The 144,179-nt window shown below is 43.8% G+C and overlaps 1 protein-coding gene across 3 annotated transcripts; it reads left to right on the top strand.

Annotated features, from left to right (window-relative positions):
* The first annotated feature begins 54,273 nt into the window (after positions 1–54,273).
* zswim6 (zinc finger, SWIM-type containing 6) lies at positions 54,274–142,509 on the top strand. 3 transcript variants are annotated; one of them, XM_060908721.1, is made up of 14 exons: positions 54,274–54,796; positions 102,309–102,665; positions 105,956–106,104; positions 106,701–106,851; positions 112,433–112,612; positions 113,518–113,694; positions 115,499–115,645; positions 119,114–119,251; positions 123,881–124,144; positions 126,021–126,156; positions 134,785–134,942; positions 137,049–137,212; positions 137,380–137,461; positions 137,654–142,509. In XM_060908721.1, exons 1-14 carry the CDS (start codon positions 54,352–54,354, stop codon positions 138,517–138,519), a joined length of 3,414 nt encoding a protein of 1,137 aa, XP_060764704.1. In that variant the 5' UTR covers positions 54,274–54,351; the 3' UTR covers positions 138,520–142,509. The 3 variants fall into 3 exon arrangements, with proteins under 3 accessions (XP_060764704.1, XP_060764703.1, XP_060764705.1); XM_060908720.1 differs by having other exon boundaries at positions 54,275–54,796; positions 123,878–124,144; XM_060908722.1 differs by lacking the exon at positions 54,274–54,796 and adding an exon at positions 88,239–88,319 and having other exon boundaries at positions 123,878–124,144.
* Positions 142,510–144,179: the final 1,670 nt, after the last annotated feature.

Here is a 144,179-nt window from a genome sequence, read left to right as displayed (position 1 = left end):
GGATAGGCTCCAGCTTGCCTGCGACCCTGTAGAACAGGATAAAGCGGCTAGAGATAATGAGAATGAGATGTAAGTGCATAACTGTTCTTGGTGTAGGGACTTGTGAACCTTGGGGACATTCTTACTTAGAGAGGAAAAAAGAGAACAAAAAACAACAAAAACACAACAAACGTGTATGTCTGCTTATTCAAGAATGCAGAAAACAAGAAAGTGCAAAACATTACTCCTTCCCTCAACAGTCCTGAGTTCATCAGGAACTGTTGTGTTTCTCTCGTCTGTGGAGTAAACCAGATTTAAACAGTCAACAGATTTCCCTCACTTCTTTTTCCAAGTGTACTTCTTGTTACTCCTTGCTGCACTGAGTAACTCGTTGTCTTTCAAAGCGCTGTTGTAAAACTCTGAACAGGACTGCTCAAGGTTTAGAGTGATCAGGAGCTCACTCCTTATGAGCTCCATGGAGCACCTGTTCCTGCAGTCACTCCATTTGTTGGCCATTCTTGAAAACACCCTTTCCACATATCCAGTGGATGCTGGGATGCTCAAGATGTGGCTGATGACAGACAGCATGTGAGGCAGGTCAGCTACTTGAAAGACAGCCACCCACCCTTGGACTTCCATTCATCCTCAGCATCTTCTTTGAGCCTCTTCAGAATGGGCTCAAAGAAGATGTCCCATACCGTATCACTCTCAGATGATTGGGGTATAAAGAACTGTGACACTGACGCTTGTGTCTTCTGTGTTCTTACATATCTGCAGTGTTGCTCTCCTGACGAATGCTGTCTAATGTCAGACAGCCCACCGTACGCCACTGAAAACACTCGCCGACAGACTTTACAGTTTGCTCTGTAGTCGTCTCCACTCACGCTGTCCAGCCAAGGATGTGCCTCTTCCCACTCACGTCTGTATTTTTGTAAGCGTTTACGCTTTTGAGGACGTGGTGGAGTCCCGGGTGCAGCAGACATTTTTAAAAGGCCCGGGTTTTTTGAGCAGCGCCGGTGTGTGTTGTCTGTCTCTAGGCAACCATGACAGCGCCACACGCAGTGACGCAAGCAGCCAGGCACAGACGCACAGAGCGTGACGCAGAGTGGAGGGGTTTGTGTCCTGGGTAGATCCCGCAACGGAGTATTTCCTGTTTTATTTTGTTCATTATTGTTAGATTTAGTGTTGATATGTGTGAGACAGGGCGGCACGGTGGTGTAGTGGTTAGCGCTGTCGCCTCACAGCAAGAAGGTCCGGGTTCGAGCCCCGTGGCCGGCGAGGGCCTTTCTGTGTGGAGTTTGCATGTTCTCCCCGTGTCCGCGTGGGTTTCCTCCGGGTGCTCCGGTTTCCCCCACAGTCCAAAGACATGCAGGTTAGGTTAACTGGTGACTCTAAATTGACCGTAGGTGTGAATGTGAGTGTGAATGGTTGTCTGTGTCTATGTGTCAGCCCTGTGATGACCTGGCGACTTGTCCAGGGTGTACCCCGCCTTTCGCCCGTAGTCAGCTGGGATAGGCTCCAGCTTGCCTGCGACCCTGTAGAAGGATAAAGCGGCTACAGATAATGAGATGAGATGTGTGAGACAGACATGTGTATTGGACATTTATGAAAATACGGAACAAATCGCGTCCCGTATCGGTTCAATACGGGACACAAGATTTAATTGCCAAATAAAGGACGATTCCGTATTTTACGGGACGGGTGGCGACCCTACATAATTGTCAAAATTAAAACAACAACAACAAAAAAGCCTTGAAATACTTCACTTGACACAAAATGAATATAGTATATAGGAAAGTTTACCTTTTTGAATTAAATTACGAAAAGAGGAACTTTTTCATGATATTCTGAATATTTTGAGATGCACTAGAATAAACAACGACACAATTAGCCGACATGTTCCTCCTCGCAATACAAAAATGCACATTAGCTTAACACAGCACAAAACTAGCGCGTTTTGCAATAAGGACGGATTTAAACACATATTAGCTGCTCACACTTTTGTTTTTGAATGGGTTTAGCCGTGCTGTTTCTCTCAGATGCTAACAAGCAAGCTAGCGCTTTAAAATGGAGGCGTTCGGACATAAGTTCTTCAAATATTAATGTTGAAAAGCAGTGGCGGCTGGTAGTCTTTCAAACAGGGGAGGCTGGTCGGTTACGATATTTCCAGATTTTAAAAGAAAAAACACATCAATTTTGCCCATACTCTTGCCTCTGATCTGGCTGATTGTTGGCAGGGTCACAAACTATGAAATAACAGGTTCTTTTGGCCCATTAGCCTACTGTCCAATATACATGATGGTGGTGTTGGGGGGGTATATTTTAACATTTTACATTTTAAAATTGTGGCATGTTGTTTAAAAATGGATCATTATTGAAAGCAGCTCTTTGTCAGGAACCTCAGCAGTAACAGCAGAGTGTTCTGGAATAGGCACAAGCACTGACCTTGGGGAGCCAAACATAGAGCTGGGTGCCACACATTTCATTCAATGACACTTTCCCTATATTTTACTTATTTTGACTGAGAAATGTTTTATTGACAATTTTGATAACCCTTCACTTTTAATCCAGGTCTGTAGTGTGAAATGTTCTCGGCTGTGTTTTTGTTTAAAAATGTTTTCCGAATTGTAGCTGTGTTTAATTCATATCCAGAGAAATATATATTCCAATATAATATACTCAGCATAAACATTTTAAATAGATTCTATATTTTTGGTCCATCCATGACATATTACTAAAGTAGCCTATTTACTGTTGTTGATGTGGGTCACTTGCTGTTAGCCAATTCACTTTCTCGTACCAGGAGAGCTGAAAGGAACGAGTATTATTCCCTACCTTTTTCACCAAGTCAGTTTGAGGCGTTGGTCTACCCTGCTCTTTAATTTTAATTTTTTTCCTCGAAAGGAAGACTGGCAAATGGCTTCGCCAAAATTAAATCAGCAATGCTTGGCATCCATGCGCAGCTTTCTTGCTAGCTGACTAGCCCCCTCAAGTTCAAGTTCAGTCACTCAAATAAACAAAATTTCTGGAACTAAGATAGCAAACTTGACAACACTATATTTACACTATATTTACAATGAAAATATATACAAACTAAAAAAGCTGGTAGAAACCGTATGTAATGAATGAAATCGAAATGTAAGCTGATCTCTTACAATACACCACAGCACTTGCGAATCCGCATGGGACTGAACTGAAATTCACCACTGCCTGTCTATATTTGAAACGAGCTGTCAATCAAAGAAAATATCCGGCCACTTCCACCAATCACCAGTCTCCTCGCGGAAAGCTTTGCCATGTCCCTCCCACTGTGAGGCTCGGAGTCCGTGGGCGGGCGTTTTTGCAGTATTTGTCCAATAACCGTCTTGCATTTTGATATTGAAAAGCGCATTGCTCCCAAATGCCATTGAAGTCCACTGAGGCTGGGCTGCATCGCGCTAGTCTGGCTAACGCGACTTCAAAGCTCTGCGAGCATTTGGTCTGGCAAAGATATTAAGCCCAACCATTTCCCAAAGGCGTGGTTGACCCGCCTCCCTGAAATGCCGCAGTTTGCTACTGGTCGAAGCCAGAAAAGGCTGTTACGAAGCTTAAACCAATCACATCACTCTTTCCTCTGACGTATGTGACGTGACGGAAACTGCTTGAGTAACAGGAAGAAGATAAATACCTCCAGGGCTGCTCTTTGCTCCGTTTTCAATGAGAACTTCCCGTTGAATGCTTTCAATACAGCATCTACCGCTGTGTCAAAGGCTTGCCACTGCTCCATGTTCGTAATGTTTCTAGTGAATGAAGTGCTTCCGGCATAGATTCTGTAAACAATCTATGGCTTCCGGTCGCAGTTCTACTACGTCACTGCCTTGAACACGCCTCTACCCAGGGCCGTTGGAGATGCTCAAAGTTGATTGGCTCCCGATTTTTCGGGAGCTTGGAAGAGCTAGAGATAGCTTGCCTTGCCAGACTAAGCTCGCAACAGGCCCTCGTGTTGCGTCACACTTAGGATGGGCGGGCCCAGGCTAGGGGAAAGTTATAACGGAATGATTTTGCACTGTAGTTGGGTTGAGCACATATATTTCTATGATTCTGGATCTGAAATAGCAATGTTATAAGGTCGGCTATAACATAAGCCTAGCGCAATTCATCCTACACGATGTTCATCATTTTTAGAGGAGGCTGAGCCTCCCTCGTTGTCTTAGAGCAATCGCCCGTGCTGAAAAGCCATCTCGGTAATTGTTCTTGTCGTGAACATAAATGAACACGCGTGGCTCTGCATTATGCGTGATTAAAACGCTGAGGTTTGTGCGAGCCGTGTGTTGATTTCAGGGGAGCTGGAGATGATCGAGATCAAGTACATGCCTTCTTGCTAATGTGTCAAACATGAATTTTTCATTAAAAAGACATGCGTTGCTTTTGGGGGGCGGGTGTTAAAGTGTGCGAGTGTGTTTTAGTGGGACGTCTGTGCTAAATAGTAGCGTGTGTGTCCCCTTCTTGTTTTTTTTTGTCCTGTTTCCTCCTCGCGCCAGCTCTTTTCTTTCTCTCCCTCCTCCTTTCCGCTCAGCTAACACATCCCTCCCCGTCTCCTTCTCGCTGTTCCTTGAATGTAGCGTTTAGTGATTAATGTGAGTTTTAATTGTCAGGCTCACTTTTATGCTCATTAAAGTGCATTATGCAGCAGTTAGGGTATTAAAGTTCAGTGCGAAATTTCATGCATACTAATCAGAATGCAAATGAGCCTGGCATAAAAGGATCCCTAGGTGCGAGGCGAGGTGTCGTTAGTTATCTCTTGCCGTGGCTGTCTCGAGTAAGCGGGGGAAAAAGAAAAGAAATGACTCGGGCTAAATAGATTTTTTTTTTTGTGAATAAGCAGGAACGTGATGGTAGCTAGGGTGGGAGAGTGTGTATGAACGGATTTAAAATAATAATAATAATAATAATAATAATAAACAGAAAGCTATTCAGTGTGCATGGCAATTAGGACAATGAACACACTTTCAGGTAGAAACCACTTTCGTAGAGAGCACCGGCGGATTTAAATATGCATGGATAAATTTAAATACGCTCCTCTGATTGGCCAAATTGTCACGAGTGATGCTGGAGGATGTGGAGACAATTACTGTCCTTTTAAATGAACGAGTCTGATAGGTATGGATATAATATTAAAAGAAATATATTGTATTCTTCCGCTGTCATGCTCAAAACGAATATTTTGTGTTATGATTATGCTAATTCATATGCTAATTATGGACAGTCTTCACAAACATGCGTACGATCAACAACATGAGACGAGATGTCTCTGGATGTCGTGAAATGGGACAAACCTTAATTTCTCATTAAATATGTATTGCTTTGTGAGGGAGAAAATAAAGCAAAAGTGTGTGTGTGTGTGTGTGTGTGTGTGTGTGTGTGTGCCCTCCCTTGTCTCCCCTCACAGTGGTCCCATGCAGAGAACAGATTCTGTCATCACACAATCACCATATTTCTGTCTGCAGGGCAAAATGAAACAATAATAGAGATATTCAAATGAGTTTCGTATATATTTAAAGCCCAGCATGACGCAAGTGCGCTGTGATGATATGATCATGTCACTCTGTCTAGGCGTGATCACACAAGGTCAGTGGGTGGTGATGGGACTAACATGAGGGTGTGTGGACACTGGAAATGTAGTCACTCAAATGTGGTACAGCAGGCCGAGGCCTAAAAATAAAACAAAACAATACTACAGGGGATTTCCATCCCCACACTTCTGGGCAAAAGGAATGTTATGATTTTTCTTTAATGTCACTGTGGTTAAAAAAAAAAAAAAAACCTAAACTGAAACTAAGACAGCTGAGTCTGACAAATTCACCACATGTGAAATGTTCAGCCCAAAGCCTCTGCTGAGATCTTCGCGCTTTTGTAAAAGGGAATATTAAGTGACGTGGAAGCCTGCTGTAGCAGTAGATTCGATTATTTGTTTCGAGAAAATTCCTTAAAATCGACTTGCTAAAGAAACTATAAATGCTTACATTTTGACCTTTCCCCCCCGCTGGCCTTTTTCCTTTTATTTATCATTTATCATTCGAGGAGAACAGAGAGACTCAGGACAAGATTTTAGCTTTTGTAGATTGTGTGAAATTGTGAGAATTTACTATACCATCTTACCACAACGTTAGTCTCTCAGCTTGTCACATATACTGGCCTTCACGTTTCACTTTTTCTGCCATTAGTTTTTGCAGGGAGATATGGGACATTACTAGTGCATCTCAAAAAATTATATACCATGAAAAAGTTCCCTTTTTTTCATAATTTAATTCAAAAAGGTAAACTTTCATATATTCTATATTCATTACATGTAAAGTGAAATATTTAAAGCCTTTTTTGTTTTAATTTTGATGATTATGGCTTATAGCTCATGAAAATCAGAAATCCAGTATCTCAAATTATTAGAATATTCCCTAAGATCAATCAAAAAAAGGATTTACAATACAGAAATGTCCAACTTCTGAAAAGTATATTCATTTATACACTCAATACTTGGTTGGGGCTCCTTTACCATGAATTACTGTATCAATGCGGTGTGGCATGGAGGTGATCAGTCTGTGGCACTGCTGAGGTGTTATTGAAGCCCAGGTTGCTTTGATAGTGGCCTTCAGCGTATCTGTATTTTTGGGTCGGGTGTTTCTCATCTTCCTCTTGACAATACCCCATAGATTCTCTATGGGGTTCAGGTCAGGAAAGTTGGCTGGCCAATCAAACACAGTAATATCATGGTCAGCAAACCATTTGGTAGTAGTTTTGGCACTGTGGGTAGGTGCTAAGTCCTGCTGGAAAAGGAAATCAGCATCTCCAAAAAACTCGTCAGCAGATGGAAGGATGAAGTGCTCTAAAATCTCCTGGTAGATGGCTGTGTTGACTTTGGACTTGATAAAATACAGTGGACCAACACCAGCAGATGACATGGAACCCCAAATCATCACAGACTGTGGAAACTTCACACTGGGCTTCAAACACCTTGGATTCTGTGCCTCTCCACTCTTCCTCCAGACTCTAGAACCGTGATTTCCAAATTAAATGCAAAATGTACTTTCATCTGAAAAGAGGACTTTGGACCACTGAGCAACAGTCCATTTCTTTCTCTCCTTAGCCCAGATAAGACACTTCTGACATTGTCTCTGGCTCAGGAGTAGCTTGATATTAGGAATGTGAAAGTTGTATCCCCTTTCTTGAAGATGTCTGTTCGTGATGGGTCTTGATACACTGACACCAGCCTCAGTCCACTCCTTGTGAAGCTCTCCCAAGTTCTTGAATCAACTTATCTTGACAATCCTCTCAAGACTGCGGCCATCCCTGTTGCTGGTGCACCTTTTCCAGCCACCCTTTTCAGCAATGACCTTTTGTGGCTTACCCTCCTTGTGGAGGGCATCAGTGATCATCTTCTGGACAACAGTCAAGTCAGCGGTCTTCCCCATGATTGTGGTTGTGTGTACTGAACTAGACCGAGAGGTACACTGTGTTCATACTGTTTTACTCAAACTCGAAATGAAATATTCTAATATTTTGAGATGGGTTTTTTTTTATGTTTTTGTACTGTATGCCATACTGATTAAAATTAAAATAGAAAAATGCTTGAAACATTTTAGTTTATGTGTAATGAGTCTATAATATACAGTGGGGCAAAAAAGTATTTAGTCAGCCTCCAATTGTGCAAGTTCTCCCACTTAAAAAGATGAGAGAGGCCTGTAATTTTCATCATAGGTACACTTCAACTATAAGAGACAGAATGGGGGGAAAGAATCCAGGAAATCACATTGTAGGATTTTTAGTGAATTAATTGGTAAATTGCTCGGTAAAATAAGTATTTGGTCACCTACAAACAAGCAAGATTTCTGGCTCTCACAGACCTGTAACTTCTTCTTTAAGAGGCTTCTCTGTCCTTCACTCGTTACCTGTATTAATGGCACCTGCTTGAACTCGTTATCAGTATAAAAGACACCTGTCCTCAACCTCAAACAGTCACCCTCCAAACTCCACTATGGCCAAGACCAAAGAGCTGTCAAAGGACACCAGAAACAAAATTGTAGACCTGCACCAGGCTGGGAAGACTGAATCTGCAATAGGTAAGCAGTTTGGTGTGAAGAAATCAACTGTGGGAGCAATTATTAGAAAATGGAAGACATACAAGACCAATGATAATCTCCCTCGATCTGGGGCTCCACGCAAGATCTCACCCCGTGGGGTCAAAATGATCACAAGAACGGTGAGCAAAAATCCCAGAACCACATGGGAGGACCTAGTGAATGACCTGCAGAGAGCTGGGACCAAAGTAACAAAGGCTACCATCAGTAACACACTACGCCGCCAGGGACTCAAATCCTGCAGTGCCAGACGTGTCCCCCTGCTTAAGCCAGTACATGTCCAGGCCCGTCTGAAGTTTACTAGAGAGCATTTGGATGATCCAGAAGAGGATTGGGAGAATGTCATATGGTCAGATGAAACCAAAATAGAACGTTTTGGTAAAAACTCAACTTGTCGTGTTTGGAGGAGAAAGAATGCTAAGTTGCATCCAAAGAACACCATACCTACTGTGAAGCATGGGGGTGGAAACATCATGCTTTGGGGCTGTTTTTCTGCAAAAGGACCAGGACGACCGATCCGTGTAAAGGAAAGAATGAATGGGGCCATGTATCGTGAGATTTTGAGTGAAAACCTCCTTCCATCAGCAAGGGCACTGAAGATGAAACGTGGCTGGGTCTTTCAGCATGACAATGATCCCAAACACACCGCCCGGGCAATGAAGGAGTGGCTTCGTAAGAAGCATTTCAAGGTCCTGGAGTGGCCTAGCCAGTCTCCAGATCTCAACCCCATAGAAAATCTTTGGAGGGAGTTGAAAGTCCGTGTTGCCCAGCGACAGCCCCAAAACATCACTGCTCTAGAGGAGATCTGCATGGAGGAATGGGCCAAAATACCAGCAACAGTGTGTGAAAACCTTGTGAAGACTTACAGAAAACATTTGACCTCTGTCATTGCCAACAAAGGGTATATAACAAAGTATTGAGATGAACTTTTGTTATTGACCAAATACTTATTTTCCACCATAATTTGCAAATAAATTCTTTAAAAATCAGACAATGTGATTTTCTGGATTTTTTTTTCTCATTTTGTCTCTCATAGTTGAAGTGTACCTATGATGAAAATTACAGGCCTCTCTCATCTTTTTAAGTGGGAGAACTTGCACAGTTGGTGACTGACTAAATACTTTTTTGCCCCACTGTATAACATTTTCACTTTCTTAAATAACTGATGGAAAATATTGAACTTTTTCACAATATTCTAATTTTTTGAGATGCACTAGTATATCGGGAGACTTGGGACATAGTGATGAGACATGGAATAAAAATAAAATACCTAGGCCTACATCTTTAAAGCGAGACGGCCTTTCGATTTCATAAAATCGGTGAAATTTAGCTCCCTCTGAAATGTGGTCATTGTGATCTATGTTTGTTTCTGTAATACCTCACAAAATATCAGGCCATTCTGTGGCTGGGAAGTTATTTAATTTGAGCGGATTCCCGAGCAAATAATGTGCATGAAATCGCTCGCTTCGTGCAGTCAAGCAGACAGAGGAAGCGCGTGTGTGCATGCACAGGTTTATCTTCTTCTTTTGGGTTTTACAGCAGCTGGCATTCACAGTCTTGCATTACTGCCATCTACAGGTTTACCCTTGACCGTGCACTGACAGTTCCATCATTCTGTCACTAAACGAACAGCTGATCACACCGAGGTGCTCGCTGACCACCGATATTTATTAGTTTGGTCCTGCGTTTCCTTTCCTTCATTATATAACATAATGTCTTTTCTTTTCACTTTCCGTTACTGTAGTCGGTCTTTCACGTTGCATTCGCACACTCATGTCCTCCATTGTTCTCTCCTGTTTCAAATTTGTATCCCACAATGCCTTGCACGAACAGGGAAAGCCCACCACGTGATGCATGACGTAGTATCTTGAATTGGGTCATGGTGAAGCAGGAAAAAATAGCGGAGAATTTAAGGCCACATGGACTTAAATTCATTAGTTGTTCTATTTTTTTAAAAAACGAATAAAATTGAAAGTCTGTGATTTGAATTCAGTAGCTTTCGGTCCACTAAACAAAAATAATTGGGTGTCCGGGAAAATTCTTTTTATGACCTAAACTTGACGTGTATCATTTCTGGATATGCGGATTATGCTAAGTAATGGGAGCCTTATCACATCATTATACAAGAAAGAAATTGACCGCAATACCTTTCTTTTAGCTACTAGTGCCCATCCTAGAGCTTTAAAGAATGGCTTACCTAAAAGCCAATTCTATAGATTAAGAAGACTCTGCGGCGGCACGGTGGTGTAGTGTCGCCTCACAGCAAGAAGGTCCTGGGTTCGAGTCCCGGGGCCGGCGAGGGCCTTTCTGTGTGGAGTTTGCATGTTCTCCCCGTGTCCGCGTGGGTTTCCTCCGGGTGCTCCGGTTTCCCCCACAGTCCAAAGACATGCAGGTTAGGTTAACTGGTGACTCTAAATTGACCGTAGGTGTGAATGTGAGTGCGAATGGTTGTCTGTGTCTATGTGTCAGCCCTGTGATGACCTGGCGACTTGTCCAGGGTGTACCCCGCCTTTCGCCCGTAGTCAGCTGGGATAGGCTCCAGCTTGCCTGCGACCCTGTAGAAGGATAAAGCGGCTAGAGATAATGAGATGAGATGAGATGAGACTCTGCCACTCTAACAAAGATTTTATAGAGAAGGCAGTAGAAATGAAACAGCGGTTTCTAGAACGAGGTTATACTGCTAAGTGTGTTGATGAAGCATATTACAATGCTCTTTCTAAGTCCAGAGCTGACCTTTTGAAAAAAAGTGTAAAAAAAAGAAAGACACTTTTCAGTCTCTTGTATCACTACATACACTCCCCACACTGTAAAACCCGATAAGGTCACTGAGCTCAAAAATTTTATTGAAACCGATTACGTAAAAATTTTTGAGGTAAGTAACTTAAATTTTTTAAGGTAAGATTTATTAAAAATTACAATTAAGTGTAACTATAGTGTAATTTTTAAGAAATCTTACCTTAAAAAATTTAAGTTACTTACCTCAAAATTTTTTTACGTAATCGGTTTCAATAAAATTTTTGAGCTCAGTGACCTTATCGGGTTTTACAGTGCAGGCCCACGTTATCAAAAAAACAATTATGAAACACTGGCATATTCTAACCACAGATCCAGTCTTGTTTGCACTTTTTCAGGATCCACCTCTTTTTGTCTACAAAAGAGGACCAAACCTCTGTAATAAATTGGTCTGAGCTACCATCTTACCTCCTCCGAAACAGACTCTATTAACTCCCATTATGGCCCTTTTCCACTACCCTTTTTCAGCTCACTTCAGCCCGACATGTCTCGCGTTTCGACTACCTCAGAGCAGCACGACTCAGCTCGCTTCAGCCCTACTTAGCACCCAAAACTCGCACGGTTTTGGAGTAGGGCTGAAGCGAGCCAAACCGAGCCGAGTGGGGCTAGGGGCGTGAGGAGACACTCCCCTGTGCACTGATTGGTGAGGAGGAGTGTTCTCACACGCCCACACGCGCCCCGCGAGCATGCTGGGATCTGTAAACACCGTAAACCCGGAAGAAGAAGAATTACGAATTACGAGAATTTCTGAAGCCTTATGCACCTCGCCTCATCTATACGCTCTTGCCAGTATCTGTTGGCGTTGTCGGTGACAACAAGCCACAGCACCAAGACCAGCAACACTAACTCCTCCATGTCCTCCATGTTTATTGTTTACTATCCGGGTCGTGAGACTACCGCTTAAAAGGCCACTGATGTCACTGTTTGCGCCGCCTAACGACATCACGTGACGTCCACCCACTTTCGCTAACTCCACCCAATGTGTCCACCCACTTCCAGCCAGCGCGGTTGTAGTTGAAATGCAACTCCAACAGCCCCACTCAGCTCGACTCAGCCCAACTCAGCACGGCACGGCTCAGCCCAACTCAGCCGCGTTGGTAGTGGAAAAGCGGCATTAGAGAAGGGAATTATCCCTGTGGAAATTGTGCTCATTGTCACAACTCAGTAAAAACAAACACTTTTAAGCACCCTAGAACTGGGAAAACCTTTGGAATCAGGGGGATCATCACATGTAACACAAAGAATGTTATCTATATGTTAACATGTCCATGTGACAAAATTTACATAGGTAAAACCATCCGCCCTCTGAAACAAAGAATTAGCGAACATAAGAGTTCTATTCGGAGGAAAGATGTAAAATATCCTGTTGCCTGTCACTTTAATGATCAGTCACATCCTGTTTCCTCACTCAGATTTAGAGGTATAGAACAAGTCACCTTACACAGAGGGGGTGATGTTGACAAGAAGTTATGCCAACGGGAACTCTTTTGGATATATACATTAGAAGCACTACAACCATCAGGTCTAAACGAGGATTTTGACACGAGTGTATTTATTTAATTCTGAATTGTTTATTGAATGTTGTACTGTTTGTGCTGGAGGGAGACTGATGTGTACACAGCACGGACTTGTTCTTTTTTGTATATGTTTCATGACTATTTTTCACTACATTTCCCATGATGCTCTACTGACACAGAGTGGCTGCAGCACTGACTACAGGTGCTCCTAATTAAGACTAATTAAGCTGTATTAACTCAGCACTGTTTGTTGGACTATGCACTCTGCCTGATGAAGGTCTAGCGACCGAAAGCTTGCTTTCTCAGTAAAGAAATCTTTGCACAGACTTCAAGTGTGCGGATTTGTATTTTATTTACTCAGTGACCTAAACTTGAAAAATCTGAAAGGCAGTCTAGCTTTAATTGTTATTTATTATCAACACTTGTGGCATGTGAACTGTATGAACACACAATGCTGGTAGAGTTATAGAAAACCGTCAGTTTACACAAAACTTGACTCGACAAAACAGTTCCATTCTCAAGAAGGAATGAAATAAGCTTAATCCTTAAAATCCTTAATTTTTTCCCCCCAGAATTTAAGTTGAATAAATTTTATATATATATATATATATATATATATATATATATATATATATATATATATTAGTGCTGTCAAAAATGTCGCGTTATTAACGCGTTAACTTGACTCAATTTTAATGGCGATAATTTTTTTATCACGAGATTAACGCTCTGTGACATGATGCCACGCCCCGCACAGCCAGAGTCCTCTGCCCTCCCCCGAAGAGCCACGGTGCTCGGCTTAAGTTTCGTTTTCCCATCGGCGGCTCCAGCCCCACTTTGCAGTGGCTGTGACAAGACGTGTTATGCTCTGCAATAAAAAAAAAAAACATTGGTACAACCAGTGTTCGAACTATGCCGATATTTTCGGGGGGTCCCTTTTTTTTCCCTTGGGGGGGTGCTTGCGCTTGTCTCAGAGCGCGGATCTCCATCGCGCGCTCACTTCGGATATGCAAATGCTTCCTGTTACACACGATTGCTATGTCAATAAACATCATTTTGCCATTATTTTAGAGACCCCCCAACATTTCCCAAATCATGTTTTCAAGGGATCTCATGTCTGTTTCAGGGGATCTCGGATCCCCCGAGTACCCCCGTAGTTCGAACGGTGAGCAAGCCCATTCACTTTTTTATGCTGATAAGATAATTACAATGGTTTTTCATGTGACAAAAATGTGCGATTAAATTGCGATTAATCGCAAGTTAACTATGACAGTCGCGACATTAATCGCGATTAAATATTTTAATCGCTTGACAGCACTAATATATATATATGGATAGAAGTGTTTTATTGGGAAATGCGTCACTCATGTTTTTCATACGAGCTATGTCCGGGACATCAAGAACCAAAACTGGGACATAAATCTCTTTATTTTTTTCACGGTGCGGTTTCCATCAAATCCCGCGCTCTGATTGGCTGATGAGCGGGTCCATATCCTATACGGACCCCGGTTACAGACCTCTGGCGACTCGCTCGTTCACAACAATAACAAACATAGTAGCAATTTTTGTCAACGTTTATTTTCGCATTTCTCAGGAGAATAGCATTAATTTTACAGCATGGATAGCGATAACGACAGTGTTCACAGCGAAAGCGAGTTTTACTACTCTGAGGAAGAAGAAATAAAAGAAAACATTTCAGGAGAAAGATAAAAACCTGTAACTGTTGCTGACGCCGAGCAAAAACATGGCTGAATCCTGAATGACTCAATTTTGTATAAATAGGGGACTACATAGGCGGCAAAATGTAGTTTTTTTCCTGCCATGGAAGTGCACTTGTATACCGAGGAGGAAGCAATTTGCATTACAGCCGTGAATGAGGATTCAAAATGGCGGCTCGGCTCGGTTTTCCCTTTCGGGCGCTCTCGTTTTCTGTTAGAATTTGGTAAAGAAAAAAATATATATATTATTTACCAGCTTAAGGTCGGTCCATATGGTGAAATACCGTAACCTCAACCTTGAATACTGACCTCGGCCCAGAGGGCCTCGCTCAGTACTTTCAAGACCTCGGTCACGATATTTCACGATACGGACCTCCCAGCTGGGAAATAACATATATATGTATGTCATTCATGAGGAAATTGATAAATTGTTTGGATAAATTTGGGTACTTTTTGTTTGTGAATGTGTCAATATAATAAAAAGAACATCACACGTTGGCTTGAAGATATGAAGTTTATCTTCATGTGTTGAAAAACTCACATTTTTCAGACAAAATACATCACGGATCTGTGTGACATATTTCCTGATATTTCACTCCGATGACGTCACTCCCAGTGTTTTCCTGCTGACTGGACGCACGCTGTCAAAATGGTGAACTGGTTCAATTTTTTTTTTTTTTGTGGAGGTGTCCATATAATATAAAGAATATTGCACGGTGATGCAAAGATATGAAGTTTATCTTCTCACGCTGAAAATATTTTTCAATATATTCACCACTCGAAGATAAACTTCATATCTTCACGCAACCATGTAATAGCCTTTAGGCTACATACTTTAATTCCTAACAAATCCCGAATTCACCAGCGTACAGTACGTTACACCATGGAACAGAGGTAAAGGCGAAGTAGAAAATACTGTACAAGTTTTGCTTGATAAAAATATTTAACAGCACAAACCTTACTGCAGTGTCCACTTTTAAGGCTCCAAAGGAAATAGGTTACTCTCAGGGGCGACATCTAACTTCTGATGTCATCTAAAACCTGATTGGTTGAAATTAATTTATAGGAATACAAACTGTCCCAAGTCTTCTCACTCTCTCCTATGCATATAGGGTCCAAAATTCTGAGACCATATTGAAACTCTGAGATTTTTTTTTTTCATTTAAACTTGGAAATAAACAGAAGTTTTTAGAATTTTTAAACATTTAAAGCAAAGAAAGTAAATGCTCAATATCTGCACAATTTCTATGTGAAATTTGTAACACTGACCGTGTTAACTGCTTTGTACAAAAGGTCGTATCTAATTTCTTCTGTTAAAGCATGTGTTCAGACGACACGTCAATGGATTTGATCTAAACCGAATCATAAGGTTTTGTGCAAACTTGTGGCGTCCATGCCAACTCGAGTGCACGCTGTCGTTAAAGCAAAACCGAGACACGCTGAATACTATTGTCGTCAGTAATAGAATTTATAATGATAATTGTTAGATTAGATTAGATTAGAAAAGAATGTAAAACTGTCTTCCTAGAGATCCTTAAAGAAGGAATCAGTGGATTCACCTGTGGCTCACTAAGTTCATTCATTCATTCATTCATTCATTGTGGCTCTAGGAATTATTTAGCCTAACAGTTGTAGCCTAAATCATTCATGAATTAGATCGAAACCTTCAGCTAGAATATCTCATCTCATCTCATCTCATCTCATTATCTCTAGCCGCTTTATCCTGTTCTACAGGGTCGCAGGCAAGCTGGAGCCTATCCCAGCTGACTACGGGCGAAAGGCGGGGTACACCCTGGACAAGTCGCCAGGTCATCACAGGGCCGACACATAGACACAGACAACCATTCACACTCACATTCACACCTACGGTCAATTTAGAGTCATCAGTTAACCTAACCTGCATGTCTTTGGATTGTGGGGGAAACCGGAGCACCCGGAGGAAACCCACGCGGACACGGGGAGAACATGCAAACTCCGCACAGAAAGGCCCTCGCCGGCCATGGGGCTCGAACCCGGACCTTCTTGCTGTGAGGCAACAGCGCTAACCACTACACCACCGTGCTGCCCCAGCTAGAATATATGCATTGGAAATAATACATTCTGGCTTAATCATTAGTTTTAGTGGAAAACCCCCCAAAGTTGTTTACCTGCTCACCACCAAACTTAGTCCAAATGTTTTAGACACAAAGCTAAAACTAACCAAGCTATTCTTATAGTGCTTCATTTTGAAATGCAATCATCACACTTACTTTCCCAATAGCAAGAGAAATGCCTTTTGCTGTTAGGCTATAACCGCACTGGCCTACCTTACTGGTTCTACACAACGTGGAGTCATATAGGTTTTGAATTGAATGTTTGAATCGAAAGTGTCTCTTAGTTCTTTTTCTGTTTTGTCCTGTAGATACGGTATGTTTTTCAAGACAATGGGTTAATGAAAGCTGTGTAGTTGCACTAAACAATTGCCAAGAAACTTGGACAGCACTAACTATTGGCATGATGGTTTTTTGACACTTTGTTTGACACATTTATTTGACAGAGGAAGTCCGTGTGCGCATGCGCAGGTTTACTTTCTTCTTCTTCTTTTGGCTTTTATGACAGCTGGCATCCACAGTCTTGCATTACTGCCATCTACAGGTTTACCTTGACCGTGCACTGACAGTTCCATCATTCTGTCGCTAAACGAACAGCTGATCAGACCAAGGTGCTCGCTGACCGCCCATATTTATTAGTTTGGTCCTGCGTTTCCTTTCCTTCGTGTATAGCATAACGTCTTTTCTTCTGGCTTTCCGTTACTGTAGTCGGTCTTTCCAGTTTCATTCATACACTCGTCCTCCATTTTCCTCTCCTGTTTCAAATTTGTATCCCACAACGCCTTGAACGAACGGGGAAAGCCCACCACGTGATGCATGATGTAGTATCTCGTATTGCGTCATGGTGAAGCAGGAAAAAATAGCGGAGAATTTAGGGCCGTGTGGCCTTAAATTCATTAATTGTTCTATTTAAAGGGGAACAGAGGGCAATATAGAGAGTAAATATAACAATAAAACACACATTAACGAACCTTATTCAAGACTTACAAAAGTTTTTTGTTCTAAGGTTGGAAAGTTATAGTGTTTTGAAAGTAGCTCGAGCAAACTATTTCCGCAGTTTGAACAGCCCGCCATGACGTTCATTTTCTCTGCGTAACACTCATGACGTATGTATGTGCCCAGTTGTGTTGGCTCATTGAGGTTGGGAATAGTACGTGTGAAATACCCGTTTCTGCCTCTTGCGACGATTTCGCAAGTCCACGGGTGGCGCCTATCTCATTGCAGCAAATAAATTCTGCTGGACTCGTGAGCGACTCCACGTTACATTTTCCGCACGAGCACCACGCCGTGTCACCTGCACGCAGACGCTCTGCCCCACGCTCGCCATGCCCATGGTCAGCATCAGTCTCATCCTCGCCGTCATCCGAGCTTTCTTCTCTTATTTCATCACCGGAGTCGAGAGTACCTCTCCTAGGTTCAAACCGGTACCCTTCTAAGCCATAGCCTGCTTGCAGTGTGCCTTGCGGGATCTCTTCGTATGATTCGACAGAGCTGTCGCTTTCACTTGATGCGCCCGACGCCATGATTACACGCTTCTCTCCTCTATTTCGGAGAGTTCCGCTAGTGCAGTGGGTAGCGCTGACGTCATGGTCTTTTAAAAATGGCGACTCTTGTGCGGTTTAGCGTATAAAGTATTATATTTACAATTACCAAGATATTTCGTTGTTTTCTAGTATATAAATTTGATAGAATACTTAAGAATACGTTACTTTGTCACATCAGCAACTGTATATATTATATTTGGTACCCCTTTAAGCATGGTTTCACTCCTGTTTAGCCAAACAATGGCGGTCCAAATTAAAGCAGTGCACTTACCTGCTTTATTCCAGCTTATCTTTTGATCCTGAATGAAAACTACAGCGAGCGCTGTACAATATTGACATGAAGCTGGATCTCTATCATACATACTTATCTGGTTCAGTGATCAAGAGTGGGCATTGATTGAACAGATCCAGGAGCTGTTAACTGTAATGTTCACTGTAGCATGGACATCGATAATCTGTTGTTTTCCATCTACGTCACGGTCTTTTAAAAATGGCGACTCTTGTGCGGTTTAGCGTATAAAGTATTATATTTACAATTACCAAGATATTTCGTTGTTTTCTAGTATATAAATTTGATAGAATACTTAAGAATACGTTACTTGGTCACATCAGCAACTGTATATATTATATTTGGTACCCCTTTAAAAAAAAAAAATAATAATAAAATTGGAAGTCTATGATTCGAATTCAGTAGCTTTTGGTCCACGAGACAAAAATAATTGAGTGTCAGGGAAAATTCTTTTTATGACCTAAACTTGAAAAATTTGAAAGGCAGTCTATCTTTAATATGAGATGGACAGATGTAGGAAGCATGTGGGAGTGTTTTTAAAACGGTGTAACAGGTTTTGACGTTCGCTCTGGTTTCAGTGTCGAAACAAAGACATCTAAAGTCTTGAGTAGTGTTTCTGTGAAATTCTTCAGGGGGAGAATTTGCTTCTTTTCTCATTTTTCCCCATCCGAGCAATCAAAATAAGGGCCTATTTATGCAATTCCCACTGAAACACGTCTGAAAAATGCAGTTCCCAAATGGAACACCTGTGTGTGTGTGTGTGTGTGTGTGTGTGTGTGTGTGTGTGTGTGTGTGTGTACAACTCATGGAGCGGATTAGAGTGAGAAGTGCAGGGCAAGAGGAACTCTCTAGACTCGCTGTTCCGCCAGCTGTCATTAAAGCAATGCCAGAAAGTTGTCAGATCACACAGATTTGTTTTGGCTAAGCCTGTAAGGATTCTTTGATAAATTATCCTAATCAGAGAGAGGCAGTGATCCAGGATTGTATTTTACACGTGTTATTACTCACTCCGTAACAATGCAGTTTAAACACAGATATGAGCACTGTGATAAAATAATCTGATATAATTGTACTGGGGGCGGCATGGTGGTGTAGTGGTTAGCGCTGTTGCCTCACAGCAAGAAGGTCCTGGGTTCGAGCCCCGGGGCCAGCGAGGGCCTTTCTGTGTGGAGTTTGCATGTTCTCCCCGTGTCCGCGTGGGTTTCCTCTGGGTGCTCCGGTTTCCCCCACAGTCCAAAGACATGCAGGTTAGGTTAACTGGTGACTCTAAATTGAGCGTAGGTGTGAATGTGAGTGTGAATGGTTGTCTGTGTCTATGTGTCAGCCCTGTGATGACCTGGCGACTTGTCCAGGGTGTACCCCGCCTTTCGCCCGTAGTCAGCTGGGATAGGCTCCAGCTTGCCTGCGACCCTGTAGAAGGATAAAGCGGCTTGAGATAATGAGATGAGATGAGATGAGATAATTGTACTGGATGTTTGTTTAAGGGACAAACTTACTAAACATACCCAGCATACAAACCAAGCAGACGTGATGTTAAAGTTTAATTAATAGCATCCTGGTAGTTTGTATAAGCAAATAATTTAATGAAAATGCACCGTTGTTACCCGAAACCCTGCCTAATACCAGAATTCGGTACCGTCATCTGAGACCTGATGAATAAATAAGCTAACTGTGTTGATGAGTTGAAGATTACAAAGAAGCCACAATTAGTTACATCATGTTTTTTTTTAATTAACCACGTTTACCCTCAGGCTACATATTTCTTTTAAATCACTGTTGAGACTACAACTTTGCTTGGCTCCGTTTATCTCTCAGATCTGTGCTAAAGCATCTGGTTTACAAGAAGACTTCTAATTCAGGTATCAAAGCTCAAAGCTTAGTCATTCTGAAAGGCTGTGAGCTGCCTGTAATAGCTGTTTCCCGTTAATGTGATACAGTAAATCTAAAATCAGTTCATCGATGTGCACATCATTGTATAAACATTAATACCACAGCAGATCTGAATTCTCCAATCGGATTAGGCAGAAGGTTTTGATTCATCATCTCTGACACAAGATCTGACAAGTAAAACGTCAGGTTGATATTACTGCGCTTGTTCTAATATGTTGTCTTTTCGACAATAAGAACTCGCTCGCATAACGTGTATGGGCGCCATAATTTAAAGGTGACATGTCATACCCCTTTTCCACAAGTTGACACAGTTCCCTGAGGTCTTAATGAAATATCTGTGACATGCTTTGGTCAAAATACGACAAGGATAAAGCACCACAGCTCTTTACTCACACTGTCTAAACAGCCCTGTTCAAAACAGCCGATTTGAGGAAAGGCCTGTTCCTTTAAATGATAATGAGCCACTGCTCACTCCACCCCTCTCTTCTGCTGGCTAATCAGGTAGCACTTTCCTCATCAATATTCATTCGTAAACGCCGTAAGTGGAGATACTCAGATGATCATTCTAATGAGATCCACTTGTGACATAGAAAGAGGAGCCAAATCTGAATGGCTTTTGTTTTCTGAAATAGGAGGCGCCTCCCAAGAAATAAATAAATGTGGGCGGCACGGTGGTGTAGTGGTTAGCGCTGTCGCCTCACAGCAAGAAGGTCCGGGTTCGAGCCCCGTGGCCGGCGAGGGCCTTTCTGTGCAGAGTTTGCATGTTCTCCCCGTAGGTGTGAATGTGAGTGTGAATGGTTGTCTGTGTCTATGTGTCAGCCCTGTGATGACCTGGCGACTTGTCCAGGGTGTACCCCGCCTTTCGCCCGTAGTCAGCTGGGATAGGCTCCAGCTCGCCTGTGACCCTGTAGAAGGATAAAGCGGCTAGAGATAATGAGATAATGAGATGAGATGTCTTATTTATTTCCAGACTCTGTTGGTTAGTGGGTACGCCAGATACCTTAATGTATGTATACAATCACTGAAAAAGTGAGTTTTGCACAATCTATCATCTTTAAGGTTCTCATCTCATCTCATCTCATTATCTGTAGCCGCTTTATCCTGTTCTACAGGGTCGCAGGCAAGCTGGAGCCTATCCCAGCTGACTACGGGCGAAAGGCGGGGTACACCCTGGACAAGTCGCCAGGTCATCACAGGGCTGACACATAGACACAGACAACCATTCACACTCACATTCACACCTACGGTCAATTTAGAGTCACCAGTTAACCTAACCTGCATGTCTTTGGACTGTGGGGGAAACCGGCGCACCCGGAGGAAACCCACGCGGACACGGGGAGAACATGCAAACTCTGCACAGAAAGGCCCTCGCCGGCCACGGGGCTCGAACCCGGACCTTCTTGCTGTGAGGCGACAGCGCTAACCACTACACCACCGTGCCGCCCATCTTTAAGGTTAATAAATGAATTAAAAAATGCCATTTAACAAAGAAAAATGTATAATTATTTATGACAATGACTGGAAAAAGAGTTCTATTGAGTCTGAGCCCAAAGCAGGCTCAGATTCCGCTTCCTGTCTGACAGGATTAGAAACTGTTGTACAATGCCTTGCAAAAGTATTCACCCCCCTTGCTGTTTGTCCTGTTTTGCTGCATTTTAAAATGGATTTTTTTGGAGGGTTAGCACCATTTGATTTACGCAACATGCCTACCACTTTAAAGGTGCACATTGTTTTTTTTTATTATGACACAAACAATAATTAAGATGAAAACCCCCCAGAAATCTAAGTATTCACCCCCTTTCGTATGAAACCCCTAAATAAGAGCTGGTCCAACCAATTCACTTCATAACTCTCATAATTAGTTGATTAAGATCTACCTGTGTGCAATCAAAGTGTCACATGATCTGTCACATGATGTCTGTATAAATCAACCTGTTCTGGAAGGACCCTGACTCTGCAACACTACTAAGCAAGCAACATGAAAACCAAGGAGCCTCCAAACAGGTCAGAGACAAAGTTGTGGAGAAGTATAGATCAGGGTTGGGTTATAAAAAATATCCCAAACTTTGAATATCCCACAGAGCTCCATTAAATCCATTATAGCAAAATGGAAAGAATATGGCATCATTACAAACCTGATAAGAGAAGGCCGCCCACCAAAACTCACAGACCGGGCAAGGAGGGCATTAATCAGAGATGCAACAAAGACACCAAAGATAACACTGAAGGAGCTGCAAAGATCCACAGCGGAGATGGGAGTATCTGTCCATAGGACCACTTTAAGCCGTACACTCCACAGAGCGGGGCTTTATGGAAGAGTGGCCAGAAAAAAAGCCATTGCTGAAGAAAACACATTTGGAGTTTGCCCAACAGCATGTGGCAGACTCCCCAAACACATGGAAGAAGATTCTCTGGTCAAATGAGACAAAAATTGATCTTTTTGACCATCATGGGAAATGCCATGTGTGGCACAAACCCAACACCCTGAGAACACCATCCCTACAGTGAAGCATGGTGGTGGCAGCATCATGCTGTGAGGATATTTTTCATCTGCAGGGACAGGAAAGCTGGTCAGAACTGAAGGAAAGATGGATGGCGCTAAATACAGGGCAATTCTGGAGGAAAACCTGTTTGAGTCAGCCAGAGGTTTGAGACTGGGATGAAGGTTCACATTCCGGCAGGACAATGACCCTAAACATACTGCTAAAGCTACACTGGAGTGGTTTAAAGGGAAACATTTAATTGTCTTGGAATGGCCTCGTCAAAGCCCAGACCTCAATCCAATTGAGAATCTGTGGCATTACTTGAAGATTGCTGTACACCAACACAACCCATCTAACTTGAAAGAGTTGGAGCAGTTTTGCCTTGAGGACTGGGCAAAAATCCCAGTGGCTAGATGTGCTCAGCTAATAGAGACATACCCCAGGAGACTTGCAGCTGTAATTGTAGCAAAAGGTGCCTCTACAAAGTATTGACTTTGAGGGGGGTGAATACCTACAGTTTGCACACTCAAGATTTCTGTTTTTTCATCTTAATTATTGTTTGCGTCACAATAAAAAATAATAATAATGTGCACCTTTAAAGTGGTAGGCATGCTGTGTAAATCAAATGGTGCCAACCCTCCAAAAATCCCTTTTAGTACCAGCTTGTAACGTGACAAAACAGGACAAACACTAAAGGGGATGAATACTTTTGCAAGGCACTGTAGCTCATCCGCCTGAAGGTTTGACATGTTGTGGCTTCTGAGATACTTTTCTGCTCACCATGGTTATAAAGAGTGGTTATTTGAGTTATTACAACCTTCCTGTTTTATTACAGCTCGAACCAGTCTGGCTATTCTTCTTTCTCACCAACAATGTTTTCACCCACAGACCCGCCACTCACTGGATGTTTTTTGTTTTTTTCTCAACATTCTGTATAAATTCTAGAGACTGTCGTACATGAAAATCCCAGGAGATCAGTTTGTGAAATACTCAAACCAGCCTGTCTCGTACCAACAACTATGCCACAGTCAGGGTCACCGAGAACACATTTTTTTCCCCCCCAAACTGGATTTTGAAATACATTTGTCAGTCCATATATTTTCGAAATGGAAGATTGCAAGAGTATTCTGTATTCCACAATAAGATGTTAATAGATGTTAATGGTGTGGTGGTGTGGAAGAATATATTTGTCCAGTTGTTAAAAATAGGACGAGCAATATGACTGTTAAAATAGACTGAAACAAAACCGTAAAACTTTAGTTTACCTTATAGTCCACGTTCTGTTGAAGCCACACCTGTGTGAAATTACAGCAAGCATTTGCTCTTCTCTATTTCCAACAGCTTTAACGTTGAACCCGTTCTGTGTACATTTAAGGTCTGGAAAATGAAACTGCTCTGTTTACATCTGTCACATAGAGCGAAAAAGGAAGGGCTGACAAAGGATGTTACTAATTTCTAATTACATTTTCACTCATCCTTGTCCCGAGGATATGAAAATATTACAATAACAGTCATAGTGCTACTGTTACTCAACCACATATCATGTATAACTCTATCGAATATAAGAAATCAAGTCGCTTCTCCTAATTTTTCCCGCTTTTTGGACACCCAGACATTACAATTCAAACCTAGACAAAACAAACAAACAACGGGGTGGCATGGTGGTGGAGTGGTTAGCCCTGTTGCCTCACAGCAAGCAGGTTCTGCAGGCCTTTCTGTGGAGTTCGCATGTTCTACCCGTGCTTGCGTGGGTTTCCTTTCAGTCTAAAGACATGTGGATTAGGTTAACGCGCAACTCTACCGTAAATTGCCCATACATGTAAATGTGAGTGTGAATGGTTGTTTGTCTCTGTCTTAGCTAGTGTTGTAGTACTTGAGACCGGTCTCCAGACCACTTTTTGAAGGTCTCGTCTAAGGCTACATCCACACGACAACGGCAACGAGATTTTTTTTTTTAAATATCGCGTCCACATGGGTAACGGATCAGTAAAATATCAGGTTCATATGGCAATGCAACGCTTGCTGAAAACGATGCAATACACATGCCACACCTCTACGTGCGCTGTAAGACGGTCCCATCGGAGACACCAGAACAATAGAAGTAGACGCATGTGCATAAACCCCTTCTTCTGTAGCATCAGCCACATAAAGTTTTGATTATTAGTCAGTAGCGTAAAATAGTATCTATTATCTAAGACATTTATATTTCATATTAAAACGTCTATGTAAATTAATACATAGAAAGCCTGGCCAGGCGCTAAACGTCCTTCTGCCTTCACTTTAAGAGAAATTCAGGGCAAACATGAGCCTAGGTTCTTCCCTGTCACTGTCACACGCACACACCTTCTCACTCCCTGTCCTATGGATATAGTCCCTTTAAATCACGTGCTCGTTTTTTGAATGGAGACGCGGAAAGAGGAATGAATGGGGGTAGATGGAGAGAGAGAGGAATGAACGGGGGTAGATGGAAGCCGGTACGCCAACATTCTGAGATCCTCCAGAATTCTTTAATGGTCCGGAATAAACTGAATGCTACACGTTGATGGATTACTTTGTTCTTCTACGCCCTTTTTGAGGAATGTATTGTCGGACTTAAACCAACATCTGAAGAGGTGAGATCGCTCCTTTTTTTCCTATTTTTGCTGGCGGGATTGTTTTTGTTTTTGGAAAGCGCACGGGCGGTGAGCAGTTTGGTTATACTTCTTCCGCAGTGACTAAAGACTCTGCCCTAAGGGCTATTCTCTCTCTCTCTCTCTCTCTCTCTCTCTCTCTCACTTTGCACCATTACACAATAAATATTCACAGTGAAAATATTTTGTAAGCGAGTTTCATGAACTAAGTTATAGGATTTGTTGACAACTCGCATCGAGTTAGTTACAGTTCTACCCGGTGTGAAGCACTGACAGTCATGTGGTTGTGACGTCATCGTAAACAAATCCGTTCTACTCATCCAGATGACTTCGCAACGGTGCCGTTGCCAGATTTTTTCACTCTGGAACCCGTTCTCAAAAGATTTCGTTTTGGGACACCCAAAACGCCGGTGCCGTGTGGACGCCAGGCCGAAACGATAAACAATTTTATCAGATTCACCTGAATCCGTTGCCGTGTGGACAGGGCCTAAGAATCAATTGCATTTTTGCCTGGGCTTGTCTTGGTCTCAGACAAAGAGGACTCTGGATTTTATTTCAAAACCAGTCAAGGCCACAACTGCGGAGATATCACTAATATGCATTGGCTGATTTATTTAATAGCATCGTTACTGTGACTGGATGTAAAACTTGCTGCTTCAAATTCAACCATGGGGAAGCCATTGCCTAGAGGTGGGACCAAAAGGTCACTGGTTCAATTCTCTGGACCAGTAGAAATGGCTGAAGTGCCCTTCAGCAAGGCACCTAATCCCCAAATGCTCCCTGGGTCAAAGGTCTTGTTGTGTGTTGCTTTGGAGAAGAGTGTCTGCTAAATACCTGTAATGTGACTGATTGCTAAGTTGAAATTTTCGTTACTGTTAACAGCTGTCACCCCTCCCCACCCCCTTCACACCCACTGTTCACACCTACTCGGTCTCACCCTGCTTTGGTCTTGGTCTTGACTTGGTCTCAACCCATCAAAGTCTTGGTCTTGACTTGGTCTCGATACACTTTGGTCTTGGTCATAACTTGGTCTCAGTTTAGATGGTCTTGACTACAACACTAGCGTTAACCCTGCGATAGATTGGCGACCTCTCCAGGGTGTACCCCACCCATTCACGACTCACAATGGATAAGCAGTATCAAAAATGAATGAATGGAGCAAAAAAAAGTAGACCCAATCAACAAGTAGTTTATTATTTAAAATAAATATAACTTCAGAAAACAACAATTAGTTTCACATCCAGCTAAATCAGGTAATGTTCATTTCATGAAGCATTATTGTGTTTCATTATGTAATGATTTTTATTTTTGCCTTCTCCATGTGCAAGTGTAGTGTGAAATCTCATTTCCAAACTGCCACCTGCACTGATGTGTCTTGCTGTAAAGATAGCTGGTAAAAACAATATTTCAAACTCCGAACAGGCAGATATAAATGAATAGAATGCATTGAAAAGTTATTTATTTTAAATGATGTGCAGTATACATACTCAAAGAAAGAAACTGACCTCGAAGATTCATAGGAGCATATGAGATGGGTCTGACAACCTTCACGTCTGAGCCTGTCTGCTTCTATAACTGAAAATAGCTCACCACAGTGTACATGTTCTGCACCATTAACATTATGTTTTCATTTCCTTTTAGGTACCGTTTAAAAAAAAAAGATAAAAGAAGCAGTTTCTTTCTCTACATGGGGATGTCTCTGCTGTTGTCCCTTGTGAGGTCTTGGCACTTGAAACCTTGGCCACAGTGACAGTTCGGATATGACGAAGAGTTGCTTATAACTGGGGAGGAAACAAACCCACACACACATGAAACTACACAAATCCTGCGTGCCGACACTAGTCATACCTTCATCTTCTGCATTTCTCTGAAAATTAACTTCAGTCTCATTACCTGCTTTATGGAGTTTTATCTCATGTTACATTTTACTGTCAGGTTTTTTTTTTAATCATATTTGTTTGCAAATATGTTTCAAACAATTCTACTTGGAACCATTTCTTATAAGATAAGAAAGCAATATTTTTAGTTTTAGAAGAAGAAGAAACCTTTATTTGTCACATGCACACTTCAAGCACAGTGAAATTCATCCTCTGGATTTAACCCATCTGAAGCAGTGAACACATAGCCTGGGAAATCCCATGCTGCTTTGCACAATCGTTCCGATCTGAAAAGACAGCATGGAAACTATGGTCTAAAGGCTCGCCTGAGTTAGGGAGCCAATCAGAGAGTGGGGAGGGGTGGAAAGACGGTGACGCGTACTACTCGACAAACGGAAGCTTGTAGTTTATTTGGGACTGTTTACGGATCACATTTAACATGGCGGCGAGCGATACGAACCAAACTTTCGATCAAGCTTTAGACACTGTTCTGAATAGTTTAGAGTGAAAGTTTGTTTTAAAAAAAAAGAACAGCGTTTGGCGTTACAGTCTTTCGTTGACACGAAGACAGATGCCTTTGCCTTGCTCCCGACAGGGTTTGGTAAAAGTCTCATTTACCAACTATCCCCCTTAGTGGCTAAGCAGATAGGGTTTAGCCAAACCCCGGTCGTTGCGGTAGTCTCGCCACTGACTGCCTTGGTGGAAGACCAGGTGAAGGAGGCAGGCGATCTCCGGATTTCTGCGGCACAGCTTGGTCCAGAGCAGGAAAATGCTATCAAGAGTTGCCTCTTCGTCTTCTTCGTCGCTCTAACTACGTCACCGGGTACAACTGCCATGATTGGCCATGGGCTACATATACGCCAAATGATAGACATTCGCAACGTCCAATAAACGGCCGTTGACAATCGTAAACCACACCTCCCCTACGAGAAATTCAATAGGCGGATTCCAGACCATATTTCACTTGTGATATGGTCTGGTGTTAACCAGACTAGTGAACACACACACACAGAGCAGTGGGCAGCCATACTACAGCGCCCGGGGAGCAGTCAAGGGGTTCGGTACCTTGCTCAAGGGCACCTCAACCCAAGGCCGCCCCACGTTAACCTAACTGCATGTCTTTGGACTGTGGGGGAAACCGGAGCACCCGGAGGAAACCCACGCAGACACTGGAAGAACATGCAAACTCCACACAGAGTTTGAACTTCGCCGGCCTCGAACCCGGAACCTTCTTGCTGTAGGGCGACCGTGCTAACCACTACACCACTGTGCCGCCCTAGCTATGTTTTTATCTGACGGAAATAAGTTCATGTCATATATTCAGGTGAAAATGAACTTTTATTACGAGTCTAAAACTGGTGTTTGTTTTAAAGCAACTACGCTTTTTGCTGTAAATATCATTCAACCTCAGGTAGTTTACGATATTTACCATTAGCTAGCATTTGACTTAGTGCTGAGCCAATTATGTTAGCTACTAGAATCAGTGCTAGTCTAACTTAGCATTAGCAAAAAAAACCATGCTAACTTAGTAAAATATACCCAGTTAATGTGAACAACTTAGTGAAATGTACCTCGGTATGATTTTTTTTTTTATGGATTTCAGGTCTTTAAAGGAGACGTCTCATTTTATACAAGTCTCCAGCATATCTCCAAACAATTTTACTGCGGTACAGAGAGCAGCGCACATCCTCAAGTTCAACACTGCAGTCCGCTGGTTTGTCCATCTTCAGTTGTACAGCTAGCTATACTGTACATAGCTATAACATTAACAAAATCATGTAGCATGCAAAGGTCATGGCTGGTGACAAACTGGCAGGATACCAGCTAGTTTTTTGGGGGTTTTTTTTACACCGATGAAGAAAAAGTACACACGTTCAATTTCAATAATACTCAAGTAAATTATATCACCAAAATAATACTCAAGTATAGAAACAAAGTTCAGGAGCTACCTAAGGGTCATGTTGGGATTGTTTTTAACTCCTTTTGCATTCCTTCACAATAACAGTTAGGGTTAGGGATAGGTTTAATGTAATAGTATTGCAAGGGAATGCAAAAGTAGCTCCCAAACAATCCCCACCATGACCCTTAGGGGACTCCATACAAAATATTGTCTACCCTTGCTCATGGGGAATTAAAGTATATCAGAGGCTTGGTAACGTGAACAATAACAGCAATGGTACCAGCAGTTGTTTGGTTCTAATGCTGAATGAATACGGTAATGCTAATTTGTAGGAATCTACATAAAACTATGAAGAGACAATCAAAGAAACCGTAAGCTACTAGGTTTAAACTTTTTTTTTCCCCCCAAATCTTCAACGCGCTACACTTTTACCCTGAAAAATACTGACAGAATAAAACAGATTCAACACGATACTTTAAAATACCAAGACAAAAGCAGCAGTGCTGTTTCAGGCTAGTTTGCTTACTGTACACATTAGAAAATACAGGTTTAAAAATAAGTTATTTCTCTTAGCCACATCATCTCTGTTATTATATGCTTGGCCAAAAAAGCCACATATGATACTTTGCCCTGAGGTGCGATGTAGTCCAACTGTCTGCCATGAAATGATAGCTTCTCTTAAGGGCTTGATGGGCATCTTGTGGCTACAGTGGAGTGGCAAAGTAATTATAATGACACCGTAATTAGTTTGCGAGAAGGACTGCCTTCAGAGTTTTGTACAAATGATAATCAGATGTGGCTGATCCAGGACTCAGCCTCCAACAAGTCTGACACAACTGATATACAGCCATCAGGGTCATCATTTGACAGCGAGTTGTTCATCTCCTTTCAAGGGACAATAAACACTGGGGAAAATTAACTGGGGCGGAACAGTAGTGTGGCAGGTCGGTGCTTTGTAGCTCCAGGGTCTGAATTTTGATCCTGTTTTGCATGTGCTGGAACTGGAGCCTATCCTGGGAACACCAGGTACAAGGTAGAAGGCAGGAATGTAATGTATAATGGGGGTAACTGGTGTTCCCAGGATAGCCTCCAGATCCAGGCAGGACACCAGTTCATCTCAGGACACTGCACACCTTGGGAAGTGGAAGGAAACATCCAGTGGGAATCCACAGTTTTTGGGAAGTGGAAGGAAACATCTAGTGTTGTTGGATGCTTTCTTCCACCTTACAAAAACTGTTGGATCGCCACTTCCTGAGGTGTGCAGTGTCATGAGATGGACTGGTGTCCTGTCTGGATCTGGAGGCTATCCTGGGTACACCAGTTACCCCCATTATATGGTACATTCCTGCCTTGTACCTTGTACCTGGTGTTCCCAGGATAGTCTCCAGTTCCAGCACAACCTTGCCCAGGATAATGTGTTACTGAAGTTGAATGAATGAATGAATGAATGAAGGTAATTAACTGGCCTATTGCTATTAAATTTCTGCTCTGGTCCTCCTGCCTTATCCCTTTAACTTGCTCTGTTGGAGATTCTGTATCATGTCTGACAGATGAGTATAACCAATATGGTTTACGTTTTCTGAAAATGCTGAAACACTCACCCACCTGTGGCCTGTTAAACCTCGCAGCCTGAGACAGACGAGTGTTTTGTGGTGTTCTAACTGGCAGATGGGGCTGGCACTTCAAGAGGCCATAAAACCAATCTTTACCTGCCATTTTCTTCTCCTCTTTGAATGTATTTTAAGCCACAATGCTTAGGCAATTCACAAGCAGTCCTTCTGGTGCCTTGTGAAGATAGGCCAAACAATGTTCTCTCCATTTCCTGGATGTGCTTAGCCAAATCATTCTCAAATGTTGCGGAGTAGACGGGGATTCTGCCTAAATAGCCTGACCCTTGTTTTGTTACTGATTTGGATACGGGCCGCCTCAGGGTTTTATATTTGCGTGCAGCCTTTTTAGTGCCTCTCCATTCTGTCTGGCAGTGCTCTTCTGAACATCTTGTAAAGCTTGATCACCATAGCAGCAACAAATGGATGCTCACTTGTAGCGAAAGAGAGAGACAGAGAGAGACAGAAAGAGAAATAAAATGCAACATTAAAAAAAATACTTTGATCTCTCTACAGGATAATAAAACTGGGTTTGTTTAAGATGTCATTAGTTAGCTTAGTGTTGCCTGAAGACTTCTTAATTATAAACTAGGATACAATTAGGACTAATTCTACGCAGCATTACATATACTGCATCTATAGATTAAAATCTATTAATATTTTATTGTCAATTGTAGTATGAGTTTACTGGAGCTACATGTAACTCTCTTCAATAACAAGCTAGAGAGCTATGGTAGCTTGCAAGCTACTTAATTTTACCTCAGTTGTTGAGGTTTTATATATATATATATATATATATATATATATATATTAGTTTTTTTTGTAGGCGGCACGGTGGTGTAGTGGTTAGCGCTGTCACCTCACAGCAAGAAGGTCCGGGTTCGAGCCCCGTGGCCGGCGAGGGCCTTTCTGTGTGGAGTTTGCATGTTCTCCCCGTGTCCACGTGGGTTTCCTCCGGGTGCTCCGGTTTCCCCCACAGTCCAAAGACATGCAGGTTAGGTTAACTGGTAACTCTAAATTGACCGTAGGTGTGAATGTGAGTGTGAATGGTTGCCTGTGTCTACGTGTCAGCCCTGTGATGACCTGGCGACTTGTCCAGGGTGTACCCCGCCTTTCGCCCGTAGTCAGCTGGGATAGGCTCCAGCTTGCCTGCGACCCTGTAGAACAGGATAAAGCGGCTAGAGATAATGAGATGAGATGAGTTTTTTTGTAAAGAAGTTAAGACTAGCTGCTCCCAAGTGGATTTAGACTTTAGTACTGTTTACCTCATCTTTAGCTTCTTAGCAAAATCTTCACAAACATCTCAGAAAACCTGTTGGATGTCACTCTGTGTGAATAATTCATAAATATATTTCATGAAAATGGTGAGGAAATGTGCTTTATTGACATTATAATCTTGCCTAGGCTACATATAAAGATAATGGTGAGTAAGCAGTCATTTTTAAAAATGCTTTAGTTTAAAAAAAAAAAAAGCAGCAGGTTACAGCAAACAACAAAGGTTTAAAGCTAGACTGCCTTTCAGATTTTTCAAGTTTAGATCATAAAAAGAATTTTCCTTGGCACCCAATTATTTCTGTTTAGTGGACTGAAAGCTACTGAATTCGAATCATAGATATCCAATTTTATTTTTTTTAAATAGAAAAATTAATGAATTTAGGGCCACATGGCCTTAAATCCTCCGCTATTTTTTTCCTGCTTCACCATGACTCGATTCAAAATACTACAGTGGTGCTTGAAAGTTTGTGAACCCTTTAGAATTTTCTATATTTCTGTATAAATATGACCTAAAACATCATCAGATTTTCACACAAGTCCTAAAAGTAGATAAAGAGAACCCAGTTAAACAAATGAGACAAAAATATTATACTTGTCATTTATTTATTGAGGAAAATGATCCAATATTACATATCTGTGAGTGGCAAAAGTATGTGAACCTCTAGGATTAGCAGTTAATGTGAAGGTGAAATTAGAGTCAGGTGTTTTCAATCAATGGGATGACAATCAGGTGTGAGTGGGCACCCTGTTTTATTTAAAGAACAGGGATATATCAAAGTCTGATCTTCACAACACATGTTTGTGGAAATGCATCATGGCACGAACAAAGGAGATTTCTGAGGACCTCAGAAAAAGTGTTGTTGATGCTCAGCAGGCTGGAAAAGGTTACAAAACCATCTCTAAAGAGTTTGGACTCCACCAATCCACAGTCAGACAGATCACGTGGACAAGCCAGAAGGCTATTGGAAAAGGAAGAAACCACTGCTCTCCAAAGGTTGCTGTTTGCTAAAGATCACGTGGAAAATAGAACTTTTTGGTTTAAATGAGAAGTGTTATGTTTGGAGAAAGGAAAACACTGCATTCCAGCATAAGAACCTTATCCCATCTGTGAAACATGGTGGTGGTAGTATCATGGTTTGGGCCTGTTTTGCTGCATCTGGGCCAGGACGGTTTGCCATCATTGATGGAACAATGAATTCTGAATTATACCAGCGAATTCTAAAGGAAAATGTCAGGACATCTGTCCATGAACTGAATCTCAAGAGAAGGTGGGTCATGCAGCAAGACAACGACCCTAAGCACACAAGTCGTTCTACCAAAGAATGGTTAAAGACGAATAAAGTTAATGTTTTGGAATGGCCAAGTCAAAGTCCTGACCTTAATCCAATCAAAATGTTGTGGAAAGACCTGAAGCGAGCAGTTCATGTGAGGAAACCCACCAACATCCCAGAGTTGAAGCTGTTCTGTACGGAGGAACGGGCTAAAATTCCTCCAAGCCGGTGTGCAGGACTGATCAACAGTTACCAGAAACGTTTAGTTGCAGTTATTGCTGCACAAGGGGGTCACACCAGATACTGAAAGCAAAGCTTCACATACTTTTGCCACTCACAGATATGTAATATTGGATCATTTTCCTCAATAAATAAATGACCAAGTATAACATTTTTGTCTCATTTGTTTAACTGGGTTCTCTTTATCTACTTTTAGGACTTGTGTGAAAATCTGACGATGTTTTAGGCCATATTTATGCAGAAATATAGAAAATTCTGAAGGATTCACAAACTTTCAAGCACCACTGTACGTCATGCATGACGTGGTGGGCTTTCCCTGTTCACGCAAAGCATTGTGGGATACAAATTTGAAACAGGAGAGAAAAATGGAGGACATGGGTGTGTGAATGAAATGTGAAAGACCGACTACAGTAATGGAAAGCGAGACGTTATATACGAAGGAAAGGAAACGCAGGACCAAACTAATAAATATGGGCGGTCAGCGAGCACCTCGGTGTGATCAGCTGTTCGTTTAGCGACAGAATGATGGAACTGTCAGTGCACGGTCAAGGTAAACCTGTAGATGGCAGTAATGCAACACTGTGGATAACAGCTGCCGTAAAACCCAAAAGAAAAAGAAGGTAAACCTGCGCATGTGCACATGGACTTCCTCTGTCTGTTTGACTGTGCGAAGCGAGAGATTTCATGCACATTATTTGCTCGGGAATCCGCTCAAATTAAATAACTTCCCAGCCACAGAATTGCCTGGGTTTTTTTGTTTGTTTGTTTGTTTGTTTTTAGATATTACAGAAATAAACATAAATCACAATGACCAAATTTCAGAGGGAAATAAATTTCACCAATTTTATGAAATCGAAAGGCCGTCTAGCTTTAAAATGTGCAAACGGCTTTGTAAAATGATGGGAAATTTAGCCAATACATCAGAACTCACTGAATTAATCAGCAACAAATCCGTGACATTTCCATACCAAGTGACATTTACTCTCAGAGTAGAGAGGTGGATGATGCTGGTGATTCAAGTGATCACAGATTTCATATTCACTGATAAAATCTTTGACGTGTTAAAGGCGTCGTGCGGTAATTTCAGCAATCAGGCTATATCATGCGTCAAAATGTCGGGTTTGGTGGGTTATTCAAGCCCCTCGGTTTCCCGCAATCTCAGTGTCACGATGCGCCCGCTACAAGCATTTAAAGTTGACGCGCACAGCCAAATTTAGGCAGCCAGCCGTTAACGAGGTCAACTTATGTGTGACGTCATACCAGTAACCTCCCTTGGGTGATGCTGGCCTGTCGCCATGTTTTCTCTATAGCGTGCGTTTACCAGAGTTGTTTACATTGCGGATTTTGTGGATTTATTCAGTTTGTGGATAGTTTTGAACACTCAAAACACTATGAAATGATGTATTAATATTCTTGGTCACCATCAGGTAGATCGTCAAACTGTGCAATGATTTGGGGTCGCTCCCGACAACATCTGCGTTCCTGTGCAGTTGGCATAATTCTACAGTTTCCACAACTGCACCTGGAAAACATGCGTTAAAAATAAATTTTGTTTGTTTATAATGTCTGCTTTCCAGCTTCCCAAGCCACCTTTACTAGCTTTTTAAAAACATTTTCACAAAACTCCAATTAAACCTCCATGATCTTGCAATATTATGTACAACACCCCATGTCGCTTTTAATAGGTCTAAGATCATCATGGGAGAGCAAAATAGATCTATAGGATAGAAACTAGTGCTGTAACGCGATTAAAATATTTAATCGCGATTAATGTCGCGACTGTCATAGTTAACTCGCGATTAATCGCAATTTAATCGCACATTTTTGTCACATGAAAAACCATTGTAATTCTCTTATCAGCATAAAAAAGTGAATGGGCTTGCTCACCGTTCGAACTACGGGGGTACTCGGGGGATCCGAGATCCCCTGAAACAGACATGAGATCCATTGAAAACATGATTTGGGAAATGTTGGGGGGTCTCTAAAATATTGGCAAAATAATGTTTATTGACATAGCAATCGTGTGTAACGGGAAGCGTTTGCATATCCGAAGTGAGCGCGCGATCGGAGATCCGCGCTCTGAGACAAGCACAAGCACCCCCCCAAGGGAAAAAAAAGGGACCCCCGAAAATATCGGCATCGTTCGAACACTGGTTGTACCAATGTTTTTTTTTTTTATTGCAGAGCATAACACGTCTTGTCACAGCCACTGCAAAGTGGGGCTGGAGCCACCGATGGGAAAACGATCGGAGCACCGTGGCTCTTCGGGGGAGGGCAGAGGACTCTGGCTGTGCGGGGCGTGGCATCATGTCACAGAGCGTTAATCTCGCGATAAAAAAATTATTGCCGTTAAAATTGAGTCAAGTTAACGCGTTAATAACGCGACATTTTTGACAGCACTAATAGAAACCAAAAGGCCAAATTTGGACTTGTGTCCAAATTTTACAGTGATTTATGCCACAGAGCTGCCTTTAACTAATAATTATCACTTATTACTGACGATTGTACGTTTACTAAACAATACAATACAAAGCTCAATACTCCCAGCCTATAACATACTGAATATCAAGTTAAAATCAACCGCAATAAAAGGAAAATGATGAAAACTGGAATATCAAGGGGTCTACTGTATCAGAAGGCCCACTGCATTTCGCGAGATCGCAAGCTGTCAAGTTGCTAGAATTCAATCTTTCTAGCTCTACTTTCACCCCTACAGCTATCAGTATTACACATAATCATAGATTAATCACACAGCATTCGAATTCAAGTGAAAATGGTCTTTAAAAATACACACAAGTAGTGATTTAGTCAGAGAAACCAACCAAAACAAGTCTTCAAGTCGCCGGTCTTCTTCATGCTCGTCTTCGTTTCTGTCGTCGTCAGAACTCTCCTCATTTCTTTCTGAAGATGAGCGCTCAGGTTCAAATCTGTAAAGGCCTCTGCATGCTCGTGCAACAAGGCTTTCGCAGATAGCTTTTCGCAGACAGTTGTAATTTATTGTTGAGCGGGGAGTAATAGGCGTGCGCGATGTTATTCACCGGCACAACGCAAGGGGGCGTGAAGTCGCTAGGAGTAGTTGGTTGGTGTGGTTAGTGGAGTGTTTATCCTCCGGTTACTTATAATGACTAGAACTTTTTTTTTATAATGACTAGAACTGGAGTCGTATAGATGTCCGTACTTCCTCAATCAACCGCTCTTTGTGCTGCTCCATCTTCGCTCGTGTTTTTAAAAATGCCGGTCGTGAAAACAAACCAAACCGGGAAAGTAGGGAAGCGGAAGTGCGTGTACAGCGGATGTAGATTGGACCAATCAGAGCCCTCTTGTCTGCGGCGCTGTCTGCGAGGCTTCTGCGGTGGTCACAATTTTTGGGAGGTGCGCGCAGAGCGTCTGCGAAGGTGGGGGGGCTACGCAGACACTGTCTGCGACGCTATCTGCGAGGACTGGGTTGTCGGTATAAATTGGCCTTTAGGCTGGATACCACCAGGACAAAGCTGTCAAAATCTCTACTTGTGGGCCATTTTCTTCTTCTGTATCGGTAAAATCAAAGCTAATTTCCTCAGCATCGCTCCTATTTTCTGGTGTGTCCGCCATTGCAACTGCACCGAGTGGTTACTGGTATGACGTCACGCAGCTGTTCCATTGACCGAGAGGGGGTGCAGCGAACACGGGAAATTTCAAGTGATGGGCATGACCAAATAAGGACCGATTACAACCGCGGGAAGCTTTTGAAAAATCGACGGTCAATTTATTTCGAATCTCGAAAGCATTCTGGTGCAGAATAATGCGACTTTTATCGCCACTGCGTGACGCCTTTAAGTATTATACTTTGTTCCATATTAAATTACCTTCAAATGAAGTCAGTATAATGAATATTAATCAAATCTACCATGCGCTGAGAGGCTCTGGTTGAAATGATGGATTCTCTTCAGTGACTGGCATAGTACTATTTTGTGAGGGAGGCAGCTCCAAAGAAAATAGCACTACGCCAATCATGGAAGAGAATCCATAATTCCTGGCACCTCTCATTGCATGGTATATTGGATTTACAGTGGCATGCAAAAGTTTGGGCACCCTTAGTGACAATGTCTGTCACTGTGAATAGTTAAGTGAGCAGAAGATGAACTGATCAGCAAAAGGCATAAAGGTAAAGACGACACATTTCTTTTCAGCGTTTTCTGCAAGATTTGTGTATTATTTTTGTTTTGTACAATTGGAGAGTGAAAAAAAGAAAAGGAACACCATGCGAAAGTTTGGGCACCCCAATACATTTGAGTTCTCAGGTAACTTTTACCAAGGTTCCAGACCTTAATTAGCTTATTGAGCTGTGGCTTGTTCAAATTCTTCGTTAGGAAAGGCCAGATGATGCAGATTTCAATGCTGTATAAATTCTCTGACTCCTCAAACTTGTCCCTAAAATCAACAGCCATGGGCTCCTCTAAGCAACTCCCTCGCATTCTGAATAATAAAATAATTGATGCTCACAAAGCAGGAGAAGGCTACAAGAACGTAGCAAAGTGTTTCCAGGTAGCTGTTTCCTCAGACTGTAGTGCTATTAAGAAATGGCAGTTAACAGAAACAGTAGAGATCAAGAGTGAGGTCTGGAAGATGAAGAAAACTTTCTGAAAGAACTGCTCGTTGGATTGCTAGAAAGGCAAATAAAAACCCCTGTTTGACTGCAAAAGGCCTTCAGAAAGATTTAGCAGACCCTGGAGTGGTGGTGCACTGTTCTACTATGCAGCGACACCTGAACAAATATGACCTTCATGGGAGAGTCATCGGAAGAAAACCTTTCCTGCGTCCGAGCCACAAAATTCAGCGTCTGAAGTTTGCAAATGAACATCTAAGCAAGCCTGATGCATTTTGGAAACAAGTCCTGTGGACTGATGAAATCAAAATAGAACTTTTTGGCCACAATGTGCAAAGGTATGTTTGGAGAAAAAAGGCTGGCAAATTCCAGGAAAAGAACACCTCTCCAACTCTGAAGCATGGGTGTGGATCGATCATGCTTTGGGGTTGTGTTGCAGCCAGTGGCACAGGGCACATTTCATTGGTCGAGGGAAGCATGGATTCGAATAAATACCAGCAAACTCTGGAAGCAAACATCACACCATCTGTAAAAAAGTTGAAGTTAAAAAGAGGATGGGTCCTACAATAAGACGATGATCCAAAGCACACCTCAAAATCTACAATGGAATACCTCAAGAGGCACAAGCTGAAGGTTTTGCCCGGGCCCTCACAGTCCCCTGACCTAAACATCATTGAAAATCTGTGGATAGATCTCAAAAGAGCAGTGCATGCAAGACAGCCCAAGAAACTCGTAGAACTGGAAGCCTTTTGCAAGGACGAATGTGTGAAAATGCCCCAGGTAAGAACTGAAAGATTATTAGCTGGCTACAAAAAGTGTTTACAAGCTGTGATACTTGCCAAAGGGGGTGTTACTGGGTACTAACCATGCAGGGTGCCCAAACTTTTGCTTCAGGCCCTTTTCCTCTTTTGTCATTTTGAAAATGCAAGAGATGAAAATAAAAAATTGTTTTTGCTTAAAATTTAAAGAGTATGAGTCATCTTTAACTTTATGCCTTTTGGCGATCATTTCATCTTCAACTTGCTTAACTGTTCACAGTAACAGCAATTTTGACCGGGGTGCCCAAACTTTTGCATACCACTGTATATCCTTAATCAAAAAATTCCAAACTAAAAGTGTTAAGATTGAATCTCGGCATAAACTCACTGGAGGCAGCGATGTGTGTTGTTTACGTTGGCGCGACCTTCTACCTGCATATGTGCAGTGTACCATGCTATCGCCTGTCCTGCTAGGCATGATCATCATACGTAGATCTACACACACAGAAATGCTCGCAGAGCCACAACTGTGACTCGAGTCAGCCGTATAGCTTGAAATTGTGACGTCAGTTCATGGTATATCCAGAATATACCATGACGGACTCACACCATATCCATTTTTTTTTTATTTTTGATGTCACAAGATATATTGCTTGATCAATGGTGGAACTATTTTATGTCACGTGAGCCATCCTTGGCCAATCCCTGCACAGGAATTTTTTTGATGAGGGATATAATGTATACTGTATACCGTATATATTACCCATGAACCTGAATCAACCTCAATATCACAAGTCAGACAGTCTATCAACTCGCTCAATAACCATTCTTCTGATTCATGAAAACACTCTTTCCAATCAGTCGTTGTGTCTCAAGTCTCATTCCGGCTATGTAGTCTGATGTTCCTCAACCTTCATATTTGCCTGTCTGACTCAAAGGTTCGAGTCTAATTCGTTTTCTCACTTATCTGTTTGGTTTTGGTGTGTTGGTTTGGTGGGATTTTGAGTACTGCTGGTTTATTGTCCTGGTTTGCTTGCTTCAACATCTTTTAATAAACCCCCAAACCTTGTGTCATCATATTTAAAGTTCATAACAGAAGACAAGCCTGTGTAGATGGAAAACAACAGATTATCGATGTCCATGCTACAGTGAACATTACAGTTAACAGGTCCTGGATCTGTTCAATCAATGCCCACTCTTGATCACTGAACCAGATAAGTATGTATGATAGAGATCCAGCTTCATGTCAATATTGTACAGCGCTCGCTGTAGTTTTCATTCAGGATCAAAAGATAAGCTGGAATAAAGCAGGTAAGTGCACTGCTTTAATTTGGACCGCCATTGTTTGGCTAAACAGGAGTGAAACCATGCTTAAAGGGGTACCAAATATAATATATACAGTTGCTGATGTGACAAAGTAACGTATTCTTAAGTATTCTATCAAATTTATATACTAGAACACAACGAAATATCTTGGGAATTGTAAATATAATACTTTATACGCTAAACGGCACAAGAGTCGCCATTTTTAAAAGACCGTGATGTCAGCGCTACCCACTGCACTAGCGGAACTCTCCGAAATAGAGGAGATAAGCGTGTAATCATGGCATCGGGCGCATCAAGTGAAAGCGACAGCTCTGTCGAATCATACGAAGAGATCCCGCAAGACACACTGCAAGCAGGCTATGGCTTAGAAGGGTACCAGTTTGAACCTAGGAGAGGTACTCTCGACTCCGGTGATGAAATAAGAGAAGAAAGCTCGGATGACACTGATGCTGACCACGGGCATGGCGAGCGTGGGGCAGAGCGTCTGCGTGCAGGTGACACGGCGTGGTGCTCGCGCGGAAAATGTAACGTGGAGTCGCTCACGAGTCCAGCAGAATGTATTTGCTGCAATGAGATAGGCGCCACCCGTGGACTTGCGAAATCGTCGCAAGAGGCAGAAACAGGTATTTCACACGTGCTATTCCCAACCTCAATGAGCCAACACAACTGGGCACATACATACGTCATGTGTTACGCAGAGAAAACGAACGTGCATTCTGATTGGATAAAATTAATATCATGGCGGGCTGTTCAAACTGCGGAAATAGTTTGCTCGAGCTACTTTCAAAACACTATAACTTTCCAACCTTAGAACAAAAAACTTTTGTAAGTCTTGAATAAGGTTCGTTAATGTGTGTTTTATTGTCATACAGTGGGGCAAAAAAGTATTTAGTCAGCCACCAATTGTGCAAGTTCTCCCACTTAAAAAGATGAGAGAGGCCTGTAATTTTCATCATAGGTATACCTCAACTATGAGAGACAGAATGGGGGGGAAAGAATCCAGGAAATCACATTGTAGGATTTTTAATGAATTAATTGGTAAATTCCTCGGTAAAATAAGTATTTGGTCACCTACAAACAAGCAAGATTTCTGGCTCTCACAGACCTGTAACTTCTTTAAGAGGCTCCTCTGTCCTCCACTCGTTACCTCTATTAATGGCACCTGTTTGAACTCGTTATCAGTATAAAAGACACCTGTCCACAACCTCAAACAGTCACACTCCAAACTCCACTATGGCCAAGACCAAAGAGCTGTTAAAGGACACCAGAAACAAAATTGTAGACCTGCACCAGGCTGGGAAGACTGAATCTGCAATAGGTAAGCAGCTTGGTGTGAAGAAATCAACTGTGGGAGCAATTATTAGAAAATGGAAGACATACAAGACCACTGATAATCTCCCTCAATCTGGGGCTCCATGCAAGATCTCACCCCATGGGGTCAAAATGATCACAAGAACGGTGACCAAAAATCCCAGAACCACATGGGGGGACCTAGTGAATGACCTGCAGAGAACTGGGACCAAAGTAACAAAGGCTACCATCAGTAACGCACTACGCCGCCAGGGACTCAAATCCTGCAGTGCCAGACGTGTCCCCCTGCTTAGGCCAGTACATGTCCAGGCCCATCTGAAGTTTGCTAGAGAGCATTTGGATGATCCAGAAGAGGATTGGGAGAATGTCATATGGTCAGATGAAACCAAAATAGAACTTTTTGGTAAAAACTCAGCTTGTTGTGTTTGGAGGAGAAAGAATGCTGAGTTGCATCCAAAGAACACCATACCTACTGTGAAGCATGGGGGTGGAAACATCATGCTTTGGGGCTGGTTTTCTGCAAAGGGACCAGGACGACTGATCTGTGTAAAGGAAAGAATGAATGGGGCCATGTATCGTGAGATTTTGAGTGAAAACCTCCTTCCATCAGCAAGGGCATTGAAGATGAAATGTGGCTGCTCTAGAGGAGATCTGCAAGGAGGAATGGGCCAAAATACCAGCAACAGTGTGTGAAAACCTTGTGAAGACTTACAGAAAACGTTTGACCTCTGTCATTGCCAACAAAGGATATATAACAAAGTATTTAGATGAATTTTTGTTATTGACCAAATACTTATTTTCCACCATAATTTGCAAATAAATTCTTTAAAAATCAGACAATGTGATTTTCTGGATTTTTTTTTCTTATTTTGTCTCTCATAGTTGAGGTATACCGATGATGAAAATTACAGGCCTCTCTCATCTTTTTAAGTGGGAGAACTTGCACAATTGGTGACTGACTAAATACTTTTTTGCCCCACTGTATTTACTCTATATATTGCCCTCTGTTCCCCTTTAACTGCTTTGTCGATCTGTTCCATAATGTCTTTACGACCCACTGGATTGCGAGAAGGCAAGGGAACGTCTCTTGATACTCGAACAGGGACAACGCACAGCGGCGGAGTTTATTTTGGAACTCTGCATATCGATCAACTCCATGCTGAAAGAAAGACACCTACATTCAAGAAGGAGACGATCCATAATCTAGACACCACTGAAAGCCAGAAAGAGGTCTCTTCCCAAAATTTTGCTCAGAATATGGTTGTCTATGAATGAGAAACTTCCAATTAGAGAGGGTTAAAAATTGATGCCCCTTTACCTTGGTCCCTTTCAGAGTCATCTGTTTTGTTACATCACTCAGGCATAAGACTTCCTTTCATCTATCCATCCATTATCTGTAGCCGCTTATCCTGTTCTACAGGGTCGCGGGCAAGCTGGAGCCTATCCCAGCTGACTATGGGCGAGAGGCGGGGTGCACCCTGGACGAGTCGCCAGGTCATCGCAGGGCTGACACACAGAGACAAACAACCATTCACACTCACAGTCGATTTAGAGCCACCAATTAGCCTAACCTGCATGTCTTTGGACTGTGAGGGAAAACGGAGGAAACCCACGCAGACACGAGGAGAACATGCAAACTCCACACAGAAAGGCCCTCGCCGGACACTGGGCTCAAACCCAGAACCTTCTTGCTGTGAGGTAACCGTGCTAACCACTACACCACCGTGCCGGCCCTGAAGAATTTCCAATAGCATAAAGTGCGCTGACTGTTAAAAAGTGCCAACATCTCAGACTCCTGCCATAAATGTTAAAAATTAAATAACATTTTAATCTGTTTAAGGCCCGGTCCCACTGGCCGATGGACACAAAACGTATGCAAAAAGGACACAGCGGACGAGCAAAATTTCGGGGGTGGCTCTATCCGTTTTCATCCGCTCCAGAAATGGACAAAATTGGCGAAAACAGAACGGAAAAGAACGGACGTGGGTAGTATATAGCGGGGATGTTAAACGCATGTTCATAGGAAGCCTAGCGGATGAAAGCGGATGGAAGTGGATGACAGCTCCGAAGGGGTTACCGGTGATAACTGAGAAGCGGACGCATAGCAGAAAGAGCGGATGCATAGCGGGTGAAGGGGCTGCATCACGTACGCCTAACGGAAACAAAGGGGACGTTGCGCGGATGTATATCGGATGCAGACCGTTCACTGCGCTAGGTGTCCTTCTACATACTCTAGACATACTCCAGACATCCTAAATATACGAGATACATCCCAGATATAAACGCTTTGTCCGTTTTGAATACTTTATATACGAGATGCATACGCTTACATCCTTTCTATTTCCGTACTACTAACGATGAATAGACGTTTCATGTACCTTATCTTTCCTCCCTCTTTCTGTTTTCAGCTGCAGCGGATGTGAGTTGCGAGGATGCCCAGAGGATGCAGAGAGGATACAGCAGACGTTTAACGGATGATAACGGACATAGAACGTTTGTTGCTCGTATATGTCGCGGATTTACATCGTACACGGCGGAAAGTTCATCCGTTCTAAAAGTTTTGTGCAGCTCAAAACTTTTTGCGCGGATGAAATCACAGTGGACGGATGCTCGATGGATAGAGCGTATGAAGCACGTATGCAATGAGTACACAACGGATGCATAGTGTTTTCCAACGGATGGCAAAGATTTTTTTACGTTTTACATCCTCTTTGCATCCGTAAGTGCAGTGGGACCGGGCCTTTACCAGTTGTAGATTATGTGGCGCATCCACCCCTTCTGAACGAGTTGTTATCATTTCTACATATAACATCTTAGAGCAGACCTGGGCATTTTCCGGCCCGTGGGCCGCATTCGGCCCTTTGGTTCATTCTGACCGGCCCGCGCAAGGTTAATTAGAAATTACAAAATAAACGTATTTTCTAATTTTACCTCATGCATGGACTGAATGTGCATTGCTTTTATTTTGAAGTTGTGTTCAACAAAAACGCAATGCGCGGGACATGAACATGACATGAAATCCCACGAAACCTAATCCCGCGATAACTACTTCCGTAATTTGTCCAGACCAACCACAAACTTGTACGTCATCCTTCAAACGGTCCAGCCAATCACATAGTGTGACGTCACCAGCAGGCGCCGGAGCCCGAGCCAATCTGATACCTACACCGAATCGACACGGCATCATTATTATAATATGATGTATCTTGCTTGATATTTGGAGCAGAAAGACAATACTGTGATGTCTTTATTGTGTTTTGGGGTGAATGTGACTGAAAAAAAAATGGTACAAACGTTCACATTTTGTTAACCATTGTTTTGGGAAATTTGATTGAATAAATGACATTTTTGTCAGGCAACCTCGTTTTTTCTTACCAGTCTTAGCAGCTTGTAAAAACAATGTTATTTACTGCTTTATATAAAGAAATACAATTAATATTATGCAGAATTTAGTTCAGCCTTTTGGTCCGGCCCTCCACAAAATTTTCTGTTTCTCATGTGGCCCTATGGAAAAAATAATTGCCCACCCTTGTCTTAGAGCGAGGGCATTAATACAAACCTGTGTTTTGCCTTGCAGACAGAACTACTGTTAGGGTTATTGTTGTTATAGATAATTAATTACCACCTTCAGACCAACCTGATCTGAAAATACTGCATATAAAGCGAGCTTATAGCTCTCAACTCTCCAGAGACTTGCATTGGCTTCCATTCAAATTTGGTCCTTTTCAATATGGTGGATGCATTAATATTCACGGTAGCTATTGCCAGTGAGTAATGCAGACTTTACTGTACTTCTTCCAGCACAGTGGATTAGAATTACAGCTAAGTAATGCCAGTGGTCGAGTTGTAAAATCAAACCAGGGGGGATGGTGAAATTTTTAGTCGCGTGTCGACCCATCGGTCGGTCCGTCGGTGGGAAACTGGTTTGCTTTTAGGAGGGTTTGCACACAACGTAGGTCTGTGGACCTTCGTACAGTATTTTGTGCTGATAAAGTGTGTAGTACACACTGTGTACCCTTTTTATTGTTGTAAAAAAACATAATACACTGGTATTTTACTGTAAAACATGCACAGTGTGGATGTCGTGTGTCATATTTAGTCAGTCTCCTGGCTGACATACCTACCACATTCTCCATATTAGGGTGAAATGCAGATGACAGATTTGAAGCGTAACTTCATAGTCATGGTAGGCTCCTTTTAAATCGTTTGGTAAATAATTTATTAAAACCTCAGCAGGCAAATGTAAATGAACAACTGAATCTTTTCATATCACGTCAATAGAATTTTTATTCAAAGCTGAACATTGGGAACATTGAGTTAAATACAGAGGTAGGTGGGGAACCAATAAGCTAAAACAAGCAACAGTAAATTGTAAATCTTCAGCTGTTGGTTCTCCTGCTTGCTCCTGCTCCTGTATTGTCTCCCATTCCGGGTCCTCCAGCTCCTGTCGCACTGTGTTGCGGTTGCTGCTGACTGTCATCTGGAATAAAGAGCAGTGGATAAGATAATTTAATTAAATATAATTATAATGTTATTTCTGATTTATTTATTATCTGAACGAGGATTTGAGCTTTGAAAAATGACCGGATTCTTTCTGTAACGTTGATTCCCGCTGTTATCTAGGTCACGTAACACCTTAAAGGACATGGGACATGGATTTTTTTCTGGGCATAATTATGTATAAAGGACATAAGAAATGCCATCTAAATCACTGCAGGGCGTCAAAAATGTGAAAATCACCACATTATTCAACTTTTTTATACATCAGCGTAAAACAATGATTCGTTAATTAGCTAGGTGGTCACGTGACCCGTGACGTCACAAAAACTTTCCAAGGAGCCAGCGCTTGGGTATCTAATGTAAACAGGTTACCGAAATGGACACCATCGACAGTGACATTCCCGATGTTTCACAGAGATGTGAAGTTAGACCCTATCAATTCGAACCGATAGCTGGAAATTCACATGAACATAGATCTTGTCTTTAGTCTGACGGGTCAGATGATTCTGAGAGTGAGAGTATGATCACGTGACGGCGGCTCTTCCGGTTGTAAAATATGCATATCGGAGCTCGAGCAGAAATGCCATATAATCATCACGAATATAACGATTTTGCTGAATTTAATAGATAATTTTGTATTTGTTGATGCAATTATTTCATATTTTTAATGGAAAGAAACTGATATAGCGTGCATTTATGTTTCATGTCCCATGTCCTTTAACGTTGACGGTTACCAAGGAGCTGCCTTGGATACTTTGATACTTTGCTTCGATACATACCAGCACTTTGATACATACTGGATACAAGCTAGCAAAATGAGTTAAAAGCAGGCATCTTTGGAAAGTTTCTTTGGAAAGGGGAAAAGGCCCATTGAGGAGACAGAAGAAGAGCCTATGACGAAGAAAAAGAAAGCTGCATTTTAGCAGACACTTTGTCGAGTCCTACACCAATCCTGCTCTGCCTTACATGCTGTGACCGGCTCTCTAATGAGGCAATGAAGCCTTCAAAACTGCTAGTGTCGTTTATTTTAGCCTTCCTGTCTTGTTGCCTGAAGAATAACAAACGAGCGTCCAGGCTGATTAAATTAATGGCCTTATACAAGAAATCAAAGCTAACATGAACCTGAGTAAGCTATCGATAGCTGGCTAGACTCCAAACTAACATTCGTTATGATAGCTGTGTTGTTATCCGCCGCCCACAAATTAGGCTCCATATCGGTAACTTTACAGCATGATAGCGGGCTCACAGAAAGTGGGACTGATATTCGTAACTCTTGACTTGCCTCCTGAAATGTTTTTTCTTGCGATCTTAAATCCGAACTTGCTTAGGTCTTGCTGTCCACTCCGCTTGGCCATGATGCTGCAATCCGCTGCTGTCACTGACGCCGAATGAAATCAAAAATAACGGAACCCCAACTGAATGTCACCTCTTCAAACGCTTGCGCGTGCCCTCTCTCGCGGGAGCTTATTGTATGCTCAGTTTCAGCAAAGCTACGTGGAATGGCATTTCTAATTCCAATGTTAAATAGAAGTAATGTCCACATTTATTGATAAAATTGCTCAAGGGAAGGGAGGGGGGATGCCCGTTTTGGAGGGGGGGGGTGATGTTTCTCCTTGTAATGTCCTCCTTTTCAGCAGTGATTGAAAAAACATTTCGCTAACATTTCCAACAATTTAAATCCGCCATTTGTAGGTAGACGTTGGGAGTAGATGGTTGGGAAGGGGAATGGTCAAAGTAGTTGGACAACAAGTTCAAGTTCAAGTCAACTTTATTGTCAGTAATGCCATATGTGCAGGACATACAGAGAATTGAAATTGCGTTTCCCTCTTATCCGCGGTGCAAACAGTAATAAACATGAAATATAAAATATAGGTACAAGATATAAACTTTAAAAAAAAAGAGGGGGGTATATTTACACACACAAGCTAAAGCTATCTAAGAAAAGACAGTGGCAATCCAGAAAGTATAAATATGGCAAATGTGGCAGTGTGAACAGAATTAACGGCATAAATTTAAATGTGACGAATGACAATATAAACAGAATGAACAACGTAAACGGGAACAGCAGTCTGACAGTATAGTAGAGCAATATAGCATGATATAAACAGAATTATCAGTATAAATAAATAAAAATATGGCAGTATGAGCAGAATTTACAGTGTAAGTATAAATATGGCAGATGACAGTATAAACAGTATAGCAATGAAGTATATCAAAGATAAAAGAAGTGTAAACAGTGTTGTAAACAGTTTATACATAGTGCAATTGAATTTCGTTACAGTTCGTTAAAGTGGCTGGTGACATTTGGTTTGTGTATTAAGGGAAGGGGGTACTGGCCTGGGAAGGAGTTCAGCATCCTGACGGCTTGATGGATGAAGCTGTCTTTCAGTCTGCTGGTTCTTGCCCGGAGGCTTCTCATTCTCCTCCCAGAAGGCAGGAGGCTGAAGAAGTGGTGGTTGGGATGGGTGGAGTCACCCGCAATGCTGAGTGCTCTGCGGGCCAGGCGTGTGTTGTAAATATCCTGAAGGGAGGGTAGGGGGACACCGATGATCTTCTCAGCTGCCCTCACTATGCGCTGCAGGGTCTTCCGGCAGGATGCAGTACAACTGCCATACCACACAGTGATGCAGCCGGTCAGGATGCTCTCGATGGTTCCACGGTAGAAGGTCTGCATGATAAGAACTGGTGCTCTAGCTCTTTTCAGTCTGCGGAGGAAGTAGAGGCGCTGCTGAGCTTTCCTGGCCAGCGATGTGGTGTTGCTGCTCCAGGAGAGATCCTCGGTGAGGTACACACCCAGGAACTTGGTGCTGCTCACTCTCTCCACAGCGACACCGTTGATGGTCAGTGGAGGATGCTGGGTGGGGGCTCTCCGGAAGTCGACGACCATCTCCTTCGTCTTCTCCACATTAAGAGAGAGATTGTTGTCTCTGCACCATGCGGCCAGTTGGCTCACCTCGTCCCTGTAGTATGACTCATCATTGTTGTTAATGAGTCCCACCATAGTCGTGTCATCCGCAAACTTGATGAAAAGGTTGCTGTTGTGTGTTGGTGTGCAGTCGTGGGTCAGCTGGGTGAAGAGAAGGGGGCTGAGCACACATCCTTGGGGGGCCCGTGTTCAGTATGATGGTGCTGGATGTGTTGCTGCCGACCCGGACTGCCTGTGGTCTTCCAGTCAGGAAGTCCAGCAACCAGTTGCAGAGGGAGGTGTTTAGTCCTAGATAGTCCAGTTTCTGTATCAGCTGCTGGGGGATGATTGTATTAAATGCTGAACTAAAGTCTACAAACAGCATCCACATGTAAGAGTCCTTAGTGTCCAGGTGAGTGAGAGCTGAGTGGAGAGCGGTGGAGATTGCATCATCAGTGGACCGATTGGCCCGATATGCAAATTGGTACGGGTCCATGGAGGAAGGGAGGATGGATTTGATGTGCTGCATGACTAACCGCTCGAAGCACTTCATAATGATGGGGGTCAGTGCCACAGGGCGGTAGTCGTTGAAGCAGGATGGAGAGGCCTTCTTTGGAACAGGGATGATGGTGGTGCTCTTGAAGCAGGTGGGGACAACAGCTTGGCTCGGGGAAGTGTTGAAGATGTCTGTGAGCACTTCTGTGAGCTCCTCTGCACAGTCCTTTAGCACACGACCTGGAATGTTGTCAGGTCCTACAGCTTTGCGGGTATTGATGCTGGAGAGGGATCTCCTCACACTGGCTGGAGACAGGGACGGCACGTGGTCATCCGGAAGGGGTGCTGTCTTCTGTGCAGGCATGCTGTTGTCGGCTTCAAACCGTCCAAAGAAGTTGTTTAGACTGTTCAGCAGAGTGATGTCCTTGTCACAGGTCTGTGGTTGAGGTTTATAGTCCGTGATGGTCTGTATCCCCTGCCACAGGCTCCTTGTGTCTCTGCTGTCAGTGAAATGATGGGTTATCCTGCTGCTGTACTGCTTCTTTGCTAGTCTGATGCCACGGGACAAGTTGGCCCTTGCTGATCTCAGACCAGCCTCATCACCTGCTCCGAAAGCAGCGTTCCGGGCTTTCAGTAACCGATAGACTTCCCCCATCAGCCAGGGTTTCTGGTTGGCCCATACTGTGATGGTCTTAATGTCCGTGACATCATCAGTGCATTTACGGTACTAATGTAGGCTGTAAGTGTGTCTGAATACTCCTGGATGTTGATCTGGTGGTTGTAAGTGGCTGCCTGCTTAAACATGTCCCAGTCTGTGATGTTAAAGCAGTCCTGAAGTGCTGAGGAAGCACCCTCTGGCCACACCCGTACCTGCTTCTGGACCAGTCTGGTGACTTTGACCTTCGGCCCGTATGCTGGCATTAGCATAACAGTGATGTGGTCTGAAGCACCGAGATACTCATAACAATGAGATACTCATAACCTTCAGCAGTAGCCCTATATGTTACACGTGATAGGCTACTCTACAAAGTAGGACACTGTTTAATTAGCCTGTAGCTGGTACAACATTATAAATACTAATTAAGGGACTGATATTTAATAGAATATCAGTAGACTTCACCCTTTCTTGAGTAGATCATCTCATCTGGATACTGTAGATGTGTATAAAGACTATCCTCTGCTCAGCCCAGGGTTTTCAAACACTTTATTAGGGACACCATAGTACCTAATAATAGGTAGGGTCTTCCTTGACTCTCAAAACAGTCTCAATTCTTCACGACTACAGTGTGACATGCCTACCTGGTCTTGAGCTCCAATGGGCTCGTAAATTCTAGCCCATTTTGGTGACGTTTCCGTAATACGTCACCAGCAGACATGTTACGGACTTGGTCGTAGGTGTAATAACGTGAATGAAGTGGATTATTCGTTGATTCTATCATTATTTTCTGCTAAAATATGTTTGGAGGAGAAACTGAAAGTTGATAGACTAAGCACACGTTGTCTCATGAAAATAAACATTAGCCAAAAGGACAGATGACAAAACCGTAGTGTTTTTCGGTTTGAATGAAAGGATGAACAAAAACTTCTCTGTACCATATTTGTTATTCAGACAAACGCAGTTCAAAATTCAAATGCCAAAGGTTATATATAAACTTTTAAATTATATATTAGTGATATTCACTGTGGCGACCCCCAAATCATAATTACCACCAGCCACCACTGGTGACGTGCTGGAAGTAGCCAGTAGAAGATGGATAAATTGTGGCTATGAAGGGATGCACATGGTCAGCAACAATACTCAGATCGTATGTGGCATTCAAGCAATGATTGATTGGTATTAACAGGCTCAAAGTGTGCCAGGAAAACATTCCCCACACCATTACACCACCTCCGCCAGTCTGGACTGTTCGCAGGTTGGTGCCAAATTCTGACCCTACAATTTGTGTGCCTCAGCAGAAACTGAGATTGATTCGATCATTTTTCCAGTCTGAAAAACAGGGCAGAGGCTCTTGATCTCCGAATCGCCGCAGCCTCAGCTTTCTGTTCTTGGCAAACACAAGTGGAACCCGATGTGGTCTTCTGCTGTTGTATCTCATCCACCTCAAGGTTCAACATGTTGTGCATTCTGACATGCTTTTCTGTTCACCACAACTGTATAGAGTGGTTATCTGAGTTACTGTAGCCTTTCTGTCAGTGAGAACCAATCTGGTCATTCTTCATTGACCTCGCTCATCTGGAGTAGTGACGCTCAATGGATTTTTTTTTTTTATTATTTATGGCACCATTCTGAGTAAACTCTACAAACAGTTGTGTGTAAAAATCTCAGGAGATCAACGGTAATAGAAATACTCAGACCAGCCTGTCTGGCACCAACAATCACACTGTAGTCAAAATAACCGAGATCATATATTTTCCTCGGCGGCACAGAGGTGTAGTGGTTAGCACTGTTGCCTCACAGCAAGAAGGTCCTGGGTTCGAGCCCAGCGGCCAGCGAGGGCCTTTCTGTGTGGAGTCCTCCAGGTGCGCCGGTTTCCCCCACAGTCCAAAGGCATGCAGGTTAGGCTAATTGGTGGCTCTAAATTGACCGTAGGTGTGAATGTGAGTGTAATGTAACACATTCTATGTGACTTGTCCAGGGTGGACCCTGCATCTCAGATAGGCTCCAGCTTGCCTGCGAAACAGGATAAGTGGCTACAGATAATGGATGGATGGATATATTTTCCTCATCAGTGCATGATTTAATGTACTACCCTGCTGACACATGATTGGTGAGTGTATATAGCATATTGGACAAATGAAGTTATTTTCATCATAATTGTTTGCCCAGAACAATATGATTAAAGAAGAAGAAAGAAAGCACAACTTTATTCATCACACGCTTGTGAAATTTCCTCTCTGCATTTAAGCCATCTGAAGCAGTGAATACACACACATACCCAGAGCAGTGGGCAGCCACGCTAACAGTGCCCAGGGAGCAGTTGGGAGTTCGGTGCCTTGCTCAAGGGCACCTCAGCCCAAGGCTGTCCCATATTAACCTAACCGCATGTCTTTGGACTGTGGGGGAAACTGGAGCACCCGGAGGAAACCCACGCAGACATGAGGAGAACATGCAAACTCCACACAGAAAGGCCGTCGCCGGCCGCTGGGTTCGAATCCAGAAAATTCTTCTGTGAGGTGACCGTGCTAACCACTACACCACCGTGCCGCCGAAATGACAATAACTGCAAAACGTTTTTTTTCTGAGATATTCCTGTCCAGTCCCTAAGATAGAGTTGTAAAAAAATGTTTGTTCTCAATTTGGGGGCACTTTGGTGTTGTTCATCTCATCTCATTATCTCTAGCCACTTTATCCTGTCCCACAGGGTCGCAGGCAAGTTGAGCCTATCCCAGCTGACTACGGGCGAAAGGCGGGGTACACCCTGGACAAGTCGCCAGGTCATCACAGGGCTGACACATAGACACAGACAACCATTCACACTCATGGTCAATTTAGAGTCACCAATTAGCCTAACCTGCTTGCTTTTGGACTGTGGGGGAAAATGGAGCAAACCCACGCAGACTCCACACCATACCTGTCAACTTTGAGGTTTGAAAAAAAGGGATATTTCCCAGATTTTTAACTCAAAATAAGAGAAAATTTCAGAAAGTCATACCCTTCACCAAAAGTGGGTGTGTAGTTGAATGGGGGGCAATTTTCTATCTAGTATTTGTGATTTCCTGTACTCTGGTGCATGTTGGTGATAGCCAAGACCCAAACTCAATATGGTTTATAGATGGTTTATAGAGTGCATTTGTGAATAAACTATACATTTATTTTTATTTGCTTTCAGTGGTACCAGTTATTTCCCAAATTACGGGCTAAAATACGTATCTTATGTTAAAATAAGAAAGGTCATTATATAACCAGTCAATAAATTCAATTCCATTGCAATTTATTATGGTTTTACCATAGTCATGGCCTCAGAACACTAGATAGATAGATAGATAGATAGATAGATAGATAGATAGATAGATAGATAGATAGATAGATAGATAGATAGATATTAAACCAAGAGTGATTTAAAATGGGTAAGTTTCAGATAGAAAATAAAATAGACAATGAGTGGATAAAACAGTTAATACACCAAATAGTTTACACTAGGCTATTTATGAGGTCTTAGCCAGGACATACTTAATGTAAACATGTGTAGCTTACCTTTGATTATTTGGGAGGCTTTCGTTGTCCCTATGGAAAATTTCTTTGAGATGGAAGAGTCTGGGAACATTCCAGCCATGCACTTGTTGAACTCATCAAAGAAAGAGAGGCTAATGTTTTTCTTAGCTATTAGCATCGCCATCTTCACCTCAGACCTAATCAGTGCTGCCAGATACTGCTGACGTTTTCCAGCCCAAAATATGTTCAAAACCTGCCAAAATGCCCTTGAAACCGCCCAATCTGGCAACACTGGAGCTAATCACTTGCTCAGCCTCGCCTCCGGACGGAGTTCTGTAATTACTGATGCCTGAGAGGGCGGGGACGTGAATTCATGGCCCGACTTCCTGCTGTAAAGTCCTGTCAGAGGCGCGTCATGGATTCTGAACCTACCGACTTTTTTATATTGTGAAAATACGGGATATTTTCGGGAAAATAAAAAAACGGGAAGACAGCGGGAAATAAGTCAAAATAAGGGATTTCCCGGGAAAAACGGGAGGGTTGACAGGTATGCTCCACACAGAAAGGCCCTCGTCGGCCACTGGGTTCGAACCCAGAACCTTCATGCTGTGAGGCGACAGTACTAACCACTACACCACCGTAATGACAATAACTGCATGTTATTGTCAAAAAAATGTTTGTTCTGAATTTGGTTGCACTTTGGTGTTGTTGTTTGGATCTTATATTATAGGCACCACCCTTAAACCCTCTGGGAACGCCCACAAGATAAATATCATCTGTCAAGACGGTAAAGAAAATATAAAAATGCCCAAAACTTAAAAAAACCCTATCCTATTCATATATAAAAGGTCGAAGCCCACATGCTGACACACTCATCACATCATACACACTACACTAGTGCGTTGTAGGCTCCGCCCCCATTCCTTTTCTATTCGTCCGCACTTGACAACATGTTAAGACTCCGCCCAGTTTGACCAAATAAGGATTCGCTGCCCATACACGGCTTACAATCGAACCGAACGTAACCTTTTTTTCCCCCTTCCTTATTCCCCGTTTATATGGCACAGCGACTTCCGCTCTTACCGTTAAAGCGGAGTGGAGATCATGGCGGAGCGCGTGCAGCAGCCCCCAGCGAAACGGTTCTGCTGCCGACCCGGTTATAGCGCAGCGTGTCGACAGGGGCTGCGGGTCGGCGGAGCAGTATGCGGCACTTCGGCTTCAGCGAGTCAGACAGGATCGGGCAAGACCCCGGAATCGCTCTTGGACATTGCGGCGCGTAAAGTGGCAGAAAAATGGCCCTTCCAGAGGGTAGAGGAGCGCTTCGAGCGGATCCCAGAGCCCGTTCAGAGGAGGATCGTGTACTGGTCTTTCCCGAGGAGCGAACGGGAAATCTGCATGTATTCCTCGTTCAATACCGGCGGCGAGGAGAGCGCGGCAGCGGCGGCGGCAGCGGCGGCGGCCGGGGAAGGAAGCGATGAGACGCGGCTGCCTTTCCGTCGCGGTGTCGCGCTGCTCGAGAGCGGCTGCGTAGACAACGTTCTCCAAGTCGGTGAGTGACCTGGACAAACAATGCTGCGTAGCGTTTATAATCGAGTACGCTTTTTTTTTTTTTTTTATCGTTGAGCGAACAAAGAAACCGAACACCGCGACAAAGAACGCAGCTTTAAATCCCCTCACAGACCGGCTGCTCCGGTTCTACAAACAAATCCTCGCTTATTGTGAGGAGAACAGCCCAGCACGGAAGTGTTGCAGCTGTCTCTCCACTACATACACCGTTTGTTTTTGGTTTAAAAGCGTTTTACTAACCGAATTCACTTCATTTCGGTCTACACGGTGTTTATTTTAACCCGAAAACGGGGTTGTCGGTGTGTCTGGCGTTTCTTTTTCTGAGGTAAAAGGCTTGACGGAGGTTAGCAAGTGTGCTACAAACAACCGGAGAGAAGAGCTTTAATGTCACTGAAATGACAAGCGGTGGCTAATGCTAGCTTGTTCGGCTTCTTCGTAGCCGAACCTGGAGTTGTTTTTGGTTTGTTTTTTTGTTTGTTTGTTTTTGTTTTTTCCTCTTCAGCTAGAATGAGAAGTGGAATTGGATTTAGCTTGAGCTAGCTCGCTTCATGTTGTTTTTTTTTTTTTTTGTTCCTAAAGGAGTTTTTTCTTGGTTTTTTTTTTTTAAAGCCAGTGCGCATATCAAATAGCCGTCAGGCATCTCCCCCAGTCTGCTATTGAAACTCGCACTTTGTTCCCATTTTCATGTTCATTTGTGTCTTTTCAGCTTTATGTCACCCTGCGAAAGGAAAGGCAAACAAAAGCGCCTTTTTATTTCTTTTCACTGCTTGTTAAATAGAAAAGATTTGGAGGAAGGAAAAAAAAAAGAGAGAGAGGGGGCTGGGAGGAATGGCGATTTAAAGCTGCAGCGCCTCATATTTTTTTTAAATGGCCCCTGGATGGAGCCGCGTCCAAAAACCGCACTGTCCTACTAAACAGTAGGCAGCCTACACTAGTGTAGTTTGTGACGCAGCCATTGTATTGTCAGTTTCCAGCTGATGCATTATTAGTGCATGCTGATCTGATCTGAGACTTGTTTGAAAAATGGCACTGCAGAAAATAATTTTTCCTCAGCTTTTGTTCGAGTTCGGCGCTGGGTTTTAACCTCATTCCGCTCTACGGTCAATTTGAATTGTAATACAATCTGCAGACATAATTTTCTGCATGACCATTTCTCCCCCACCCCCTTCCTCTGGATGGATGAGCGGCGCCTCATCTGGGCTTTGTGCCCTTCTTCTTCTTCTTGAGCCAAGATGGGTGTCTGCTCACAGTAACGCACAAAAGGTCCAAACCCGTGTGTGTGTGTGTGTTGAGCTCTAGCCTCCTCCCCGGACCCTCTTGGACTGGATCATCGGCTCGGAGATCAAGAGCCTCTGCCCTGTTTTTCATTAGGTTGTGTAGAGAGAGTCGTTTCTCTGCTCTGTCAGAGACGAGACCTTATCCCTTTTGTGTGTGCGTGCACATGCTCGTCGTTCTGCATTGTGCTGATGGGAAAAGACAAGAGCGAGCGCATACTGGGAGGGTTTTCTTGGCTGATTGCATTCCATTCTGGAATGTGCTGCAAAAATAAAGCCAAGGAGGTGATAAATAAAAGATGCAATTTTCTGACACGACACTCCTAGCTGACTTGGGGCATGACGCAGGACAGGAATCTGTTTGTTTTTGTCGTTCGGAGGTGGCGGAAAGCGGCGTAGGCTGTGACAGGGGAAACATCTATATGTTTTCCATACGTGTTTGTCTGTAAATATCGTGGCTTTCACGATCGCTCTGGCAGGTAGCCTGATGGAATGGGCTATATTTACATCCCAGAGCTGAAGCTGAACTTCCTTACCTCTGGGGGTATTTCTTCCAGTTTCAGTATAGTTATCATATTCAAAGCAGCGAGGGTGCCCTTGACATCAGTGCAGGTTTTTTTTTTTTTCTCCTTCATTTCCCTTGCCTGTTCTTGCTTGCTCCAGCGTATCGATTGCACAGACAGACGGCTGCATTGTAGCCTAGGGGTCACCGAGGTCAAGTTCAACATTCTTTACCACCTTCGTCCATACGTTTTTGGAAAGTCTGTCTCTCTCTCTCTCTCCTGTTTTAGTTTATTGGAATAATGCATACGTAATAATATATATGCAGTACTGTGCAAAAGTCTTAGACAAAGAAATGCTGATGACCAAATATATATAAAAACCAGTAATCAATAATACCCGAAAGTCCATATTTAGTGTGAGACGACCAAAAAAAGAAATAGTACGTTACATTAATGGCGTTTTAGCAGACGCTCTTATTCAGAGCGGCATGCAACACACCCAGAGCAGCCGGGTTCAGCGCCTTGCTCAAGGGCACTTCAGCCATTCCTGCCGGTCCAGGGAATCAAACCGGCAAGCTTTTGGTCCCAAAGCTGCTTCTATAACCATTAGGCCATGGATTCCCAGCTAATAGTAGCCTCGGGTACATTGAGTGCAGTTTTATAAGGAAATCTAAGGACCTGTAGGTTTTACTGAGCATCTTGCAGAACCTGCCACAGTTCTTCTGGGCACTTTGACAGTCACACACTCTGCTTAATTTTGCACCAAAACCCAGTAGCCTTCATTTTTTTTTTTAATCTGAAAAGTGCTCTCTTATGTAATATGCTGCTCAGAGACAAACTCTGACATTTAAAGTTGTGCTGGAAAACGAACGTTTGGTACTCAGATGTTTTTGTACTTACTCGATAATGTAGAAGTCATAAAATTTGTACTGGGGGGAATAGGGTGCCGAAGACTTTTGCACAGTACTGGGTGTCATAATGTATGGAAGGTTAAGTAATCAATATCCATATTTTGGATGAGTTGAACTGTTTTTTAATTTTAATTGCTTGTGATTTTTGATTAAATTATGGCCAGTGATATTGACACAAGTTGTTCTGAAGCTTAATGCTTTATGGCATTGTAGCATAGTCATGAGTTTTCAATGAAATCTGTAAACATCAGTGATGTTTGAGTGAAACGGCTGTTGTAACTCGTGTTCTCAACAAGAGCTTGTAGTTATTTATCTCACTTTTTTTTTTTTTTTTGATTGACGTTTTAATTAATCTAACGTGAAGAGAGTTATGGGGGGGGAGAAAGATATTTGACCTGTGCAAGATTGAGTTTGTGTGTACGTTCGTGCAGGACATGAGCACTTTGCGTAAGTGATGTGGGGGATTTGCATGTTGGCATTTTTGACATATTTTTCAAATATGGAAGTGAGGAATTTTAGCTCCGGAGCATAAATGTTGCATTGAGATGCTGTTTTTTGAAGAGATCTCCTCCAAAATCCAACATGGTTCCAGTTTTGCGGTTTGCTTGTTTTTTGTATTTGGAATCAAAGCAAAGCCACGGGATTTTAAATAATAATTAAAAAATAATAATAATGGGGGAAGCCATGGCCTAATGGAGAAAATCAAGAAACCGCTTTGGGACCAAAAGGTTGCTGGTTCAATTCCGTGGACCAGCAGGACTGGCTTAAGTGCTCTTGAGCAAGGTGCCGACCTCCCAACTGCTCCGGCAAGAATGGTGGCATACCTTGTGTCTGATTAGCCAATGAAAAACCGATGATGTATCAGTACAGGCATTGAACCCGACCAACTGAAGTGAATACTACTGCTTTTTTTTTAAATTATCATTTAAATACAGAGTTAAAATCTGACCACCTTTCGGAATCAGAATAAGATTCGGTCTCTGGAGTAATAACCTAGAAACCGTGCTGATTCAGAAAATAGCCCAGGTTTGCAAGAAATGCTGAGATCTCTCTTGGCTGATGAATAAATAATGGAGACGGCATTAGAATGAGCGCTCTGAAATGCAGAGGAAGGTTCCACAGGTTCACCAGGCCACCAGATTTTGGCCACCAGCGTGGCATTAAAGAAGCAGCAGCAGCATTTTACAAAGCAATGGAAATGCCTCCTGGTGCGCAAGAGCAACTTGTGTTTGCCCTTTTCCCTTCACAGCACTAATATTCCGCACTACGGTAATTTCCACCAGCACTTCAGTCCGAGTGCTGTGACCTCATATGTCAAGTAAGTCGAGAGGCTGGTGCAATTTTCCTTTCGAGTGCCTCCTTTTTTTTTTTTTTTTCAGACGATCAGAGCAAATATCCTTCCTTAATAGATGCATATCCTTCCACTTGTGTTTTATTCCAGCGCTTTTTCAGCTCAGGTGTGATCCATCAACGGAGGGGGGATGAAATGGCAGTCAAAGTGTCTCACTAGAGGACGATCCAGACCTCCAGGCTCGGATTTAGCTGCAGCAGGATTTTAATACCGTACCGGCGATGCTAAGAGAAGTGAAACTCGGTCACTTTGGCACTGGAATAAGATTTTCCGAAAAAGTATAAAGGGGTAATGATCAGCTCGGAGTTCAAAGGGGTCTGTGTTTTTTCTTCTTGTTGAGCTTTAGGCAACAGTTACAGCCTCCAGGGTTCCCGCTGGCGCTCATCAAGCTCGTTATTGACGAACGTAATCGGTGACACCACACAATGACCAATAGCAGCGCGTCTTAATCGGCCTGGTGCGGTGGTGTAATTATCTCTGCGTGACCCGAACAATGGCGTAGACCAAGCTGGCGAAGTTTTTTGGGTGAGCTTCTTCAAGCACTGAAAATGAAGACTTGAGGGCTGAAACAGGCACAGGGGAGGCATGTTCAGAGCCCCGGGCACGTCGGACAGTGTCGGTAATACTATACAAGGGTCGGGGTTTTTTTTTTTTTTAAAAAGGTGAAAGTGCTGTCAGCCAGCAAGCGACTGAAGGGAGCCATGTTTCGGAGGGAGCAACGCAGTGTGGCGTGTTGAGTTCCCTTGGCAGACGTATGATGTAAAACAACATGGTGTCATTCTGTTTTCGGTTTATAAATCGACAGGAAATTCGGATTCCTTCACTGTCGGTTGGTCCAAAACTCTTCTCTACTCTGTTCGATTGTAAATCAAGTTTTGTGTTGAAGTAAAGGCTAAAGCGAGTCCTAATACCTCATTTTTATTTTTTTGAATAATTCCCTGCTAAAGTAACCTTCAGTAAACTCAAACTAAAGAGGTTTATTTTAGCCTGATGGTCCACAAGGCGCCCAAAATGAAGTCTTTCTGATTCGAGGCTGAAGCGGAGCTGAAATTTTATCCGTAATGGAGAGACCTAGCTGTGTCTGTACAAATATTTGAATTGTGCCAATTTGGTTGGTATAAACTTGTATGAAATCCAGTTAATGAAGAAAAAAAGTGGAGGATCTTTTTCAGAACCCAGGGGGAACCCAGAGTCTCAATGTTTTCGATTTAAGGTATTTCAGGACTTTGGGTTTCTCCATCCTCCGTAAACGGGCGCTAATCCGAAGTCAGCGTCTTTGTTCTTGGGGTTCGAGGTCCATATGGAATGCTGACTAATGCTTTCCGTCTGTCCGTGTGTTGATGTCGGATTTGATGTTCCGCACTTGTTTTTGTCTCTCGCAAGAAAGCAAAGCAATGAATGTTGTGTTGTGTTGTCTTGTTTGGGAAGGGACGCAAGAATGGACGTCACACAGTACGTACATTCGTTCTTTCGTGTGTGTGTGTGTGTGTGTGTGTGTGTGTGTGTGTGTGGGGTGTTGTTGTTGTGAAGCAGTGAGATTCGGTGAAAGTGTGACTGAAGAATAAAGAGGATGGAAGACACCAAGCAAATTAGATTTTCTTTGTGGTTTGTTAGCAAGCTGACCTTCATATTATCTCTCTCTCTCTCTCTCTCTCTCTCAATGATCTGTCTTCTTCGAAATATATAAAAAAAAAAGTGGAAGCTGCAGGAAGGCAACAAGCACTGAATATTGCTTATTGGACAGAACATTGTTTTTGTTTGTTTTTAAAAGAAATTTCCCTCTCCACTGTTCATTTCTCTTCACATCGTCATGTTGATCAGCAGCAAACGGAAAGTCGATATATAAATCCCCCCCCCCCCCCCCCATTCAGTCGGTTTTTATCAGAGCTGTCGTGAGCAGTGAATAATTCGTCCTGTACGTATCGGGCTTCTGAGGCGCGTTTTGTTTTGAAACATTTAAAGCGCAACAAAGCGAAGGATTCATGGTCGCTCCTCTTGAGGAAAATGTGAAACTACTTTTTTTTTTTTTCCCCCTCTTCTTTTTGCATTTTTATGATTTTGGTAAGCGGGTGGTTGTGGTTAGTAGGAAATGGCTTGAAATATTTCCTCGCTGAGTGATGCTGCTGGAAATCTTGCCGTCCTGCTTAGGTATTTTCCAGGTCATCGTCTGCTTCCACTCAGGAGACAGATTTGTATTTTCTGGCTCTGGCTGTTCTCCTCCCTCTTTGAGCACAGGGTTTCTTCTTCTTTCTCCTCCTTCTCCCCTTACATATATTTGCTCCTGTGCTGGAGGAGGAGGAGGAGGAGGAGGGAACCCCAGATATTATTAGCGGCTTCATCTTGTTTTGTTTTGTTTGGGTTGATGAAGGAAGGAAGGGATGGGGAGTGCCTGTAATTGCTTTAAGGGCAGCAGCTGTATGGGTTTTTTGGTTTAGTTAATATTTAGTTAATCTCTAGACTCCAGACCTGCGGGATTGTTTTCCTCCAGCTCTCCATCCATCTTCGCCTGATCGGTATTCAGCCTTGTCCCCTCGTGCCATTAACCTTCATCGAGGGGAAGAGGAGGGGTAGGAGAGAGCCGATAAGGGTGTGGGGGCAGGGAGAACCAGGCTTACCTTTCCTCACTGAGGACTCGCCTCTTCTCCTCCTTCCCCTACTTCTTTTCTCCTTCCTGTCCTTCTTTTTCTTCCTCTCCTCCTGATACTTTTTTCTTCTCCTCCTTCTTACTCCTCCTCTTTCTTCCTCTTCTTACACTCCTTCTCTTCGTTCTTCTTTTTCTTCCTCTCCTTCTCCTCCTCCTTCCTCATTGTCTCCTGTCCTTTTTCTTCTTTCTCTCCTCCTTCCTCTTCTTACAATTCTCCTTTTTCTCCTTTCTTTCTCTCCTCCTTCCTCTTCTTACTCTCCTCCTTCCTGTCCTTTTTCTTCTTCCTCTCCTCCCGATCCTTTTTCTTCTCCTTCTTACTCCTCCTCCTTATCCTCTTCCTCTTCTCCTCCTTCCCCTACTTCTTTTCTTCTTCCTCTCCTCCTGATACTTTTTTCTTCTCCTCTTCCTACTCTTCTCCTTTCTTCTCCTCTTTCTTCCTCTTCTTACACTCCTTCTCCTCCTTCCTCATCGTCTCCTTCCTGTCCTTTTTCTTCTTCCTCTCCTTCCTCGTCGTCCCCTCCTTCCTCTTCTTATTCCTCTTCTTTCTTCTTTTTCTTCCTCTCCTTCTCCTCCTTCTTCCTCATCATCTCCTTCCTGTCCTTTTTCTTCTTCTTTCTCTCCTTCTCCTTTTTCTCCTTTCTTACTCTCCTCCTTCCTGTTCTTCCTCTTCTTACTCCTCCTCCTTATCCTCTTCCTCTCCTTCCTGTTCTTGCTCTCCTTCTTTTTCTTCCTCTTTTTTTTTTTTCTTCCTCCTTCTTTCTCTTCTTCTCAGGTCCAGACGGCACCAGAACGCGATGACCTTAAGCCTGAGCAGTGGCCCCAAACACTCGGAATCGCCTTTTAAAGGCCATATTGCAGCTTCATCCTCCTTGTCCGTAATCCAGACTACAACTAGTTGCTGGCATTGGCGCCGCTTTCCAGGCAGACCCCTGACGCGCGATGACGCACTGTACCAGCTCGTCCTGCACAGGAATGGGCTCGAAACCAGTAGAATGTAGGAACTCGGTCGTGCCGCTTCATGCTCCGTATGTCGTGAATAAAGAGATTTAATAGGGACAATGGCCTGGTTATTTATTCTGTTCTCTCTGTGCGCTACCGGCGCCTCGACAGGGTATGCCAAGGACCCGATCTGTCTTCATTATCCGGAGACCTGGAAACGGTGCCGTGATGAATGAGACCTTTAAGTTCACATTAATGGCTAAGTATTGCTCGTAAGGAGCTCTAGATTACGTTTCGGTTTGATTGGTGTGCTGCAGTCCTCTGACAATTCTTTGAGAAGCGAGAGAGAAAGGGAAAAAGAAGGTCGCAGAGACGAGGAAGGCATCTTCGAGCTTTGCATTATCGCAGATCGGTATGCCGTGATGGACGATTTGTACACGGTTGAAGTTCTTCAAAGCCCATTCTTAGAGGCCCGGGCACACGGCCTGCAGCTGGCGCTGACTTGCAGCGAAGCCCTTTCAGGGGAGGCGATGAGCAGATCCGGCGAGGTCCTCATGTGGACTGCAGCGTCAAAGTGTCCAGCCAGAAGAGCTGGCTGAGAGGGAGGGGGTGTGTGCACATGTTTGATGGCGGTTGCTGAAGGCAACACCGAGGGAGTTATTTCCCTTTTTCTTCTCTATAGTTAAACCAGCTGTGCTTTTTCCAGATGAAACAAAAGCAAAGCCGGGCCAGTATTGTATCGTATCATATCATATTCATTCGCCACTTGTTGCTTTAGCACCCCTTCATGCCATCATGTTAGACAGGGCTTCAAAACTTATTATTGTAGAGTGGAACAGCAGGGAGTGATTAATGATGATGCCTCGCAGCACAAAGCCGGGTTCCTGGTTCTCTCCATCGCCGTATTGAGCCATACTTGGTAAAGGGTAGAGCGTGCGTGCGCACGTGTTTAAATGGCCTCAAAAGAGCATGAGGGTTAAAGTAAACAAAAGTATGTCGCATGCTGGCACAGGCCCGCAATGTCGTTCTGCCCGCCTCAAGCCACAGTCTCGCCCTCCGAAACCACCTGGCTGAAGAAACGAGTCGTGAGAGAACCAGAAGAGCTTGAAGCCAAACAGGTTCGAGGACAGGTTCACGCAGCACTGCAAGAGCGGCTTTAAGCGTGCTGACGAATGTCTGGGAATCTGCCCTTCATGTTGTTTGGCAAACTAGCAGCTAGAGGAAGCACTGCGCTGCGCTGTTGATGGCAGTGGATGTGGAAGGAGTTCAGAGAACACCAAGCCACTTTTCTCAAACATGCAAACTCTGAAGTACGCAAACACGAGCCGCGAAGGATGAATATGGAAATAAAAAGGGCTCAGAACGTGGCGGATGGGTTCACGCGTCCAAAGGACAGCTTGTGTTCTGTTCATTCGTCCAACTTCATGATGGACCCGGAGCCTTTCTCAGGAACGATTTTGCGGATTGGGGGGGGTACTAATTTCAAAATTTTTTTTTTTTAAAGAAACCTTGCGGGGGCGGCACGGTGGTGTAGTGGTTAGCGCTGTCGCCTCACAGCAAGAAGGTCCTGGGTTCGAGCCCCATGGCCGGCGAGGGCCTTTCTGTGTGGAGTTTGCATGTTCTCCCCGTGTCCGCGTGGGTTTCCTCCAGGTGCTCCGGTTTCCCCCACAGTCCAAAGACATGCAGGTTAGGTTAACTGGTGACTCTAAATTGACCGTAGGTGTGAATGTGAGTGTGAATGGTTGTCTGTGTCTATGTGTCAGCCCTGTGATGACCTGGCGACTTGTCCAGGGTGTACCCCGCCTTTCGCCCGTAGTCAGCTGGGATAGGCTCCAGCTTGCCTGCGACCCTGTAGAAGGATAAAGCGGCTAGAGATAATGAGATGAGATGAGAAACCTTGCGTTTTATTGCTCTTTAGGAGAAAATGACCCGATGAAATGTTTACCTAAGGCGCAAAAGCATGCGAAAAGCTTTTCTGGGGCTTCGTTTTCATCTGTATTTCTGTTGTCTCTAGGGAGCCGGGTTTTTTTTTTTTTTCTTTTTCCACTCCAACTCCAGATGGAGACGTGCGTTATGATTTTGTTGTCTTATCTTCGTACAGCAGAGCTTGATCACAGATCACAGCATACCACTTGTCCAGTTCTTTTCTTTATTCTTTAAAAACTTTTTTTTTTTTTCCTCCCCCTTTGGGAGTTCATGCCTTTTACATTTCACATCCCACCTGCTCCAGAACTACTGGCCAAAAATAAACGTATTATTTTTGAATGATGACTTGCTTCTTCGCATTTTGCACTTGAACCGATCTTTTGCATTTGTGCCGCAATACAGAATCCACTCGCCTCACCTCACGATCATCACTGTAACAATCAAGATTTTCAAGTAAACGTTACACTCTCTATGAAAACCTCGAACTCTTAGACCTGTATTCGGTCGTAGTTTACATATAAACCTCCACTTTTTGTGCACGAGTTCTGAAAATGCCGCATTCTTCTTGTTTTCCTGGAGGAAGATGTGACGAGGCTTTATCTCCTCCCCGCTTTGGAATGAGAAAGCGGCGCTCGTGTTGATTTTCACAGGCAAAGCCCAAAACCAAGCAAGATTTATGGAAGCATAAGCAAGATGAATGGATTGCCCAGCCTTCCTCCGCAGAGCTCCATCTAAAGAAAGAATACGCCATAAATGACATATTTAGCACCGTGAGAATGGGTTATGGTGATTAATTTAGTGTGGAGAGAGCAGCGGTATTGACATCGCTTTGGGGTGGAAGCAGAGGAGTGAGCTTTAATAGTGATCATGTGCAAGCTGTGGGAGGAGGGAGGGAGAGAGGGGAAGAGGCGGCTCCCCACACTGGTTTATAGACTCGTAGAAATGCATGTACTGGAATGATGACGGCTCTCCAGGACACTCGAATCACTAACATTATCGCTACTAATAAAAATTGGCAATACTTCGTATTTTAACGACCTCCGTCTCGCTGAACATCGAACGCCGGGCGACGTAAAGGATGTATTCCGTTACGCCTTTGACGGTAAACCAAATGACAGTGAGTCACCCTGAAATCAGTTACGCAGGCCAGCCTTTGTCTCAGAATTAGTCATGAAACAGAATATGTTCTTGTACTCGTGCAGGCATTTGCATCTAACTACCAACAGCTTCCTACAGAACTCTGCTGCTGAGTCAGCTGCTCAGAGGCAGTTTCGAGAGGCTTGCACGATCCCTCAAACCCGTTTTGCTGGATGACAGTGGAAAAAGCCAGAAATGATATCACCCAGATCCACGCTTCCTTTAAAGCGCACACAGGAAAAGTTGGTTGTTTTTTTTAAACGCACTACCCAATAAGCATTTCTCTCCTCATCCCCTCAGACAGAGAAGAAGTAATGTGTTTTGTGTTAAGAGGGAAATTGGCCTGTGGTCGTGCGTCGTGCAGACACGCTGGCATGGCAGCCTACTGCAGCAAGTCTGCTGTGACTTTAACAGGCTTTTTAAAAGTTCGTCAGCGGGCTGTGCCAGTCAGGAGTTTCCACACGGAGACAGCTGCCATAACGAGGCTTTTACATTGCTGAAGTATCATCACCTTCATGTTTATTATGAGTATTACATGATGGTGGTTTGTGGCTCTGTGGTGAAGATCGGGATAAAATTACGTACTCGCTATGGCCTCCTTAGACTCCGGGAGGATGATGTGCATTTTCTTACTAGTTGTTAATGATGGCCTGGATGATCTGAACACTCAAATTACTCAATCATTTCTCATCTATGAAGCTGTCTCGATGCCAATCCACATCCATCCTGGTGCTTTACCGTGCAATACGTGTGCAATGATGACCCATCAGTAGCCCCATGCCCCAGCTGGCGTGTACGGCTCTAATGCACAGAGGAGGGAAGAGAGACCGGCACGGAGGGTGAGAGGCCCTGAAGGATCTCTCCGGGCTCTATCCGTCTCCGTGACGCACATTCAGCTTGATGGATCTGTTTGTCCTCCGAATGGCACCTTGGGGCTCCGTGTTCAAGGAACCTGTTTTCTTCTAGTTGCACGGTCCCGAAAGCATTTGTGCTAATCCATTTCTCAATATTTATTTCTGCTCTGTAAAGTATACGTTATTGAAGATGGTGCTTGGGCCCCTGTGGCCATGCCTATGCATGTTTAAGAGCAGCTCCTCTTTGTCTTACGTTGGCGTTTGGGAAGCAGCCATGTGTGCCTCGGGTGCTGATCCCTCACTGAGAATCAGGTCTGACGTGCACATGGCTGGCTAGCTCTTTTTTTTTTTTTTTTCTCGCCAACATCCTGCAGGGGGGAGGTGCAGGCTGGGTGGGGCTTGGCACCAGTTCAGCCCTCTTTTTTTGTGTCGTAGTGCTTGGTAGGGGCCAGCTTTGTCTCGAGTTCATACCGGATGGGGTTTTTTGTGGTGGGTTTTTTTTTTTTTAAATTGTGAACTGAGGACGTGCGCAGCCGAGATGAGCCGTGGCACTAAAAGGACCAACCCTGGAGCCTGGCAGACTGTGCCATCCCACTGCCATCATTCCATGTTTCAGTGGGCACAACGAGGCCTTGGCACGGCGGCTTGTCGCATACCATTCCTGCCAATAACTCCAGATGCGTGTTGGGCCTGGTCCTGCTATGCGGGTAGGCCGTTCCAGATGGTACGAAGCCATGAGCCACTTCCCTTAGACAGAAATGCATCTCTTCTTTGCTGCACTCAGCTCTGTATCCTCCATACTCAGCCTTTGGCCATTAACCTCTGCAGGCAGCTGAGAAATGGCTGTCTTTTGATTAGCCCAAGTGAGAGCACATGTGCACCGTAGGCTTCTGCTTTCCAACACAAGGCATGTATATTGCTTGCTTATTATCGCTTGCTTTCATTTTTGCCTTACTTCCTTTCATGGAGCATATGTAGCCAATCATGGACGTATACAGAGTAATAACTCTTCAGGTCGTCTCATGTTGCTCATATTGATCTCGTTCCTTTTGCAGCTGGCTTGCTGATGCACTGCTACAGACTCGAAAGTCCTATCTAAGCCAGACCCACCTAACGTAACTGCTTTAACAGAATTCTCCATTGGCTGCCAAGCGATTGAGTGTGACCTTCTGTTTGCAGGGGTTGTTCTTTGCGGTTGGCTTGTTCATGTAGTCCCAGCACACCTGTTTTGGAGTTCAGAGGTCAGGGTTTGGGCTTATCTGTCTTCTGAAAATGCTGCCAGACTGCTCCATTATTTGTCCACCGATAAACCTGAAGTCAATGCTTATTGGCGCAGGTGTAGCGGAGCAGGAGGTTCTCCAAACGACAGCCAGCTCTTCTGCATCCATGGCCTTCACAAAACACACAATTTTGACATGGAGTCATTGGATACAATGGTCAGGCGATGGCCGACTTTGTTGTGTAATCGTGGGAGTTTTCTTTTCTTGTGTGCATTAATATGTCGGAGCAGATCCAGCAGCTTTCCATGAGAAGTCAGCCTTCCCCTTTGGCACTTGTTTTCAGATTTTGCCGACGCCAAGGCCTGGGCTGACTGGTGGATTAATATTCATGTGGTCTTAGTTCTGCCCGTTAATCCCAAAGTGCGGGAATCGAGAGGCCCTTTCCCTCTGATCTGTGATCAGCAGGAGCTAAGGGTAGAGGCCTTGCCTGTGCACTCTCGCAGGAGGATAGCCTCTCAAACCCGCCGAGTATTACCGAGCTCCGAGGGCTTGGGCTTGACCCTTCCAGCTGATCTTAACCCTTTTATCTCTCGCCCTTCTCTCTTTACAAAGAGATTTGTGATGTGCATATGATTCATTCTCTGTTCAAACATCTCTCATGCTTGGTTTGGTTTGTTGCTCGTTCGCCCGCTCTCAGCCAATCCCTGTAGATGCGTCTCCTTTAAAATTCAGGATGATTTTTCAGCTCTTGTTGTTTCTGATCATACCATTCTTTGGAGCACAACCAACCCCCACTGCTTACATTATTAACCTGTTGTGTTCGCCTTAACCGTGTTCCATGAGTTGCGTTTCCTAGCAGCTTCAATGGTACATATCTCCTCTTGACGTGATGTGACGTGACTTGCTCTAGAATACGAAGAAATCCGATTGCCTGTCTGAGATGACTTGTTAAAGGCATGATAAAAGTTCCCGGTGTTGTTGTTGTGTAGCTTTCCTTGGTTCGTTCCTGCAGCTGGCCATGGGAACAGCTGACAAAACCTGAGCCTGAGAGGCTTATGGGAAGCCTTGTCCTGTCAGTCAGTGGGAACGACCAAGGGCCCTGGCTGCGGCCTCTGTTTTTTTGCAGCGTAAAGTAAGCAGCAACAGCTGGAAGCACAGTGTTCACATGCACAGAGAGCCTCTTCTCTCTGTACAAACCAAAGTAAGCTGGGATCGTTTAAAACGTCCCAGTGCCGGGTTCAGAGGGAACGCTGCCCGTTGAGACCGACAGGAGATTGAACTTGTCTTTGTTTCTTTGAGGAGATTTCCCATCTTGGATATGTTCTGGCCACAAAGCAAAAATCTTAGCTGGCTCTGCAGTGATTTTACTTTACATTACATTACTCTCTGCCTGGTTTTGGATACTGTCGTGATTGTCGAATGGAAGTGTACTTTTCTCGTCTTAATCGCAGTGGTAGGAATGAGCAGAAGGCTGTCTTCGGCATTTGTTCATTTTTATTTGTGTACGTTTTCGCTGGCAGGCTGAGAGCGCTCAGACGTGCTGGGCTGCTGAACCAAACAGCTTGGACTGTGAAGTTTGGCGGGGGGGGAGAGAAAAACTCCTCTAGTGCTCAAACATCAAGCCCTGCCAAGCCTCAACTGTGGCTCTCTGGCTTCAAGAGCCTCAGTGCTCGCAGCGTCTTTTTCAAAAGACGGAAGCTAGTCCGGCTCGATTAAGTGCGTTTTCATCTGAAAAGCGGACAGACAGCAGCGCTTGGGTTCTCTTGAGCTAAACAAAGCAGAAAGCCGTATGCTTGAGGTCGATCAATTGCTACTGGCTGTACGTTATGTGGCAACTTTTGATCGAGGCAAGATTTAATTACCCTCCTGCCCTAATATGGTCGTCTGTCACTCTGGCTTATGTCACAAATCCATTTTAAGTGCTTTTGTCCTTGCTGGTTGGTTATGAATCCTCATCTGTAAGGAAAAATCCAGCTTTGATTTCGCACAAATTGCAAAAAAAAAAACCTCCTACATATTGCGGTTGTTTCTGTTGTGCTCTTTAACGAAAGTTATGGCTGTAATGTATTGCACACTCTTCTTCCATTTCCTCTGTCTTGCCTTGAACAAAAAAAAAAAAAACCCTCAAGCACTACCGTCAAGTCTCCCTCCAAGCTCGTGTCCTTGATAGTCAAAGGAGAGGAAAAAAGCCTTTTGAAATTCAAGGTTGAGTGTTTCTTTGGAGGCATTGTCCCGGGCCTCGGTGAGAGTTTGGAGCCAAGCGCCCTGTTTTTGTTGAAGATGTGCGTGCCCAGTTTTATGCAACTCCATCCATGTATCCATCCAATCAGATCTGCCTGTAACTGTAAGATGATCACATGTAGCGCTGATGAACCCTGTGGTACGTCAGCAGATCTGGGGGCTGCGATAGCATTGGCACCAGCAGCCCATACTCCTGATAACAGAATGGAATGGAGTCCCGGGCCAACTGCTGACTTGATTCCCCTCCCCCTTGTACTTTGCTCCACTATCAGCAAGAGGGGGCTAAATATGAACGTGTCAAGAGAGGAGGCCTGGCCCAGTGTGCGTTCCTGCATATAGAACACGGTCTGATCCTGGGACTGAGCTGAGATCTGTTGATCCATCGGTACTTTTCTCAGTTACGCCTCTCTCCCTCATTGCAGCCTTCTTCAGCCCTGTTCGAGGATGGCTTTCACCCCATCCTGGACATTTCCATGCCTCTTGGCTTGGCCTTTCTTTTTTAATTGAAGAGGAACTGAATGTGTGTTGCCATGGCAGGAGGGGAGTACCTTGGCGTTCCCACTGTGGCACCGACTCCACTCTGTGAAGGAATTTGTCGGACTTGAAGGCAGCAGTCCCGAACGCGTTCTTGGCGTTTCAACCGTCTGAACATCGTGTACCATGATTGTGAACTAGCTTGCTGTCCTGAAGTAAGATACCTGGCAACAACTTGTCGGTTTGGCTGTTGCCTTTGGACGTTTTTAGCAAAATTTAGCAAGTAAAATCAGTATCTTGCCATGCTTTTGGCAGCAAAAAAAAAAACAAAACAAAACTGTGTGGTTAATTTGGATGGTTGTTTTGAGCGCAGCCCTTTTTTCTGCAGGGTTGTTTAGACGGAGGAGGGGGAGGTGTGAAAGTCTCGCATGTTCCTTTGAGGCCTTGGAATCATTTTCTGTCAGCAGTGTTTAAAGAGAATAAAGTGAGCTGTCATCACAAAAGGTTAAAAAAATCTGTCTTGCTCAGCCATTTAATGAAACCGACTGCGTAAGAACTACAAACTGAAATCCATTATTTAGAGAAGTGGCATTAAAACGCGAGGCACAACGAACGAGGACTGCACATCTTGAAGTGTGCCCCCCCCCAATAAAAATGGAAATGTGAACAACTGTCTGTGGTGTCGGCTTTTTTTTTTTTTTTGTAGCTAGTTCATCGATGGATCCCCGGGACACTTTTTTTTTTTTTTTTTTTTCCAGGAACCGTTCCTTCTAAAGATACCGATGGCATCTCGGTGAAAAATTCAGTGCGTTTACATGCACATAGAGAAAATCGAATTTCTGCCGTAGCTCGTCTGAAATCGAAGCTCTAAATGGCATGTAAACACCTTAGCTAGGCTGAAATTGAATCAAACTTGATTTCTCGCAATCGAGCTACACGACTAGTGGTCAGCGCTGTCGCCTCACAGCAAGAAGGTCCTGGGTTCGAGCCCCGGGGCCGGCGAGGGCCTTTCTGTGCGGAGTTTGCATGTTCTCCCCGTGTCCGCGTGGGTTTCCTCCGGGTGCTCCGGTTTCCCCCACAGTCCAAAGACATGCAGGTTAGGTTAACTGGTGACTCTAAATTGACCGTAGGTGTGAATGTGAGTGTGAATGGTTGTCTGTGTCTATGTGTCAGCCCTGTGATGACCTGGCGACTTGTCCAGGGTGTACCCCGCCTTTCGCCCGTAGTCAGCTGGGATAGGCTCCAGCTTGCCTGCGACCCTGTAGAAGGATAAAGCGGCTAGAGATAATGAGATGAGATGAGCTACACGACCTAGATTATGCGATTTCTGCCGAGCTACTTAGTGCATGTAAACCCTATCGAGCCACGCAGTCCAGCTACTTACTTCAGCACTGCCCCTTCCGGAAGTGACAAGTGACAAGACCACAAGCGGGAAACACAACAGCCTCGGTCGAAACAAACAAAAAAACAGCCTCGGTCGGCATGACACTTCACCTTAGCCGCCCACTTTATTAGGAGCACTTCTGTTCGTACATACAAACTACAAACCCTCTTCTTAGAGTTTATTTTATTTTTAAAAGGGACAGTGTACAAATTAAACATTATCCTTGTGGTAAGGACAGATGTGTGTACCAGGTTATAGCAGTACATGCTAATTTCCACCTGTAGTCACTTTGTTTTTACACTCTTGAATAGCTCTTCTTCATGACGACAACCGGAAGTGTACCAACACGATGGGGCGTGTAGCGCCACCTGTGGCTCGGGTGCACAATGCACCTCATAACAATAGCTCGATTTAAACACTGTGCATGTAGGATTGGATTTCTCTGGCACCCCTGCTGGGACCCTTTGCTCGATTACTGACAGTACCGTATTTTCTGGACTATAAGCCGCTACTTTTTTCCTAGGTTTTGAACCATGCGGCTTATACAAAGGTGCGGCTATTCTGTGGATTTTTCTTCCACCGCTAGGGGCGCTCTAACTGGAAGTAGAATCAAAAATAAGATAGACGAAAAATCAATGCAAAGAAGAATTAGCAGATCTTTAGCAGATAGAACACGCACGACAAATTACTAACTGGTAATTATTTTCAAATCCAGCGAAGATGATTAAAGTGACTTGTGGTTTCAAACACAGGAGAAATGAAGGTAAATAAATACCGGTTATTTTCTCTTGGTTCTGTTCCGTTTTAATCAGCAAAGTTGCTGCCGTGTTAAAAGGCACTGTTCGGAAAGAATCTGTTCAGGTACATACATGTACATTTACAGTACAAAATCGTTCTGTACATGCAGTAAATATCTAATTTTTCAACATAGAGATCTGCGGCTTGTATATCTTTTTTTTTTTAAAAATAGAGCGGATGCGGCTTATATACAGGTGCACTCTATAGTCCAGAAAATACGGTAGCTCGATTTGGATGTGCATGTAAACGTAGTGACAGACAATTTGAATCCTTGGTGTGCTGAATTAGCAGGTAGTAATGGGATTAGTACCCCATTCCTGCCGCTACCGCACGTTCATATCCGCTCTCTGGCCGCTTTATTAGGAGCACCCATCCACCTGCAGTTTTATGCGGTTCTCTAATCAGCCGATCCCTGTCAAGGGATAAAATCCTGCAGATACAAATCAAGAGCTTCATTTATTAACGTTCACTTCAAACATCAGAATGGGGAAAAATTGTGATCTCTCAAATTTGACTTTGGCATGGGTGTCGGTTCGAGCCAGATGGACTGGTTTGAGCATTTCAGAAACTGCTGATCTCCTGGGGGTTTTGACAAACCGTCTCTAGAGTTTCCGCAGAATGGTGCGGGGGGGGGGGGGGGGGGGGGGGACAGTGAGCGGGCGACCGTTCTGTGGGTGGAAACGAACGCCTTGTTGATTTTAAGTGAGGTCAGAGGAAAATTGGTTCGAGCAACTGTGGCGAGCAGAAAAGCATCTCGGCGTTGGGTTCCACTCCTGCCAGCCAAGAACAGGAATTTTAGAATCAAGAACAAGTTCCTATTAAAGTGGCGTGAATGTGTGTGTGTACAGAAAACTACACTCCATATAACTCCACTACGAAGGTATGTAATGTTCTTGGTCCGTTTTTAAAATTTTACCTGCAGCCAAATCCGCCTTCCGAAACCTTCTCCTATTCACTGATCAAATTGTCCGTATCCGAACAGGTAAACATCTACCCTGAAGTGTGAATGATGTCTCACAGGAGGAGGAAAAAATAAACACTGATGCATAAGCATAAATTCATTACCCTCTCCCAAAAGTGATTACTCAGCATATATCTATGTCCCTGACTACACTGCTAATTTGACTGTAATGAATAGCCAGATGTGTCTCTTTTGAGTTTGAAACACTGGGTGATGTCATGTCTTATTTGTGGTCGTCTGTGTGTTTCAAGCTGCATTGCGTGTGTGCACTTTGAACCAAGGCCCTCGTATATGACCACGTTTGCCGGAATGACGATTTAATCAGCCAATTCTGAGTTTCCCAGAAAGTCTTGTGTTCCCCTTTTGAGGTACTGATCTCAGGATACCCAATCTGATGACATGAGCTCTCGTCTTAACCAGGATCAGATGCTAAAGGTCCTACTTTTGTGTCACGGCTCCGACGGATACTTGGCTGTTGATGTATTACCTGCGATAGCGAGATGAGGATAATTTGTTGAATGATGACCGTGTAAATTACGTATGCTGCATCAACTTTGACGATTTTGGACCGTATTGCACTTGCGTAAGAATAATTCCATCGTGCGGAGTTGGAATTTTGAACTGGGGAAAAAGATGTTATTTTTAAGGGGTAAATCTCGCTGACCTTTTCCGACGAAGGTCGCGGTTTGGGGTCCTCGCAAACGTCTTAGCAGTTCGAGCCTTGGATTGTCCCCAACAAAACGGTTTACTGGCTAACGGGAAAGAGATCGTCACCTTTTTATTCGACTAATGCCAAGGGTCTGCTCTTTCGGAATGCCAAGCGTATGGTTGTATCGACGAAGCTCTCCTCTTTTTAAAGCACCTCTGTGTAGTCGAGCTGCCAACATATCATTCTTGGCAGGACTTGGACAAAGCGGGCACAACTGGCTTCAAAGTGTCACCAGAGGTCTTTTTGTCTGCTTGGAAAAGCCGTGCAGTAAAACAGATTTGATTGTTGTGAGGATTGCGTCGCTATCTGTTGGTGCTCAGACAGTAACCGCTCTGTCTGTCTGTATACTCGGTCATTTCCATAAATGCAAGGGAAGATGGTTAATTAGTGCCTTGGAAAGTGCAAGATTTCTCCCCCCCCCCCCCCCCCCCCCCTTTTTTTTTTTTTTTTTTTTTTGTCTCCTCATGCTTTGTTGAGCAGTTGGAGACTGCCTATGATGACCCAGTTTGGGGGGGGATATCCTCATTGACCTAATTTGCTTGTCTGCTGGTGCCTCCCTTCCTCCCCCTGCGCTCTACTACCTTGCATTGTTGCCGTCTATAGAGAATTCTCCTCTCATATTATTGGTTGGCTCGTCACAGAGGCTCGGAGTATTTCTTTGTGGCTCCTGTGTGGATATAAAACCCTGGAAAGAAGGGCTGGAGGTGACCTTTTTGTTAGATCTTTTTAAAAGTCGTCTTCCAACTGAAGCCACCACCTTTTCCTAGTCCTACCCCTCCAGGGGCTTGCCTTGGCGTCCAACGCAACGATTGGGTTCTCCGTTCACTTGGGCGAAGTTACACCTAGTCCTTCACGTTGAGCACTGCACAATTGTAGGAGTGGAAGGGGAGCCAGAGTTTGCTTCAGGCTGACGTGGTAGTACATGGGGGGGCTATAGTTATTGGACTTGTATTAAATGACCGGTCTGGTCACAGCCCCTTCAGAAACGCTTCCCAATGCTCTATCTACAGGAAAAGGCTTTGTATAGTTTCTTGGAGGATTTGCCATTTTCTTCTTCTTTCAGTTCAGCTTTTAAGGCTATTGTGGCAATCTGGTGCATTATGCTCTCACACTGAAGAAATTCTTAACAGTATTCTATTTATTTTATAGCAAACTGCAGTCTCGCCGAGTTTCTTTCTGAAAAACGGAGCTACATTTGAGATCTTTTTCACGTCCATGCTATCAGCGAAATGGGACTGCCTAATGTAATTTCCAAGCTGGGAAACTATTCTCCTGCAGGATGGCATTTAAATCTTATTTGAAAGACCAGCAGTGACATTTCACCTTTTAAAACATGTGACTCCCCCCCCCCCCCCCCCCCCCCTTTTTTGCCTTTAGAAACCAGAATTCTTGGAGTCCCGTAGGGATAAACGTATTAGCTAGAGGCTCAGCTTGATCACATCCAATTTAAACAAAACGAGATTGATTGCAAGAATCGTTTGTCATATTTAAGAACCAAAATATCATCAATATATTGTAGTTTATTAATCGAGTCAGTCAGAAATTGTTGACTAAATGTTGCTTGGTGCGAGCTTTTTATAAATTATCCAGAACATTCCCTCCCCAACCAAATTACGGTAACCTGATTTGTGTCGGACATCAGAAAGGTCACAATAGTGCACGGTTTGCGTTCTACCTCATTTCATATGCCTGTTTCAACTCCTCAGCCAATTACCAGGCTCTTTATAGGATCGGTATGCTTGGGCATGTGCCCTGTATCCCAGGCTTGTAGTACTAGAGGCCACGACTTGGACCAGAGTCCTATTCATGGCTTAATTTTAAGGACCCGTGACTTGACTTGGACTTGAGCGCTGATGACTCGGACTTGTGCGTTAACTGCATTCAGACTTGTAAATTGGAGACGAGGACTGATGGAGGTGGGGGGAGGGGCATAAGATATTTATCTACGTAAATTTTTATACTAATTTTGTGCAAGAGAATGCACATTCACCTGTTCGTACGTCATGTTCAGGAACAAACTAACGTTAATGGCGCCAAAATGCCTGGAGAGAACACCCCAGGATTGTCCGCTTTTCTTATACAGACTTCTCGTGCAGTGGGGGGGGGACGCACTGCTATGTGTTCCATGTGTAGAGGAACTATCGAGGAGACGATGGGGACAACCTCAAACTTCAATCGTCATTTGGCGAGACTCCACCCAGAGAAGGAAGTGACGCGCTCTGTTGATGGTGGCGCTTGCTTGCTGACCAATGAACTAGCTAGTGTTAACCCTCTCATGTTATTTGCCCTGTTGATAGTGGGCGGGGCTTGCTGAGCAATGAACAAACTTTTTTTTTTTTATCTGTAGCCTATTAACTAAAATGGGGCGGTCGAGCAGGAACGTTAGTCCAACACGGCAGCAGAGACTCTTTTACATAAAGGCAGCAACAGCCACTGTCAAATGGTGCGGTTGGAGTCTTGTTCTCGGACTCGACTCAATTTTCTTTAATGACTCAAGTTTAGTGACTCGTCTACAACACTGCTATATCCTAAACCAGTTCTCCGCTAAGAATAGGTGGACTAGCCTTGTATTCTTGTCTGATCTGGATCAGACATCCCCCTGCTGTTGCTTGACGCAGGGCTGTGACGTTTACGTCAACGTACAGGGGTGCCATTCGCGGACTTTTGACCTGACGCGACTTTTTGTTTTCATTGGCAGATGTATGGTTTTGATGACTTTTTTTTTTTTTTTTTTTATTGTTGATCGTTTGATCGTCCCTGAAGCCATAGGGCTGGGCTGGGAAAGGTGAATGAAGTCTTTGTCTCAGAGGAATTCTTGCCTGTCCCTAATACCTGCAATTATCATAATTATAATTGCCTTAATAATCATCTGCTGGTTAAGCAACTGCTGTGTAGCTCATGAATTTTTCAGAAGAGGTCAATCCCCTGACTTTTTATGCAGCCAGGGACGGTTTCCAAATTTTACTCGAGCTTGCTTCCTTCATCCCTCTCATTGGACACAGCCCAGGAAGCAAAGAGTTAAAGGTTGATGGCTGTGGTGGCTGGCTCTATTATGCAAGCTGTTAAGCGAAAAAGGAAGTGCATTACAAAATGCTGAGCTCAGAGGTCTGGCGTGCGGCCAAGCCTTTTCTTTTTCTTCTCCAGAGCTGAGGGCTTTCTAAGCTTCCAACCGGTGGGTTTGTCTACTGTTGAGGAATTCTGTCTCAGTCCCGCCTCCTCTCTCTCGCTCGCTCGCTCGCTCACTCTCTTTCGGTGCAGTTCAGCCTCGCTGCCTCGCCCCTTCCAATCCTTTGCAATGACCTCAGCAGCAGTTGAGCAGTTCAGCCCAGGGCCAGGCACGATCGGGGCTGGGCCATGCAGGGGAGCGGCGTTTGTTGATATTGGATGAATTGCACACAGTTGAGCCAGCTGAGGGGGGAGGAGGCAATATACGTGGGCGGATGTGCGCATGCGAGAGAGAGGGAGAGAGAGAGAGAAGGCGTGGAGAGCAGCCAGCATGTGGAACGCATCCCTTGTGGCCACATCGTCAGCTGACTACAGGGCATAAGGGAGAAACTGGAGGGAGGTGCGTCTTCTCGCTCGCTCGTTCGCCAGGCCTCTCTCTTTCTCTATTCCTCTTCTGTTCATTATTAGTCAGGTTTTCCAGTCAGTTAGCCTGGGTGTGAATTCCAGGCATACTAACCAACTGATCCGCCTGAAGGAGAAGTGAAAGCCGTTAGTGTGCTGAACACTGCATACTGTTGTACAGTTTTGCAACTTCATAGTACATTAGTCCATCCAAATAATGCAACTTTCTCCAGACGTCAGCGTTACACCTACAACACGAACGGCTTCTAGCAGCGCAGGCAGATTTGCGTGTCCAAATTGAGGAAGGATATTTCTGAAATTGAGCCATACTGAACTCTTCTTGGATGAGATACGATGCCTGCTTCCCCTTACTGTGCATGATCGAGCCATCTCAACAGAGCAGCACATGAATTTCTGTATAAATCAAAAGCTTTATGTATATTAATCTCAGGCTGAAAAGCTTTTAGCCATCTCACTGTGGCTGCGTCCTATTTTTAAACACCATTTTTTTTTTTTTACCCTCACCACTGGGGCCTACAGTGGGCTGGGAGGGGTCCCGAATAAAGAACCACATCCACCCCACCCCTCTTCTCTTGGGATGTGGACTGGCAGACTAGCGGATGAGAAAAGGCAGTCTACCCACAGAGCCTTGGTTCCTTCCTAACAGTGGAGCGTTAGCCACGTACAGCACGGCACTCGTGGTTGCCGTATTTCACACACAACCCCACACAAGTGGCCTGTTCCAGTGTCGCTGTACATCAGGGCTGAGATGTGTGTATTTTGGCGCTCTGTGGTCATTTGGCCAAGTCACACAGGTCCTTTATCTCGGCCAAATTGGCCAGTCAAACCCTGTAGAAATTACATTACCAAACTAATCCGGCTCAAATAGTGCTTTCAGATGCGTGTTTTTTTCTCTTTCAGCTAACTGCGTTTGGTCTTTTTGTTCCGTCCCACTCAGTGCCGGTGCGGAAAAGCGCTTGTGTTAGACAGGAAGCGTCTGTCCTCATCCTGTTCCCTATACAACTGCATGTGGAACTGAAACTGTTCCACATGTTCTCACGGCGAGCTTCAGCTTAATCGGGCGTCCAAGGCATGTGGGATGGAGACGTGATCCGGCTCGAGTGGTTTTAAGGCCTGGCTTCCAATTTTGTCCTGCGCTGCAAAATAAGGCCCAAGTGCAACCTGCCCACACTGTGGGGCTTTGGGGACCAGTCCAGGAAGCAGGTGTAGGTCTGTTTTTGTGTGCGTCTTGATGGGAGGGGTTTGAGGCTTGTTCAGTAGCCATCATGATGGCTTCCTCTCTCGCTTTCTAAATCGTTTTGTTATTGGAAAAGCAAGCTGGATTCGGGGGCTGGAGGTGAACGTGGAAGCTCTGCCTGGTCAGTCGGCAGCACCCAGTGTGGCAACTGGCTGTTGGGAAAACACGCCTGGGCCCCAGCTGTGCTTTTCCAAGCCCGTGGCACGCTGTTTACTGGTGGGACCACACACAAAGGCGCTCTATCTGCCTCATCAGCATCCAGTGCCAGAGCAGTGCACAACCATACGCAACGGTCTCATCAAAGAGGGCTTGGCTCTGGAAGGCTTATTTACCAAAGCTTGTATATTAGCAGGGTTTGGGGGCATACCACATGGCTGGTGTGTACAGTTCCACCATTCAGAGTGAGCTGATTGGAGACGTATCGCATTAAGCAATGCGCTGCTGTTAAACTGCTCCAAACCGGTACCTGTTGGCAGTTGGGGTTTGCCTGTAGTGTTTTCTTTCATTGGCTAAGAGCGCAGTCAGATGTAATTCCAGCCTAGAGAGCCAGAGCCCTTTTTTTTTTTTCCCCTCTCTCCTGGCTATTATCAAGCCTATCTGCTGCCTTGCTGCCTTTCAGAGCCACAGCATTGTTGGTGTAATCCACAAAACGGTGCTAGGTTTGAGGGACATTCTGTTCCTCTTTCCAACTGGTGCATGCAATTTACAAATCATGGTTTGGTCCGGTAGCTGAGTGCATCATCTTTGCCGACGAAAGCGACCCCTTAAGTCGTCGTCGTCCTCCTCCTCGGAGCAGATTCTGAGATCAGTTATAAGCTCCAAGACCAAAAACAAGTCATTTGCTGGGAATTTCCAAACTCGATTAGATAAGTATTTGAGAATGGAGAATTAAATTTACCAAAGTATCACATTTAGTGCGCACAAATTTGGGAATGCAGGATTTCATGGAGCAATTACGATAAGCATTTTCATTTGAGAACTTATGGAGCTAATTACGAATGAAAAAGTGCAAACCTCCTTTCGTCTTCACTTTGTCTGGTTATGTCTTGGGGCCGATTTAACTATATTTGGTTGCTGGTGTTTAATTTCACAGTGACATTTTTAGTGTTTTGTTTTCTTGGCTAAAGCGGCAAGCCCCGAGGAGCATGCGAGCAATCAGTCTGTCATCCGAGTTGGAACGACAGTGTTTTTTTTGGGGGGGGGGAGGAATGCTTTTAAACTGTTCCCTTGTGTTTGGGTGGTGGTAAGAAGAAAACAAACTGGTTTGTGTAGAACCACAGGCAGGAGTTTTAGTACAGGAGGGATGGTTTCTAGAACAACGCAACCTGTGGTATACAATTTTGGTTGATCGCAGTTTTTTTTTTTATTTTTTTTAAGAAATCCTCAGGAGGATAACCTTGGACAGGGAGAAGGTCAGAGTTTAATAACTAGCACGTGACATGCTGAAGGTTAATTGGTGGTGTCTTCTAATCATGGTTGAATGAATATATTGGGGGACGCAAAACATTTTGCTTTGCTTTGGTTTTACAGAGGTGGCCAAGAGAAGAACCAAAACTAAAATGAATTTGCTTGCCGCTCATAAGTGGTCAGTCATTACTATTGGAAATTACAGGCGGCTATTATTATTATTTTTTTAAATACACATTTTATATTTCAGTTCATTTCTTGCTGGCTCGATGGTAGTTTTAGAAGAAACCGAGGACTTTCTGCTCTTGCCCAAACAGGTCTTGTGTCATTCACATCTCCAGGTCATGGCTTCAGGTCATTTGTCCCTGTCCCCAAAACAATCACAATACTGTGTGTGTGTGTGTGTGTGTTTGAGAAATATGATCTGGCCGTGGACTTTCCCAACTTTCAGAACCTCTAACGTTTCTGTAATAATTAAAGTTACAGAAACACTTCCTGGTCACTTTTACTCGTGCTCCCGGAAAATACTTAACGTACTCCAAACCAATTTTGACCTTGCTATAGTATACGAGTACTAGAACACCAAACAATCTGCTACATCAGGAATGAAACGTATGTAAAGAGGCAGGAAGGTGAGTTGGGGTTTGTTACAGGAAACTAATCAACAACAGAAAATAAGCACGTCATCCTATTTTGTATTTCTTAAAGAATCGATTTATGGCTAATGTTGTGGATTATTGGTGAAACGGTTTAGTTCCCGTTATCACTTGCGTTATAGCGGCGAGCCATGCTTATGGTAACTCATCCACCTGATTTTTTTTTTTTTTAAAGGCTTTTGCGACTGAATGAATGACGTACATGTACCACTACAGGGAACCCAATCATACGTGCAAGGCAATGTGTCTCAAACACTTGACCACCGGACAGCAAAATTAGCATCTTTATTTACGGTGGGGGGTTATTTATTTATTTTATTATTATTATTTTTTTTTTTAAAGCAAACTAACATGATGTGGGGTGTTAGTTTAAAAAAAAAAAACACTAGCAGCCCTTGGCATTAAGAACAACAGCAGAGAGCCTCTGATGGGTGCAGATGTGTTTTATTCCTCTTGTACACCGGACCGTGCAAACTAAAACCAAAAAAAAAAATGAGCGTAACATGGTTGTTTGCAGAGTAATGTTTACAGACGAGGCTCTGAACATTACACACCTTGAGGGCGCAAACCTCGACAGGTTTACCAATGCACTCCAAGTCTTGTGCTAAACCGTAGTTCAAACGAAACGCTCCATAATCAACGCACGCAAACTGTACATTGTGCTTGAATGACGCATCAGGATGACGGACAGCGGAGCTTTATAACGTACCGTACTAAACCTTTGACGGAGGAACACGGGGACTATAAACTCAGCAGTGAGCTTAAGTAGCATAACAAACGCAGCTTCCTGGGCTGATGGATCCGCCTGGAACATGAGCAATGACTGACAGGTCTGTCCGTCACTTCCAAATACATTTTATATTCGTCGGGTGCTCTGCTTTTTATGCAGTACCTATCATAGATCATATATAAAAATTAAAAATTTTTATTTGTTATACAGTTGCTCCATGAAATCGAGTCGTCCACGCGCTGATGGCAAATGAGCCGGGTACGACAAGCTTGAGTGGAATAACTGTTTATTCTATCCACGTTCACTGGATTTTGAGAAACGGAGCAATTTAATTTTTTTGCAAATTCAATGAATATACAAAACATCCAACAAAATCAGTCCCGCTTAGAATGTAAACAAACCGGCGACATGACGGCAGCAATTCGTGAAAAATGTGATAATTCTTGAAAAATAAAAAAAAAATGAAAAATGCGTTCTTGTCATACACTTGTTCTATATTTTGTGGTGTTTGTTTGTTTTTATTTTATTTATTTACTTATTTATGGGGGGGGGGTTGTCTTTGTCGTGTTTTTTGGTGGTTGGCAAACCAACTTAAAGGTCCATTACCGCCACCGACTGGGCTGGAGTGCGAGACAGGATTTTTTTTTTTTTTTTTTTTTGGGGGGGGGGGGAACTATATTCTTAGCTATTTTTGTTTCTTTTGTGTATTTTGATGATGATGAAGTGAATTTTTTTTATATCTGACTTGATGCACTCTACCAATTTGTTTTTCTCTACTCATGGTACATGAGCTGATAGCCTAGTAGTAGAGTAGCCAATCAGAGCACACGATTGCTCATTTTGTGTGTAAAATATATTTAGAAAAAAAATTTTATTGAAGACTTGGTGAAAACTTTGTCACTGACTGACTGTGCCAAAGTGGTCCATGTACGTTTTGGTCACTGTGTGGGTTTTTTTTATTTTTTATTTTTTTATTATTATTATTTTATTTTTTTTTTTTTAATTTCGGAAACGGAAATGAGAAAACGAACAGCGGTGGGTTTTTTTTTTTTTTGGTTTTTTTTAATTTTAGTTTCAAAATGAAAAGAAACTCGGGGGAGGGGGTTAACCCCCTCCCTCCAAACCATTTTCCAAAACCAGAAGCTGCGGTCGGCCCACGTGCACGAGCGTCTGTTCCTATAACTGAACCACTTGTCTGGATGGACTGTCAGCTGCAAAAGCGTGGAGCGGTACGTCGTTTTCCGAAGCAATAAAAGTGTCACTCGGGGAGGAGGGTATGAGTGCAGAAACACTTGGTCGCATATTTCAGGTCAAACTTATTTGAAAGGTTATGCAAATTAAAGCAGCTGTTGTAGCCCCCTTTTATTTGGTAGAACGTTCAAAGCCGTCGCTAGCGAGTTAACAGCAAGTTCGGTCCTCTGTAGGCTGGGTAAGATACTGTTGTATGAGAGAGACGTTCATGTGAAGAGCTTCCGGTTTCAGAAAAAGCCAAAACGGGCTGGGTTTTGTTTTATTAAGGAGAAAACGAAAATGGTCATTGTTAAATTGTGCGCGCGCATGCGGTTTCTGGGCAGGAAACTCAAATGACCAAAATGTACACGGACACTGGAGACTCCTTCCAAGAGATTGTTACATGAGAACTGAGGGTGTTGGAATGAGCACTTTAATGTCATGGAAAATGAATAAACATTACTTCTGACCAATCGGAATCAAGTATTGAAGTGTAGTTTTAGACGAGCTTGGATTAAAAAAAAAAAAAGTCACATGGACGGTCAATGTTCAACGCTGCTTGTGGAGATTCATGGTCTTACCTTGGTCCAAGGTCTACAAACCTCTTGAATAAAAGGCTTAATGTGTGTTTTTGAAACCGCTGTTTGTTTTGTAGCCTCGTTGCCATTTCCAGCGCCGGCTACAGATCTGTCTTTTCGGGTCAACACGTAGGTCAGAGCTAATTGGACATTTCTGAAATGGTAATATTTTGAAAAGGGCAGCTGCGAATGAGAAAGGTTACAAGCCCGTCTTTTGAAAGCTGTAGCGAAAAGGGGAGGAGGCCATCTTTCTGTCTTTCCATCTTTGGCGCTCTACAGGACGGAGGGGATTTACGGCGAGCGTTTTGGAACGTGCTCCTCCACATTGTCCATCTTTCGAAATACCAGCTCGTCTGTACGCTTTGTCACAACCTGTTTGTATAGGAAGAATAAAAAAAAAAAAAAGACCCAGTGTGGTCATTCGTCTTCATTTACTTTGTCGGTGTATCAAAGAGTGACACACACTGCTGTCAGCCTGGAAATGAAGCGTTATCAATCTCTTTAACTTGTGTGCCTCTGGCTTCATGCTTGAAGTTGAGGAACTGGGCTTAAATCATCGTCTTTTTCCCCCCTCCCCTCCACCCTCTCTTTTTCACGTCTTCCACCTGTGAACATAACCTGCATTGGTTGTAATTACATTATTAATCCTCGTTATTAGTAACCTCAGCCGGTTGGGGCGTTGGATCGGGTGTATCCTTCCACAGAAGTACCCCTAAAGCACGTGATCAGTACATTTGCCTATTTTATGGTTTAAAAGTGCTCGAAGTATTGAAATGGAACGGTGGAAACAGTTTGCTGTTCTGTTTTGGGGAAATCAAACACTTCAGGCTTGCAGCAGCAGGAGGTGCCGGTAGGTAGGAATACGTGTAAACAAGAAAGGCGGATATTGTGTTTCACTTTATGGCGAGGGGGGCTGGACTGGGCTGGGCAGGGATAAACGGTAAACAAATTAACCAATCCTCTCTCACCTTTTTCTTCTATTGGTAGCCACTAACTTGCTTTGCTTCTCATTTGCATAAAGTTCAACTTTGTCATGTTGCTCAATGCCCCGCCTCCACCCACCATCAGTCTGCGTCCTGAATAATGCGATCGCTACCCAGTTCTTTCTTTTGTCAGAAATCGCTAAATTTCGCAGAATAACTTGCGACTGCTTTTGTCACTTTGTTGCCATGGCGAGTATAGAGTAAGGACTTAAACAAATCGATGTGCAACAAAAGCGAATAGATTTTCTCGTCCTCAAACTTGCCTTGACTTCGTATTGCTCACGATTTGTTTTTAAGCTCTTACCAGAAACACCACCACCATGACATTTCTTATCGGGTGACTCTGCTGGGTGCCTGGTGGACAGTAGTGAACCAGTACTTTTCACTTTTACAATCTGTCTGGTTACGTTTCCCCATGTGCATGCGCAGCACCATTTTAAGACCTAACTACCATGCACCTGTTCCTGATTTAGAGTGCAATCACAGCACATACTCTGTGTAAGGACTCTCAGTAACACAGACTTTTTGAATTGTACGCTCTGTACCCTGCGTCTGACGTTACCAAGCCTTGTATGTTCTATCGCTTGTCTGTGTTTTTGGACTGCGAGTATTGTATTACTGCCGATATCCTCTCTGCGCCTCGCTCAACTACTGCCTGTTTTTGGGATCTGTTTGCTAGCGTGGTTTTCATCAAACCTCTTCCTGCACTTACATCCATCAGTCACCTTTACATGACGAACTCTCAACTGTCCAACAAGCTAGTGGACTAATAAAATTGTTAACTAGGTTTATATGAAACTGTCGTGAATATTTTCTGTGAAATGGGTTGGTAAATAATGCCATGCTTTTTTATTAAATTTTTTTTGAAAAGCAAATTAATAGTAAGTGCTGGATAAAAAGACCTCGATCTTCTATAAATAAAGGCAAATTTCATTGTCAAGGGTTTTGATACGTTGCCTTGTACTTATGATTGGGTTCCCTGTGGTGGGACACGTACGTCATATGGTCACAAATCAGGTCAATGCATTACCATGTGCTATTAAAGGTAGACTGCCTTTCAGGTTTTTCAAGTGTAGGTCATGAAAAGAATTTTCCCCGACAGAGTTATTTTTGTTTAGTGGACTGAAAGCTACTGAATTAGAATCCCAGACTTCCAATTTTATTCAGTTTTTTTTTTTTTTTTTTAATAAAGCAGCGAATTTAGGGCCACATGGCTGTAAATTCTCCTATTTTTTCCTGCTTCACCATGACCCAATTCAAGATACTACGTCATGCGTGACGTGGTGGGCTTTCCCCATTCGCACAAGGCATTGTGGGATACAAATTTGAAACAGGAGAGGAAAAATGGAGGACGCGAGTGTGCGAATGAAACGTGAAAGACCGACTACAGTAACGGAAAGCGAGAAGAAAAGACATATACAAAGGAAAGGAAACGCAGGACCAAACTAATAAATATCGACGGTCAGCAAGCACCTTGGTGCGATCAGCTGTTCGTTTAGCAACAGAATGATGGAACGGCGTCGCTGCGCGGTCAAAGGTAAACCGCACACGGACTTCCCCTGTCTGCTTGACTGCGCGAAGTGAGCGATTTCATGCACGCTATTTGCTCGGGAATCCGTTCAAATTAAATAACTTCTTCCCAGCCACAGAACGGCCTGATATTTAGTGAGATGTTACAGAAATAAACATGTATTACGATGACCAAATTTTAGAGGGAACGAAATTTCATCGATTTTATGAAATCGAAAGGCCGTCTAGCTTTAAGTATGGGGCTCTAAGCTTTAAATGAACCAACAGCTGTGTGTAAACACCTGTAGGTGGAATAGAAACGAATGATATCGCTACGAATTGTTAACTTTTCCCAAATAGAAACGTAAGAAATTTGCATACATGACGGACAGACGTTCACCTGCGAAGATTTCTTTTGTGGGTGGTGTTGTCTTTTGTGTAGTAGTGTAAGAAGAAAGCTATTAGTTTGTTTTCCCGTCTTTAAAGCCCAGCCTAGATGATAACAGCAGGTTCTTGTGCTCTGCCAGTATGAAATCTGTGAGCTCCGCTGGGCTTTGCTTTAGCTAAATGCTTTAATAAAACTGACCAGTGAGAAGCTGTGTTAATTAAAGTCGTTCTAATTGTCTTGTTGCTCCAGTCCTTCCATTAAGGCGTCGGGCGTTAAGGCGGTAAATTCCCCTGGAAGCGGAGCCGATGACGGTTTAACATTCTGACGTAACCCTGCAGATCCTTCAGCACGCGTGTTGCTACGTGCCATCGGCAGCTTATAAAGTCGGGAGGGTAATTATTTGTCCAATAATGGTGATGAACATCTGCAGTTGGAAGTCAGGCATCCAGAAACGGTGTTTGATTTCACTGGGCAGCTGTGCAGCTCATCAAATGAGGAATGGGTCAGTCCATGAAATGATGTTACTTTTCATTGGTCCGGGTTTACATAATCATTTCATCTTTAATTTCCATGATTTAAAGAAATATTTAGCAGATTATCCATAAATATTGTTTGAAGAAATAAAATAAATTTTAAAAAAATGAAGTTTTCTTTTGAAATAAAGAAATGTGAAATATTTTCTTCCCCTGTGACTGGACACGGATGACCACGTTTTTTGTGACGTGGAATATTTGCTGACTTTTGGCCCTTTTCCACTACCCTTTTTCAGCTCACTTCAGCCCGACACGGCTCGCGTTTCGACTACCAAAAACCAGCACGACTCAGCTCGCTTCAGCCCTGCTTAGCCCCTAAAACTCGCACCGTTTTGGAGTAGGGCTGAAGCGAGTCAAGCCGTGCCGAGTGAGGTTAGGGGCGTGAGCAGACACTCTCCTGTGCACTGATTGGTGAGGAGGCGTGTCCTCACATGCCCACACACGCCCCGCGAGCGCGCTGGGATCTGTAAACACCGCAAACCCGGAAGAAGAAGAATTACGAGAATTTCTGAAGCCTTATGCGCCTCGCCTCATCTATACGCTCTTGCCAGTATCTGTCCGCGTTGTCGGTGACAACAAGCCACAGAACCAAGACCAGCAACACTAACGACTCCATGTCCTCCATGTTTATTGTTTACTATCCGGGTCGTGAGACTACCGCTTAAAAGCTCACTGATGTCACTGTTTGTTTGCGCTGCTTAACGACATCACGCGACGTCCACCCACTTTCGCTAACTCCACCCAATGTGTCCACCCACTTCCAGCCAGCACGGTTCAGCGCGGTTATAGTCGAAATGCAACTCCAACAGCCCCGCTCAGCCCGACTCAGCCGCGTTTGTAGTGGAAAAGCGGCATTTGAGCTTAAATAAACCTTCATTACTTTTCTGAGAATTTCAATAAAATTAGTTTCATGGTACTTGCAATTTAGTTTTACACTCACATAAAAGTTAAGAAGGTTCTATAAACTATTTAGCTTCGAATTCATCCACTAAAAATAGGTTGTGAACGTAACATTGCGATGTCCTACCGTGTTACGTTAGAAACCAGGCTTATAAAAAATGATCAAACGAGTTGAAATCATGATTGATGTTTTTAATATAAAGAAGAATATACTATAAAACGATGTAGGTAGAAAGAAATTTAAACAAACGGCAATAAAAGAAATTATCGATGTTTGTTTGTTTTTTCTCACATCCTAACTTGGCGTCCACTCACTTCCTGGTTCGTTCACAACCTGCGAGACCTATTTACTCAATCTAGGTCAGCTGAACTGACGCGAGATAACTTCTCGCGGGATCTCGTCGCCATCGATGGCATCAAAATGGCGGCCAGCAAGAGCAGGTAGGTGATATTATCAGCGTGTCCAGCAAAGTTTGTGAAATACTGGTATTTCATATTTTCAGTGTTTATGATGTTGAACTAATATTTCTAATGAATTCTTATTCAGTGTTAATGTTTAAAGTAAGCAAATAAAAGCAAAAAATTGATTTTATCAATATTTTTCCTTTATTTTTAAAAGCTTGTTCGTGTCCTTGTTACGTTAGCAACCGGGTAAATATTTATGGCTTTTATCATACATTGTAGAGCAGGAGTTCTCTTAACATCTATGTTATATTTTCTTATATGGTCAATGCTTCATGGAAATAAGTTGTTTTCAGTTGTAAATTGTTTTAAGTGACTCCCTCTATGTCACATTTTGGTAACCCCATTTCATGGACTGACCCGAATACGTTTCGAAATCGAAGACCTAGATAGTGGATTGTATGTGGTTATTTTATTGTCGAGCGATCTGGATAGTTAAGGGTCCGAAACCCTGGAGCGTTCAGTCAGACTCGGCGGTTAGATGAGTTGTCAGGTGCATGCAAATAATTCTCCAGGTTCAACAGTTAGTGTACTATAGTAAGAGGAAGAAAGAAAGAAAGTGCAGCCTTTTACGGAGTACAGTGGAAGGTGTAGCTAATGATTTCCAGGGTGCCTGAGAATAGCAGGAAGCACACGGGTCTGTCTTTAACCCGAGCAAACAGATGGTTCAGGGCTGATGAACTGTCCGGGAAACAGGAAACGGACGATGGAAGCACTGGGGGGGAGAGAAGATTGTCGTTACCTGCTTGGCCCCCTCGACCAACAGCATCCTGCTCATTAACCAGTTCCCCTGTGTGGATCACCATGCTTCGAAAATCATTAAGTGTGTGGTGAGATTACGGGAGCGAAAAAGTGCACAGGGTGTCCTTATTTCCGGTCATGGTTGAATCCCAGAGTGCTTCTTATCCCCTGTAGTCTGATTTTTGCCAGTTTATTCTCAACCACATCTGGTCAGCAGAGTGGTGTTGGGTGGGACGAGCAAAGAACACTCAATTCTCAATTTCGAACTCTTCACTCCTTTAATCCCAGCTATAAAATGTATTCATTAGCAATTATACCCCATTACATTTTTAGAATTAATTAAAAGAATGTATAATTACGCTTAGTGTTGTGGAAATGAATTGGTCCCTTTTTTTTTCCTTTCCCTTCCCCCTCGCTTGAATTGAATTAGTTTATTCAGCTTGTCAGCACAAAGTTAAAGGAGAACTGAAGGCAAGTGTGTCTCTTTAAATCAAAATTCTATTTCTCTCATTTTATTAAATATAGGAATGCATTTTTGATCGCTATTTTGTCGCTGCTATAGCAAGTTATGAGTGTTTGAAATATGCTCTGTAATATATCAGTCCATATGTCAAAGCTACGGCCGTAAACGAGATGCGTTGAGACCTGTGCGAGACGTCGTAGGACGGAAGTAAAACGTACAGCGGAAATCAAAGCGACCGACATCTGCCAACGTTGTCAAAAGACGCGCGCGCCTTCTTTCGAACGCTGACGTAATCAAGCCGGAAGTTTTGTTTGTTTTGATAGCAATCAGGAAAGTTTGAAAAAAGTAGGCAGTAATCGTCATTTAAACTCGTTTTTGTGCAATACTTCGTTTGGAAAACAGTTTTCAAAATGGCGGCACTGACACCTGGTTGACACTTCACGTTTTGAAGTCTCGCACAAACCTCGTGAAGATCGCGTGGATAAGCGACGCCTGCCGTGGACCAAACGAACTAAATTCAACACGGCTAAAAACCGAATAGGCCGATAAGTCTAATATTTAATTGCAATTAGTTGCCAATACGAGTCACGATATAAGGTTACTCAAACCGAAAACGTAATTGAATAGCATGTTAATTAAGAGAGAAAGCAAGTTTAAAAATGACTTCAGGTCTCCTTTAAAGCACAGACACCTCAAGACTCTCTTGGTAAACATTTAAAAAAAAAATTCACAGAAAACTTAAGCATAAACCTTGCACAATTTAAGTCTTTGTGATGCATCCACTAGCCTATACAAGATCTTACTCTATACACAATAACCTCAGAATGAGCGTGTTTTTAACAGTTATTCCACAAAATCGAGTCGTACGTGAGCTGATAGCCGGCGAGGCGCGTAGCACTGAGTTATCTATAAGCCATGTATGATTCGATTGAGCAGAATAACTGTTATTCTATCCACATTCACTGGATTTTGAGAAACGGAGCATTTTTAATTTTTGCAAATTCGATAAATAACTTTAGACAGGCTTCTTAAAAACCTGTCGATGGCTGGACAAATTGACTTTTTTTTTTTTGTGTGTAGAAAGAGCCGTCTTGCTGAGGTCTAGAACCGCTTTAGACATTTATTTAATTCTTCCTTGGACATTTCAGTGATGTAATTTTCAAACTTCTTTGAGCTTTTGGACCTGCCTAAAAAAAAAAAAATTCAACACATTTTAATGCTTAAAGATGAAGAATGTGAACAAACTGGTGAAATGACGGGAGCAATTTGTGAAAAATGCTATAATAATAATTCTTAGGAAAAAAATGTTCTTACCGTCATACTTTTTATTCTTTGTTTTCGAGTCGAATTTTTATTTCGTCCTCGGCTGGATCAGCAACACATGCTCGGTCATTTTGGTTTTTCTCTCCTCGTGGTATATGAGCTGATATCCTAGTAGTAGAGTAGCTAATCAGAGCGTGCGATTGCTCATATCCAGTGAATGTGGATAGGATATGTAACAAAACATCAGGTTTATAAGTTATCATTATAATGATTCGCTCATTGTTCATCTCATCTCATCTCATTATCTGTAGCCGCTTTATCCTGTTCTACAGGGTCGCAGGCAAGCTGGAGCCTATCCCAGCTGACTACGGGCGAAAGGCGGGGTACACCCTGGACAAGTCGCCAGGTCATCACAGGGCTGACACATAGACACACAACCATTCACATTCACACCTACGGTCAATTTAGGCCAAGTTTACATTAGACCGTATCTGTCTCGTTTTCTTCGCGGATGCACTGTCTGTTTACATTAAAACGCCTGGAGACGCCGGGAAACGGGAATCCGCCAGGGTCCACGTATTCAATCCAGATCGTGTCTGGTCCGGTGCTGTGTAAACATTGAGGATACGCGGATACGCTGTGCTGAGCTCTAGCTGGCGTCGTCATTGGACAACGTCACTGTGACATCCACCTTCCTGATTCGCTGGCGTTGGTCATGTGACGCGACTGCTGAAAAACGGCGCGGACTTCCGCCTTGTATCACCTTTCATTAAAGAGTATAAAAGTATGAAAATACTGCAAATACTGATGCAAATACTGCCCATTGTGTAGTTATGATTGTCTTTAGGCTTGCCATCCTTCCACTTGCAAGTGGTAAGTGACTTGCGCACAGCGGCTCAGTCCCGAATCACTGCTCGTGCACTACACTCGCACGCTCTGTGAGCTGCGCAGGGCCGGAGTGTGCACCCTCCAGAGGGCACTCGCTGTTCAGGGCGGAGTGATTTGGAGCGCAGCCGCTGAGGAGGAAGCGATGAGCCGCACTGACACATTTCAACTTGCGTGCCGAATGTGATTAGCGTATCCGTGTATTGGCGTTGCTGTGTGTACGCTAATCGTTTTTAAAAACGTTAATCTGATGATCCGCTGATACGGTCTAATGTAAACCCCACCTTAGTCATCAGTTAGCCTAACCTGCATGTCTTTGGACTGTGGGGGAAACCGGAGGAAACCCACGCGGACACGGGGAGAACATGCAAACTCCACACAGAAAGGCCCTCGCCGGCCACGGGGCTCGAACCCGGACCTTCTTGCTGTGAGGCGACAGCACTAACCACTACACCACCGTGCCGCCCGTCATTGTTCATAAACAGGAAAATGTACAGTATTGGCGCTCCCTGAAGTGTTGGGGTTGCCAAGCGTGTTGGTTTTATTCCTGATGGAAAAAGCAGAACCGGTTCAGAAAGATTTACAAAAGACCCGCTTCGCTTCCCTGCGGGATGCATACAGGAGACGGTTGATTTTTGTTACAAGTAGCACACAACGTGCTAAACGGTTAATTTCAATTTCTGCATATTTAAACAAGATGCATGATTTGAAGGATTATACAGAGTGTTGAGGTCTTATCCCACCTTTCATCCAGGCAGCATGGAGAATGAATGAATGAATGAATGAATGAATGGGAGTATGAAGTTTAACATTCTTTCAAAAGGCGTATCTTTCTTTTATTATACAGTACAAAGTACATCATCTGTCTGTCAATGAATATGAAATTGAAGGGATGTAAATTATACCGTGACTTAAGCATTTGGCCATAACCCACTCACTAATACTACAGTGGCCCTTTCACTAGTCGGTGATTTAGCTCCCGACAGAAAATCTCCAGGACCAGTTGAAAGTTTGGACACGCCTTGTTGGCTTCAATGGTTTGTCTTTTATTCTTATTAGGGCCCGTTTACACGAGGATGCTGTCGGGTAAAAACGGCTAAATATTTTATCGGAAGTGCCTTCCGTCTACACGGGGACGGCGTTTCCGAGGCTGAAAAACGGAAAAAATTGAAAACGCCTTCCAGAGTGGATAAGTTAAAAACAGCCCCCGTTGCATATCCGTCTAAACTACCCAATATGCGAAACTCTGCTCGGATCTGCTCACGTCGGGTACGCGTTTACGTCATATGCATGTCATATACTGTACATGCCAGCCCGGGAAGTAAGAACGTAAGTAAAAAAGTAAGAGCATGTCTGATTACATCGATCCAACGGACCTTCAAGCTGCTCTGGCAGCTTTAATAAACGTCCAGGAGTCCTTCGAACATCTATACCGAATCTGCACATATACCGTTAATGAACAGAGGCGGGTATAGCATGCTCTTACTTTTTTACTTACTTTCTTACTTACCATAGCCAGAGTAGTCAAAGTTTTCGCGGTGCAGATCAGACAAGATGGAAGACGTTGCGCATGCGTGCAGACATAGCGGAGGTCTTTCACAGCACCACCTAGCCACCTGGCATGCTCATCCAATTGAATTCCACACATTTATGCGTCACCGTATAGACGCAGATTTCCTCCTTGAAAACGGTCGTGTAGACACGGGAAAAAAGTGAGAACGAAAACGGACTTTTGCGTTTTTGTTTCAGACCGTCCCCGTGTAAAGTGGGCCTTAAAGTCACTTTGTCTTTAAAGTAATGATGGATGTCGTTTCTCTTTACCTAGCTGAGCGGTTCTTGACAATATGGATTACTACAGTTGTCGAATAGGACTGTTTACAACTAGGTACTTTTAATACCGTTTATATCGAACGCATTCAGAAGGCAAGAAACGGGGAAAAAATCACAGGATTTCGCTGGGGTTCAGGTCAGGGGACTGAGATGGCCAGGGCAGAAGCGTGATTCTGTGCTCAGCAAACCATTTTCGTGTTGATTTGGACATGCGCTTCAGATCATCGTCCTGCTGGAAGATCCAACGATGACCCGGTTTTAGTTTCCTGGCAGAAGCAGCCAGATTTTGATTTAAAACGTCTTTGTGTTTCATGGAGTCCATGATGCCGTGTACCCGAACAAGGTTTCCAGGCCTAAGGAAGGAAAAACAGCCCTAAAACAAATAAACATCACAGAACCGCCACTATATTTTACAGTAGGGATCGGGTTCTTTTCATTATAGCCGTCCTTCTTTTTACACCAAACCCACCTTGAGTGTTTATCGCCAAAAAGCTCCGTTTTTGTTTCACCAGGCCGCAGAACACGGCTCCAGTCAAAGTTGGAATAGTGTTTCACAAACTTCAGGTGTTTACGTTTGTGGTTAACTGACAAAGACTTTTTATTTTCCTGGCAAACCTTCCGAATAATCTGTTGGCATAGAGGTGGCGTCTGATGGTGGTTTTGGAGACTTGGAAACCCCAAGATGTTTTACTTTTTTCTTGTAATTCACCAACCATGATCCTTGAATTTTTTTTTTTTTTTTTTTTTTCCCCCTTTTGTGCGTCTCTTACCCCCCACACTGTACATGGGGATAAAATAAACCTGGGTTCTCTTCCAGGCGAGTGTGTAACAGTTCCATTTGGTGTCCACTTTTTTTTTTAATTCTTATTGCCCTGTCGGTAGAAACGGACATTTTCAGGCGAGTAGCTATTTTTTAAAACCATTCCCTGACTTACTGTATGAAGGTCCACACACTTCTCCCTCATTTGGTTTGTGTGCTCTCTTTTATCTTTCCCATGTTGATGTTGAGGGAGTTTGGCCTCTGTGTCACCTCATATTTGTTCCCCAGTTAATCAGGAAGTCCTGGATTACAGCTTGAAAGTTCCTCCACACCCCAATCAACTCAAACATGTACCATTAAAATGGGGAAACCTGCTCCAGTTACATTGTGTTCTCGATCATTTAAAGGGGTGCCAATAATAGTGGCACATGTGTTTTTGTCGAAAATTTAAATAATTTTCTTGAGGGATTTGTAACAAGCTGTGTCATCAGACAAGATCAAAGGGCGAGGCGGGTCTTCCAGTTGTTTGATTGACCAATAATAACTGTTGTAACTGAAACTCACTTTTTGTAAAAATTTTTTTTTTTTTATGCGTAAATCTGAGAAGGTGTCTAATCATGGACTGCCGATAATTGCTCTAGTTTGGTGCAAGATCACAATCGTCTTGGTGACCGGTTAATGACATCATCCGGTCAGTTAGCAGTTCTACACAAACACTTCAACTCCGCTGGACAGGACGCAGAACTCCGTTCTGCTGAAACACTCCCCCAAGAACGCGCACGGGTAATAAGAAAACTCTGCGTAGACTTGAGGCCAACTTATGCTGACAACCCAGTCCTCGCAGATAGCGTCTGCGTAGCCCCCCCACCTTCGCAGACGCTCTGCGCGCACCTCCCAAAAATTGTGACCACCGCAGAAGCCTCGCAGAGAGCGTCGCAGACAAGAGGGCTCTGATTGGTCCACTCTACATCTGCTGTACACGCACTTCCACTTCCCTACTTTCCCGGTTTGTTTTGTTTTCACGACCGCCATTTTTAAAAACATGAGCGAAGATGGAGCAGCACGAAGAGCGGTTGATCGAGGAAGTGAGGAAGTACGGACATCTATACGACTCCAGTTCTAGTCATTATAAGTAACCGGAGGATAAACACTCCACTAACCACACCCACCAACTACTCCTAGCGATTTCCCGACTTCGCGCCCCCTTGCGTTGTGGCGGTGAATAACATCGCGCACGCCTATTACTCCCCGCTCAACGATAAATTACAACCGTCTGCGAAAAGCTATCTGCGAAAGCCTTGTCGCAAGAGCATGCAGAGGCCCTTACACTCTGATCTATAAACAAACACTGCTGAAGGCCTCTGCATGCTCTTGCGACAAGGCTTTCGCAGATAGCTTTTCGCAGACAGTTGTAATTTATCGTTGAGCGGGGAGTAATAGGCGTGCGCGATGTTATTCACCGCCACAACACAAGGGGGCGCGAAGTAGCGAAATCGCTAGGAGTAGTTGGTGGGTGTGGTTAGTGGAGTGTTTATCCTCCGGTTACTTATAATGACTAGAACTGGAGTCATATAGATGTACGTACTTCCTCACTTCCTCGATCAACCGCTCTTCGTGCTGCTCCAGCTTCGCTTGTGTTTTTAAAAATGGCGGTCGTGAAAACAAACCGGGAAAGTAGGGAAGCGGAAGTGCGTGTACAGCGGATGTAGAGTGGACCAATCAGAGCCCTCTTGTCTGTGACGCTGTCTGCGAGGCTTCTGCGGTGGTCACAATTTTTGGGAGGTGTGCGCAGAGCGTCTGCGAAGGTGGGGGGGGCTACGCAGACGCTATCTGCGGCGCTGTCTGCGAGGACTGGGTTGTCAGCATAAATTGGCCTTGAGAGTTCTCCAGTAGGGTGGTCCCCCAATTTTTTATTTTATTTTTTATTTTATACATTGCCTAAAAAGTTATTGTGCGAAATTTGGTTAAGATTGAACAATGTTTAGAGGTGCCACAAAGCCATTAAAGTTTTCACTCAAGACCCAATATAAAATAATGTGGCTTATTAACTGTTTCATATTAATACAAACAATACAGTAATATAACTTCCTGTGTTCAAAGTAACAATAGCTATTACTTGTCTGTGATTTTCTAAACCCTTCGGTATTCTGGTATCTTGTGGAGATAAAGGAACACACTAAGGACTTATAGCAGAAGGAAGCTTTCTCCCAGACAGTTCCTTGGAAGTGGAACCAATTAACCAAACATAATTGTCCTTTCTGGTTTTGTGCTTTGCACCACCGGTGCTACTTGTATTACTGTTGCTAGCCATCTGAAAAACATAGAAAGAAAAACATTCACGACTTCATCAGCATATTACGATCAGCGCTCATTGTTGAAGAACCCCTTAGTGCATGAAAGTTAACCTTCCATCAGTCTATAAACTCTTCCTGCCTCTTCTTTTTCATAGAAGTGGCATATTCCCTCTAGAACTCTGACTTTTTGGGGGTTTGAGATCTTCTCTGCAACGGTCTACGCACCAACTAATGTTAAAGGGGAACAGAGGGCAATATAGAGAGTAAATATAACAATAAAACACACATTAACGAACCTTATTCAAGACTTACAAAAGTTTTTTGTTCTAAGGTTGGAAAGTTGTAGTGTTTTGAAACTAGCTCGAGCAAACTATTTCCGCAGTTTGAACAGCCCGCCATGATATTAATTTTATCCAATCAGAATGCACGTTCGTTTTCTCTGCGTAACACTCATGACGTATGTATGTGCCCAGTTGTGTTGGCTCATTGAGGTTGGGACTGGCACGTGTGAATCGGAAAGTAGGATGAATTGTAAGTGATCGGCTACACAATGCCACAGTGTGTTGCTTTCAGGACCGATGGAAAGCATAACGATCCTCCAGACGTGTCTTTTCACTCGTTTCCGCTGAAAAACACCAAGCGAGTTCGAGCTTTCTTCTCTTCTTTCGTCATCACCGGAGTCGAGAGTACCTCTCCTAGGTTCAAACTGGTACCCTTCTAAGCCATAGCCTGCTTGCAGTGTGTCTTGCAGGATCTCTTCGTATGATTCGACAGAGCTGTCGCTTTCACTTGATGCGCCCGACGCCATGATTACACGCTTCTCTCCTAGTGCAGTGGGTAGGGCTGACGTCACGGTCTTTTAAAAATGGCGACTCTTGTGCCGTTTAGCGTACCGACTATTATATTTACAATTACCAAGATATTTCGTTGTTTTCTAGTATATAAATTTGATAGGATACTTAAGAATACGTTACTTTGTCACATCAGCAACTGTATATATTATATTTGGTACCCCTTTAATGGCTTAACCCGATTTGCAACCTCGTGTGGCACCTCTAGATATTAACCAATTTTTCTGAAATTTTGCTTGTTGCCTTCTTTTAGCCTATGTAAAAAAAAAAATGGTAAGGTGGTCGGAATGTTTTGGTAAAAAACAAATTTTTCCCATACATTTCGGGACAGTCATCATGTTAAATGAACCACTGGAGATGGAATATAAACTCACGATCAGCAGTTTGAGGGAAAACCCGGACGTCCTTATCGCAGGCAAGCATGATGGAAAGGTCACGGGCATGTTTTTACTTCTCAAATTCACCGATATTTCATGACCACCTTGTCGAAACCTACTTTGTTTCTTACTCTTTCGTTTGACAGCCGCCATTTTGTATCTAAACGCGTGTTTGAGAAGTCACGTGAGGTGTCGATAATAGTGATCACTTTCACTGGTGTCCACCATTATCGACACCCTGTGGAATTAAGGGACGTTTTGGATCGATCTTGGAGTATATGGAATTGGACCAGAATTAAATTCCTCACATATATATATATATATATATATATATATATATATATATATATATATATATATATATATATATATAAAAATTAAATTTCCATTCAGAATTTTTTTTTTTTTCCTTTCCTCCGCAGTTTGTTGTAAATATCGACCACAGATTACAATATCAGTAGACATATATTTTATATTTTGGTTCGAGGAATGAGATGCGACCTTTGACCTTGCTTTTCATGTGGTTACAATCTCAATTCCCTGTTGGCATTTCTTGGTAAACGCGATCCACGAAAATATTTAGAAAGTGGAACAAAGATTTTCTGACGCAGGCTAAACATGATCAGTTCACTTGTTTACAAACATGAGAATGACTTCCTCATTTACGTAAACACCGACATCCATATGTTTTGAGATTTTGTACTAAATGCAGGTGTGTGTAAAAACAAATTTTAAACAAAAACTGTTAATACCATACTGATTTTTATTTTTTAATAAATAATCATCTGGGGGTGGCACGGTGGTGTAGTGGTTAGCGCTGTCGCCTCACAGCAAGAAGGTCCTGGGTTCGAGCCCCGGGGCCGGCGAGGGCCTTTCTGTGCGGAGTTTGCATGTTCTCCGCGTGGGTTTCCTCCGGGTGCTCCGGTTTCCCCCACAGTCCAAAGACATGCAGGTTAGGTTAACTGGTGACTCTAAATTGACCGTAGGTGTGAATGTGAGTGTGAATGGTTGTCTGTGTCTATGTGTCAGCCCTGTGATGACCTGGCGACTTGTCCAGGGTGTACCCCGCCTTTCGCCCGTAGTCAGCTGGGATAGGCTCCAGCTTGCCTGCGACCCTGTAGAACAGGATAAAGCGGCTAGAGATAATGAGATGAGATAATCCTCTGGATGTCGAATTGTGGAACAGTGTCACGTGACCTGATATGCTAAGTAATCGGGAATCAACTCCTCTCTTCCCCCCCCCCACCACTGGAAGTTTGAGTAACTGTTCATGCGCAATTTATGTATTGAAAGTCTTCTCTTCGATTGGAACGGCCTAAAGATCGTTAAGGTGTCGATGATTGATTGATTGATTGATTGATTGATTGTAGCCGTCGTGCTTTTTTTTCCTCTTCGTAACTAAAGTGCGTGTGAACAAATGAGTGGACTAAACCACTTATACGGTCTAGACGGGAGTGTGAGTCTCCAGTTAGTTAGTTCACTCCATCTGGAGTTAAAGGTCGATTTGAGACGTGCCCGAGGGAATCCGGTCTGCTTCGGGTTGAACGCCGTTGGTACGAGCCAAGAGTAAGGGTTCTACGTGAACTACTGGTGTGTGTGTAAACCAGACATGAAAACGCGTGAGCGGCCGCTACGTCTCCTCACACACACATACATGTCAACCTATACGGAATGTCCGTATTTTATACGGATTTGATTCAATAAACGTAGTATACAAGCGTATAAATAAAGTTATACGGATTCTTTAAAAAAAAAATTCAGTATTTATTTAGAACTATAATCAATTCCCACGATGATAAAAGAACGCATAACATTTACAAACGTACTGTACACCACAGACAGCCAGTAAAGAGTCTTATGAAATCGCGCGTTATCTTGTGGTAGCGAGACTTCGTTCCACTTTTGATCATGCGCACACCGCATTGCGAGAATCCCGCCAACCGTGAAGTCATAGACGCCGGCTTCTGCATAGAATCATACGTCATCCTCGCCCGAGAATAAAGATGCCTCATTCATGTGCTGCGTTTAACTGTACCATCAGGTTTACCGTCCAAACGAGATCACATGGGATTACCTTTCACAGGTGAGACTGGAAAAATACTTTTCATTGTATTTGGTCATTATAACGTAATTTTACGAACAGATTTTTCTGGCTTTGTGGCTAATATGAAGTCTTGCGCATAATAGCTGCTCGGTGAAACCTGTCTCCGAACAACGAAGTATTTCCTTCGTAACTACGCTGATAACACTTTGTGGTTTTGTCAAACATTGGAGCTTTGTATTCATTCTGAAGGTTTATTGTTATTAATATTGAATAAAAAGTAACTGGGATATATCATTGTTAATTATCATTCAAATTTTAGGTAAATTATTTTAATTTGCATCTTATACGGATTTTATAAGGGAAATACGGATTTTGGAGGTTGGTTATACAGGTTTGATTGACCAAAGGTTGACATGTATGCACACACCATGATTAAGGTGGGGTTTACATTAGACCGTATCAGCGGATCATCAGATTAACGTTTTTAAAACGATTCGCGTGCACACAGCAACGCCAGTACACGGATACGCTCGGCTCCGCAGGCATCCTGCGCTCCAAATCACTCCGCCCTGAACAGCGAGTGCCCTCTGGAGGGTGCGCACTCCGGCCCTGCGCAGCTCACAGAGCGCACGAGCAGTGATTCGGGACTGAGCCGCTGTGTGTGTGATCCCAGTGCATATCGGGCATGCGCGTCACTTACCACTTGCAAGTGGAAGGATGGCAAGCCTAAAGACCATCATAACTACACAATGGGCAGTATTTGCATCAGTATTTGCAGTATTTTCATACTTTTATACTCTTTAATGAAAGGTGATACAAGGCGGAAGTCCGCGCCGTTTTTCAGCAGTCGCGTCACATGACCAATGCCAGCGAACCAGGAAGGTGGATGTCACAGTGACGTTGTCCAATGACGACGCCAGCTAGAGCTCAGCACAGCGTATCCGCGTATTCTCAATGTTTACACAGCACCGGACCAGACACGATCTGGATTGAATATGTGGACCCTGGCGGATTCCCGTTTCCAGGCGGTTTAATGTAAACGGACAGTGCATCCGCGAAGAAAACGAGACAGATACAGTCTAATGTAAACTTGGCCTAAGTCATCTCGTTAAAAGCGCAGCGTTTGGATGATAGTTCGTCTGCGTATTTTGTTCTGTATCCTCCAGCTTCTTGTTGCAAAATAGCTTCTGTTTGGGCTTTTTGTTGTGGGATTTTTTTTTTCCTCTCTTCTTTTACTTCCTGCCTCCAAGCAACTGCTTTTTCTTGGGAGATGAAATATTTTTAGCAATGCAGGGAGCGGGCAGATAGGTGGCTAGCGCAAGGTCAGCACATAAAGCAGAGAAGTGAAATGGGAAAAAAAAAACGCAAATATGCAGCCCCCACCTTTTGGTTTTGGTTTGATCTACTCCAGCTCCAGTTTTGTTGTTCAGAGAGCTGAGCGGAATCGAAAGCCGAGCATTGTGCTGTAAAGGCAAGAATATAATGGACAGGAAACGGAGATGTAAAGTAGGGCGTGCGTGTTGGGGGGGGTGGGGTTGAGGTGAGGTCTCATAATGTATTACCAGCATGTAACCACATCAGAGAGGGATTGTACTGTTTTTCTGCTCTATATGACTCGTAAGACAATCCGTGCCGTGCTCTCATGCTGTCGGACTCGCCGAGTCGACTCGCTGAGTCGGGAGTGACTCATTAGCGTCTACTTCACTTCCTAATCAGCATGTGACGACTTCTCCGCCTCGCTTGGTCTGACATCAAATGCTATTCAAATGAGCAGCAGATCCCCCCCCCCCCCCCCCCCCCCCCCAAGCCCTTTGTAGTGGCACACGCCAGTCATCTTGCATCCCTACACACACACACACACACACACACACACACATCTGTTCACCAACAGGGAATAGGAGCCCTCACTTCCTCTTCCTGTCTTTCTCTGCCTGTCTGGACTCTTGTTGTGCAGTTTAGTATTTTCTTGTTTCCCTGCTGTTTTTATCGACTCTTTAACAATAAGTGCATCCCAAGCTGTACGCTAACTGCGAGGTATAATTATAAAGAATCTATTTAAAAGCACCCAGTGTCTCTCCCACTCAGGTTTTTAGTAAGACGAATGGTATCGACGGAAATTTCCTGAGTAATATAAACGGTATTTATGGAAATTCCCATGTTTGGGCTGATCCTGATGTTGGCTGGGAGTGTAAATAAGGGATGAAGGTCAAATTAACTTTTTTTTTTTTTAATCTATTTATTTGATTCACAGCCAGCAGTCTTTTCCCCTCCCCTCCCCTCTCTCCTTGGTTACTCTTGGTTAAAATGACCCAGACATGATCTGTAAACCTGACTGTGATCTAAATTGTTAATTCAAGAAATGAAATCAAACCATTCTGTTCATGCTGCTGCTTGCTACCAAATCCAATGATGTCGTCATATTATAATATTTTTTTCTCTCTCTCTCCCTCCCTCGTTCAGGTTTTCATCTCAGCGGCACGGTGACGGAACCAGCCACGCCGTCCGAACCCGAGATGGTGTGCAGCGTGGCCATCAGCTTCGACCGCTGCAAGATCACGTCAGTGACGTGCAGCTGCGGCAACAAGGACATTTTTTACTGCGCTCACGTGGTAGCGTTATCGCTGTACCGCGTGCGGCGGCCCGAGCAGGTCAAACTACACCTGCCCATCTCCGAGACGCTCTTCCAGATGAACCGCGATCAGCTCCAGAAGTTTGTCCAGTACCTCATCACCGTGCACCACACAGAAGTCCTGCCCACCGCTCAGAAACTCGCCGACGAGATCCTGTCCCAGAACTCTGAGATCAACCAAGTACACGGTGAGCGGAGACTCCATTCCATTCCATCAGGGTTCTTGTTTGATTCCTTAGTGATTGTACACTCGGCGGCCACTTTAATAGGAACTCGTTCCTCAGTCTAAGATTCCTGTTCTTCACAGGACTGGAACCCGATGTGATCTTCCTCTGCCGTTGCGTTCTGAGACGCTTTTCTGCTCAGCACGGTTGTAAAGAGTGATTATAGGAGTTGCTATATCCTTCGAGCAGCTCAAACCAATCTGTGGTGGGTTTCCCAAAAGCCTCTTAACGCTAAGAGCATCTTAACTAGGAGAGAGTGTGTCCGTTGTGCTGCTCGCTCTCCCGTTTAACGATTATCTTTGTGCTGCGATGCTTTCGGGAAACTCTGCACTGGCCCTTTTCCTCTGGTCAGTGTGATGTTTTTGGTTTTCGCACCATTCTGTCTGTAAACTCTCGAGACTGGTGTGTGTGTGTGTGTGTGTGTGTGTGAGATCAGCAGTTTCTGAAATACTCTAATAAACCAGTCCATCTGGCCCAAACCAACACCCGTGGCATGGTGAAGGTCAAATTTGAGAGAGCACAACTCTTTCCCCCCCCATTCTGATGTTTTGAAGTGAACATTAATTACCTGAAGCTGTTGATTTTTGTATCTGCATAATCGTGCTGCTGTCAAGGGATTGGCTGATCAGAGAGCCGTGTCAAACAGCAGATGGATGGGTGTTCCTAATAAAGTGGCCGGCGAGCGTGTATTGTGATGCTGAATACGGTCTTGTTGTTTAATCTTAACAAAGAGCGATATTAAGGAGCGCTCAATTTTACAGCCAGCTCTCCCGTAGTATCCGCCTCTTTTTATTCCACTGCTGTGTCCCTGGCAGTGATGTAAAGCTCAGAGGGTAAAAGACTCCGACTCGGTTCAGCCGGCGCGAGGCACAATGGCCCGTATTATATTTCACTTTTGTCGGGAAAGGGGAAATCTAAAGCGGATGTTCCAATTATGGGGAAAAAAAGGCAGTTAACGGGCACGTTTTGGAAGCGGGGAGGGGGGGGGATCTTTCATCAAGGCAGGCCTGTGTGAGGTCATGGCTGGAATGCAGGAAGTTGACTTGATGTGGTGCTTTGTAAATCTTTTATAACAAGACTGTAAGCATTTAAGCCATCAGACCTCCTGTCACCCCCCCCCCCAAGCTCTGGGTTCCGGGGCTTCCTCACCACCCTGTACACGTGTGGGTCTGGAAGTTTTTATTTATTTAAATATATAAACCGGGGCGGCACGGTGGTGTAGTGGTTAGCGCTGTCGCCTCACAGCAAGAAGGTCCTGGGTTCGAGCCCCGTGGCCGGCGAGGGCCTTTCTGTGTGGAGTTTGCATGTTCTCCCCGTGTCCGCGTGGGTTTCCTCCGGGTGCTCCGGTTTCCCCCACAGTCCAAAGACATGCAGGTTAGGTTAACTGGTGACTCTAAATTGACCGTAGGTGTGAATGTGAGTGTGAATGGTTGTCTGTGTCAGCCCTGTGATGACCTGGCGACTTGTCCAGGGTGTACCCCGCCTTTCGCCCGTAGTCAGCTGGGATAGGCTCCAGCTTGCCTGCGACCCTGTAGAAGGATAAAGCAGCTACAGATAATGAGATGAGAAATATATAAACCCAATATAAGATGTATAAGACAGTAGTGAGAGCAGCTGTGATGTATGGATTGGAGACCGTACCCTTAACGAAGAGACAGGAGGTGGCGGAGTTGAGGATGTTAAGGTTTGCGATCAAGGTTGGACAGGATAAGGAACGAGCACATCAGAGGGACAGCACATGTGGAGAGCTTGGGAATGAAGCTAAGAGAGATGAGACTGAGATGGTACGAGCACATCCTGAGAAGAGATGCAGAGCATGTTGGAAGGTGAATGTTGAGGATGGAGCTGCCAGGTAGATGAAAACGAGGAGATACATGGATGCGGTGAGAGAGGACATGAAAGTGGCAGGTGTGGTAGAGAAGGATGCGGAAGACAGGGAGCGATGGAGACGAAAGATCTGCTGTGGCGACCCCTAATCGGGAGCAGCCAAAAGATGTATATATAAACCCAATATCTGCCAATTCTCTCTCACTCTGGTCACGGACCGGATTAGAACGGAGTATTGCGCCGTGTCCAAAATCACTCCGGACTCACTACATGGTGAGGTTGCCAGTTTGTAGTGCTGTCTGAATGTGTTGTGAGAACTATTACACCCTATATAGTGCACTCAAAGTATCCCACAATGCATCACGAAAAACAGTGTACAACCGATGGTCACGAACCAAGCAATATATCCCATCATGCATTGCGGCCGCGCCGAAAAATCAAATTTGATTTAATAAAAGGCAGCGGCGAAGGAGGAGTATTCAGCCTTGCTTTAAAAGAACTGAACAATGCAGCAGACACAAAGTAGCGTGGGAAATCCCATGCTGCTTTGCACAATCGTTCCGATCTGAAAAGACAGCATGGAAACTATGGTCTAAAGGCTCGCCTGAGTTAGGGAGCCAATCAGAGAGTGGGGAGGGGTGGAAAGACGGTGACGCGTACTACTCGACAAACGGAAGCTTGTAGTTTATTTGGGACTGTTTACGGATCACATTTAACATGGCGGCGAGCGATACGAACCAAACTTTCGATCAAGCTTTAGACACGGTTCTGAATAGTTTAGAGCGAAAGTTTGTTTTAAAAAAAAAAAAGGAACAGTTTTGTTTTGCCTTCTCTTTCCTTCTCTTCTTCGCCTCTTTGTCTTCTTCGTCGCTCTAACTACGTCACCGGGTACAACTGCCATGATTGGCCATGGGCTACGTATACGCCAAATGATAGACATTCGCAACGTCCAATAAACGGCCGTTGACAATCGTAAACCACACCTCCCCTACGAGAAATTCAATAGGCGGATTCCAGACCATATTTCACTTGTGGTATGGTCTGGTGTTAACCAGACTAGACACAAAGTACTTTTGTATTTATTAATGTAGGAAATCCGCTCGGTATAATATGGATTTATCACAAAAATGTATGCATGGATTTATTTTTGAATGAACCCCCAGCCAGCTGACTGATCTGGCACGTTTTAATCATACGCCAGTAATGACGTTAATAACAGCGCGACGGAGTAGTGTCCAGAAGTTCTTTTTAAATTTAATCGGGTAAGGAGTAGTGAACGAGTGAGTGATTTGGGACACAGCGTTAGACTTGGCTTGTTCTGGTGAAGTCAGGTGGCTATAAGGAATTCTCCGATATGTGGATTTTCTGTTTTGCTTCGTTTATTAGCGTTCATGTGTTAAGCAGTGATGTAATTGCTTGTGTATTAGGAGCCCCAGACCCCACAGCAGGAGCCAGCGTGGACGACGAGAACTGCTGGCATCTTGACGAGGAGCAGGTTCGGGAACAGGTCAAGCTCTTCCTGTCCCAGGGCGGCTACCACGGCTCGGGCAAGCAGCTCAACCTCCTCTTCTCCAAGGTAGGAGCATACCCCTGAGGTTCTAGAGTTCATCCGATTCCGTTATAACGTGTCCCATGGTCTTTCTTCCAGCTGTGGATTTTTACTTAAAGCAATAAAAAAACTTAACATCTTCAGCTCTTTTGAATCATCTTGAAAAGCTCTCTGCTGGATTATTGAACCTGTATCCTATATCTATTGACGTTTTGTACTTGTGTGGTTTTTTTTTCTTTTTTTTTTTTTCCCCTCATCATTTGAGGAAGCTGATCTACAAACACAACCTATGCACCATACGTCTTCCTGCTTGTCGCTGCATATTTGTTACATCCTGCCCTCAGAGCTGTTTTTCAGTTTCTTTGATGGTGCTGATTTGTTTCTGTCTATTTCCACGTCTCGTGCACTTGCTAACCCACTGGAACGAAAACACACCCACCACATATGAGACAGTGTGGCATAACTGACACTGATGTAAACACAGGAACACGCACACAGTTGAGGTCTTGGTAGTGCACGATGAAGCTGGACTGGAGATTTGTTGGAATGTAAAGAAGGGGTCTTGATTGTGTTGGCTAACCAATAAGCACACGTGTGTGTGTGTGTGTGTGTGACTTCTACAGGTGAGGGAGATGCTGAAAATGCGCGACTCAAACGGCGCACGCATGCTGACGCTGATCACAGAGCAGTTTATGGCCGACCCGCGGCTGGCGCTGTGGAGGCAGCAGGGCACCACCATGACCGATAAATACCGCCAGCTCTGGGACGAACTCGGTGAGTAGAACCTCCAACTCCAGTTCCGATTAATAATTAGCGACCGAATAGTGAGCACTAGTTTACGACTTATAAGGAATAAAACCTCAAAAACGGCCGCCTGCTGTTCAGACAAAAACAATCCCTGTACCTGAAGAATTATCCCCTTAATTCGGGTTCATTGTGTAACTTGGAATGGATGGTTTTAGCATTAAAGCTAGACCGCCTTTCAGATTTTTCAAGTTTGGGTCATAAAAAGAATTTTCCCCGACACTTAAATTATTTTTGTTTCGTGGACCGAAAGCTACCGAATTCGAATCGCAGACTTCCAATTGTATTTATTTATTTTAAATAGAACAATTAATGAATTTAAGGCCGCATGGCCCTAAATTCTCCGCCGTTTTTTTTCCTGCTTCAGCATGACCCAATTCAAGATACTACGTCATGCATCACGTAGTGGGCTTTCCCCGTTCATGCAAGGCATTGTGGGATACAAATTTGAAACAGGAGAGAAAAACAAAGGATGTGAATGAAACGTGAAAGATCGACTATAGTAATGGAAAGCGAGAAGAAAAGTTTTAAGCGAAGGAAAGGAAACGCAGGACCAAGCTAATAAAGGTCAGCGAGCACCTCGGAGTGATGAGCTGTTCATTCAGCGATAAAATGATGGACCTGTAGTGCACGCTGAAAGGTAAACCTGTAGATGGCAGTAATGCAACACTGTGGATGCCAGCTGCTGGAAAACCCAAAAGAAGGTGGTAAACCTGCGCATGCGCACACGGGCTTCCTCTGTCTGCTTGACTGCGTGAAGCGAGCGATTTCAGGCACATTATTTGCTCGGGAATCCCCTCAAATTAAATAACTTCCCAGCCACAGAATGGCCTGATATTTTAGTGAGATTATTACAGAAATAAATGTATCTCGTCTCATTATCTGTAGCCGCTTTATCCTGTTCTACAGGGTCGCAGGCAAGCTGGAGCCTATCCCAGCTGACTACGGGCGAAAGGCGGGGTACACCCTGGACAAGTCGCCAGGTCATCACAGGGCCGACACATAGACACAGACAACCATTCACACTCACATTCACACCTACGGTCAATTTAGAGTCACCAGTTAACCTAACCTGCATGTCTTTGGACTGTGGGGGAAACCGGAGCACCCGGAGGAAACCCACACGGACACGGGGAGAACATGCAAACTCCGCACAGAAAGGCCCTCGCTGGCCACGGGGCTCGAACCCGGACCTTCTTGCTGTGAGGCGACAGCGCTAACCACTACACCACCGTGCCGCCCTAATTAATTTATTTATTAATTTATTTATTTTTAATGAAATCAAAAGGCCATCTAGCTTTAACGTTCGGTTTTGGCGTAGTTTAATCCCAAAGCCGCTTCCGTCGCCGCCCTACACATTTTGCTCCCGATCAATATCGAATCTTCTTTTTACACGCAAGTCCACTCCTCCAGGGCTTTGCGCCTGCAAGTGCATTCTTATAATGCAGGCTCAAGAGGCTGGAGCGGGACTCTGGACAGGATCAGCGCGTCCGCCTTCCATTACGACTTCGCCGCATCGTCTATAAGGGTTAAAAACGCCGGTCACCTGATGCAGCAGAGGAGTGAAAGTGGATGGGTTTGTAATCACACAAATTGTGACTGGCTCGCCGCAGCATCATGCCTGCCAACGCTGTAAGCGGCGTCATGTTTCGCCAGCGGGCACATTAGAGCGAGTCTGGGTTCCTGGGCATGAAGAGAGATAATCAGGATCCAGCATGGAGAGAGGGAGAGAGAAATGGGTGTGGTTTTTTTTTTTTTAAGTGCACTATTAAAAGAGGGCCTTTTGTATCCATATTAGAGTAAAATATTGACGTATATTAAGAAGACAACACCTGGAAACTAACATTTAATATGCCTGTGAAGCATATTTAATATCCAAACCTTCATGTCATGAAATTTATTTTTTTAATTTATTTCAGTTTCACTGAAAGGTTTGAGTCATTTAAAATAATATTTATCACTATAGCAGATGCAGGCTTTTTTTTTTCTTCCCTTCTTCCCCCTCCCTCCCCATCTCTGGCAGCCATTTTGTCTCGGGTAAGTCTTGGAAAGGAGAGGCCCTGTCTCATTAAAGAGCAGGAAGGAGAAGGCCGTGTCCGATCCACCTTCGTCTCTCTCTCTCTCTCTCTCTCTGATGAATCGCTAGTCCTGTCAGCTCCGTAATTGGAGAGGCCTTCGTTATGAAGGCTGCTCCCCCTCCGCCACCTCCAGCCTCCTGACAGGAGCGATAATGCTAAGACTGTTTCATTAAATCCTGGACACTTAATGTGACACCAGCGGTCAGGTCTGCACTACGGGGGGGGGGGAGGCTGGGAAAGGAGAAGTAGTAGTGCTGGAAATAAGGGAGCGATTACAGTGTGGATTTATACAGCCACAAGAGAACAAAGGCGTGTTTGCTTCAGACAGGCCTGCGTGCGTGGGTGGGTTTGGTGAAGGACGCTGTGGGTTCTGCGCTTGCGCGTGCGTGTATGTGTAGGGGCTAGAGATAAGGGCAGGTTGATGGAGACGCGCCGCGAAGGTTCGTGAAAGCAGCAGCTCGAGGGTGGAGGAAGGGAGCGTATTCACGTGTGAACATATTCAGCGAAGCTCAATATTGTTTTTAATTAATCTGCACTGCTGTGAAACAGAAGCCTTTTCATCTAGGAGTCGGCGTTTCAGTAGAGCACAGGGAGGAAGTAAAGGAGGGAGGGAGGAATTAGGCCAAGACTCGTTTCTGACATAATTACACCAGCAGGTTCTAATCCTTTACGTTAACCCAGGCTCATAGCTGGAAACTCCAGCGACAGGAAGAAGGTAAAGGCATGGAAGATGTTCCGTCACGATATAGCATCATGTTTAATATTCACACACCGGCTTATCGGGATCTCCATCATAATGAATTACAGCTGCCTGCTCTCCCTCGCCATATGCGGCGCAATACACACCGACGCTTCTCAAGGGCTCGCTGGCAGGGAAGAGCGGGAGTGGTGGCACACGTTCATCCTGAGAAGGAGAGCAGAAATATCCTGTTGATTAGTGTGTGGGGTCATCAGACGTAACCAAGGGGTCAGAGAAGTGAACCTGCAACCTCTGACGAAGTGATGGTCCGAGCGAATGCGTGGTAGTGGGTGGGGTTTTTTTTAATAATATTTATTAAAAATGTGTATTTTAAATATTCAAGCAGTTCTCTAAAGCAAACTTGTCCAGCTGCTCCACTGTGCTGCACTTTTGTCATGGCAAAACAAACGCAAACAGCGGACATAGACAGATGGATATCATCCAACTCTTGATATCCAGATCATTATTTTAAAAAATGACAAATATTCTTGCAGTGTTGTACTGCTTTTCCTTTCAGAAAAATGAAACCGATTTGTTTGCAGATGCATGACAAATTAGCGGGAATTATATTTTTAATTGCTTTTTTAAATCAATTTATAACTAAAAGATCAGTCTTGAAAATTATTTTAATCAATAATATTTCAGGATACCAGTATGGTCATTTTACTTTATTAAAAAAAATGCAATTTTATTTTTTAAAAATATCTTATTTTAAAGTATTCCAGGAGTCCTAGCAGTGCTGTAATTCTTACGCAGCTACTACTTTTTTTTTTTTTTTTTTTTAATAAAAAGTCTTATATATTAGATTTGCAGATATCTGACCCATTGATACAAGTCAGAGGGACTTGTACGCTTTAACTGTGTTTTTGTTTTTTTTAAATAAATAAATGAAATGTATTTGAAACATGTCCTTGCTCTACTACTTGCTCATCTGCTTCATTGCCATGTTTCCTTGAAAAGAAAAAATAAATTAATAAAAATAATTTGTCTTTTGTAAATTATCCAACCCATGTCTGAGGAAATGGTGTATTTTAAAAATATTTTTAAATTTTAAAATGAATATCCTAGCTGTTTCTGGATGTGTAGTAATACTTGCACCGCTGTACTATCAAAACCGTATATATTTAATTAAAAAAAAAAAAAACGTGCATGCATCTTGTGCTGAACATCGCAAAACCAGACCTTATCATCCATCAGCCTTCTGTTCTGAAAACGGTTTATTCCAGTGTATATGAACTGATAACACTTGGTCTTCTTTCTGTTGTCCTCGATGCCCAAACAAAAGGCGCACCAGCTTTCCTGTTCTCTCCTCTCCCCTCCCCCCCCCACTTCTCACATCATCTCAAACATATTTCTTCAGTTCATCCCTCCCTCACACCTTCTCTCTCTCTCTCTCCCCCATTCGCTAACCCCTTTGTCTGCCTTCACCCCCCACCTCCCACCAATCTCTAATTGTTCCTCCGACATCGTATTTCTTGTGCGCCCGTCTCCCCGTGCGCGCCGCCCGCTGCAGGTATTCTCTGTATGTTATTGTGGCACGCTCGGGGAGTGATTAAACCATCGTACATGATCCGTATTGCACGGGCCTCTCGCCGGGGTCCATCCATCACAGCCTAATGCAGCCGGCCGCATGACTTACAGCTCGCATCTCCGTCTGGAACAGCCAGCTTGGGAGACGCGAGCAGGTTTTAACCCTGAGAGAAAGAAAGACGCGATCGATTCAGAACTCGTTCTGTCATTTTGGGTTTGGACACGTCGCTGGGATGTATAACCTCTAACCGAGTCGCCCACCACCAGGGAAGTTTAGCGGGATAATGGTGTAAGCGTGGCGGTGCATCCATCTGCAAAATTCTGAGGGGAAAATGCCTTCACTTTACTCCTGAACGCTTTATTACCTTTTATTACGTCTTGCTCTGCCACCGAGTGCCAAAGCCGAAGATGAAATACCTGTTATAGGTTTTTAGGGCCGTCGTCTCTAATTGACCCCTTAAAAAGAATCTATCACAGTGTGTCAGGCCTCAGGAACCGTCAGAGAATACACACAGAAGACAATTATGCCAGGGCTGCTAATGAGCGCTGTGCAGATTTGGCAGAAAAACGAAATGAGAACGGTGGGAGGCTCGGGACATTTAGCTTTAGCATCGAAAGTAAGGACTTGGCCGAGACGGTTAAAGGTAAACATCCTCACGGACCCGTTTCTGTCTCTGAAGTGATAAAGCTTCGGATGAACTGAATACGGATTTTTATCTGGGCATCATGTACCGGGCATCATCTCACTTTTCTGCTCCATTATAATTAAATCGAGTACGGAAAGTGTGAGAGAGAGAGAGAGAGAGAGAGAGAGACGAGGATACAACCCAGTTTTGTGTTAAATGGTTTACGATTAATATGGACTCTCCAGTTTTACTGAAGTCAGGTTTGGTTCATGTTTCAGAAAAGAAAGTGATGCACAAGTAAAAGAGGAGAAAAGATTCTCGGGAAACTTGTTCTGCATGGACCTCGTTACTTGTCCTCATCTGTCTATCTGTCCTCTCTACCTCCCTCCCTCCTGCTTTCTCACTGTTCCTCTCTTCCTTTGTCTCTTTTCCCTTGTTCTCTTTTTATCCCTCTTTTTTTGTTCCTGTCATCCATATCTCTCTCTCTCTCTCTCTCTCTGTGTTGTGCTAACCTTTTCTTTCTCTCTCCCTCGGTGGTGTGTGCTAATATCTCTCTCTCTCTCTCTCTCTCTCTCTAGGTGCATTGTGGATGTGCATCGTATTGAATCCTCACTGCAAGTCCGAGCAGAAGGCCTCGTGGCTCCGGCAGCTCAAGAAGTGGAACGGTGTGGACGTTTGCCCCTGGGAGGATGGTAACCATGGCAACGAGCTGCCCAATCTGACCAACGCTCTGCCTCAAGGTGCCCACGCCAACCAAGGTGTGTGAGAATGTGTTCAGGGGTGTGTAGAGACGAAACTCTGCCTTTAATCACCCCAGAAATCTGCCCACGCCTCCATTTTATTGGGCTTTGAGAGACTAATTGAATGGAATAACGATGACTCCTCTTGCTCTTCCATGCATTTTTGTCTTCACTTTGCATTTCTTAACCCACGGCAGAATTAAACAGAGAGCCTTTAATGAAACTTTTTTTTTTTTTTTTTTTTTGCGTTTTGTGCTTTTGTAAGGGCCAAAATGTCTGTAAGGAGTCTTTTGTTATAAATATTCATTTCCGCTCTCTAATAATTGTGAGAAATGATCTCTCCAAGGCAGTGCTTTGCTTTGTTCGGAGTTTTCTGAGCTGTGCCAGGGGCATGAATATGGAGGAACGGTATTACAGGACCCTAATTATTATTATTGTGTTTAAAGCCATTTTGCGCTTACATTGATCATCGTTGTGTTTTCACAGCTCGCTTTAGAAGAATGTTATGTGATGCATCACCTCAAATGTGTGCCATGGATAACCTTTACAAACTGCAAAGTGAGCACCAGAAAAGGTTTTAAAGGGAAAAATGATGGCCAGCAATTGATTCAGTGAAAATGTACACCAGTAGCTTTCTGTGTAATAAATGGAAGTTCAAGTACTAGACCCGCTAATGGAGCCGAGCTGGATAACTGGTTTGTGTTGGTTTGTAAAATGCTGGAATGGAATTTAGTGAATGCGTGTCCATTTGCTCCATCTGTGTTGATGTCCAGGCTTGCTTTGTCTACACCTGCCACAGTAAGGGGGGGGGAAAAAGGGGTTTTAAGCTTTTCAGACGTTATGACTGCAGATCATTCCTTCCTCGAGCTCGAAGAATAACAGTGCCATGACCTTTCCACTCACCCTTCTCTGCTCTGCCTCAGATTCAAGTGCTCGGCCTCACCGGACAGTGTTCACGAGGGCCATCGAGGCCTGCGACCTCCACTGGCAGGACAGCCACCTGCAGCACATCATCAGTGATGACCTCTACACCAACTACTGCTACCACGAAAGCACTGAGAACTCCCTGTTCGACTCGCGCGGCTGGCCCCTGTGGCACGGTAAGCGGCTCGAGCCGGGGATAAGACATCTGTGCTGACTCGGGCCTTTGTCTGCAGTTTTCTGTGGCATCAACGAAAAAAAAAATGTGCAAGTTAAGGTACAATCTGAGAAGGGAAGTGTGTTGGGGTGTGTGTGTGGTCCCCCTCCCCCTTCCTTCGAAGTTGTGCCTGGAAAGCTCATGGTTTTCCAGAAATTCTTAACTACTTGTAGGCTGAACACAATCACACCAAGTGCAACTTGTAAGCACACCACCCTTTATCATCCTCTCCATAATGCTTTACTGACTTCCTGAACATGAACCAGTCAAGATGGTGGGGGGAGTGAGGGACTGGTGGATGGGGGGGGGAGTGGAGTGAGAAATGGACGGATGGGCAGGGGGGACGGGGAGGGGGGGGAGGGAGGGATGGACAGGTGGGGGGGGAGCAAGTGAGGGATGAATGGGCAAGGGAGTGAGGGACAGGCGAGGGAGGGATGGGCAGGGAGTGAGGGGTGTACGGGTGAGGGGGGAGGGAGGGATGGATGGGCAGGGAGTGAGGGACAGGCGGGGGGGAGCGAGGGATGGATGGATGGGCAGGGAGGGATGGACAGGCGGGGGGAGTGAGGGAGGGATGGATGGGTAGGGAGTGAGGGAGGGATGGATGGGCAGGGAGCGAGGGACGGATGGGTGGGCAGGGACTGATGGAAGGGCAGGGAGGGATGGATGGGCAGGGAGGGACGGGACAGGCAAGGAGGGCGGACGGGCAGGGAGCGAGCGAGGGATGGACGGGCAGGGAGCGAGCGAGGGACGGGATGGATGGGCAGGGAGCGAGCGAGGGACGGGATGGATGGGCAGGGAGCGAGCGAGGGACGGGGCGGATGGGCAGGGAGCGAGCGAGGGACGGGGCGGATGGGCAGGGAGGGCGGGAGGGACGGGAGCGAGGGAGGGAGGGACGGGAGCGAGGGAGGGAGGGATGGACAGGCAGGGAGGGATGGACGGGCAGGGAGGGAGGGATGGACGGGCAGGGAGGGAGGGATGGACGGGCAGGGAGGGCAGGGAGGGACGGGCAGGGACGGAGCGGACGGGCAGGGAGCGAGCGAGGGACGGAGCGGACGGGCAGGGACGGAGCGGACGGGCAGGGAGCGAGCGAGGGACGGAGCGGACGGGCAGGGAGCGAGCGAGGGACGGAGCGGACGGGCAGGGAGCGAGCGAGGGACGGAGCGGACGGGCAGGGAGCGAGCGAGGGACGGAGCGGACGGGCAGGGAGCGAGCGAGGGACGGAGCGGACGGGCAGGGAGCGAGCGAGGGACGGAGCGGACGGGCAGGGAGCGACGGGCGGGGGGAGCGACGGACGGACGGAGGGGCGGGGAGGGACGGACGGACGGACGGAGGGGCGGGGAGGGACGGACGGACGGACGGATGGAGGGGCGGGGAGGGACGGACGGACGGACGGATGGAGGGGCGGGGAGGGACGGACGGACGGACGGATGGAGGGGCGGGGAGGGACGGACGGATGGATGGAGGGGGAGAAAATGGTTCAGAATGGGGAAGGATGATTATTCTCCTATTGCAGCATGTCTCAATGTTTCATTCCTCTTATACTGCATTGATTTGATTTGTCAACAATTACAGTTTGTTACTGATTAAACAACACCAGTGTCTCAGAAGAAATGTTCTCATTATCTCCTACATTCCAGCTCCTATAAGCAGTCTATAACAAAATAAGCCTAGTTTTTGGAAAGAAACCAGTTTATACAAGACTGTACCAGGAAAAAACAAACATTCTTTAATAGTTGTTTTTGTTTCTTTGTTTGTGCCGCCCACAGAACACGTGCCCACGGCCTGCGCCCGGGTAGACGCCCTGAGGTCGCACGGTTACCCGCGAGAGGCTCTGCGGCTGGCCATCGCCATCGTCAACACCCTGCGCCGGCAGCAACAGAAGCAGCTGGAGTTTTTCAGGAAGCACAAAAACGGTGAGCTGCTTCACATCCTGGTGTTCCTCAGCCAGCGCTGATCACAGGTCCAACGTGGAGTGCAACATGCAGGAAAACCCCAACCCAGAAAAAGAGAAAAACTTGTGAATATGGTGATGGCGAGAATGCCGGTTAGCGTGATGCAAATAAGGTTCTGTGTCGTTAGCTTTATTTGCGTTTTGAGTGTACTGGGTTTTGTGGGTGGTTTATTTATTTTTTATTTTTTTGTAGATTTGGATCGCGTACACTTTCTGGTAAGACGCAGCAACACGTAACAACATCAAGCAAGCAACCATCCTGTAAATGTATCACATTCTGACACGGGGACAAATTGGAACTGGCTTTGTGTGCTGAAAAATGTCTCTCGAGTTCAGTCTTGTGTAATCAATCACCGTGTAGTGTTTATGGGAAGGCGTGTCCGTTTGTAGTATTATTATTTATTTTTTATTTAAGCTGCAGTGTCCACTTCTGGCCACTGTTGCTGGGGTCAATTGCATTTAAATGCAAATGACCGCCCGTTGTGGTACTAGCACACGAGCACTATTCACATTCAAATGAGGCAGAATGTAAAGTGCCATTGCAGAGATTTGCACAAATGGAGGCATTCGCAGCTCTCAGGTGTCCACCATTGTCCTTTCGCAACAAAGGAGAAGTCACGCTGAAAAGTCCGTGGTTTGTCGATGCGACGCAAGGCCGTGCATTCTAGACACGCGGAAATCCTTGTGTCTGCCGGAGTAGCGTGTCGAGCTGAAGTCACAACACGCTCGCGTGAAACATGATCAGAAAGTATTCGAGCTATGGACGTTCACACAAAGACTTTTCAACGTTTGGTGTGATGTTCCTGTTCGGTGTTTGAATCCACATGTACAGAATGGAAAAGCATGCTTTATTATACCCGCACTCTGAAGGAGGAGTGAGGGTGTACTGGGTGTGTCCCCCCCCCAAACCTCTGTCCATCTTGAACCACTTTTACTCAGCAACCACAAATCATAGCCACTTGGTACCAAACTTCAGCTTAGGGTTCTACACCGTGTACCATTTTAAGGTCTGCCCCACATCAACTTCCTGTTTACCGACTGAATGTGTTTGGGTCCGTCTCAGAAACTGGTCTTTCATTTGGGACATTATGGTCAAAAATAAATTTTCTAATTTTACTTTTTTTTTTTTTGCATTTACCTAACATTCGATGTTTCTTTTGTCATGTTTAATAAGAATAAAGATAGTATCTTGCTTTATCTGGCCTCCACTGTGGAAAATTTTTTTTTCATTACAATTCAAATGCTTTTGTAAAATTGATTTTACATATAAAATAACTACATCATGAAGAATTAAAGCCCCTCCTTCACAGATGAGTGAAAATATTGAATAAATTTCCTCTTTTTGATTGCTTGGGTTAAAAATGCCAAGTTATGATGACTGAATTGATTATTCACTTAAATATGAATAATATGATGCATTGTGGGTATTTGATACGGCGAAATAGGACACAATGGAAAAATCAAGAACACACCGGAAAGATGAGAATAACGGCGGTGGTAAAAGAACAGCGACTGTATCGGCTGAAGGTCGCGCGGGTCTCTGCTGCGGCGCGCGAGCAACGGGACATCACTACCGCACCGGACGGAGCGTGAGGCGGGGGAGGGGCAAAACGACTGGCCGTAAATTCTATCAAAAGTTCGATCTAAATTGACCATGGTTGCAAAATATTGGCCAAAAATACGCAAACACTACGAAATATGAAAGTAAGATGAAAAAGAAACATTCTATCGCCTTGTACTGCAAGACTAAAACAAAATAAAACTCTCAAAACTCACCTTTTCAGCGATAACGTCCGAACAGATCACCCGCGTAACAGAAAGACCGCAAATGGAAGCACGATCAACTTCTAACTGTTGGAGTGGAAAATTCCATTCTACACATGCAAATTGTTAATGTGTGTCCTTCCCCGCACACAAATAACACGCTACGGTAAAAAATAGACCACAACTGATTTTATAGCTCAGAAATTCATACAAGACCAGCTACCATCGTAACATATTCTGTAAGAAACATATTCTATACCTAACTTTCAGCTTTCGTTTTAAAAAAACAAAATCGCAGATTTATAACTAAATTTTTATACGGCGTAGTGATTTTAAGTTACTACTTTTGGTGAGGTAGTGACCTTGACCCTGAGGCTTTCCGTTTAGATCGAAACACACGATCGTATTGGTTTTGGGTTTGCGGAAAATGGAGTTACAGTGGTGATCAAATATTTTGCATGATGTTTTATTACGGTTATGATTATTCTGTGAGCGCACCAATCCTTAGGTGTATAAAGTTACAACTTTAAAATAGAATTAGTGATAAGTGTAGACTTTTCAATGGACTACAACCTTTTTAAGGGAATGCGATGTCAACCATTTGTCATGTCCCAGATCAAGCTGCCGTTTTTCCACAAATTTGCAGAATTTTTGCCAAATTCTGAGTATTCACATCAAAGATTTAGTTTTATCTGTATTATTTCTTTAATCATTTTATTTCAAATTAAGACCAACATCACCATTCAAAACTGTCTAGTTTATTGACTGAGTATATTTAGTGGGGTGCCCCCACAGTACCCAGTTTCTGAGACAGACCCATATACGAAACACATAGCGTGGATTTACAAAATTTTCGTAACTTTTTTTTTTTTTTTTTTTTAACCTCAGCAACTACAAATCACAACTGCTTGATATTTGGTACCGAGCTTCAGCTTGGGGTTCTATACCGTGTGTACCGTTTTCAGGTCAGTCGCACGTCAACTTCCTGTTTACCGACTGAATGTATTTACAAAACCTATAGCGTGGATTTTACAAACAAAATTTTCGTAACGTTTTTCTCTGCAACTACAACTCTCAACTGCTTGATATTTGGTACCGAGCTTCAGCTTGGGGTTCTATACTGTGTGTACCGTTTTCAGGTCTGTCACATATCAACTTCCTGTCTACCGACTGAATGTATTTACGAAACATATAGCATGGATTTACAAAATTTTCATCACACTTTGCTCAGCATCTCCAAATCACAACTGCTTGATATTTGGTACCGAGCTTCAGCTTGGGGTTCTATACCGTGTGTACCGTTTTCAGGTCTGTCGCACATCAACTTCCTGTTTACCGACTGAATGTATTTATGAAACACACAGGGTGGATTTTGACGCTATTTCAGAATGACTTTACCAGGATGCTATTTGAAATTCCTGGGGAGAGACACTGCTCTTTACTTACTTGTTTCAGGGTTCATTATTTGTTGAAGTCAACATTCATAATAAGTGTCCTATTCCTTCGATTGCTTGCGTTCTGATAGCAGCGAGAGCGAGGGGGATGCGTAAGTGAGCAGTAGCTCAGAATTGATCTTGTATCCATTTATTTCCATCCATGCACACAAAACTCCTCAGGTTCTGTAAAGTGCACTACAGTAACGTTTGTCAATTCTCTCCATCTCTAGAAACGCTCTATAAAGGGATGACCTCCATCACGAATCTGGAGGGATGGGTGGGACACCCACTGGACCCCATCGGCACGCTGTTCAGCACGTTGATGGAGTCGGCTTGTGGCGTTGAGGAGAGTGCGATGGACTTCTCAGGTACTCCCACATACTCAAACAGCTGACACGCGAAGGTGAGGTTTACTCTCACTCTCAGACACCTGCCTGCTCAGCACCTTCCTCGGAAGTCCTACAGACTGTTGCCAGGCTGTGTGGAAGAACTGTTTTGCAATTTCCATTTCCAGCAGAACCAGTGTACATGCTGCACTGCTATGAATAGCAGTAATAAGCGCACCAGAAAGATCTAATGAGGGTTTTATTCCTAATGCAAGCAGAGCTGATGGAGGTCGATGGGGTCGCGGTGAAGGGTTTTTTTTTGTTTTGTTTTATTATTCTCTCATGTTTGATTAACTTGCCTGCTTTTTTAAAATATAAAAGTATGTACTTTTACCGGATTCCTAGAAGAGCACTGCAGTGATATGTACACACACACACACACACACACACACACACACACACACACACACCCTCCAATTAACCCTCGTGTTGTTCAGTGCACGTTCGCACGCCGCGGTGTGTAACCAAGCCAAACTGAGAAGAGGCTCTTTTAATCCAGGCGCACAAGTCAGTGACTGTGTTCTTTTCCTCCCCCCTGCATTTTTAATGCTTTTTAATTTTAATGTTTTTTTTTTTTTTTTTTTTTTTTTTTGTTCCCCATCTCTTATTCATGAGCTTTGATTGGCCAGATAGCTGTATCACAATCACCAGCACCATAATCACGCCTTATTGCTGCCTTCGGGGCCCTCCACGTTCTCGCCTGGCACCGTCTGACTGGTACAAATGCTCCCTTCGTCTCGGTGCTAGGCCCACTCAAGCAAGCAGCCGCCATGTTTTACTGGCTCTCGTCTCCGAAAGACCTGTAAATCATGGTTTTAGTGGGGAAACTCGTTCACCATGCTGTCTTTTTACTCTTGCTTGGACTAGAACAGCCTGTTCTACGTACTATTGAACCCCAGCACCATCTCCTCCACCTACTCACTCACTGGCTTGAGGTTCTGCCCAAAGCATTAGCTGCTTAATGTTCTGTCCTCCGTACGTTGCTTTGAAGTGGAACCTCGGTTTATTAGCAGTATGGGAAAGAGGGAGGGAGGGAGGGAGGTAAGCGGAGGTGTGTGTGTGTGTGTGTGTGTGTGTGGTGCCTTGGTGCCTGGTTGTGTGCCCTTCTTCGTGATTAGCGTGTTAAACCCTCCTGGGGTCAGGCCCCCCGAATCCAAAGAGGCATCATTAAAACATTATGATCCTGCTCACAATTATCCCCAAATGAGCTTGCATCAGTGTTAATGAATAATCTCGAACCCAGAGTCCTAGAGCACTTCTTCATCTTTATAATAAAGATAATGGTTACATGAAGCGGGGGATGGAGGAGTCATGCTTCTGAGACGCAGGTTTGAGATTTTGTTGAATTTATGGGTGTTTAAGTGGGATTTGCTCTCTTATGCCGTGAAGCTGATCATAACCGAGGACTCTCGGGTGACCCAGGCCTAATTTCAGTGGCAGCCTCGAGCTCTCCTCTCATTCGCCAGTCACTGACACACCGACGCGGTAGAGTCTCGACGGAGCCCGGCCCTTTCACAGCCAATTAAAAGGGTGGATTTGAATCTGTCGAAGCGTTCCAAGAGAATCGACATGACGTGACGTGACACTCTGGAGTTGGTGGCCATGTAGCCAGAGAGCAGTAGAGGATGACAGACTGGACTTTAGCGTCTTTGTCGAAATTTAAATCGAGGCCTTCTTTTTTTTCCTCCCACAGGTCCATTTTTAAAACACCCTCCCTGCATTTAGGCCTCCCCCAACCCCACCGGCTCCATTTGGTATTTCATAATCTGCACAATAGCAGTCTGCCGTGCGCTGCTGTTGTGTTTTTGCAAGTCCAGCAAAACTCTCTCCTTCGCTCCGAGGGGTAATTGAGCATGGCTCGCCCAGTGTCCTGGCAAAGACGGCTGCTTCATTAGAGAAAGCTCGGTCCTCTCCGGTGCCTCATTATAATGCACCAAGGCCAGGCACCAGCTCCTGCGAGGCAGCTCGCAATGCAGAGGTGAACCGGTGTCAAAATACCCTGCCGCTTTAAAGAACGCCTCGAGAGGGACTGTTTAATTGCGAAAGTTTACACCAAGAGAGCAGACTTTAAATGATTGTTAGATTTTCAGCGGCTTAGATTTCGCTAGACGACTCAAAGTACATCGGTGGGTTTCCCGTGACGTGACGTGACATCCGGCTCGTTAGTTATTCAAAACTTTAGCTGGTGGTCTACCAAAGCTCAGTTGGCAAAGCGTTTGTACGGAGAAGGTGCATTGCTCGCATGAAAAATGCCTCACGCTTGCATCGTTTTAGGTTGTTCGAATCGATCAAACCGTGAAGTTTCTTCAAGGTTCCCTGTGAACTAATAAAAAAAAAAGTGAACGAACACAGGATTTCACAAAAAGACGTCGAGAAAGGTGGCTTTTGAACCTCTCACTGAAATCGAAGGGAGCCGAGTCGAAGCATGCAGTGATCACTTCTTTGTGAAAGGTTTGGATCTCCCTCTCAGCTCTGTCCTTAGTGTTTTCCAAGTACTTTTCTTGCTATGTGTCGTTATTTTACGGTACTTTTTTTTTTTTTAGTCATGAAGCGCTAAAGTCCCCGGCTGTTTCTTTGTTTCCTCGTCACTCCTCACAAAGTCCATATGCATGAAGGTCGCGACAAAATTCTTCCCCAGCCGTACAGTTACAATGCGCCGTGATCATCATCTTCTCCGTCTTGTTTAACTAGCGCTACGTTCACACTGCAAGGCTTAATGCTCAATTCCGATTTTTTTGTGAAATCCGATTTTTTTTTTTTGTGAGGTCGTTCACATTAACAAATATATGCGACTTGTATGTGATCCTCAGTATGAACGAAAAGCGACCTAAAAGTGTTCCGCATGCGCATTGCAGGATACGACGACGTCACACGCAGTGAGCATGGCCAGTGTTTACGGAAGTAAAACCGCCCGGTTGCGGTATGACCCATCCAATCTAGCTTGAATAGCTGCATCCCCCCAAATGGAAATCAGCTCCCTAACCTCTGCGTCCTTCCATTGAGAAGATTCAGAACCTTCACAGCCCGAAGCGTCCCTCGCATTGATGTCATGCGCAGGGGCGCAGATACGTTTTTTGAACTGGGGGGGACAAAAAACTGGGGGGGACAAAGCTGCCAGCAAACCAACCCCAACCCCGATATGCCTGTCAAACTTGTTGTGGGTTACCATAGCAACCAAGCTCGAGCTCGCAACCTGTGCAGTCTGCGCAGCTCAACCAACCGAATATCAGTCTTTGTTTTATGCGAGTTGTTGCAACTATGTATGTACTGCTGTGCACCTCAATAAACCGAATGGTAATTAGTCTTTTGATTTTTCCGTGAGGTTTGCCTTATGCAAAGAAAGACGGCATAGACGTTTTTTCCTCCCTATAAGTGGGGGGGACCGAACGAGGTGAATTTAAATCTGGGTGGGACGAGTCCCACCCTCTATCTGCGCCCGTGATTATGCGCCATGTTGTTGTAACTTTTTTTTTTTTGAGAGACCCGCCGCCTACTTCAGCGCAGAATAGTGACGTTTGTGGCTTGTTGACGTGTAAGTCGGATGAATGCGACCTGGCGGTTCAGACTGAAGTCGCATATGAAAAGAGCGGATAGGAATCGGAATTAGGACCACATATCCAAACGGCCTGGGTCGGATTTGAAAAAATCGGATCTGTGTCGTTCATATTGTCAATAAAAGATCGGATACAGGTCACATATGGGCGAAAAGATCGGATTTGAGTCACTTCAGCCTGCAGTGTGAACATAGCCTAAGATCCAGGTCTTTAAAGGGGTTTCTGGTCTTTGTGAATGATTTAGCTGAGAGATAAGAGCCAACACAAGTGAGAATCACGCGAACTGTTTGTTTGCGCTTCGTTGTAAAGACGTGAAGGAAAAGCTTAAAGCATACTTGCATGGGCAAAAACAATCCAGGATTCATTCAGCAGCGACTTGATAGCGGGGTCCTTTACCCAGCCACGTACAAAAAAAAGTCGTAAGCCTCTATACTCTTCCACGCTTTCATCTGTTTTGCGGTGTAGAAGGACGTCTGCAACACCAGATAGTTCGAGATGTCGGGGAACTCGACTGATGGGTGGTTTTCGAGATCGTATGACAAATCCTTCTTTCCCAGACTGTCGGGGTCGATTCCATTGCACACAGCAATCTTCTGAATAGATCTAAAGCCAGCAGTGGCTTCTAGATCACGAGCGTACTCTGATAACTTATCGCTAGTCGTTTGCACTACGGCAGCCGTTTAGACCACCAGCTATTTCACTTCCGGTAAAAGCGCTAAGAAAAGTCACGTGACTGAAACCCAGCATAGAAACGGCTCTTCATTTTTACATTTCTTCCTAAAACATGGAAATATGTCATCGTGTACTTGCATAATTTTTTTTTTTTCTAGTTTCGATGACGTTGACTCTATTGTTAGGCTTGGTGTGATTCTTCTGACATTTAAAAGCTCACTCTTCTTTTGTAAATAAATATACTTTCAAAAGAACATCAGCAGACATTACACAGTCCAGTCAGTATGGAAAGCGTCTGCTATACGTGGCACCATTTTTACAAACTAACTTTCAAGGAAAGTCTAAATTATAGCATTGCTGAAAGCCCTGTCTTTTCCACCAGCAGGCACAACGAGCTCCAGTAAGCACGGAGAAGTGCATCTGTTCCCCACGGCACGCCGTTTCCTGGAGGAGGGCGAGTCCTACCTGGCACTGGCCGTGGAGACGGCGCTCATGGGCCTCGGGCAGCAAAGGATCATGCCCGAAGGCCTGTACGCCCAGGAGAAAGTGTGCCGCAACGAGGAGCACCTCATCGCCAAGCTGCAGGAGGTGGAGCTGGACGACATGCTGGTCAAGATCTTCCGCAAGCAAGCCGTCCTCCTGCTAGAGAGTGAGTGCCGAGTTGTTTTATTTATCGAACTGTCGAGCATGTGCCACACAGAAGACGAGCCAAGGATGGAAGCTGGTGGGGAGGAATTAACGTGATCTAATTTTGTCAATTGTACAATTTAGTTGTATTAGCATAGCAAGCATTTTTGGCTGCGTTCCGGTATCAAGGCATGATTTGCAAAGCGCTTTGTTTTGCAAAACCAAAATGGGATCCCGCAGGGCCTCAGGGGCCTTTTCAGCCTCCTACATCATGCAAATACCTTTTTGAGTTTCCGGCAAGGTTAAACCAGATCTCCAATTAATTCCAGGAACGTGGAGCGAATTCTCATTGGCGGTTTTCAGCGGTGGTTTATTATTATTTAATTTTTAAATTATTTTTTTTTTAAACAGAGTTTTCTCTTAATCTCTAAGCTGCTGAATTTGAAATCGCACACTCGAGTGTGGTGTCAGGGCCGTTTGCTGCACCAGTGGCGAGTGTGGAAAGAATGCAAAATGGCCACTGCAGGCAGCCTTGCTCCGAGCGCCACCGCCTCCTCATGAAAGAGGGAAGGAAGCTGATAAACAGGCCATGCTGCGTCCCTTTCTCCTTCCTCACCTCCCTTTTTTTCTCCCTCCCTCCCTCCCTCCCTCCCTCCCTCCTCCCAGCCCATGCCAGCAGCCGTCACATGGGCAGTGCAAACAGGAAAAGCATGCATGAATGGAGAGAACCTATTACCAGAGTCTCGCTCTGCTCTAATACACTCTCAGCTGCGGCCGCGTGTGTCTGGTTTGTCTCACACTGTTTGTGTTTGTTTGTATTTTTACTCGACGGTTTGTGTGTTTCTGTCTCAGCTTGGATATATGATTGCTATTGTGTGTATTAGGCGCTTGGGGATATCCGTTAACATGGCCCTTTGTGTGTGAATGTGTGTGTGTGAGAGAGATGTGGCCTGTAGTCGAGGCCCTCTTGGCTGAAAATAATCTAAATAATCTAATGACGGGGGAAGTAAAGCCCCTTATGGATTCTGGCATGGCAGTTTATCTTATAGGCCAGTGTGTGTGGGGGGGAGCACAATAGACCTTCACCTACTTGAAAGTAGGCTCATAATTTCTTCTGACTCCAGAAACAGTACGCATTATGGCTCAGGTTTTACCTCCGACCGCGACATATTTCCCCTCTGCACCGTTTTTCTGCTTGTCTGAATAAGATGAGGATAAATCTGTCAGACCGGGGCGTGTTTTCGTAAAGTGTATGGGGTTTTTTTTTTTGGACGGAATTAGGCAGCTTAATCCATTCCCACCCACTCCTTAAGGAACTTGAACCAATCCTACTTAAATTCTCTTGGCCACCCAATCCGGCTTGTTCCTGCAATGATTGTTTTGGTCAAAATATTACCAAAGCTGTAATAGAAATCACAGTAAATACACCATATACCGTATGCTCTTACGATAAAGAACGTGGCCTTTCTTTGTCCTCTGAGCTTCGTATCAGACTTCCCACGAGCATGAGAAATGGTAACGGCTGGTTTATAGCTGTATGTAGGCTCTGCAGAGTCGACGCCAATGTCTGTGCAAGCGGCCTGCGCTATTGTGAGTGTTTTATTCTCACAGTGCGTCTCGGTCACCGTGCAATTATACCACCGACACGCTAGCCGACGGTGGGGTTAATATGGCACGGAGTTTCTTTCTGGAACTTCAGACAATGGCTTACAGTGGCTTCCATGCCAGAATCAACAAGTCCTAACAATGGAAAAGGTGTTCGTTATGAAACGCTATGGGGCGTGTGGTTTCTTTTCCAAAAATGAAAGGGATAAATCTAAATTCGACATTGTATGTGTGGATATATGTGCGTGTGTGGACTGTATCCTCAAGAGATCGTGTGTGTTTTCTTCCTACAGGTGGACCCTACAGTGGTTTGGGGGAAATCATCTGCAGAGAGAGTGTTCCAATGCACACATTTGCCAAGTATCTGTTCACTTCCCTCCTACCTCACGATGCCGAATTGGCATACAAAATTGCACTGAGAGCAATGCGGTAAGTGTGTACACACACACACACACACACACACACACACACACTTGCACTTCTCTTTCTTTCCTCTGAAGCACCGAGAGAAAACAGCATGGCTTCCTATCCCAACGCCCTCTCCCTGTCTGTCACTTAGTCCTCCCCTTTTCCCCCGTTACCTGTGTGTGTGTGTGTGTGTGTGTGTGTGTGTGAGGGAGAGAGATTATCTGGCACGCTGTTTAATCAGAATGGCGCCATTTGCTTGAAAATGTGCTAAATAATTCATTGTTTCTGAAAATGAGTTTCAGAAAAAGTGGGAATAATGAGTAAAGAACCGAGTCTAATTTGGGACAGACCACTTTCCTTCTCATTTCCTCTCCTGTAGAAAAATGTGCGCGTTTAAATAAATAGAATTTTTCATGATGCATTGTGGGATACTTTGAGTGCACTATATAGTGTGTAATAATCCTCATTAAGGTTTCGGGCAGCGCTACAAAATGGTGTCCTCACTATATAGCGCCCTATATAGTGAGTAGGGAGCGATTTTGGACACGGCTGATATAAATCTCTCTATACGTCACTTGTGAGGAAATCAATGAATTGTTTTGATTAATTTTTATACTTTTTGTTTGCATTTTTATTTATTTATATATACACACACACACACACGCACGAGTGTTTTACTGGGAAGTACACCACTTGTATTTTTCATTTGAGCTCCATCTGGGACATGGACAACCAAAATCGCTCACTCGTTCACGACTCTCTACTCACTATATGGGCAATTCCATGTAAATGTCAACCTTACCATGCAAAAATAAAGCAACATGTAATACATCAAAACCACTCCCAGAGATATCACCTAGGCCTGTATTTTACAGATGTGAATAAGTTGAACCAATTTGTAACCAACCTAATATGTCACTGTCAGTCTTTCTTTCTTATAATGTAAAACCCAAGCTAAAATCAACTTTGATCATGTACAATTCTATATTATTGCCACAAGCCACAGAAATGTATGCTAAAATCCACAAAACAGCAAAACAATAGCCATCCTAAATATTATTTAAGAACTTTAATAGTTTTAGCTGATATTTAGAGAGTTTTTCAAAGGGTTATGGTGGTTAAATTGCTGATTTTCTAAACATATGCCATGTCTATTTCAGACGCGTCACATCCATAACGGAATTTCGTCACATCCATAACGCTGACTTTTCCTTCCGAAACTCTGCATGAAATACAAAATATTTTAAACAAAGATTTTTTAATATTCACCTTGGACCCCTCTATCAAATGGATATCTCCATTTCGACATTAGGTTTACAATTTCACAGAGTTTGATAAAAATGTACAGTCACCCAAGAAAAGTGATACTTTTTCTGTCACGTCCATAACGCATCTTTTATTGGCATTTTCTGGCATGCCCTAGATGTACTATGGGGATTGTTCTTGTTCTATCACTTCTCCAGTATGGTACAGCCTTAAAATATGCAACACCTGTTTAAATACTGGGAGACAATAAAACATGCACTGGGTCATTTGTTGCCATTTTGAGTTCAAGTGTCACGTCCATAATGCTGGAATTGCTCATATAGGGAATTACTACGGTATATAGAGGACTACATAGTGAGCTCATTGGTAAAATGAAAAACCGCTTTCGGACAATACTCCGTCACGCTGGTATTTACGTCATTACTGTCGCACAATTAAAACGTGCCAGATCAGTCGCTGGTGAGTTTTCAAAATGAATCCATGCATGTATTTTTGTGATAAATCCATATTATACTGAGCGCATTTCCCACATTAATCAATACAAAGTACCTGCATCTTTCGGTCTTTTTTTTTTTTTAAATCAAGGCTGAATCCTTTCTTCTTTGCCGCTGCCTTTTATTAAATCACATTTGAGACTTTTAATTTGATTTCTTTCAGCGCGACCGCAATGCATGGTGGGATGTATTGCTTTAGTTAGTGGCCATCGGTTGTACACTACTTTTCATGATGCATTGTGGGATACTTTGAGCGCACTATATAGGGTGTAAATAATCCTCACTAAGATTTCAGACAGCACTACAAAATGGCGTCCTCACTCTGTAGTGCCCTGTATAGTGAGTAGGGAGCGATTTCAGACACGGCATGACCGAAATCTGTATGTCACTCATGAGGAAATCATTGAATTGTTTTGATTTATACTTTGTTTGCATTTATATAATAAAAAGAACATCACGTCAGCTTGAAAATGTGAAGTTTATCTTCTCGTGTTGAAAAACCCGCGTTCTCATACGGAATACATCGCGGATCTGAGTGACAGGTTTCCTGATATTTCAGTCCAATGATGTCACTCCCAGTGTTTTCCTGCTGACTGGACACGTGTTGTCAAAATGGCAAACCAATTCAAAATTAAAATTCTTTTTTTTTTTTTGGTGGATGTGTCCATATAATATCAAGAACATTGTACAGCGGCACAACTATATGAAGCTGAAAAATATTTTCACTCGTTCACTTCGCTCACTCATGATGCATCCGGTCACCACTCGAAGATGAACTTCATATCTTCACGCAAAATATTGTGTATGTGTGATTTTTGTATATGTAATCACTGCATTGTGTGTGTTTCATAATGAAGTATACACAGTTAAAATCTCACTCGAGTGCGCACACACACAGGAAGTGTATTAAATCCTGAACACAAGATGAATGATTTTAAGAACGCACACTGTTCATGCTGACCGGTTTCCAAGCAAATGTACAGCCTAATGATGATAATTCAGCAAAACACGAAATGCTTTATTAACTAACTCAATATTTAAAGCGTCTGCATTATTAAAAGCAGGCATACTTCACAATTTACAGGAGCAAATCTGGGTTCTTTTATCAGACTTCTCGACCCCCCCCCCAAACTAAATTTTAATTCTAAACTAAATTTCACAGACCACTGAACTTTCCAGAATATATTAGGTTTAAGTTGATATATTATTTATAGGTTACTGGGGTTTGGATTAAACCCATTCTCTCCAAGTGACCCATTGAATGGATAATAATAACTATAATATGTCAGTCATAGATATTATTATATGTGGTGGATTGTTTTTCCACCACTATCAAATTTTATATATATATATATATATATATATATATATATATATATATATATATATATATATATATATATATATTCACACACCTCACGGGCGATTGCTCTAAGACAACGAGGGAGGCTCAGCCTCCTCTAAAAATGATGAACATCGTGTAGGATGAATTGCGCTAGGCTTATGTTATAGCCGACCTTATAACATGGCTATTTCAGATCCAGAATCATAGAAATATATGTGCTCAACCCAACTACAGTGTGAAATCATTCCCTTATAACTTTAATGTGTGCGTGAGTTTTTCCCCCTCATGACAGCGCGATGCAGCCCAGCCTCAGTGCACTTCAATGGCATTTGGGAGCTATGCGCTTTTCAATCTCAAAATGCAAGACGATTATTGGACAAATACTGTGAAAACGCCCACCTACGGACTCCCAGCCTCACAGTGGGAGGGACATGGCAGTTTCCGCGAGGAGACTGGTGATTGGTGAAAGCGGCCGGATATTTTCTTTGATTGACAGCTCGTTTCAAATATAGACAGGCAGCGGTGAATTTCAGTTCAGTCCCATGCGGATTCGCAAGTGCTGTGGTGTATTGTAAGAGATCAGCTTACATTTCGATTTCATTCATTACATACGGTTTCTACCAGCTTTTTTAGTTTGTATATATTTTCATTGTAAATAAAGTGTAAATATAGTGTTGTCAAGTTTGCTATCTTAGTTCCAGAAATTTCGTTTATTTGAGTGACTGAACTTGAACTTGAGGGGGCTAGTCAGCTAGCAAGAAAGCTGCGCACGGATGCCGAGCATTGCTGATTTAATTTTGGCGAAGCCATTTGCCAGTCTTCCTTTCGAGGAAAAAATTAAAGAGCAGGGTAGAGCAACGCCTCAAACTGACTTGGTGAAAAAGGTAGGGAATAATACTCGTTCCTTTCAGCTCTCCTGGTACGAGAAAGTGAATTGGCTAACAGCAAGAGACCCACATCAACAACAGTAAATAGGCTACTTTAGTAATATGTCATGGATGGACCAAAAATATAGAATCTATTTAAAATGTTTATGCTGAGTATATTATATTGGAATATATATTTTTCTGGATATGAATTAAACACAGCTACAATTTGGAAAACATTTTTAAACAAAAACACAGCCGAGAACATTTCACACTACAGACCTGGATTAAAAGTGAAGGGTTATCAAAATTGTCAATAAAACACTTCTCAGTCAAAATAAGTAAAATATAGGGAAAGTGTCACTGAATGAAATGTGTGGCACCCAGCTCTATGTTTGGCTCCCTAAGGTCAGTGCTTGTGCCTATTCCAGAACACTCTGCTGTTACTGCTGAGGTTCCTGACAAAGAGCTGCTTTCAATAATGATCCATTTTTAAACAACATGCCACAATTTTAAAATATAAAATGTTAAAATATACCCCCCCCCCCCCCCCCAACACCACCATTATGTATATTGGACAGTAGGCTAATGGGCCAAAAGAACCTGTTATTTCACAGTTTGTGATGCTGCCAACAATCAGCCAGATCAGAGGCAAGAGTATGGGCAAAATTGATGTTTTTTCTTTTAAAATCTGGAAATATCGTAACCGACCAGCCTCCCCTGTTTGAAAGACTACCAGCCGCCACTGATATATATATATATATATATATATATATATATATATATATATATATATATATATAAAATATTTATTTATTTATTTTTTGCGCAGACCCCCGATCACATGCATTTTATATGGTTAGAACATTTCAAAGGACAGAACAGTGCAGGGTTTTAATGAAATGGTTTTCTAAAAGGATTGTTTTTCTGTCTGTGGAAACCAAAATTATCTAGCAAAGCTATTTCACGGTCATCTCGTCACGCTTCACTCGTCTGTCCTGTATTAGAGCTTGATATGTACAGAACCAGTCAGAAGTTTGGACCCGCCTTGTATTTCAGTGGATTTCTTTATTCTCGTTAATTAAGGCACTCCATGTCTTTTTCTTCCTCTTTACCGAGTCGAGCGGTTCTTGATGTAATATGGATTATGACAGCTGTCGAACAGGGTTATTTACTGTATGCTTGTTTGACCTCAAACGCGTTTAGAAGGCAAGAAATTGCACTGATTGACTTTAGACGAGGCTCACCTGCTAATCGAAAAGCAAAGGTGACCACCTCGTGAAGCTGGTTAAGATGATCTAAAATAGGAAAAGTTTTTGTTTACAGCATAATTCCAGATGTTATTTCATAGTTGTGATGTCCAGTGTTGGGCACGTTACTTTCAAAAAGTAATTAGTTACAGTTACTAGTTACTTTTCCCAAAAAGTAACTGAGTTAGTAACGGAGTTACTGTGTCATAAAAGTAACTAATTACCAGGGAAAGTAATTATTCCGTTACATTTTGTTCCCCCTCAAAAAAAAAAATCAAATTCAATTAGTGTAATCATAATAAAAGTGAATGTTAAATGTGTTTAATGACTGAAGTGGACACTTAACAGAACCAATTAGTATCTACACTATATTAATATTTTTGTGGGACAATGTGAGATAAGACATCTCGTCTCATCTCATTATCTGTAGCCGCTTCATCCTGTTCCACAGGGTCGCAGGCAAGCTGGAGCCTATCCCAGCTGACTACGGGTGAAAGGCGGGGTACACCCTGGACAAGTCGCCAGGTCATCACAGGGCTGACACATAGACACAGACAACCATTCACACTCACATTCACACCTACGGTCAATTTAGAGTCACCAGTTAACCTAACCTGCATGTCTTTGGACTGTGGGGGAAACCGGAGCACCTGGAGGAAACCCACGCGGACACGGGGAGAACATGCAAACTCCGCACAGAAAGGCCCTCGCCGGCCACGGGGCTCGAACCCGGACCTTCTTGCTGTGAGGCGACAGCACCAACCACTACACCACCGTGCCGCCCAGATAAGACATCTATCAAATGTAATATATTTTTGTAGTTATTAAAATTGTTACTAATTACTGGCCACTGACGAGGACAAACGCTTTGTTCCTCGACATAATGTGCATTGCACGTAAACACTCTTGCCTTTTATTTCAAGTAATGAAAAGTAATGGCTGTATTTCCAATGTGAAAGCGCAGTGCTGGGCTGACCGCTCGCCATCGCTGTGTCTTCCGATTGAAAGAGCGTGCAGTAGTGCAGTAGGCGTGGCCTACCTACGCATGTTGTCCAAATCTACTCTGATTGGCTTACTGTGCCGTTGCCTTGCGTCTCCCTGTCCCACACGAAAGCAGAATGAGCAGCGTGCCAGATGAGAACAGCTTTAATAAAGTAACGCATAGTATTTTATTGTTAGTAACGGTCAAGTCAAGTTGGTCGGGTTCAATGCCCGAACTGATGATCACATCATCAGTTTTTCTTTGGCTAATCAGACACAAGGTACGCCACCACTCTTGCCGGAGCGGTTGGGGGTTAGGTGCCTTGCTCAAGGGCACTTAAGTCAATCCTGCTAGTCTGGGGAATCGAGCCAGCAACCTTTTGGTCCCAAAGCTGTTTCTCTAACGATTAGGCCATGACTTCCCGCTAAGTAACGGGAACGGCGTTATAACGATGTAAAAAGTAATTAGTTAGATTACTCGTTACTAAAAAAAAGTAACGCCGTTTATTTCTAACGCTGTTATTCCCATCACTGGTGATGTCTTCAGTATTGTCGAAAATGGTCAAAACGCAGGAAAAACTATGAGTAGGGGTGCGCAAACTTTTGACTGGTACGTTACAGTTCTCTCCCAAGTAAAAGCCTGTTACTGTGTTGTCTGCAACCACGCCCTCATACTTAGCCACTGCGTCCCCACCCTCAAATGATGGGTCAAACGATCCAACAGGATCAGATGATCCGATACGAGTGCTTTGAGAAACGAGACGCTGCGAGTCGCTTCAGCCTGCTGCTGTGGTGGCCTATATTAAGCATCACTCGTTTGTGGTGAGGTGTAGGGGTCTAGGCGCCTAGAAATGAAGGTAACCAAAACCAGGATGGTATTTGTATAAGCCAAGCTCTCCCTTTTAGTCATCTTCCCCTCCTTCCATGATCACTCGATTTCTGTTCAAAGCTTAAAACCCAACCCAGGAACAATATCGTCTTGTCCTGAGATTAGATTGTATTTACTGCGGCTTTGCAGCCGAATTGAATCAAAGTAAGCTCCACCTAAAATTAGGTGCAGCAGCAGCCCGAGGCTCAGTATTGACTCGCTCTATAAAAAGAACTTGCCATCCAAATAACAGCTTCCTGATCTCCTCCATATCCCATGTTTCCCTTTGCAGCCTGGTATGAAATTAACACCGTACTTTATTATACGGTTTTGTATATACAGTACATATGCGCCTCTCTTGGGTACCATGCAGCTCTGATGCGTCATTATTTATAGCACAGTGCATGGACTACGTTATATTTTCATACAGTAACCTCTTAAGCTGTTGTTCCAGTATATTTAAAGCTTCACCCTTTTGAGATTCAGAAGTAGGTTTTGTATATGGAGCGGCCGAGCACGCCTGGATGCTCGCCGTGGCCAATTTCCTGACATGATCTGGGCCAAAACCGGTCTAAACTAAACGCTTCGGGTTTTTGTTTGTTTGGTTTTTTTTTTTAAGGCTTTTGCAAGTCATCTGCAAAACATGCTCTCATTTAGAACTTGAAAGTGAGCCACATAGCCTCTTAAGCCGTGGCTGTAGAGCAGGGGAGCATATCCAATTGGCTGTGCATCAAGAGCAAATTACTATTGCCCTCATAGCGATATTTGATAAAGGATTGAGCATCCGAATGAACAGTCTCCCTGCAGTGGTTCCTTAAAGAGCCTGGCTCTTTGTGCGAGTGCAGTGCCCTAGGCCGCCTCCAGGCTAATGGCTTTTTTTTTTTTCCTCCTTTTTTTGGAGATTTAACTCTGCAGTAATAACTGTGGAAAAGGACGGCGTGGTCTTTTCGAGCTTGAGGGGCTTGCACTGCTCTTGTGGAGCAGGTGAAAAGTTCAGCGTTTTCCTCCAGATGGTGACCATGACCATGAGAAGAATTTCAGCTTCCAGTCATTTTTGGCATACAGCGTTTCTGACGATGCAAACGAGATCACGCGTGCTATCGCTTACGGTTTGTCCCGCCGAGCTCATTTCATACGAAAGTTACGTAAGCGTGTCGGATCGCTTTGTTTCTATGTAGGACCGTGTTCTTATTGGAGGCAAAACCACAAACAAGTATATCCGCTTACTCGGGTTACAGTAATACATAAATGTGTCTTTGGCTGGATTTCACTTGAACAGTCATCAAGAGTGATGCCAAGTTCTCTCTCTGGAGCAAGCCGACATCATATCAAAGTCTAACCCGAACCCATGATGCCATTTAGCAGGAGCTACATTAGCTGAGCCTAAAGGAATTTCAGGAGCGCTTTTTATTTATTTATTGGTCTAAACTGCCAAAATATTGAGTCCAGTCCGATTTTGATTTACTCCTTACTCAACGCTCGATCCTGATGAACGAAAACCTTCACACTTCCTGTAGAGTTTAGTCTAGCGCTGTGAACCCTGCTGACCTTGTGTGTTTTTTGTTTTGGTTTTTTCCAGGTTACCAGTGATGGAAGCGGTTGCTCCTTCCGGAGACATGTCCCGGCCTCACAACATAGTGTCCGTCGTGCCTAACCGCTACGCACGATGGTTCACAATCAGCCACATCGAGTCCCAACAGTGTGAGCTGGCCTCTACCATGCTCACTGCAGCCAAAGGTTAGACTCCGCCCATCCTGTATTTAAAAAAAACCCGCTGACCAGCACAACTGTCAATCAAGGCCTGGATGATGTAATATTTTAGATGTAATTCCAGTCGTTGTGTTTCCACCTTCACATCACAATAGATGGGAATTTGACGTGTTGGTTCACGTTTTCAAGTAAACACCCAAAGCTGTAAACTTGAAAGCAGGCGATTCTGCATTTGTATCAGGTCAACACTGCAAACCTGTAAATCCTCCACGCCTGCGTAGACGAAGCGGGATGCTCGTGCTGACTCACTCTGATTATGCAGAAGTGTGTGTGTGTGTTGAAGTGTCTCTCTGTCTGAGCTTTGTTGGCAAAGGACAAGAAAGAAAAGGGGGCTTTCTGTAGTCGCTTGTCACTACTTACTGTACATTCATGCTATACAAGTCATTTGAAATTTATATTATAGAGTGGAATTTTTGGGGGATTTTTTTTTTTTTTTTTTTTTTAAATGCCCTGCTGGCCGAAAAGGCCCAAAGGGGGATTATGTCCTAGCGATGTCCCTCCAGGGAAGGGTCCTCACCTTCTGAAATCAATCCCTCTCACAATTTTTGGAGGAATTTCACAAAACTTGGCAGGATTCTTTGTTATATGTCAGTAATGCGCATATTGCAATTTCATTCAACTCCGTCGCGTTTTACCAGAGTTACAGCCCTCGATTTAACAAAATTTATAATTTGACAATTTCACAAGAGTGCGTTTTCCTTCTGACGTCAACTCCTCTCTCAATTTTTGGGCGAATTTCTCGAAGCTTGGTAAAAGGCCTTGTTATATGACGGTAATACGCATATTGTGATTTTAATTTGTGAAAAATTTCCCAGAGTTTTGAAACTTTGACAATTTCATGAAGGTGTACGTTCTTCTGAAATCAGCTCCTCTCACAATTTGTGGAGGAATTTCACCAAACTTGGCAAAACGTTTCGTTATATGACAGTTATAGGTACGGAGATTGAAATCTCGTTTAATTTGGGCAAATTTTACCAGAGTTCTGCCCTGATTTATTAACAATCTTGTACTTTGGCAATTTCATCAAGGTGTGCTTGCTTTCTGAAATCAACCCCCCTCACAATTTTTGGAGGAATTTCACAAAACTTGGCAGGATTCTTTGTTATACATCGGTAATATGCGTATTGCGATTTCGTTCAATTCAGTTGCATTTTACCAGAGTTATGGCTTTGTTGCCAGTAGGGATGTTAACCGATGACCGTTTGACCGGTGGTTGACCGAATCAACGTCAACCAGTTAATTTTTTTTTTTTTTTTTGGTTGTCGGTGAAAAAAAAAAATCAATCGTTTTGGAGCGGAGAACCTGGAATTCTGTGTTGTAAACGCTTGGGCCATGCCATGCGGCGTAAGGACGACAACTGACAAATCAGAAACACCCATTCAGTCATGTCCCGCCCCAGTTGAACACAGCTGCCACTCGGCGAAAGTAAAAAGTGTAGACACAGGCTTTTTAGCTTACAAATTAATTATTATTAGAAGGCACATGGAGTTTAGTCCTGCCTTGGCCAGTGCATTCTGAAAGTATGTTTCGGTCTGTAGCCAACAATGCACGTTATTGCAGATCATATCTCTCCACACAAACTAAAGGCGCAGATGCCGACTTTTTCACGGCTTTTTCATGGACTGTAACGGCATTTGCTTATGTAGTAATTTTAATACAGAATTTACTCTGATGAAATTATTCAGACACTCAAATGCCCCCCCCCCCCCCCCCCCAAAAAAAAAGTCGGATCTGCATGAGCCGTGAAAAAGGCGCGCCGTTTGCATCCCTGTTTAAACTCATAGGTTAACCGACTTTAACCGGCTAATGAGGCTCGGTGGTCGGTCAAGATTTTTTTTTTTTAAGTTTTCGCCATCCCTAGTTGCCAGCAGGAGATATTGTGCTCTCGGAGCATGCCTGTTTCCCCCCCCCATGCCCCTTTACCCCTCACCTTATCATATTTGCAGTAACAGTTTTTTGAAAAGCATCGTCTTCACCATTGCCTGCTCCCTGCGTTATTCCTTTCTATCCGTTTCACTCTTTCTTAGTGTCCCTGAGAAGTAAATATTTTCTTTATGTCCAATTTGCTCTTAGGTGACGCTCGAAGGTTGGAAACAGTATTAGAATCCATCCAGAAGAACATCCACTCGTCCTCGCACATCTTTAAACTGGCACAGGATGCCTTTAAGATAGCTACGCTCATGGACAGCCTGCCTGACATCACTCTACTGAAAGTGTCCCTGGAGCTGGGCCTTCAGGTACATACCCACTCACTCACTCTCTCTCTCTCACTCACTCACTCACTCACTCACTCACTCACTCACTCGCAGCCCAAGGCTTCGATATATCACAGTGGTGGTGTTTGGTTTTGCTTCTTTTACCCCTGGAGTTGTCAGTCATCACGGTGCACTCTGTTTCTCTAAAGGTCATGCGAATGACTCTTTCAACTTTGAACTGGCGAAGGCGAGAGATGGTACGATGGTTAGTCACTTGTGCCACAGAAGTTGGTAAGTTTTGGTTTTTTTGTTTTTTGGTTTTTTTTTATGCAGAGGATGGACTTTGAGAACATGTTTTCAGTCTTTCCGTGACTGTTGAGGTTACATTTTTTTTGTTTTTCAGATTTTCTTAATTGGCAGCCATGTCTTAAGCTTTGAGCAAGGGATAAATCCTTGTTTTGTTTTTTGGTTCCATGTTTTTAGGCGTGTATGCACTGGACAGTATCATGCAGAGCTGGTTTGCGCTGTTTACGCCGACTGAGGCGACAAGCATCGTGGCGACGGCGGTGCTGTCGAGCAGCACGGCGGCACGTCTGCGTCTGGACGCCCGGCAGCAGGAAAAGCTGGCGAGCAGCGCGCGAACGTTGGCACTTCAGTGTGCAGTCAAGGACCCAGCAAGCTGTGCGTTGTCTGCACTGACGCTGTGTGAGAAGGAGCCGGCGGCGTTCGAGACGGCCTACCAGATCGCTCTGGACGCAGCTCCGGCGGCCATGACGCACGCACAGCTCTTCACCATCGCACGTTACATGGAGCATCGGGGCTATCCGGCACGGGCCTACAAACTGGCGACGCTGGCCATGACGCATCTGAGCCTGGCCTATAACCAGGACACGCATCCGGCCATTAACGACGTGCTGTGGGCGTGCGCCTTGAGCCACTCTCTGGGGAAAAGCGAACTGGCTGCAATCATCCCGCTAGTCGTGAAGAGCGTCAAGTGCGCTACAGTGCTTTCAGACATTTTGCGGCGCTGCACGCTAGCCACAGTGCCAACTCCGCCTCTGCACGGGCGCCGAAACGCCACACCCAAGTTGATGTCGCTGGACAAGGCGCCTTTGCGCCAGTTACTGGACGCCACGATCGGCGCCTATATCAACACGACGCACTCACGACTCACGCACATCAGCCCACGCCACTATGGCGAGTTTATCGAGTTCCTGGGGAAGGCGCGCGACACTTTCCTCATGGCGCACGACGGCCACGTGCAGTTTGCACAGTTCATCGACAACCTGAAACAGATCTACAAGGGCAAGAAGAAACTCATGATGCTCGTGCGCGAGAGGTTTGGTTGATACCAGAAGGGTGTCCCTTTCCTAGTTTTGACTCGAGTCTCCCTCTTTCGAAACGAAAGCAACAAGAAGGAAAAAGCGGAACACAAACAAATAGAAAGGACATTAAAAGCCACACCGGTATTATATGTATAGATTTTCGTTTTTTAATTTTAATTTTTTTTTTAATTTTAATTTTTTTTTTAGTTTGCAGATAAAAAGGAAAAATTGTCACATTGTGAAAGTTTTGTGTGTTTCCATTTATTTGTATGGAAGTACGTGAGAGAGAGAGAGAGATAGAGAAAGAGAGGAAAGAAAAGAAACGTTTCGGTTTACACTGAGTATATGTTGTTCAGTGGCGAAAGCCCACATAGCACTCCAGATATCTGTCAACATTCACAGCCTCAAAGAGAAAGAAATATGGCTTTAAACCAAACAAAGCACCTCCATCCTAAGTGAAAAGTACCTCGTATGGCTCCAGCTTTACCCCCTTCCCTCCCCTCCCCTCCCCTCCCCTTCCTCATCCACTTGTACATCATCAGTGTACTAAAGTGTTCAATACGAAGAAAAACAACTTAAAGAACCAGTTTGGAACATTTTACTACTTTTTCATTTCCCTCTGTTCTTTATTATTATTATTATTATTAATTATTATTATTATTATTATTATTATTTTGTACCAGGCTCATTGTGTGGCTTTGCAGTGCTGTTCCTCCATACGCATGTCACATATATACACACACACACACACACACACACACATGCTCACAGAACCTCCTGAAAACCCTGCTGTGCTTGCGCTTGTGGAAACTTAGCGACTGTCGACATACATTCTCAGGGATTTCTTCTCAAGCAAAAAAAAAAAAAAAAGAGAGAGAGAGAGAAAAATGAACATGGGGGAAAAAAGAATGAGAGCATTTTATTGTACTGTATATATGATAGTATATGTCTGAATATTGAAAAAAAAATGTATACATTAATTAATTTATAAAAGAATATTCTATGTAATGCAAAATACTTGAAGCTGCAGTACCTTGGTTTAAAACGAAACATATCAGAGGGACTAAAAAGCGCGCCTTGCTTCAGGGGCTGGAATTGGGCAGTGAGCTTGGATGCTGGTACCTATGCAGAGCCACTTATCCAACTGCATGATCCACCTGGTATGTCGAAACCATGAATGGAGTTGGGTTTTGTATGTACATACAAACGTTTCTGTATCCGGTCAACACCAGAACTGTACAGGGCACCAGTGTTTATAGAGCGGCAAAGCCAGAGCAACAAGCCTTAGCATTAATAAAGAAGAATCGCAGGCCCACGTGCCTCAAAAATCGCCTAGAAATGTAGATCCAGCAGAACCGGACTTTTAGTCATTTAACATTGCGAGCGAGCAACCACACCACACCACACCACACCACGTGCAGTTAAACTGCCCTGACCACATTCATAGTTTTTCCACAAAACGAAGAAGCTCCATGTTTATGCACAATAACATGTACATGCCTATTCTGCTGACATCTTGACTTTGTGCAGGACAGAAAGTTGCTGTGTAGGTTTGACTGTTCCGACATTTGTAATGCTTTTTTTTTAATTTATTCTTTTTTTTTTTTTAATACTACTACTTCTTCTTCTTCTTCTTCTTTTCCTCTAGAATTCCTCCAACAAGAACAGCCTTCTTTCTTGCCTTGTCTTAACGCTTTAAAGTAACCAAACTGGAGTTCTAACTACCAAACCTGTTTCATTAAAATGAAAGCCAACCGACTTTGGTTCCAACTTTTTAGTGTCTTTAATTTTAGCTTGAATGGTTCTGTACCTTGTGCTTTAAAAAGCCGTTTTCCTACATTTTTTGGTGCAAAAACATTGTCAAGTGTCTCTTGTTCCCTTCCTTAGAGATATGTCTGTAGCTTTTTTTTTTTTTTTTTTTAAATTGTTTAGAAACAGAAATATGTTCATTTTATTTATTATAAAAAGGTAAACGATTGTACTTCATCACCCGTGTCAACATGCTCATGAAGTTGAATTTAAGATTTGATACACCGATATCGATTTATTTATGTAACTAAATCACTGTTTTATAAACTTGTTAATGATTCAACTTTTTGTTTGTTTTAATTAAAATTAGTTTTTTGAGAGGAAGAAATGGTCTGACGTCATCTGTTTCCCACGAGGACATAATTCAAAGGATGGTTTTTATTGTTGGAAGGATAGACGGCCTGTCTAATATAAACTTTTTTTTTTTTCTTTTAATTGCAACTGTATTACAGTGCCCTCCATAATTATTGGCACCCCTTATAAAGATGAGTAGAAAATAATCCACCTTTTGGTGAAGTCGCTTCATCTTGCACTGAAAAAAATGAGAAAAATCCAACCTTGAATTGAAAAATTTATTTGTAGGAAAAATAAATCCCTAATCAGGCGGCACGGTGGTGTAGTGGTTAGCGCTGTTGCCTCACAGCAAGAAGGTCCGGGTTCGAGCCCCGTGGCCAGCGAGGGCCTTTGTGTGGAGTTTGCATGTTCTCCCCGTGTCCGCGTGGGTTTCCTCCGGGTGCTCCGGTTTCCCCCACAGTCCAAAGACATGCAGGTTAGGTTAACTGGTGACTCTAAATTGACCGTAGGTGTGAATGTGAGTGTGAATGGTTGTGTGTCTATGTGTCAGCCCTGTGATGACCTGGCGACTTGTCCAGGGTGTACCCTGCCTTTCGCCCGTAGTCAGCTGGGATAGGATCCAGCTTGCCTGCGACCCTGTAGAACAGGATAAAGCGGCTACAGATAATGAGATGAGAAATCCCTAATCAAGAAGTTTTTGTCTTCAACAAAAACGCATGCCACTATTATTCACACCCCTGCCTTTCATACTTTTGTACAATCTCTCTCTGCCAGTAAAACAGCCCCGAGTCTCCTCCTAAAACATCTTGTAAGGTTGGAGATACAGACCATTCCTCTTGATACAATCTCTCCAGATCATCCAGGGTCCTCGACCCTCTCCTGTGCGCTCTCCTCTTCAGCTCAGCCCACAGGATTTCACTGGGGTTCAGGTCAGGGGACTGAGATGGCCAGGCCAGAAGCGTGATTCTGTACTCAGCAAACCATTTTCGTGTTGATTTGGACATACGCAGCCAGATTTTGATTTAAAATGTCCTGGTGTTTCACGGAGTCCATGATGCCGTGTACCCGAACAAGGTTTCCAGGCCTTCAGAGGAAAAACAGCCCCAAAACAAATAAACATCACAGAACCGCCACTATATTTTACAGTAAGGATCGGGTTCTTTTCATTATAGCCGTCCTTCTTTTTACACCAAACCCACCTTGAGTGTTTATCGCGAAAAAGCTCCGTTTTTGTTTCATCAAACCGCAGAACACAGCTCCAGTCAAAGTTATAGTCTGTTTTTTGCAAACTTCAGGTGTTTTGTTTGTGGTTAACTGACAGAACAGGATTTTTCTGGCAAACCTTCTGAATAATCTCTTGGCATAGAGGTGGCGTCTGATGGTGGTTTTGGAGACTTGGAAACCCCAAGATATTTGTAATTCACCAACCATGATCCTTGAATTTTTTTTTGGCCTCTCTTACCCTCCTCACTGTACATGGGGATAAAATACACACTCACCTGGAAGAGAACCCAAGTTTAACAGTTCTACTTGGTGTCCACTTTATTATTCTTATTGCCCTATCAGTAGAAACGGACATTTTCAGGTGAGTAGTTATTTTTATCACCATTCCCTGACTTACGAAGGTCCACACACTTCTCCCTCATTTGGTTTGTGTGCTCTTTTATCTTTTCCATGTTGATGGATGACTAAGGGAATTTGGCCTCTGTGTCACCTCATATTTGTTCCCCAGTTAATCAGGAAGTCCTGGATTACAGCTTGAAAGTTCCTTCACACCCCAATCAACTCAAACGTGTACCATTTAAATGAGAAACCTGCTTCAGTTACCGGTACATTGTGTTCACTCTAATTTAAAGGGGTGCCAATAATAGTGGCACATGTGTTTTTGTTGGAAAATAATTATTTCTTGATGAGGGCTTTGTTTTTCTCTGAATAAATTTATTTCCATTCAAGTTTGGATTTTTCTCATTTTTCCAGTGTGAGATGACGCGACTTCACCAAAAGGTGGATGTTTTGTTTTCCCCTAGTTCTTTTAACTAATCTTTACAAGGACTGCCAATATTTATGAATGGCGCTGTATATCACTTCCTGTAATAGTGTGTAACATTAGCATATGCTGTTCTAGATATAATAGCTTCATCGGCACAACAACAACAAAAAAAATCCAAATTAAAGCACTGTTGAACTCTCAATTCTGAATTGTCATAAGGTACTGACCAATTTTCTAGAAAAGCCCAGCTTTGATATGGATCTGAAATTAAGCAATCAAGATGTGACTGAAGTGTCGACTTTCAGCTTTAATTCAAGGGGTTTAACAAGAATAACGCTTTAACCGTTTAGAAATTACAGCCTTTTTTTTTTTTAACCTAGTCCTTCTGTTTTCATAGGCTCAAAAGTAATTGACTATTAACTGATGAGCAGTTTCTTGACAGGTTATGGCTTCTGTCCTTGTTATTTCATGGCAAATGAAGGAGATAAAAGGTCTCGAATTGATTCCCAGTGTTGAATTTGCATTTGGTAGCTGTTCATGGGAATTCTCAATATGTGGTCCAAAGAGGTGTTGATGCAAGTGAAGGCGGCCATCATAATACTGATGAACTCAACAGACCTATCCGAGAGATTGCAGAAACTTTCGGGATGGCCAAATCAACCGTTTGGTACATCCTTAAAAAGAAGGAATGCTCTCCTGAGCTCAGCAGCACCAAAAGGCCTGGAAGACGACTAAAGCGGATCATCGCAGAATTCTTTCCTTTGACGAAGAAAAACTCCACATCAAGCCAAATCAAGGACACTTTCAAGAAGGTAGGTGTAACGTTGTAGACTTTGACAATCAAGAGACTCCTTCATTAATGTAAATACGTCAAGGTGCAAACACTGGTAACCCTCAAGAACAGAAAGGTTAGATTAGACTGCTCTCGTTCTTGAACAGGCGCCACGGTGGTGTAGTGGTTAGCACTGTCGCCTCACAGCAAGAAGGTCCTGGGTTCGAGCCCAGTGGCTGGCGAGGGCCTTTCTGTGTGGAATTTTCTCCGGGTGCTCCGGTTTCCCCCACAGTCCAAAGACATGCAGGTTAGGCTAATTAGTGGCTCTAAATTGACCGTAGGTGTGAATGGTTGTTTGTCTCTGTGTATCAGCCCTGTGATGACCTGGTGACTTGTCCAGGGTGTACCCCGCCTTTCGCCCATAGTCAGCTGGGATAGGCTCCAGCTTGCCTGCGACCCTTTAGGACAGGATAAGCAGCTACAGATAATGGATGGAAGTTCTTGAACAAGATTAACTTAAGAGAAGAATATGGAGAAGGAAAGGAAGGGTAAAGCATATCAGATCTGTCAAGCATGGTGTAGGCAGTGTTTGAGTATGGGCATGTATGGCTGCCAATGGAACTGGGTCACTGATGTTTATGACCGCTGACAGAAGTAGCCGGATGAATTCTTAAGTGTACAGAGCTATACTTTCTGCTCAGATTCAGTCAAATGCTGCAAAACTGATCAGACTACTAGTACTTCACAGTACAGAAGGATAATGACCCAAAACATAGCACGAAAGCAACCCAAGAGCTTTAAGGCAAAGAAATGGATGGA

This window comes from Neoarius graeffei, chromosome 25 (assembly GCF_027579695.1).
Source record: "Neoarius graeffei isolate fNeoGra1 chromosome 25, fNeoGra1.pri, whole genome shotgun sequence".
NCBI lineage: Eukaryota > Metazoa > Chordata > Actinopteri > Siluriformes > Ariidae > Neoarius > Neoarius graeffei.
Note: the sequence above shows the minus strand (reverse complement) of the source record. Positions and strands in the feature narration are given on the sequence as shown.

Bases quoted from the DNA above. Each gene is read 5' to 3' on its own strand.
- zswim6 (XM_060908720.1), top strand. From the start codon at position 54,352: ATGGCGGAGCGCGTGCAGCAGCCCCCAGCGAAACGGTTCTGCTGCCGA. The intron at 126,157-134,784 runs GTAAGTGTGTAC...GGTTTTTTCCAG, and splicing joins ATTGCACTGAGAGCAATGCG to GTTACCAGTGATGGAAGCGG. The intron at 134,943-137,048 runs GTTAGACTCCGC...ATTTGCTCTTAG, and splicing joins CATGCTCACTGCAGCCAAAG to GTGACGCTCGAAGGTTGGAA.